Here is a 127,270-nt window from a genome sequence, read left to right as displayed (position 1 = left end):
TCCATCAAATCAGGACCAGGCAAGACTTCCTTTCTACCCTGAGGTTTTTCCACTTTCCCTTCTCCCAGGATCAGAGGCACTTTTGATGTTTTTCTTGATTGGAAGTTATTGCTTGCACCCTCCTTCTTTCCATTTTGCATTTTAATGATGGACGCTTCCTTAATGGGAAAAATAAGTGTCTGATGGAGGAATGCAAACAATTTTTTTTTCTGTGGGAGACTTGGTGGCAGGAGGACCCCAAGTATTCCCTGAGTCGGGTGGGAACCCGCATCTCACATGGAAGGAGCAGGCTCTGCAGATGGGGCTGCATTGAGGAAAGCGCAGAACAAATCACACCAAGCAGAACCAGAGAGCACCTCCTAATCATCCCAGCAGGTGGGAAAATGGAAAACCCCAGGGAAGGACCGGCGAGTGGAGAGCCCGTGTGTGTGTGCACGCACGTGTGGCAAACGTGTGACTGGGTGGGTGCACATGTGCATGTGTGTTTGTAGCATCTGACCCCCTCACAGGGGAGGGAAGTGCATGAAGTGGTCGCTCTCACTTCCTAAGATGTTGGTTGCAATGGACAGAAAGCTGCCTGCCCCAGGGGCAGGGGTAGAGGGGCTGCCGAGAAGGCTGTGACGCCCTTTCCTGGCCTCTTTCATCCCGTGTTTTCCCCAGTGAGGTTCATCCTGCTTTCCTGGCTGCGAAGGGACCCCATTTAAAAGCACACTCGGTCTCAAAAGTGCAAAGGACACGTTTTCTTGCATTTCTTCAGAATTTGCTGTCTCTCCTGAACTCAGATTTTTCAGCTTGAATTTCATTTCCTTGTTTTCAGAAGGATGTAAATTGCCCACTTCAAAGAGAGCGATTGCTGTTCAGTGGGGCCAACCTTCCAGCTCCGGGACTCCCCTTGAGTGTGGGCAGGACCCTCTGAGCTGCAGGAAAGCCCCCGGAAGGCTCAGACAGACCCCGCCCCCTCCTCTGCCCCACCAACCACCGTGATGTTCTCTTCTGCTTGAACTCACTTCTTGCTCTTGGGCAATTGCTAAAAGCCAGTTCTCTGAAGAGTCAATTTGCCAAATGACCAAATCCCTGAATTTATGGTGTCTTTGAACTATTCCGTTTTAGCTGAGCAGTTTTCAATTTGTGTTCATATCAGTATACTCAGACTGTTCTTCTATCTTTGTCTCAGTGCCCTGGGGATAGAAGGATGTAAGAAATGGAGGGCTTTGGAGGAGACCCTGGGGAGTGTTTATAGCCTGTGACCTTGACTAGGAAGAGTTATGATCAACCAGCTCTTTATTAACGTAACTGTCATAAAACAGTTTATACTGAAGGATACATTCAAGACTCTGTTCAGTGATGCATTTTTCATAAATACACTTTTTAAGATAGATTTATTCTTCCATTTTTTCAATCTGAAGGTATAAAAGAGGTTGCCAGCTGCCTGTCCTGTATCCATTCTCATTTTATTTCCTTCAGCAGAAGGTCTCATTTTGAGGGAGCACTCTTAGGCCAAGGAAACAACTCCATTTCCCTGCCTCCCTGATGGTGGGGAGTACTGGAAAAATCTAAGCAAATGTATTTTGGAGGAATCTCATAATGTAAAGTCCTGCAAAGAGACTCACCCAGGAGACATCCTCTTTGACCTTCAGCTCATTTTCTTTCTGCCTAGAATGTGGTCACAATGGGTGGATCTACTGTCTTCATATTGGGACCATGAGATGACCTTGATGATGAATACCGAGAGACTGAATATATAAATGGACAATGGCCAGATCGTATATAGAAAAGAACTCTGACCCATAAACTATAGGAACCAATCCTTTTATTTTACAGATCAGATCAGATCAGATCAGCCGCTCAGTCGTGTCCGACTCTTTGCGACCCCATGAATCGCAGCACGCCAGGCCTCCCTGTCCATCACCAACTCCCAGAGTTCACTGAGACTCATGTCCATCGAGTCAGTGATGCCATCCAGCCATCTCATCCTCTGTCGTCCCCTTCTCCTCTTGCCCCCAATCCCTCCCAGCATCAGAGTCTTTTCCAATGAGTCAACTCTTCACATGAGGTGGCCAAAGTACTGGAGTTTCAGCTTTAGCATCATTCCTTCCAAAGAAATCCCAGGGCTGATCTCCTTCAGAATGGACTGGGTGGATCTCCTTGCAGTCCAAGGGACTCTCAAGAGTCTTCTCCAACACCACTGTTCAAAAGCATCAATTCTTTGGCACTCAGCCTTCTTCACAGTCCAACTCTCACATCCATGCATGACCACAGGAAAAACCATAGCCTTGACTAGATGGACCTTTGTTGGCAAAGTAATGTCTCTGCTTTTGAATATGCTATCTAGGTTGGTCATAACTTTCCTTCCAAGGAGTAAGCGTCTTTTAATTTCATGGCTGCAGTCACCATCTGTAGTGATTTTGGAGCCCAGAAAAATAAAGTCTGACACTGTTTCCACTGTTTTCCCATCTATTTCCCAAACCAGCCTGCTATAAGTCAGACAGGTAGTAACTCAGACTGCTATCTCTAGTAACCCATTATAGTCATGTTTCTAGAATGAAGCTGCTCAGTTGCTTCTACCTTTGTGACTGGAGGTAAGATTTGTGATGTGGAGCTGGGTGCCAACTGAAGCTTGGGTGTCTCTCCTCCTAGGAAACTGTAAGATGGTGCATTATCCTCCTTGATGATGGCTGCATTTCAAAGAGACACCCTTGGGTCCTTGAGGAGTTGTGAGACTGGCAAGAGGCTTATTTCATGTTTGACCCACAACTGCCAATATCCAGACTTCTTCTTTTAAGAGATATGTTTGTATTTGCCTGGTCTTAGTTGCGGCATGCAAGATCTTCACTGAGGCATGTGGGGTCTTAGTTCCCTGATCAGGGATTGAACCTGGGTCCCCTGCATTGGAAGTATAGAGTCTTAGCCATTGGACCACCAGAGAAGTCCCCAGACTTCTTAACATGACAGAAAATAAGCCTCTATTACCTTTAAACCACTCCTATAACCAGTTTGGAATACCCAACAAAAGCACAGTTTTGTACATTTTTTCCAAGTCTAAAAAATTCTCTTATCTTTGAATATTGCCTCTTCCATACCCTCTTAGAAAATGTGTTAGAGCTTCTCATTGTATCTTCCTTGTCTAAAGTTTTCTTTAATAGTTTTCAATCGTTATCTGCCTGTGTTATAGATCTAGCCTCCAGTTCATTAATTCTCTCTTCAGCTGTGTCTGCTTTGTTGTATAATCATTGTGTTAATTTTTTATTTCAATGAATCATAACAAATAGATCTAAAATTTTTGTTAGCTTTTAAAAAATTCTGCTTCTTTAAAAAATATCCGGTTTCATGTGTTATGAGTGTTATTCTCTATACGCTATCTAGAAGAAGTCATTTTAAGTATAAAGACAGATTGAAAAAAGAAAGTGTTAGTCGCTCAGTTATGTCTGACTCTTTGCAACTCCATGGACTGTTACCCACCAGGCTCCTCTGTCCATGGGATTCTTCAGGCAGGAATACTGGAGTGGGTTGCCATTCCCTTCTCCAAGGGATCTTCCCAACCTAGGGTCTCCTGCATTGCAGGCAGATTTCACCATCTGAGCCACCAGGGGAGCCCTAAGGACAGAAAAAGATATACTGTGTAGATTAAAAAGAAAACAGCTGGAGTGTTTTTTGTTTGTTTGTTTTTTGACCCTGAGAAAGGTTTATTGCAGGACCAACCAAGGAGAACAGGTAGCTTGTGCTCAGGAAGCCCAGACTCCATGAAGTGTTTCAGGGAAGAGTTTTTATGAACAATTGGAGGAAGGGCGCAGTGTGTGTGACCTTTCTCTGCCTGGTTGGTGGGGAGGGAACAGGGTGGTGTTCCCTGCCTCTCAGACATCAGGCTTCTGGTTCCAACCAGTCTGGTGTCTACACACTTGTTTAGTCACTTGGTTGTTCCCAACTCTTTGTGACCCTATGGATTGCAGCATGCCAAGCTTCCCGTCCTTCACCATCTCCTGGAGTTTGCTCAGACCCATGTCCATTGAGTTGGTGATGCCATCCAACCATGCTATTCACATACTTGTGCTCAACCTGCAGTCACCATCCTCCACCTGGGTGGAGGCCTTAGTTCAGTTTTAGATGCTATCACTTCCAAGGTTGTCTCCCAACTAAGTGTTGCTGCTGCTGCTGCTGCTAAGTCACTTTACTCGTGTCCGACTCTGTGCGACCCCATAGATGGCAGCCCACCAGGCTCCCTCGTCCCTGGGATTCTCCAGGCAAGAACACTGGAGTGGGTTGCCATTTCCTTCTCCAGTGCATGAAAGTGAAAAGTGAAAGTGAAGTCGCTCAGTCGTGTCCGACTCTTCGCGACCCTGTGGACTGCAGCCTACCAGGCTCCTCCGTCCAGGGATTTTCCAGGCAAGAGTACTGGAGTGGGTGCCATTGCCTTCTCCTGTTAGTACCAAAAAAACTGTCACAAAGAAATGGCACAGAAGACGTTCCCAGTGGTGTTGATGATGAGCAGGAGTTAGCGTAGCTGATTTCAGGACCTAATGAAGCTCAGGTTCTTGACGTCTCATTGCAGAAAGAATTCAGAGACAAAGTGATAGGTAAGAAGTGGATTTATTTAGAGAGAAAAACACTCCACAGACAGAGTATGGACTGTTGCAGAGGTCAAGCGTGGCCTGGAGTGTTAATATCAGACAGTGTCGATTTCAGTGCCAAGACTATTACTAAAGACAAACATTACACAAATATGAAGGGGTCAAGCTGTCAAGAAGATACCACATTCCTAAATGTGTCAGTCCTAACACCAGAGCTTCAAAACACATGAAGAAAAGCCTAAAAGAACTGAACCTTGAAATAAACCACAATTACAGCTGGAGATTTCTGCGCCGCTTGCTGAGTAACCAATAGAATAAGTAGACAGAACTTCCTAGGCCTGGAAATTACGAGGCTCTGAGGTAACCATGGCAACAACACACCCCAACCAGCCAGGCTCCTGGCAGGATGGCTCATGCCCCACACCAAGGTCTGCAGGAGGTGGTACGGTAAGGATGTCAGTTTTCCCCAAGTTGAAGTATATGTTTAATGCAATTCTTATCAAAATACGGACAGTATTTTATAGATACAGAAAATATGATTCTAAAATTTATATAGAAAGGTAAAAAACTAGAAGAGCCAACTCACTGGAAAACACCCTGATGCTGGAAAAGATTGAGGGCAGGAGGAAAAGGGGGCAACAGAGGATGAGTTGGTTGGATGGCATCACCGACTCAAGGGACATGAGTTTGAGCAAACTCCAGGAGATCATGGAGGACAGAGGAGCCTGGCATGCTGCAGCACATGGGGTTGCAAAGAGTTGGCCATGACTTAGCCACTGAGCAACAGCAAAAAGACTAGAATATGTATGTGTGTGTGCTCAATCACTCAGTTGTGTCTGAGTGACCCTGTGGCCTGTAGCCCAGCAGGCTCCTCCGTCCTTGGAATTTCCCAGGCAAAAATACTGGAGTGGGTTGCCATTTACTCTTCCAGGGGATATTCCCAACCCAGGGACTGAACCTGTGTCTCTTGCATCTCCTGCATTGGCAGGCAGATTCTTTACCACTGCCCCATCTGGAAAGTACCTCAAAAAGCTAAATAGCTAAATATTTTTGAAAAAGAATGTAAGATGAGAGGAATCAGTCCATCTGATTTTAAGACTTATAGTTACAGTAATTGAGATTGTGATATTGGTGCAGGCATAGACGCAGAGATCGATGGAATGGAACAGAAAACCCAGAGATAGACCCACACGAATATGCCCAACTGACTTATGACAAAGATGTAAAAGCAATTCCTTGGAGGAACAATAACCTGGTCAACCATTGGTGCTAGAGCAATTGGACATCCGTGGGGGAGAGAAGCAAGCCTCAGACTAAGCCTCACACTTCATGGGAAGTTCAGTTCAGTTCAGTCGCTCAGTCGTATCCGACTCTTTGTGACCCCATGAATCGCAGCACGCCAGGCCTCCCTGTCCATCACCAGCTCCCGGAGTCCACCCAAACTCACGTCCATCGAGTCAGTAATGCCATCCAGCCATCTCATCCTCTGTCGTCCCCTTCTCCTCCTGCCCCCAATTCCTCCCAGCATCAGAAAGGAAACCCCAAATGGACTGGATTAAAATGTAAAACCATATGATTTTCAGGAAAAAAATTATAGAAGAAAACTTTCAGCATCTGGGGATAGGCAGAGAGTTCCTAGACCTTATGTCAAAATCAAGATTGGTGACAGGAAAAATGGATAATTTGGACTTAAAATTAGAAATATTTGGGGACTTCCCTGGTGGTCCAGTGGCTAAGACTACATTGCCGATGCAGGGTCCTGGGTTCAGTCACTGGCTGGGGAACTAGACCCCACATGCCGCAGCTAGGAGTCTGCATGCTGGAATGAGAGATCCTGCATGCTGCAACTAAGACCTGTACAGCCAAATAAATAAAAAAATATTAAAAAATTAAAAATATTTGCTCTGTGAAAGATGCTGTTAAGAGGATGAAAAGATTGGCTGCAGATGGGAGCGAATATTTGTAAACTGCATATCTGACAGAATCTAGAATATACAGAGAACTTCCAAAACTCAACAATAAAAACAGCAAAGCCACAACAATACCCAAACAGCTTTGAAAGCGAGCCATATCCATAACACACATTTTACTAATGAGCGTACACAGAGCACATCTTTTCAGATGTGCTTGGCCATCACGGGCGTGCAGACTAGAGCCACAGTGGCCTCTCACCAAAGCAAAATTAAACAGTGGCAACACCAGATACTAAAGAAAGTGTGGAGGAACTGGGCCACTTGGCCATTGCTGGTGGAAAGGTGTAGGTATAACCGTTCTGGAAAATGATTTGACCGCTTCTTATAAAAGCAAATATACACTCGGCACATGATCTAATAAATACACTCCTGGGCATTCATCCTAGAGAGACGAAATATCATATTCACATACAGCATGTTGGTGAATGTCTGAGGCAGCTTTATTCATAACAGCCAAAAACTGGAATCAGCCCAGATGCCCTTCAACAGGCGAATAGTTAAACTGTGATGTACTGTTTGTGGAGCACGACTTAGCCATACAAAGGAACAAATTCCTGGGCTTCCCCGGTGGCTCAGCGGTAAAGAATCTGCCTGCTAATGCAGGAGACATGGGTTTGATCCCTGGTCTAATGAGATCCCACATGCTGTGGAGCAACTAACCCCGGGCACCACAACTATTGAGCCGATGCTCTATAGCTCCGGAGCCACAGCTACTGAGGCCCGTGTGTCCTAGAGCCCGTCCTCCACAAGAGAAGCCACTGCAATGAGAAGCCCGCACACTGCAGCTAGAGAACAGCCCCTGCTCTCTGCAACTAGAGGAAGTCCACACGCAGCGATGAAGACCAGCACAGACAAAAGTAAATAAACAAAAGTCTCTTAAAAAGGAAGAAATTCCTGATGCACACAAGCACCTGGATTAACCTGCAGGGAATGATGCCAAGTTAACTAAGTCAACCCCCAAAGACCACATACTGTGTGACTTCACTTATAGAACACTCATGATGCAATTATAGAGATAGAGAACGGACTACGGGTTGTCAGGGGGTGAGGCGAGGTGGAAGGAAAGAGGGTGAGGCTACGAAAGGGCAGCAGAAGGCTTCTCATGGGGATGGAATGCTGCGTGTCTGGACTGTGCTGGTCAACATGTCGACAACTGGGTGGTGATTCGGTACAGATTTCTATAAGATGTTACCATCACGGGGATCTGGTAAAGGCTACATGGGAGCCCTCTGTGTTCTTTCCTACAGCTGCAGGGGAACTTACAATTGCCTCAAAATAAAAAGCTTCATTTAAAAATGATCATTTTTGGGGACATCCTTGGCGATCCAGTGGATGGGATTCTGCTCTCACTGCCGAGGGCACAGGTTCAATCCCTGGTCGGGGAACTTAGGTCCCACAAGCTGTGTGGTGTGGTAAAAAAAAAAAATAGTAATTTTTCTTGGCTGTCACATCAGAGAGAAGCTAATCTCATGGAGTCCACGTGGTTCCTGAGCATCCCAGAACTGGGAGAACTCTTGGCGAGGCAGACCAATTCTGCATCCCTTTGACCTTGCGGGGCACTGGCTGATCCAGTTGGGTCCTGCCTCTCTTGGCTGAACCCAGGGTAGACAAGGCACAGGTGGGGAAGCTGGAAGAAAACTCGAGGAAGCTCAGGAACTTGCAGACATGTTGATTCTCTCCTGGCTGGTGCAGCAGATGCAGCTGTAACTCGGACACACTTTACTCTCTAATGGCTAACACAGCACGAGACTCGTCTCTCCTACTAGAGCGTCTCAGATGGTGCTTATATGGGGCCACACCACCATGCACGTGCGTAGCGCTATAAATGATCTCAGCTGTTACATCACTATTTATAAAACGTGGGGCAAGAGAGCCTGACCGCTGCCATCTTGGCTAATTTGCTCTCTCCCTCTAGGCCCTCAGCAATTCAGGCTGGATCAGCCTGAGGCATGAACGTGTGAGCCCAGCAAGGCTCCCTGCAGAGAAAACCTTTCACCTGTTGGCTGTGAATGATGCTTCTTGAGATTTGGGCATGCTGTGGGCAGCCTGTGGGCTGGGAGGGTGTCTCAGGGTGAGGACAGGCTTCGAGCTGGAAAGCGTCTTGGGGACTTTGGACATAGCCTGTGTACTGATTGGTCACTGAACCCTCGGCCATGATGACAAGGGTCTCCTGCTCTGGTCAGCACTGACTACTGGTGTGGCATTCAAAGGAACCACAGGAGATCCTGGGCTTCCCAGGTGGCTCACTGGTAAAGAACCTGCCTGCCAATGCAGGAAACATAAGAGAGGCAGGTTTGATCCATGGGTGGGGAAGATCCCCTGGAAGAGGGCATAGCAACACACTCCAGTATTCTTGCCTGGAGAATCCCATGGACAGAGGAGCCTGGTGGGCTACAGTCCATGGGGTCGCAAAGAGTTGGACACGACTGAAGTGACTTAGCACACATACACAGGAGACTCTGCTGGAGGGGCTGGTGGGAGCCAGGCCCACCCCGTGGAGGCCCTAAGAGCTATGGTGCTGTGTCCATAGCCTTAACTGGACCCCAGAAAGACCAGACCCAGATGCCTCACCTTGAGTCGGGGGGCTCCCTCCAGGAAGTGGGGGGCTTCCTTCCCCAGGAAGCAGCACTCGGTGGAAGTGACCAACTGCACCGGCAGCAAGGGGTCTTCCCCCATCAGCCTGTGGACGCAGCCAGTGATGGATGATGACTCACAGGCCAGCTGCGGTCACCAAGGACGATACCCTGATAAAGACAGAAGCTCAGACCTCATGGGTTTACATCATCTTGCCCCTCTCCCTGGGGGCTGCTTGATTCTGTGGCAGCAGAGTTGTCCCCTCGGTTGTCAGCAGCCAGGTTTGGGATGCAGTGGCCTGAGCGGAGGCAGAGGAAGGTCCATTTCTGTTGCAACCACCTGCAGCGGCGAGAGCAGCTTTTGCCACTGAGAGAAACCTTTATGAACACTTTTTGGTCTTTCTGCAGTCATGTGTGCCTTCTTTACACGTCTTCATTTCTGAACAAAAGAAGACATGTTTTTCCTAAAGACAAACACGTGGAGAATCTGTTCAGCTGGAGCAGCAGATAAGCCCACCACAGCAGATCAAGAAAATGCCACGAGTTTTTTCCGGGGGTTTTTGTGAAGTCCTATCAGAAATGAGTATCTCATCTTCAGGGAGATCCATGCATCTCTATTCTCACTCGCGCTTCCAAGCTTTCTTTAAGCCAATTTTAATGCAGGGCTAGTAACACTTTCAGAGGAAAGCTTGACCAGTAGACCCGATGATTCCACTAGCTTATCTGCATTAACAACATTCCTAGACTGCCTCTCAACTGTTCATTATTCATTCCCTCACTCATGTCCATCAAGCATCCTGGCACATCTCACCTGCCCAGGCTGGGTACCATCAAGGAGCAGAGCATTTGCCTCCCTTGCATTTCCTGGTGCCGGTCCTCACCCCTCCCCCAGCACTCAGGTGTTTTCTTGAGATACCAGTGAGGACAGCTTACTTGTCAGAGATTAGCTTCGGAGAACGAGATTTCTAAAAAAGGTTCCTAATGCTTATTGGACTTTTTCTTGCAATTCTAACGAAAGGGCTGACCTGACCTGACCTAGAGGGTGCTGGTGGAATGAGGGGTCTGACCACCTACTTGTATCAGGCAGGTGCCACGTAGGCTCAGAAGGTCATGAGCAAGGTTAAACTTCTAATGTGCCCAAGAGAATGAAAATAAATACAAGGCAGTTATTTAAGAAGCAAACTCAACCCTCATGTTTATTTCCACAAACTCCACACTTACCTCACTCATTTCAAGTTTGCATGATTGATTCTGGACAGTTAAACATCTAACTATGCACCAGTGATTCTCAGTAGAATTAAGCCCTCAACACCCACTCCATAATTACACTCTCATTCAGGGAGTCCTGAGGGACACCCCTTATCTGCCGTCCCAGTGGGGAGTTCGGACTCCATGGCCTGCAGGGTCTCCAGAGTGGGGCTCCTGACCCAAGAGTGGGGCCGTTTTTACCTTTATGGGGCTGGGTTTCTCGGACAATAAAGATAGAGAAAACCATTACCACCTACTTAGAGGCTTAGAGATGCTCCTGCTGACAGCTCAGGCTCTGGGTTCCATGTACAGGGGCTGTGATCCAGTCTTGCCAGCTTCTTATCTACCATCTGCCCAGCCTGAGTCTTGGCCAAGTTACCCCATCAACATATAGTATTGTTCATGGCTATCTGCTGATGAAAAAGTGATACACTCTCACTGTAGAAAATGAGGAACGTGTGCTAGAAAAATACCGCTTGTCGTTTCACCCAGGAGTGTGAAATACCTTTTAACATTTTTCTTTAACAAAATAGGGATTGGAATGTACAAACCATTTGTATCTGCCTTACCCAATCTAACACTCTCTAATAAACACTTTCCAGTAAAACTAAATGCCCTGGAGACACAATTGTTCGGCTGCAGCATGTCAAAGCCTATAGATGTTTCCTGGTTTACTTGAAGTTTCTCCCTCTCTTAAGACGCTATTATCTGCTTGTCTTACGGCTGCCTGAAAACTCCACCTTGCCCTCCCACCATTTTAAAGGCCAAATATGGCACTTTTTGTGAGCCTTTAGGGGTTCAATATAAAATCTCACATTCATTTTTAAGAATCCCTTGATTACAGGCTTTTGTTGCAGGATAATGTCTTAAAATCCTCTACACTTCTATTAAGTACCCCTGGTGGCTCAGTGGAATAAACAAACACGTATAAATTCTGGTGAGATAAAATAGTACTAGGCTTCCCTGATGGCTCAGACAGTAAAGAATCAGCCTGCAATGCAGGAGACCTGTGTTCAATCCCTGGGTCAGGAAGATCTCCTGGAGGAGGAAATGGCAACCCACTCCAAGTACTCTTGCCTGGGAAATCCCATGGACAGAGAGGGGTCTGGCGGGCTAAGGTCTATGGGTCGCAAAGAATCGGACATGAATGAGCAACTAACACACACACAAAATGGTACCAGATGCAGTCTGCTCTCAGGCTTGGCCAGCGGGGTGTAAGGCTTACCTGATCCTCATAGTTGGGACAAACAGACCCATCATTACTGGGTGTGCACTGATAGCAGAGCCCACAGTGGGACGGGGCAGTCACTCCAAGGACCACAGGGAAGCTTTCAAGAGCTTTATTAGTTGAATCTCGTCAATGGGCATTCTAGAATCACAGCCCTGGGATGTGACAATAACTTAGCTGCTCTCCACAGGATTGACCCTGTGCCTTCACACCTGAAATCAAGTAACTTGTGGGAGGGTTAGTAAAACTGATGGGGTGGGGGGCTTGGTGGTCGAGGAGGAAACAGGTATCCAGAGGAGCCTGGAGAATAATGCCAGCTGTGTTCTACACCGCAGTCGTCCCCGCTCTGGTAGACGGCAAAAGGCCCTGTGTTCTTGGCAACTCTGTCATGAAGAAAAATCTAGTTTTCCACCCCTTAAATCCAGTCACAGCCAAGTGACTTGCTGTGGCCAAGGGGACAGGGTGACTGTGAGGCTTGATCAGACTTGGAAAGTACTTGGGTCCTGGGGTTCACGCTCTCTCACTGCCGGGACCACATTGCTGCCATATCAACAAACCACACTTTGCTAGCCTGCAGCACCGTGACAGACACGTGTGGCTGCCACTCCAGCTGATGCCAAGCACTGCCGGACGTGCGAGCAAGGCCATGTACACCAGCCGGCTCCAGCTGAGCTGGGACAGACCAGCCATCCTGTCTGGTCAGCCCACGAAGCCCTGAGGAATATTAATAATAAATGCTGTTGCTTCTCCTTTTCTCCTTATATGAACTATTTATTTATGTATTTGGCTGCGCCAGGAGCAGCGGGATCTTCCCTGCTGCATGTGAGACCTTAGTTCCCAGATCTGGCCCCCTCTGCATTGCGAGCGTGGAGTCTTAGCCACTGGACCACCAGGGGAGTCCAAATGTTGTTTCAAGTCGCTAAGTTTTAGGGCGTTTGTTACACAGCTAGATCTAACCGACACACTCCCCATTTGTACACAGACGGTTGAAGGTGACATTTCAGGTTTGAGTTTGATCTAGCAGAGGGTCATCATTTATTTTCCTGGATTTTTATGGTCCATCCATCCTTTTCATTCTGACCTGTTTCAACCAGTTCTCCTCTTTTTGAGTCACACTTTACTCAGTGCCCAGTCCTCTCAGAGAGACCCCACTGGCCCACCCCTGCCTCTGCCCTGGATCTGCCAGTCTCCTTTCCTTACAGGCACTTGCCTTCTGCCTTCTTTGGATCCCAGCTCTTTTGAGGGAGCCTGATCAAGAGAAGATTCCCCCGAGTAACAGAGCTACCCCCTGCCAGGGGATAAACATCACTGATGGCCTTCTGCAGTGATGCCTTAAGCCGTGAGACAGGCAGGGCAGGCAGCTCCTGAGGGTACCTGATGCTCAAGGAGAGCTGGGTACCAGAATGTGCAGAGCGCTTGGCACAGGCTGTTGAGTTAATTCTCACAACCAGCCAGAGAGGTAGAAATGGACAGATGGGAAAGCTCAGACTGTGAGGGCGTAGAGGGTGGAATTGTGTCTCCCCTCAAAGATCAAAACCGCTTGTTCCTGTGAGTGTGACCTGATTTGGAAATTTCCTCACAGATGCCATAAGGGAAGGTGAGGTCAGCCTGGTTGGGCTGGGCCCTCATCCAACGGCCGGTGTCCTCGGAAGGAGAAGGAAAGTTGGGCAAGGAGATCAGAGGAGAAGGCCATGTGACGGGGAGACACATATTGGGGTGTTTGTTGCCCCATGAGCCAGGGACTAGCGAGGATGGCTGGCAGCTGCCAGACCTGGGAAGAGCTGAGGGAGGGTTCTCCCCTAGAGTTTGCAGAGCGACTGACCACAGCTCAATTTTGGATTTATGGCTGCCTCAACTGCGAGAGAATCAATTCTTGTTTTTTTTTTTGGCAGTGCTAGGCGGCATGTTGAATCTTAGTTCTCCAACTAGGGATCAAACTTGCGCCCCCTGCATTTGAAGTGCGGGGTCCTAACCACTGGACCCCCAGAGGAGTCCTTCCTGTTGTTTTTAAGTCACTGAGCTTGGGGCACTTTGCCACAACAGCTCCAGGACACAAATACAGGAGGTGGGCTGTTAGGCTCCACACAATTAGTGAGAAGAGGAATCCAGAAGGATTGAAACCCAATCCTGCCAGGTTCTTTTCAGAAGCAGGTAGCCTCTGGACAGTGGTCCATCCTGATGGTGGAAGCTGGGCCAGTGCAGGAGGGAGGAGCAAGCTGGCTTGCAGGAGGCCGGCTGGGTTTCTGGAAGCCTCGCAGGGCTTCATTCAGGGCAGATGGGCTTGTTGGAGCAGAGCGGGCAATCTATAAACATTAACGTTTCTGTGCAGTTCCTTGTCCGGAGAAGGCAATGGCAACCCACTCCAGTGTTCTTGCCTGGAGAATCCCAGGGACAGGGGAGCCTGGTGGGCTGCTGTCTGTGGGGTCGCACAGAGTCGGATACGACTGAAGTGACTTAGCAGCAGCAGCAGCAGTTCCTTTTCAATTAGTAGACCGTGGTCTGCACAGTGCATACATCAGCCCAGCAGGCAGCCTTGGCCTATGCAACCGGCAGGCAGGCGTTTCCATGGAGGTGGGTGCTGTGAGCCACGCTGCCCACCACTCCCCAGGGTCCATTAGTATCTGTGGGACACACATCGGCTATTTAAGGGCAGGTGCCTCTGGGTGTCTCAGCAGCAGTGAGGCAGGCAGCGGGGTCAGCGGCCCCAGTTACCAAGCCTCTCCTCTGTTTCACTCTAATCAGCACGTCTAATGCATTTTGATTCAAGGAGATCCAATCAGTACATCCTAAAGGAGATCAGTCCTGGGTGTTTTTGGAAGGACTGATGTTGAAGCTGAAACTCCAGTCCTTTGGCCACCTGATGTGAAGAGCTGACTCATTTGAAAAGACCCTGATGCTGGGAAAGATTGAGGGCAGGAGGAGAAGGGGACGACAGAGGATGAGATGGTTGGATGGCGTCACCGACTTGATGGACATGGGTTTGGGTGGACTCCAGGAGTTGGTGATGGACAGGGAGGCCTGGTGTGCTGTGGTTCATGGGGTTGCAAAGAGTCGGACATGACTTAGCAACTGAACTGAACTGAACTGAGTGCATCTTGAAGCTTTTGTAGAATTATTAATACTGTTAAGGAAAACAGCAGAAATTAGTCAAGAGTTCTCATGACCATGAATTATCTCAGGACACTGCCTGGAAGGCATGTCCCCCTCCGCTGCCTCTCTTCACACCTGTCCCTTTGTTCCCAAATGAAGCCCAGATGTTCCTGTTTTTACCCCGTTCACTGCCAGGTCTGAAAACTGTGCCAAGAGTGGATGTGTGCCATCGTTTCATCTTTGGGGCATTGTTCCTCTCAGCTGGAAGTGGGTTCAACATATGCTCACAGATGTGTGTACACACACACATGCTAACACACACACTCTCACACACATGTGCCTGCAAGTGTACCCCACCCCCTCACGCTCACACACACGCACACACACACACAGTCACACCCATGCTTACACAAACACACATGCCTGCAGGGGTGCCCCGTCCCCCCACCACTCACACACACACACCGTGCAGCGGTTTCCTCTTAGTGATTGTCTAGGTTAATGACCACAAACTCAAAATTCACTCCTTCGATTGGTAATTGGTCACCAGAGTCTGTTAGTGGTCACCAGAGTCGCCCCAGAGTGTGTGGGGTCTTGGTAAACCATTTTAAAACAATGATTAAAAGTCATTGGAACCAACATGAGTCACCCCAAATCACTGGGGGCAGCAGGACCATGGGTTCCAGGCACCCTGTGTGCCACAAGCCGTGCACGGACCCCGGGGATGCTGGACGTGGCTCCTCTCTGGTTTCCCTGCTGGCCCGGAGTGCCGAGGGGGTAGACACCCAGGGGCCTCAGCACACATGGACGGGTTGGGGAGCGAGAGACAGGGCAGGTGGTGCCTGCAGTGGGGGCCAAGCCTGTCCTGCTGGTGCTGCCGTGAGGAGGTCCTGTTTTTTTCAAAAGGAAGAGCCAGAACGTAATCAGGGGAAGGAAGTTTTTCCTACTTGTGGATGTGAAGGTTTGGAAAATACAGTTTGGTCCCCAAACCCTGGGCACCTCTGTCACCGAGAACCCGGGGCCACTGCTTGGCTTTGGGGTCACTGAGAGTCCCGGGGTGTGAGGCAATGGGCATGTGTGCGGAGACTGAGATGGGAAAGTCCCTCTGCCCCTTATAGCTCCCTCCTTGGGCACCAAAATGTCCCCCATGGACAGTCTTGCGTTTTCCATGCCCCATTTAAAAAATAAAATTTATTTATTTATTCTATTTAGAATAGTAAAACCAGTCACTGTAGAAAATTTGGAAACTACAGGAAAAATAAGACGTCTACCCGTCTGCCCGTTTCAGCCAGAACCTAAATTGGCTTCTGCAGCAGAGGCTCTGAGGCAGGGATTCGGTTTGGGCTCCTTGGCTGAGGACGAGTCAGGGGCCCCTGAGCAAGGAGGCCCAGCCAGGTGGACATGGCCTTGACTCCTGGGCACCTCCAAAGGGCCTCCTCCATCTCAGCACATCCACTGTTGTCCTAATGCCCTCAGTCTTGTCTCCCAGCTCACAGGGCCCCTCGGGGCTGGGGAAGCCTGGCCAGGTGTCTCTAGGGGTGCAGCTGATGCCTCTGCCCAAGCGGACACCTCTGTGGAGGTCCCCGGTGCTGGACAGGCCTCTCCCTGGACAAGCAGTGTTCCGGAGAGAGGAGGGGCGGCTGCAGGGCTGCAGGACATTCAGGGGTCGCCCAGGGTCCCCGTTTCACTCTGTCTGGCTCTCCAGTGTGCTGGCCCCATGCTGGCCGCCTGGACACAGTGATGGGAACTGTGTGAGAAGTCCACAAGGTCAAGGCGTGGGCGGAGCTGATCCCCCACAAGGCCTCTCTCCTGGGCGTGTGGAGACCGTCTCCTCCTGCGTCCCCACGTGTCCGTCTGTCCATCTGTGTCCCTCTGCGCGCGTCTGTGTCCTCTTATACAGACACAGCCGTCGTGGATTAGGACACACGCCAACGACTGCATTTTAATGTAATTACCTCTTTATCGATCCTACCTCCAAATGCAGTCACTTTCTGAGGTGCCGGGGAGTGAGGGCTTCAGATGATAGATTTCATGGGACATAACTCAGCCTATGACAAGGGGACTCACCCCCCACCCACCACCAGAAGCTGTCTCCTACTGGAGGCACCCACCCCCGAGCTCCCGAGACTCTGTGGGACCCACTGGCCCTCTGTCTTCCCCGAGGTGGGTTGGAAACCCAGCCTGCCTCCGGGAAAACCTGCCTGAAGACACAGGGGACCCCGAATCCCTAGCACCCTTGCCAGCCCCTCCTCTCCTGGTGGAGAATGTCCCCTCAAAATCCAGAGTGACGGTTTCACCTGCCCTTTATTCAAATTACAGTTAAATTCTTTTGATTTGTGTTGTAAAAACTCCCCTCATGATAACAGTGGAGGGGCAATAAGAGTGGCGTGTCATGTCTGGGGCCCTCTCCTGAGTGCAGGTGGGGAACCGGTGCCCCTGCTGCTTTGGGGTGAGGATGGATGTGGCGACTCCCGCGGCCACTGACCCACCGGGCGGGGCGGCTCCGTGGTGCCTGGCCCCGCAGAGCAGCCGCTCTTCTCGCCAGAGGAAACCTGTGAGCCCACAGTTCCCACCGGTGGCTGTTTATCTTCCTCTAATGGCTGTTTATCCAGGATGAAGTACTGTGCGTGTTTAGTGTTCATTCAATCCTCATGCTGAATGGATGTTCCCAAGTGATTTAGTTAAAGATGTCATTCTGGCTTCAGATATCATGGGTGGAGGAGTGCATGGATGGATAAGCCCGTGCATAGAGGAGCCCACGGATGGAGGAGCCCATAAATGGAGGAGCCCACGGATGGAGGAGCCCATGGATGGAGGAGCCCACGGATGGAGGAGCCCATGGATGGAGGAGCCCATAGAGAGAGGAGCCCATGGATGGAGGAGCCCACAGGAGATGTCTGTGGTCTGAGAGATGGGGTGGGGGTGTTCAGCCACAGGGACACCATGCAGACAGACACCTCTCCTTTCTCCCTTCTTGGTGGCAAGGTCACAGCTGAACTCACAAGCAACTGCACGGCCTTTCTGACGGCATGAGCTTGGTTCCCCGGGCAGAGCACTCTCAGAACCAAGCCCCAGGATGGTGTTTTCCAGGAGGATTTGTTGGGGATTTATTGGATCCAGTGTCTGATCCATGCTCGGGGAAGTTCTTGGGGAGAGAAACCGTAGAAAATAGCGCTGTGTTGTCCGCTCGTATGAACACAGTGTGGTGGAGCTGTGACTGGGGAGCAGGACGGGGCAGTTGTCTCGCTGTAGCGTGCTGCGTGCAGGTCAGGACACTGCTGTGTCTCCGCCACCTGCTCCCTGTGAGGCTTGGCTTCATCCTTCACTGAGATCAGAGGGAGGCCACCTCCTCCTCTCAGCCTGCACTTGGTACGTGGTCTCTTGGCCAGCATGTGGGGTGTCCCCGGGCAGGAGGCCTTCTGGGTCCTGGTGTGCAGGCTGACCTGGGTGGACAGGGCTCATGGGCTCTGGGGCTGGTCTGTGCAGTGGGGGGCTGGCTGGCAGCTTCTCTGCAACTTAAAGGGAGGGGGACGTCTCCGTATAAGAGGAGACTCAGGAAGGGGCCTCAGCCATCCCATGGCTCAGCTCATGGGGTAGGATCTCCCTACAGTGTGGAAGCGCTTCTGAAGCAGAAGGCTGGGGACAGCATCCAGCGGGCCCCTGATTCTCTAAGGCAGTGGTCCCCAACCCTCTTGGCACCAGGATGGGTTTCATGAAAGATGATTTTTCCACGGACTGGGGAGGGCAAGGACGATGGTTCAGCATCACCCACCGCTCGCATTCTGCTGTGCGGCCTGGCCCCATGGTCTGGGGGTCGGGGCATGCATTAAGGCATCCCATTAAGGACGCCAGGCTGTTGACACAAACACCTGGGCTGTCACAGGCGCTGCCAGGACAGTCTCTCCTTTCTTGACTTCCCTGTTCCAGGACTTGGTGTAACCTACACCCAGTCAGGCAGAGGAGGTGTGTTAGAGTGTGTATACACACAAGTGTACATGTGATTGTATGTATATAAATGTATATGTGTGCATGTGTACACACACATGTACAGGTATGACCATATGTGTCTGTGGACATCTGTGATTATGTATATGCATGTGTGTGTGTGGACACATGCCTGAGTATGATCACATGTCCATGTCTGCATGTGTGATCATGTTTACAGTGCACACCTGAGCATTATGCGTGTGAGCACCTGTGCATATGTGTGATTGTACATGCATATGTTTATGTGTGTACGCATAGATCATACATGTGATTGGATGGATATGTAAGCATGTATGTGTGTGTTGTATATATGCTACACATATATGTAAGCACATGTATGAGGCCTCAGTGTATATGTAAGCATGCGTATGTTGCATGTATATGTAAGCATGTGTGTATGGGGCCTCCGTGCATATGTAAACATGTGTATGTATGTTGCACATATGCTACGTGTATATGTAAGCATATGTGTATGGGGCCTCAGTGCATATGTAAACATGTGTATGCATGTTGCACATATGCTACGTGTATATGCAAGCGTGTGTGTACAGGGCTCAGTGTATATGTAAGCATGTGTGTACAGGGCTCAGTGTATATGTAAGCATTGCATGTATGTCGCATGTATACGTAAACATGCACGGGGCCTCAGTGTCCATATGTGGACACGTGAATATATGTATGCAAGTATGTGTATGCTTATGCAGCCGTGTGTGTGGACCTATGTGTGACTGTGTGCATGTGTGCATGTGTGTGCACAGTGTTACCTTCAGTAATCACCGTGGGAAGCTTGACTGAGGCAGAGTTTGGTGAGGCAGGTATTCCACGTGCAGCAGACAGAGGCGCTGTTCAGAGCACGGCCTCACCGAAGGGGACAGCGGATGATAAAACGCCAGCACAGGAGGACACGCAGGCCGAAGGCATCTTATCTAAACGCCTGCTGAGTTTGGGTTGTAGTTTAACCTAAGCTGCGGTGTGCAGTGGCTTTAGCAACATGAAAATGATAAACAAAACTAAGAAGAGATGTGGAACCCAAGGTCCCTCTCTGGTACGGAACTGAACTCAAGAAGAGATGGAACATTTCACAGCCCCAAAATGAATTATTCAAAGAAGTAATATTCTGGAGTTCACCAGAGGGAACAGATGCTCCAAGGAAACTGAACCAACACACGAATGAAATGTCCCCAGAGCTCAGACTGTGCCGACGGCCCCTAAAGTCAGTTTTTAGAGCAGGTGTTACCAGGGGGACAGAGATGGAACCCACAGCTCTGGGGAGAACTGAGGGGTCTAAATGCACATGGGGAGGGGGTGTCTGGACTGTGAACTAGATGGGGCTGGGTTTCCCCTTGTGGGCGCCAGTCCACCCAGAACATCCTCAGTGCTTGTCCCCAAAACAGAAGCAGCAGCAGGAGGACCTGAGATGGGGCCCATCGTTCCCTGAGACAGGGATCTTGAAATGTGCTGAGTAAATAGGCTCCTTGTCCTATCTGCTCATTTTGATGTGGAATCCCCACCCCTGGAAACAGGCTCAAGCCTGTGGTTGTCTGTGTCCCACATGGATTTCTTGGCTCACACCACCTGCAGCCTGACCAAGCCACCTCCAGTCCCGCGTCCCCGAGCACAGCCACCAATATCCCCCTAGCAACTCACAAGGAGGACACGCATGTCCCCAGTGCTCTGGGCACTGAGCTGACATCTAATGCCGAATTACATGGAGGCACTCAGCAAGTCACTCAGGCCATCGTTCTAAGACACACGGGTGAGGAAGGCACAGTGTTCTTGTCTCAGGTGGGCACCGGGGAGATTCCTGAAGCAACCCAGGGTACCCAACTCCACCAAAAAAAAGCTCAGACCCATTTCTGTATAAGAATATATTATTTAAAAGACAGTTTAAAAATAAAAATTCTGTACAGCTTGTGAAGTCCTGTTTTTTTTTGTATCAGTGAACAAAATGGTTCTTAGAAAACGATCTCGTGGTGGCAGGCACTCAGGACCACTTTTTCCTGCATGGATGATCCTGCGAAGCTCGGCCGGCTGGGTCCAGAGGAGTAGTCTGCAGCTCTCTGCTTTCTTCAGGCACAGTCTGCTTGGAAAAGGGAAAAGATGCTGGTTTGTGTTGGTGGGATCAAAAATGCTCTGCCAACACCACAAATCTCATGGCATCACATATAGTGAGCGATTTTTCTGTATCAGAATTTTCTGCTTGTTGAACAGCTAAAACAAGAAGAATGGGATTATTACCTTTAGTTTAGAGATTGGGGCTCTGCGGCTCAGAGAGGTTGAGACACCTGTGGGTATCACTCAGCTTGTAATGAACAAAGCCTGGACTCATGTGGTGTGACCAGACCCCATGGAGACTGAATGAACTGGTTTGCCTTCTGCCTGGACTGAATGAATAGCCAGGATCCACAAGTGCAGAGGATGTGCTTGTAGTGACATAAGCAAAGACTATTTCTGAGAAGCTTTGAAAAATGTTTTCTCTTATAAGTGGTACCTATGCTAATCAGGATGAGATGGTTGGATGGCATCACCGACTTGATGGACATGAGTTTGAGCAAGCTCCAGGAGTTGGTGATGGACAGGGAAGCCTGGTGTGCTGCAGTCCACGGGGTTGCAAAGAGTCAGGCACAACTGAGCGACTGAACTGACTGATGCTAATCATTGATCTTTTTCTGTTAACTAAGGTATGACACCTTCTTTCAGAGCCTAATTGTAACAATTATATGCTAGGAAGAGACATTCCATTTAAAAACATTTGTGCATACAGATTTCTTCCCTTCCTTCCCTTCCTCCGTCCTTCCCAGTTTTTCACACTGTCCCCGTTTCAGTCTGAAAACTAGTCAATCCTAAAGGGAATCAAGCCTGAATATTCATGGGAAGGACTGATGCTGAAGCTGAAGCTCCAATCCTTTGGCCACCTGATGTGAAGAGCCAACTCACTGGAAAAGACTCTGATGCTGGGTAAGACTGAAGGCAGGAGGAGAAGGGGATGATAGAGGATGAGATGGTTGGATGGCATCAGCGACTCAATGGACATGAGTTTGAGCAAGCTTCGGGAGAGAGTAACGGACAGGGAAGCCAGGTCCGTTGCAGCCCATGAGGTCGCACAGACCTGGACACAACTGAGTGACTGAACAACAACCGAGACATCACTCAGAACAGCGTTACCTTCGCTCTGTCGCCCGAGGTCTCTGCTTTTCTCTCTTGACGTGGCGCTCCCAGACGTCAGGCTCTCAGCCTTCTGCTATGACCAGGACAGAGCACACAGGAGGTGACAGACAGTGAGTGAGCGACTGCCTTCTGCTCAAAAGCTTCCTGGGACAGGAGGTGCTAAGACATGTGAGGAGACGTGCCCCTGGGGGCACCTCCCAGAAACAGCTCTGCACGGTCTACCTTCCCGGCCGTTGGAACCTCACCACGTGGCCTCCATTTGGTCTTGGACAGTGAGCTCTTGCTGGCTGCAGGGGCAGCCCCAGAGAACTGGCCATGGTGGATGCTGAGTCCATGGCCCCATTACCTCTTTTGTGGGTCAGCTCTTTCTGGGGGCAGGAAGGGGCCGTGGAGGGTCCTACTGGCCGTCTGGGCAGCCGGCCTGGCCTGGAGACTGAGGCCTTTGCAGTGACGGCTCGAGGCTGGACCAGGGGGGCCAGGCCTGTAAGCCCTCCTGTCAGAGGGCGTGGCTGGGGGACGCCTCCTCTTACATCTGTTCTGTGCATCATGTACTCTTAGGCTTTTGGGGTTGTGTGACTTCCTGGGAGGAAAATCCGACTAGAGAAATCGGTTGCCGGCCGGGATTGCCTATCGACCCGAAAGCACCACGGTGCGTCTGGCATCGTACACAAAGGAGGTTGAGAGGAGAGCCACCGGAGGCTCAGCAAGGCACTGTGGGAGTTCCTGGCTGGAAGGCAGGGTTGAGGCCCTGCCTGCAGTGAGTATGAAGAACAAACGGCATGGGAGGGGACCCTGGGGTGTGGGCGGGGGAGTGCCAGGCAAAGCCCAGTGGGGACCAAGCCCGCAGCAGCAGGGGTGCACTGGGCACCCGAGAGAGACGGGGAGGGAGGGTGGATGGAGGGGAGGCCACACTTGAGTGACTGGACGTCACAGGGGCACATCCCAGGGGTCCCAAGTGGCAGGGGGCCCTGAAGCAGGTCTGCACCCTCTGGGGTCCTGCTGGGGCCAGACCAGCTCTTGTGGCTTCTCTGAAAGCCTCCACCCCAGCTCTGAGCCTCCCTGAAACACAGGACCAACCCCAATAGCCAACTAGAGCCGGATTGGGTCTTTCGATCCTCCTCAAGGTGCCAGCAGAGTCCCATGGCTGGGTGTGGTGGTGGCTTTTCCAGAGACAGGGAGTCTCTTCCATGGCCTTGCTTCTGAATAAAGTCGGCCCTGGGAGGAGGGGAGGGACCTGCACGGGGCCAGAAACCCGCTCTGAGGGGACGCAGGTGGCAGAGGCAGTGATGTCCTCGAACTCCATTGGATGACCACAACCTCAGGGCACAGACTCCCCGCAAGGCTCTGTGCCTCCCATGCTGTGAGCTCCCTGAGGATAGAACACCTCTGCATCAGGCCTGGGCTCTCTGTGGGACAGATGCGCTCGGTTGGAGGCCCCCTGGGTGGTGTGGCCGGGCGGGGTGGGGCCCGTGGATCCCAGGCCTTCACAGAGGCGACTCACCTCCCTAACGGCATCATCCATCTGCTTCAGCTCCTCGTAGCGATCTCGGGACTCCCACAATGGCTGCAGCATGAGCTCCTCAACCACGGGGAAGAGCTGTGAGAGAAAAGATGGCTGTCAACAGGCTGTCATCCTCGCGGGAAGCGCATCGTGGGAAACCAGCCGCCCTGGAGACATGCTTCTGTCCAGGGTCACGGCGGGGGCAGAATCCAAGGTGCTCCAGGCACGAGGCTGGCTGCTCAACGGCTCCTGGGAGCCTGCGGGGACAGAGCACCCACCTGCCTGTTCTGAGTCCCGCTGTTTCCAGCTCTCACACTTCCCACGAGGACTGGCAGAAGCCGCTCCCTCCTTCTGCCTCCCAGAACCCCAACATCCCTCCGCGGACTCTCTTTTCCCAAATGCCAACCTCGCCAACCTCACCCCCAAGACTCCGGGAAGCCACGGGTGGGGGGAGTGAAGGGACCCCGCATGTGGCCCGGGACCCCCTCTGCCTGCACCACACTGGGGCCTGGATCCCCCTGTGGCTCTGCCTCTCGCCTGCAGTGCCCACGGTCCCAGGTCCACCTGGTGAGCATACTTTGTCTTTGAGACTCAGCTCTGAGGGGGCTGCCTCTCCCTCTGAGGAGCCCCCTCCTCAGTCCCAGGAGGCACATCCCCTGCCTCCCTGCCCCCTGGGGCCCTGTGCACACAGCCCCGAGCCCCAGCCTGCTCCTGCAAGGGAGGAGGGCAGGCCCACCATCACCACTGCTGGCTGGCACCTGCCACCTGTGGGGTAAGAGTGCTGTGGGGCTTGAGGAAGGGTGCGCTGAGGTAGTTCTGGAAGGTTGCTGAGAACAGCAAGGGGGGCCCAGGCCAAGGCAGGCTGAGCTTAGAGCTGGAGACTTGAAGAAGGTGGGACCAGGAGCCAGGGGCCTCTCCGGTAAGGCAGAAGTGCCCAAGAGGATGGGCGACGGCCCAAAAAGGCGGGTGGTCTGCCCTGTGCTGGGGGCAGTGGGGAGCCATGGAGAGAGGCAGAGGCTGTCTCCTTCCTGAGGATTAATGTGGTGATCGCTGTGGGGGTGGGGGAGACAGGGGCGGGCAGGTCAGAAAGTTCTTCTGAAGGCAGAGATGAGAGGTGCTGACAAGGCCCTGCTGGTGCCCTGGGTCGGGGGGTTGGGGTGGCTCCAGAGACACGGTGCAGGAGGGCCGCCTGGCCCAGGAAGGGGCAGCGAGAGGCTCTGTGGTTCTGTGGCTGGGTCACTGCTTGGGCTGGGGGGTGGGCACGGAGGCCAGGAGGGGTGGGGGGCAGTCTGTTTGAACACGCGGGTGTTAGGTGTGGTGGGCTTCGGGTGAGTGTCAGGTAGGCGGCTACTGCACATGTGTGTATGTTTGAGTGTGTGTCCATGTGAGTATGTCCGTGTACCTGTGTGAGTGTGTGTCATGGGAGTGTGTGTCTCTGTGTGTGTCCATGTGCCTGTGTGAGTGTGTGTCTGTGGGAGTGTGTGTGTGTGTAATGTGAGTGTGTCCATGAGGCTGTGTGTGTGTGTCCGTGGGAGTGTGTGTCTGTGTGTGTCCATGTGCCTGTGGGAGTGTGTGTCTGTGGGAGTGTGTGTGTGTCATGGGAGTGTGAGTCTCTGTGTGTGTCCATGTGCCTGTGTGAGTGTGTGTCCGTGGGAGTGTGTGTGTGTGTGTGATGTGAATGTATGTCGTGTGTCTGTGTGTGTCCCTTTGTGTGTGTCCATGTGAGTGCATGTCTGTGAGTGTGTGTGTGTGTGTCCATGTGAATGCACACGTGTATTTCTCCCTGCTGGGTCACCAGCTTGCAGAGGTGGTCATTCACCTTGGTCACTGTCTCAAACATCGGGATCAGGACGAACTTGATGAAACCAATCTGGGCTGTGGCTTTGGTCACTTTGTCCCGGTCCATGAATGGGGCCACGGGGAGGCCCTCTGACTTCTCGCGGTCACTCTGCAGGGAAGGTACCGAACATGATGTTAAAGAAAGAAACACTCGTGGAATCTGGGAGCTTCAAGGATCACTGCTCTCAGAGGAAGAGAAAAACAGCCAACATGCTAGCAGAATCACCCGCATCACAGATGGTAGTGAGCGCGTGGGAGATGAGGGCGCTGTAAGTGCCAACCAGGGGCCTCCGAGCCTGCACGGTGTGTCCAGGGGCGGGGAGGACGGCTCCAGGCCCTGCTGGCTGCTCAGCAGCAGAGCAGCTTGTAGACCAGCACCCCCCACCCTGCGACCCCTCATCCTGGCCCCAGGCTCATCAAGCTGCTCTAGCGAGAGGCTTATTGTCCCTTCTGACATTTTCCGTCTTAGGCTGGCTTTGCTTCCTATCCCAGAGTGTCCCCAGCCATAACTGTTTGGTCTCATGCACCCAGGGGCCCCCATTGGGTGGGGGGAGTTAATCAGTAATAACAGGGGTGCTAACACGGTGACAATTTGACATCAGCTTTTCCTGCTCATCCCTGCCTTGTGTGTCTCAAATTACAACCCCACGCGTTTCTGGCGTGCCCCTGCTGTGAAGGCTTCTAGAAGCACTGACACTGGCCACCTTGGTGCCTCTGTCACATTTCAAACAGGAACCCAGTTAAGGGGCTAAAGAGCCCCAGGAGGCGTGGCCTGTGCGACGCTTACCTGCATGAAATATTCCTCCAACAAACAGTCCACCCACGGTTCTGCCACCTCCATGGGGCGGACCTCGTTAGAGATGTCACAGCATTTGATCAGTATCATCTTCAGCTGAAAGAAGAGATCTGGACTCAGCTGTGCAGCAAGGGACGCACCTTGCTGGGCTCTGGGTCTGGGCTTGCCATCACAGGCCAGCAGGGGGGAGGGTGGGCAGTGCGTGTGGAGAGGAACTGAACTTTGCTGTGACCCCTCCCCCAAAAAGGGCACACTTCCCACTGCAAGGGGAGGAGAACGGGGCATCACCACACTCTTTCCTGGAGGCGCTTGAGTAGCAGGAAAGCCCCTTGAACACATGGACATTTTGTCTTATGAACCACATACTGCAAAGCTCACAAGTATCTCTCTGATGTTGACGATACATAAAAAACATAGACAGACAGCGCTGTCAGGAGGCAGAGGTTTAAACGGTCATGAGAAGAAACCCTGTGGGCCTGCTGAGCACTGAAGAAGTGCGTTAGACACACAGGGCGAAGGCGACCCTCACAGAGCAGCAGGGAGCGTGCCCACCGGCCTCGGTGACAGGGACAGAGTAAAGGGAAAATGTGTAATTAAACAGTTAATTCCCAGGGGGCTCAAGTGCTAAAGAATCCATCTGCCAATGCAAGAGATGCAAGAAACATGGGTTTGAGTACTGGGTCGGGAAGATCCCCTGGAGAAGGAAATGACAACCCACTCCAGTATGCCTGGAGAATCCCATGGACAGAGGAGCCTGGCGGGCTACGGTCCAGGGGGTCGCAGGGTCAGGTATGACTGAACACGCGCATGTGCGTGCACACACACACACACACACACACACGCACACACACGCTCTAACGGATTATACACAGAGAAAAAAATACGCAAGACCCCTGTAAGTTAATGATCACGCAAGAAGTGAGTTTTCTTAACCATAAAACCAAGCAGGCTTGCTTAGCAAGAAAACCACGTGATAGAAGCATGGGGACATACCCTCAACCACAAACAACGGTGGCGAGCGACCCACTCCTGCCCAGTGAGCTCAGTGAGGTAATGCCTCCTAGGACATACTCTGCACATGCAAAAGACAATAATTCATGGAAAGGTGATGTCTTAGAGTGAAAGACCCTCGTTGTACTGTGACCTGAGATCATTCTTCCATGCTGCCATGACAGTCCCGGCTTAAGCACATAGGGACAAGAAAACTCCCCCCACCCCACCTGACATGGAGGAGGAGCTCATGACGGAAGCGCAATGTCTACTCAAGAACCAGGAAGAAGGTGGTCTTTTCTGCTCTCCCTACATTTCCTTTGACTATAGGACCGAGCCCACCAAGTTCTCAGGGTGTGGCATCCTCTCACCCACCCACTTGTAAGCCTCACACGCATCTTGTTCTAATCTCTTATCCATGCCTTTGCCTCTCATTGAATTCTTTCTATGCTGAGACATACAGGACCAAGGCTACTTGGAGCCCCTAGAAACACCACCTGGGGTTTCATCAGCACCCCATGGTCTGAACACCACAGGGGAGGCAGGGGTGGGAACCACAGCCCTGCCGGTTGACGGGGGTGTGGTGGGCCTGTGAGAGCACAGTCACACAAATGTCGGGGCAGCCCTGGATTCTGCCCTCTGTTCCCAAGCCTGGCATTCCCCTGCGTTGGCCGGGCCTCTGCATTTGGAACTGCCTTCGCCCACTTATCACATTCGAATCCAAAGGAGATGGAAGGATGGGAAAGGAATTCCTTTAACCAGGAGAAAGGGTCCTACTGGGGGTTGGGGGGCTTTCCCTGCTAAGCGCTGAGACTTTGCAAATTGGTGTTACTGATACCTCACTCCAGGTGAGGGTATGCATTTTCCTTTGGTTTCTTGGTTCCCAGTCTGAGCTGGGGGGTGGGGCTCACCCACCAGCCCCCCAGAGAAGGAAAAAAAGCCCACTCACAAGGGTCATGTGCTCCTTGTTGCTGTAGTCAAAATTCTCCATTTTTTCTTTGAAAGAGTCCATGATTTCCGCATGCCTTGCCATGTCAGTGGCCAAGATTAACGTGATCATTCCCTGAGAAGTGAAAGCCAAGAGTTAACACGGGGCATAATTCCAATAATTACTCAGTGAGCACCCACTGTATGCAGAGCCCTCTGCTCAAGTCACTTCATTCAGACCTCATGCCAATGCCAGGGGTGGGTACTGTCCTCGTTTTTATAAAGCAACTGAGACTTGGAGAGGCTAAGGAGCTTGCCCAGGTCACAGCTGGCGAGTGGAAGGCTGGGGATTGAGCCCAAGGATGCCTGATGCAGGCTGCGTCCCCAGAGAAGGCTCTGAGCCCAGGCCCACTACGAGCATTCAGCTGCAGAGAAGAGGCTCAGCGTGTCTCCTTGTGAAGTCCAGTCTCTTTTAGCCAAGGACAAACGTTTCCTGCCAGTTCACTAATCTAGATATACGGTTTGTTCTTCCTAGATCTTGTTGCTGGAGGTCAATGACCCATTTTCCAAGAGTATTTTTTCTTATTATCTAATCTGTATGTGACTGTATGTGCATATCTTGCTTGGGAACAAAATCTGATGATAAATAATAGCATTCTTCTATTAACAAATTTGTAAGCAAAACTGAAATGTTTTTAATACAAATATTTTATGATCTTGTTAACCAAATGTTGGTTTAGTAAACGTAATGTAATTTGAAACCATGGCCATCCATCAACCTACTCATCCACCCATTAATTTATCTGTCTACCCATCCATCCACTTGTTCTCTCATCCAGCCATCCATTCACTTATCTATCTATCCATCCCTCCATCCATCCAAGTGTCCATCCATCCATCCATCTCTCCATACATCCATCCACTTGTTCACTCATCCATCCATCCGTTCACTTATTCACTTAGCTATCCGTCCATCCATCCATTCACCCAACTTGTCCATCCATCCCACAAATATTTATAGGGAACACCTCTGTCCCGGGTATGATGTTCTACTTCTCTAAGAAAACACCACCAGAAACATCAAATACAGAACTCAAACCAGTCAGTACAGATAAAAAATGTACTTGGGGAGAGGGCATCACTGGCCTTCTGAATTGTGCAATTTCTCGGTAAGGATTTAATTATTAGTGAAGGATCTACTCTCATGATGAGTTATCTCTCAAGATATTCAAGAACAAAACATTATTGAAAACTGGGACAAAGGATTTTACCCCCCAGAAAGTGTTAAAGTCAGTTAGGTGTCCGGGGCAGAGGCAGCAGCGTGTCCCCGTGTGGGCAGCAGGAGGCAGGGCGCGTCCCCTCCTGCTCTGACTGCTCCTCACACGAGGGGAGGGGGCCAGCTGCCTGGATGCTCTGGGCTGAGTTCCTGGCGGGGCTCCTCACCTGGCAGTCATCAGGGGTGGCACACAGGAGGGCCCTTTCTTTAAGACTCGCCCCCTTACCTGCTCCACAGAAAGACTCTCTATAGCAAATAGAAAAACACAGAGCAGGTGCCTGCCATTTCTGTGGGTCCATACACGTGGAAGGGAGGCCAGAAAGCCTGGTGATAACTGCACCAGGAATCGGTGACTCAGCAAGGCCTGCCGTTAAGACCTGGCTGAGCGCTGATTTCCTGGAAGCGAAAGGATGGGAACAGGACTGCAGCCGTCTGCTAAGGCGAGGCTGTCGGTTCTCCAGGAGGAGGCATTCGTCCTGCCCTGGGATCTAGGGTGTCTTTATCAGGTGCCTCTGGAAGCCAGGCCACTGAGACACTGTGTGGACTCCCACATGGAGGACGCGGCTCCCACCTGTTCGAGTCCCTGGGCTGCCGTGCAAAGTGCCAGACGCGGGGGACAGAGCAGCAGGAAGGCATCTCTTCATGACTCTGGAGGCCACAAGTCTAGGAACCAAGGTGCCCCCTCTGGAGGCTCCGGGGACAGTCCACTCCCTGCCTCTGGCTTCTGGCAGCCCCTGGGCTCCGTGGTTTGTGTCCACACCACTCCCGTGTCCACCTCTGCTGTCACACGGCCTCTGTGTCTCTCCTCTGTGTGTCTCTTATACAGATACTTGTCACTGGACTTAGGGTCCCTGTGGATAATCTGAGCTAACCTCTAAAGATCCTAGTTTAATTACAGCTACAAAGATTTATTCTAAATAAGGTCACATTCGCAGCTCCTGGGGGTCAGGAGGTGGACGTGACTATTTTTTTAGCTGGAGGTGGCTATCATTCAACCCACCTCACCCCTCCGGGATTGCTCTGACATTGTCCCTCCTCTGAACATGCCAGAGGGTGGGGCACAGGGCTGTGCTCAGTGAGACCTGCTGTGTGTATGCAGGGGGTGTATGTGTGACTTTGGTGACTTGCAAGCCTCTGTCTCTGGACAGGTGGCCGCCCCCATCCCCCGCCCCATGTGCCCCCAGGAGCAGAAAGGTCTCTTCTCTGAAGTGGGATGTGAGGCTGGCTGGTCACGGGGCAGCAGGGGACAAGAGCAGGGCCTAGGGGCAGTGGTCGGGGTTCTGCCGGGCTGGATGTCCCAGATGTGTCCGTCCAGGACCTGCTTCCTTGGGTGAGTGACCTTGTCTGTGTCAGCCTCAGTTTCCTGGGCTGCGAGATGAGAAAGGACGTATCTCAAAGGGTTAAATTAAATGGTAGTCATGACCTGAAGGTCCATGGAACACTGCCCATGCAGGCCAAGCACACACCTCTTCCTGGGGCGTTGTCACCTGGCCTTGGAGAAGGCGTGGAAGGAGGGCCGGCCCCCCAGGATCCTTGTGGGAGACTGGGAGCTCCTGGGAGCCTCAGGCACAGGGAGAGAGGGCGTCTCCTCTCTGGTGGGGCTCACTGTCCCCCAGGGACCCCCACTCCCCAGTGGGGGCGGCATTGCCCCACACACCTGCCTGATTTGCTTGAAGCCCTCCGGCGACACGTTGGAGAAGATGTTGCACTCGGGCTGGTTGAGAATCTGGAAGGCCACGGCACAGTGGTGGTTCTCCAGGGGCGAGATGTCGTTGTAGCGGACGGCCAGCTCCGTGCGGGCGTTGATCTGGTACCTGGGGGTGGACAGCAAAGGGACCCTCGGGTGCCTGCACTCACATGCGAGCGGGCGCAGTGGTGCAGGGGTGCGCGTGCTGGTGTAGAGGTGGAGGCGATGGGGCTGCTGGAGGGGACCCACTCTGCTGCGCCAGGAACTTACTCCTCCCGGCTCTCCTGGGTCTCAGCTGCCCCTCTGACCAGATACTCCCAAGTCGTTACAGTCCTAACAGTGGACACCACCAATGAACCTCAGGGCCTCCCTGAGGAGGTGCCCTCAAGGTGGTCAGGCCTTTGCCAAGGCACCCTGCAGACACCGTAGGATGTGGGAGGAAGGCTAGATGTTGTGGGCACGGGCCCCTGGCTGTCATGTGCTCAGCGCAGCATCTGAGTGTGAACTGAGGGGGTGCACACCTCCTCCTCCGGGCACGGACGTCCACACCCTGGAATCCACTCTGGTCCTGAGTAGCAATAGCATGCTTCCCAGACAGGTTGGGCATCATCGCCCACATGGGAAAATTCGACACACAAATACACAAACTCCACAGAACAACCAAAGTATCACTATGAACACAAACCAGCAGCACTGGGCCTGGACTCTGGCAGGGACATGGGGTGGAACTCTGTCTTCACCCCGAGGCAGGAGTGGATCAATGTTCCAGCAGAGCCTGGCCCATCTTCCTGGCCCCACGGCCCGCCCTGGACCCTCCCTGCCTCCTCGTGTCCATACCCCTGTTCTTGCTGTCACTGCCCTTGTTCTGTCTCATTCCTGCTGGAAGCAGGCTGGTGAGGCTGCCCTTAGGGGAGTGAGATCCAGAGACTGGGTGGAGGTCCGCCCCTCCCGGTCATGGGTGTGTGAACGTCCTTCCCTGCTGCAGGGGGCGGGGAGCTCTGCTGCTGCCAGGCCCTGCCGTGTAGACGTGTAGACGCAGACCTGCAGCCAGGACCACAGAGGGCTGAGGCAGTCCCCTGGGGTCTGGGATCCTGCTGGGAAGGCCTGGCCCTGGACAAAGTCCTTGGTGGGAAGGCTGCGTCCTACAGAGGTGGGGTGGAGCTGGGGGCTCAGGAGTGCTTCGCTGACAGCTCCCGCTGGGAACTGGCAGGGGGTTGAGCTGAAAAGCTCAACTCTGACACCCAGAGTGCCCTTGATAAGAGAAAAGGACCATGTACATACGTGTTGTTGTAGCCTGGATGATCCAAGTCGTGGCAGATGGCCGCAGTCATCAGGACCAGGATGTCCATTTGCGAAAACTTCTCCTGGATCAGAGAGAGGATTTGGTGGGTGAGGAGGGGGCTGGCAGGGGGGTGGGGCAATGACACAGGGGGATGAAGCTCCCCCAGCTCTGGCCTGGTTGGGGAGGACGTGCCTCTCCCTGGGGTGGGGGGTGGGCACCCACTTGTTAATTGACAAACTGGAGGGGTGGTGTTTCCCCAGGTGGTGGAGGAGCTGCTGCCCCGAGCTCCCCTCCAAGTGGGATGTTCCCCAGACCTACCCTAAGCTCCCCACAGGTGGGATGCCCCCCAGACCCACCCTAAGCTCCCCTCCAGGTGGGAAGCCCCCAGACCCATCCTAAGCTCCCCTCCAGGTGGGATGCCCCCAGACCCATCCTAAGCTCCTCTCCAGGTGGGATGCCCTTAGACCCACCCTACGCTCCCTGCAGGCAGGATGACCCCAGACCCGCCCTAAGCTCCCCACCAGCAGGGATGCCCCCCAGACCCGCCCTAAACTCCCCCCCAGGAGGGATGCCCCCCAGATTCTCCCTAAACTCCCCACCAACAGGGATGCCCCCCAGACTCGCCCTAAGCTCCCCACAAGCAGGGATGCCCCCCAGACCCGCCCTAAGCTCCCCACCAGGAGGGACGCCCCCAGACCCACCTGCAGCCTGCAGCACCAGATCATGCTGTACATCATCTGGGCGACGCAGAAGCAGTGCCGGAAGTTGTGGAAGGGGTTGTTCCGGTAGTTGTCCTGCACGCACAGCTGCGGGACGAGACGGTCCGCCCTGTGCCCACCGCCCACCCTCCTCAAGCTCCCCGCACCTTCTTCCCGATGCCAGCTCTCGACTCCCACCCGGTCCTCATCCAACTGCATTCCTGCTTCCTGGGGTTGAGGATGAGGGAGGGGCCCAGGGGTGCCCAAGGGCCACATAGGGGAAGGTGTCCCCAGGGGACCCACAGTGGGGTGTGAAGCTGGGGGGAGGGCAAGGGGGCTGCGTGTGGGTGCCAGGTCCCCAGCCACCATCTAACCTTCCACAGGCTTTTAAAAAACCTATTTGTTTATTTGGCTGTGTCAGTAATTGTGGCATGCACGATCTAGTTCCCTGACCAGGAATGGAACCCGGATCTCCTGCACTGGGAGCAGAGTCATAGCCACTGGACCACCAGGGGAGTCCCTTTCCACAGCCTTCTAACATTTGGCTCTGAGCAGCATTTTATTAAAAAGAAAGATCGGCTGAAAAACATACACTCAGTCACACATGCACACCCCTCCCCCACATGCACACCTCACACACACACACACACACACTTACACATGGACACACACACAGCCCCTCCCCCGCATGATACAGGCACCAGCACTCACAAATGAACACACACACACGTACTCCACACACACTGGCACACACATGTATACACCTGCATAGCACCCCCTCCCTCCCCGCACACATGCTGCTTAGAACACACTCTTCACACGACTCTCCCTGGTTCCTACTATTTTCTCCTAAGACAGAAGCTTAGGAACAGAGAATGTCTGGTTGGGGATGGGTCCCCGCAGGATTCTCACAGGAGTGTGGCCTTTGTCTGCAGGAAGCCCAGGCCCAAAGGAAGGTACCCATGGTCCATTCCCAGGAAACCCGATGAAACTGTGCTCAGGGGCCGGCAGGGGCCCGACACTCACCAGCCACCTCTTGAGCGTGATGGGGTTGATGCTGAAGTCCCTGACCAGGCCCAGGTCATGGTACATGTGCTCCAGGCAGCTTAGCATCTGCAGGCGCAGGAGCAGAAGGACAGTCAGCAGCGTGGCGGGCTGGGCGCCAGGGGAGTCCTCCCCTCCCGGGGGGCCACAGGAGCAGAGGGATGGTCAGCAGCGTGGCGGGCTGGACCCCAGGGGAGTCCTCCCCTCCAGGGGGCCCCAGGACCCAAGCCTGCTGACTAGGGGGTTTCAGCACCCCCAGAAGGGGTGTGGGGGCTTTGAAAGAGCAGTCGGGGTTAGAAGCCAATGGCATTCTCTACAGGAGGGACAGTGACCAGATGACGTGACGCTATCCCCAAATGACCACACTGGAAGTGACTTGACTTATTTATACACACAAGCACCCATCTCGATGGGTCAGGATCCTGGCCTGAGGTTCTGAGAGACACCTCCAATTCCCGCAGACCCTGCAAGAGCCCGAGGCTGGGAGCTGAGGAGCCGAGGAGCGGCGTTGACAGATACTCATCCATCCCAAACCCGTCTCTTCGGGCCCCCAGGGGCCCTGCTGGGACGCACTTTCTTATGCATGAACCAAAGTGTCTGGAAGGCAAGCTTCCTTCTGGGGAGCACCGCCTCCCAAACCTCATTTCACTGAGCTGCCTTCTACAGAAATCCCCGTTCAACTTGATGTTGATTTTGCTTCCAGGCCCAGAGAGGATTTACTGTCACGGTTGCAATCTATTTAAATGCCACTCAGAACTTTGAAGCTTAATCAAGCCAAGAAGATTAAATGATCTTTAAAAAGTGAGAGCTTGACAAAGTGGGCTCTGCTTTCTGGGAGAAGAGCCCAGGGAGACGGGAGGTCTCGGAGTGGGGCTGACTTAGCATCACCTTAGCAGGACACCAGCCCCCGTGCCCCAGCTCCCCACCCTGGGACCCACACCTGTGCCCCTCAGCCCCAGTGCCGGCCCTGCCCTGGTGTCTGCACAGACTTCCCGTCTGCTCTGTTCACCAGGAAAACCTTCTCTTCCCAAAAAGGGTGTATTAAGGACTGAATCATGACCCTTCAATCAAGCTGTCGAGGCCCTGAGTTCCCCGTGACTGTGTTTGGAGAGAGGACCATTAGGGATATAATTGAGGTTATGCAAGGTCACTAGGGCAGGCGCTAATCTGCTAGGACAGGTGTCTTTATGAGAGGAGATCAGGACACAGACACGCACAGAGGGACGCCCGTATGAGGACACAGGAGGAGAAGGCTGTCGACACGCGGAGGAGAAAGGCCTCGGGAGGGACCAGCCCTGCCCACACCTGGATCTCGGAGGTCGAGCTTCCAGACCGTGAGAAAACAGGTTTCTATTTAACCCCCAAGTCTGCGGCATTTGCTATGGCAGCCCCAGCACACCTATTCAGGGAATACAGCTGAAAATCCACTTTTTCTTGTTACAAAATATATGAGAACTAGAAACACTGCAATTTAGAAGTTTTGCAAATCCAATCCTACAATGAAGGGTCAATGAGCTGGCCACGGAAGGAACACCTCTGGAAGCAAAGACTTGCGTGGCATCACAAAGAACCCACTTAGGAAACTGGAAAACGCCCCAGCCCTGCAGTGGGGGCCCGGGAGGATGTCCAGACGGAAAGTCCTTGAAGGGGCCACATGCTGGTCTTCCTTGAGGGGACAGCCCAGACACAGACTGGGTGCCAAGGTTTGGAAACCGGGGCTTTGAAGGAGCCCTTGACAGGACATGGGGAGTGCAGGGTCCTGGCGTGAGGGCAGGAGGGCTGGTGTCCAGGCTGGTGGCCGGGTCACCCCAGCTTGGCTGGCAGCATGAGCACCTAGTCAGGGTCTAGCCATCCAGAGCTGCTCATGCCCTCGCCGTCCTGGATCAGAGGGGCTGTAGCTCTGACACCCCTGCTCCCCGCCACACCGGCCCATTCGCGGCTGCAGGCAACCCCGCAGAGCTGAAATGTTTGCTGTGAAATCAGAGTCAAGAGGCGGAGGTGATCAGCAGATGAAACCATCTGGCACCACTTATGTGGTGGCTTCAGAGCAGGAGGGATGCGTCTGTACATCTGCTCCCATTACGGCAGCTGTGGACGCTGCAGCAGGTCCTGGGCTGGCAGCTGGGTGATGGTGAGCGTGGAGGACACATGAGATGACAGCGAGGTCCCGCAGCCTTCAAGGCAGGGCTGGGCAGGTGCAGAGCTGTGGGGGCGCTCAGAGGCTGGCCCTTGAGAGAGTGGAGCAGCGTGAGGTCATCTCCCCGTCTGGTCTGTGATCAGAGGACGCTGGGCTGGGCCCTGGGTGATGCAGGGCGCATCACCCCTGCGTGGAGGGGGGTCAGTGAACCACCACCACCCGGGAGCTCTGATTTCTCGGGGGGTGGCCAGATGCAGTGCTGGGGGCCACTCGGGCTGCTGAAGCTTTCAGATGTGTCCTTGTACCTGTTCATCTTTGCTGCTCATTCTCCAAAATTCACGGCACCCCCAGAGGCCAGGGCTGCTGTCTGTGAGCACTTCTGGTTTGCCACCTCGGGCAGGGAGACACTTTACAGAAGCAATGGAACCCTCCCCAGGCTCCCTGGGGGCGTGGAGGTGTGCTGGTGAAACCCTGGGGCTAGATGACGGCCACTCAGGCCAAGCACACCTGCAGGGGGTTGCCTCCCTCTCCTTAGCCCTGCCCTGCCAACACCTGCGCATACATCCCACAGGTGGAGTGACGAGGGCAGAGAGGCGGCCTCCCCCTGGTGGATGCGGGGATCCTTCCACCTCTGACATGAAGGTGGAGCATTCCCTCTCTGGCCACAAGCAGCCTGTGTTCTGTGGAGATAGGAATGGCAGGGTTCTGCCATCAGGGCCCCAGCTTTGCTCTTTCTCCCTGTGGGCGGAGGTCAAAATGACTATGGGGAGCGTGAGATGTGCTCAGAGCAGCACTTGCCCACCTGCTGGAAACAGGGGTGCGTGTTTTAAGTGCCCATGGGCCCACTTGCTCGTGGACAGGCCAACAGGGTCCCCTGTTCAGCGCGAGCTACTGGGACAAGAGGTCTTCACGCTTTTCCTGGAACACCTGACTCTTGTCCTCCTGCCCTGCTTCCCTCCACCACGTCTGTCTTCAATCAAGCACTGATCCGGCAGGTGACACTTACAATAGCCCCTCCTCCCTGAGCCCCCAGCTCCAGTCCTGCATGCTGGTTGGTTGGACATTTTGGAGCATCCGTGCCATCCAGCTGTTCTTCTCAGGGTGGACCGGGTTGGGTGGAGGCGAGATCTGTGCTTCCCCGCCCCTCTTGCTGGGGCTTTTCTTATCCCAGGAGACCACGCGAGTGACAGTGGTTCACGCAGGAGAGTTCAGGGTGCATGATCCATTTCCTGGACCTGCAGGGAAGTTGCTCTGCTGCCCTTGTCCAAGAGCGTGAGCCTTTCTGCGCTCCTGCATGACCGAAAAGCTGGCGAGAATCTGCTGCTTTCAGCGGCCTGAGGTCTATGTGGCTTTGTGATTTCTTGGGGTTCAGAGAGAGGAGGGTGTATCTGACATTATTAGGTAATAGACTAAACAAATGACAATCTCCATGCCTGTGTTTTCTCAGCAAAAGGGAAATTTAAAAGAACTGTCATGCTGTAAGAAGTTACTCTGAGTCCTTGAAGGCTTCCCTGGTGCCTCACGTGGTAAAGAATCCACCTGCCAATTCAGGAGACCCAGGTTCGATCCCTGGTTTGGGACAATACCCTGGACAGAGGAGCCTGGCAGGCTGCAGTCCATGGGGTCACAAGTCAGACACGACCGAGTGACAGATCATGGGTCCTCGAGTCCTCATGGCTCCCCAGGCTGACCACTCTCAGCAGGACCTCAAGTGGGAGCCCCCTCCTGAAATAAGCCCGAAGCCTGGAGGCTCACTCCCACGGGGGCTCGGCAGCTGCCCTGGGGGATCAGGATGCGGCCCGGTGGGGGGGGTGTGGGGGCGTTTCTGAGCAGCCAGATCCTGGTGTTAGGCACTGCTGCTCACATGCTCCTTGGTTCTGGCTCAGGGCCTTCCCGAGCCCAAGGGGCAGCCTGGCTGCAAAACTGGGGAAGCAAGCTAAAAGGAAGAGAAGAGAGAGGAGAAGAGGGATGGGGATGCCTCCCATCTGGTCCCTGAGGCTGGCGCCCATTCCGATGGCTCTCGCACTCACCTCATTGGGCTCCCAGAGCCAGACGTCGAAAGTGGGCTTCCGCAGGGCGTCTATGGTCTCAGGGGACAGCAGGTACTGGAGGGACAGGGAGCGGTGTGAGCTGGCTCTGGCCTCTGTGCTGGACAAAGGCCTGCCACGCCTTCTCCATGTCGTCCCAACCCGTCTCAGGACACCTGGGTCCATTCTCAAGGCCACACCCACGAGAGTTCTGGAGGGGACGACGCTACAGGGACGGACACCCCACCGGTGGGGGCTGGGGCTGGGGGAGTGCTTTAGGACTGACCGAGCAGGGGCCGAGGGGGCATCTGGGGGAGACACAGTGTTCACCCCTGATCGTGGTGGAGGGCATGTGACCATGTAAGCCCGTCACCCTTGACAGTGCTCCACACCTGCAGAGGGTGATTGTGACTGCGTGCTAGTGACATCCCTAGAAACCTGACTTTAAAAAATACAATAAAGTGAAATCGAGGGGGGAAAAATGGGCATACATTCACATACTGGCTAAGAAGCTATTCTGAGGTTTGTTTTTGGAACCTGTCACTAGTTCAGCCGTGGGCTGTAACAACACAGCTTGTGGGTTCTATGGAACACCAGAGTTTAGGTTACATCGTCAGAGGAAACAGCAGACCGTAGACACGGTGTTTGGGATTAAATCCAGTCATCGCCCAGGTCTTTCTCTTTGTGTTTTTAGAAGGAACTCCTGTGGAAGATGGGTGCCTTTTGTTCAGGACCCAGGCTGGGCCTTGTGACTCCCAGGGCAGGGTCCCAAGGCGTGGGTCATGTATTCCTATGGGAAAGGGCACTTGGGTCCACGTGATGACCTTGGACAACATTCAGTGTGTCTTTCATATCCAAGTCAGGGAGACCCCTGGCAGCTCTGGAAGGCTCTTTGCTGCTGTGGGAACAGTGGCGGGTTGGGGGTTTGGCCTTGTGCGTGGCCGGCAACCCCAGCCCCCTGCCCCCGTCTGGAGGATCTTGGTCTTGGCAAAGCCCAGATCTTAGTGGGCAAATATGTAAAACTCAGCTGGGCCAGGATCCCGCTCAGTCTCCAGCTGAAGGCATTGTGAGATGGAGGACCACCATCATGGGACCCGTCTTTCGTAGCTGTTTTGAAGGCCTTCCCAATTTCCAGGGCATTGCCTGCTCTAATAAGGGCCTCTCTCCTGTAACTGATACATCCTCTGTGACCCAAAAGCAAAACTTCTCATACTAACTACATATTGTTCAGGGACGGGAGATGCAATGAAGCAGATTATAAATAATTTAGTTAAAAATGAAAGTTCTTTCAAGTAACATTTGAGTGTCAGAGCCGTTTGTTCATCGAGTTGGCGATGGGGGTTGGGAGGAGCTATGATCTCCTGGCAGTAAGCTGTGGTCTGGGACCACTTCTGCTAAACAAATGTCAACGAGAAAATATATTCTGCCTAAGAATAATAGAAGTGTGCCATGGCCAGGGCCTTGGCGAGAGCTGGCTTTGCAAATGTGCAGACTGCAGTGGGGCTGGGAGGCCAGGGCGGCCCTGGGTGGGGCCAGAGGTGGTGGGGGGGTGTGCCCTGAGGCTGTGGACACAGACGGTGGTTTCTTCACAGGCAGGCTGTCATCTTACCTTGGGGTAAGAGGGGACATCGCGTCGAGGCGTCAACTTCTTGTTGTTATCCAAAAAACTGTACTTGCAGGGACAGCTGGTCCTGAAGAGAAAAGCAAAGATTACTTCTGGCACCACCACCTTGGCCTTGGTGTCGCCCGGGCAGCTAACTGTGGGGACCTCATTGGAGCCCAAACAACAAACCCCAGAGTTGATGGGCATGCACACACTGCTATATTTAAAATGAGTAACCAACATGGTCCTACGGTATAGCACAGGGGACTCTGCTCAATGTCACGTGGCAGCCTGGACGGGAGCGGGGTAGGATGGATATATATATGTGCGGCTGAGTCCATTCGCTGCTCACCTGAATCTATCACCACACTGTTAATTGGCTTTACCCCAACACAAAACAAAAAGTTTAAAATACATTAAAAAAGAGTTAGTACATGAAGAAAACCTAGCACAGTGACCCGCACATAGTAGATTGTAAATAATATAATTGCCACTGCTAAAAAACACCCCAAACTCAATCCAACCTGAACCCCACAAACGCCTTTCATCTTATTTGTTCCAGAAAAATAAGCCACAGAGCCAGAGATGTGTCACTGCTAAACCCCAAGGACCCCTGCTGGACCTCTTGAGATGATACTGAGCTCTCAGAAAACACGTCATCTTCACTTTAGAGAGGCTTCTAAAAATCTTTTTCTCATGATGTGGGTAAGACACGTTTACTCTAAAAAGTTAAAAAACCATAGAAGTAAAGTTAAAAAACTAGGAAGTCCCATTTTACCCACTTCTTTCCTCTAAATCTCACGCCTGGAAATGCCTTCTGTTAAGTTCAGGGCATCCTTCCAGAACCTTCCTCGGCATGGACACACACGGGCAGCCCCCGGTCCTTCTCAACAAGGGTGGAATTGTACTGAGCTCGCTCTCTGGCAGCTTGCCTTTTCCACTAACGTGTCACAGACGCACTGCTGATGTTTTAGAGAGCTCAACCTCATCCAAAAGCACATCCTCCTTGGGCGCCAGGGTGTGGTGGACCACAGGCCATCAACCCCTCCCATGAAGGACTCCGAGGATGCCCCGCCTTACACACACGCTGAACGTGCTGTCTGACTCCGTTTCATCATTTAACGTCGAGGCAACAAGAACGGAACAAATGGAGCCCGCTGGTTTTGGAGGGAAGCCCCCTTCTAACGTCAGGGCCGAGTGTGCTGGCCTGTGGGGACATATCTGGGGGCTGCTCCAGGAGACCTGGGCACCTTAACTCCTTTTGAAGGAACTCCCAGTCCCCCAAAAACAGGGAACCTGGGGGGTGTCTAAACTCTGCCCCTCTCATGCCTTGTGTGAGAGTCCCAGACAGGGGGTGGGGCCAACACAGAAGCCCGTGCAGCTCTATAGATAACGTTTCATCTCCTGGGAGAGCAATTCATATTGTATTGTAAAAGCCATAAAGAAACTCATATCCTTTAAGCCGCAAGCCTCCGCTGGGGAATTTACTTTAAGAAAAGAATTAGATGCAAGCAAAGGGCTCAAAGGTAGTCACCACAGCGTTATCTATTGCTGCAAAAACCAAAGTATAAGCTACCTGAATGTCCCCCACTGGGAAATAATTTAAATCATTACAGTACCTCGACAGGGAGGTCTGTTATGTCATCTCTAATTACAAGTATTATGTAAAGCCAGGGAATTTGGGGTGAAAAGGGAAAAAGAAACGTTGCCTACAGTATATCCTGAAAAGTAATAGAGAACAATTTACCAAGAAAAGAACCCATTCATTTGGTGAGTGAGAATGCGTGCTGGACCAAAGCCTTCAGAATGTCTGAGGCTGCATTTTGATCTATTGATTGTTTACAATTCTGTAAGTGTAAAAAAAATTACAACGCGGTATTTCATAGTTGTTTTTCAAAACTGGGTCTCTGTACACAGAAGAACATCTGGGAAGCTCTGGACTGGATTTCAGCTGGGAGCACTGTGGCTGCTGCAGTTATTACCGACTCTTCCCCACCACCAGTATCGTCTGCAGGTTTGACGAGGAGGCTACACCACGTGCAAACTCAGAATAACACGCCTGCTCCTTTTTGGAAAAAGAGGCTCACTGTGATCTTCTCAGTGTCCCACTGCTTCTTCCCTCCACCCGATGCCTGGGAGAATCATCCAAGGTGCTTAGGACAGCTTCGTGTGTGGAGGGAGATTTTAAGACAGCGTGAGCAAAAGAGCAACAGTGAACCAGGAAAACGCGCCCACCAGACGATGTCTGGGGTCGCCCTTGTACACAAGAACTTCCACTGACACACGTCTGAGCAGTGAGAGCTGGTCTACGCTCTGAAGACCACACGCAGCATTGTCATTATTCTTCTCGTGTTTTAACCTCTTCTGAACCAACATCTGCACGCGTGCTGGGCAGGCTGGTTGTGCACCTTTCCCAGGAGGGCTTTTGCCATCCAGGATGGTTTGACTGCTGGGATCTCTCTGCTTGCTCGAAAACCCCAGCATTGGGAGGTCCTGCCAGGGCCTGCCCACGTCAGCAAGGTGCCCCTGCCAGCTCCCTCTGTGCCCGTTGCCACGGGAACCAGCATCCTCCAGCTGACAGAGCCTCTGGCATGGTGTCTCTCCTTTTCTATTTGGGGCGGGTTTTTGCTTTTGTGTTCTGTGCTCCCAGCCCTCCCTCTCCTGGGGCTCAGCCCAGTGGTCAAGGCCATGTGTTTGGGACAGAAGCAGAGACCGTGGGCTCCAGGGCCCTTGGATGCTGCCCTGAGGGTTCCCGCAGAGCCCCGTTGGGATGAACCTTCCGCTCCACTCTGTGGACACGTGCTCAGCGAGGTCGGACCTTGCCCTACAGCTGGGCGGGCGATTCGCCTTCTTTCGTCTTGGGGAAAAGCCAAGAGAAACCCAAGGCCTGGGTCTCAGGGGACTCTTGCCCGCTCCGAAGGTGTCTGTGGGTCTGAGTCTGATCCAACCCAACCACTATCCTGTTATTCCCTGGGGAAAGATGGTTTTGGTCCATGCAGACCCCTGGCTCCAAGGCCACACTGTGGTGTGCTCATGGGTGGGTGAAGGTGGTCATCACTTCAGACTCACTGACCACCTGAGCGAGTACAGAGCTGGGCTCACCCAGACTGGGACCTTTGTTCCTCTCTCAGCCCTGCCATAGGCAGGACCACTGCCCAGCTGGGCTGACATCGTCAGAAAGAGCTGCTCAGCCATGTGATCCCAGGTAACAAAGCTGGTCCCAGGTAACAAGCCAGGTCCTGGGACACTGAATGGCCTGACCCTCTGTGTGATTAGTTAGGATGGAACCCTGCCATCAACAGAGACTGAGGAGGGCAATGCAAATGACTTACCCTCTGTCTGAGTCAATTTCTCCATATAGAAAAGGGCAGGGCTGTTTGTACAGGGCACAGGAGGCCGCTGGGCTCCTGGGCCAGGGTCCCAGGTGGGTGATGCTGCTGTGGATCAGACCTACGCCCAGGAGGCTAGATTTCCTTCTTCCGATTGTGTTGCAATGTTTGAGACTTTATGCTACTCTATTTTTGAATGAAGAGTTACAATTACTCGTCTCTCACCTACATGGCTGCTGTGAAAACCTCTGGCTGAGATGACATCGCTCTAGACTTGGTTATGACACAGGGAGGGCGCCTCTTCGGATTACCGCAGCACTGTGAGCTCCAAGAATGCACTTCTGGCAGGGGGCGGCATACGGAAGGGGCTTCAACACTTGGATGAGCCCAGCTCTCTCTGCCCCAGAGGGGCACCTGCAGGGGACATCTCATCTCCCCTGTGCTCAGAGATCAGGCGGGTCTTCTCCACGTGGTGTGTTTTCTCCCCTTTGTGTCCTCATACCCTGAGGTCCTAATAGCACCTGTGGCTGTGACCTCATTTGGAACAGGGCTGTCACAGATGTAATGAGTTCAGATCGGCCATGCTGGAGGAAGGTGACCCCTCACCCAGTATGACTACTGTCGTTCAGTCACCAAGTCATATCTGATTCTTTGCCCCCACCCTCAGCCCCAACCTCCCCATCGACTGAGGCAGGCCAGGGTTCCCTGTCCTTCACTATCTCCTTGAGTTTGCCCAAGTTCATGTCCACTGAATTGGTGATGCCATCCAACCAACTCATTCTCTGTCACCCCTTCTCCTCTTGCCCTCAATCTTTCCCAGCATCAGGGTCCTTTCCAATTAGTCAGTTCTTCGCATCAGGTGGCCAAAGTATTGAGCTTCAGCTTCAGCATCAGTCCTTCCAGTGAAAATTCAGGGTTGATTTCCTTTAGGATTTACTGGTTTGATCTCCTTGCTGTCCAAGGGATGCTCAAGAGTCTTCTCCAGCACCACAGCTCATAAGCATCCATTCTTCGGGACTCAGCCTTCTTTCCTGTCCAGCTCTCACATCTGTGTGAGTTGACGGGTGACAGGGGACACTTGGACAGAGATAGACACACACAGAGAAAGGCCATGTGGAGACAGAGGCAGACCCTGCAGTAATGCCCTGCAAGCCAAGGAGCCCCAAGAATCACCAACACCCCCAGAAGCTGGAAGAGAGGCCTGGAACAGGTCCCCCGAGAGCCTTCCTGGGGAGCCTGGCCTTCCTGACAGCTTTGGTTCAGATTTCTAATGCTCAGAACTGTGGGAAAAGAAACTACTGTTTTCAGCCCCCCGTTAGTGGTACTTTGTTACAGCAACCGCAGGAAACTAACACAACCCGGGTGAAATTCTGATTTTTCTCTTGCGATCCGAATGGCCAGTGCATGTCAGAGACCATACCGGAAGCACTGCCTGGCCCCTGCCCTCACTGGGCTCTGTACAGATGAGGGTGCCTGCAGCCTGGCGGGGGCTCATGACTTACCCCGGCTGTTCCAGGGAGGTGGCAGGAGTCAGTCATTTGAGAAGGGATGAGAGGCTGCATATAAAACCCCTTCCTACCATGTGCACCTTCAACTAACCTGTGTGCTCAGTTGCTACATCATGTCTGACTCTTTGCAACCTCATGGACTGCAGCCTACCAGGCTCCTTTGTCGATGGGATTTCCCAGGCAAGGATACTGGAGCCGGTTGTCATTTCCTTTTCCAGGGGATCTAGTTCGGATCTTCCCGACCCAGGGATCAAACTTGCATCTCCTGCGGTGCAGGACTCTTTACCGCCGCGCCACCTGGGAACCAACTATACCTCAAAAAAGCCGACCTGTCTCGCACAAGTGCTCTGTGGGCTCCATGGATGCAACATGTTTGTGGGTGAGGCGATTCCACAGAGGGAAGGTGGGGGACGGGGCCCAGAGCACACCCCTGCCCTCTCTCGCTGCAGCAGACATGGCACTGGGCCACAGGCAGCCGGTCCCAGGCTGGTCTCAGAGAATCCAAACTGATGACAAGTATGACAAGGACATGGCGTGGTCCTGGGAAGACGTGCCCCTGAGCCCACCCCGAGGCTGCCAGCCTCACCACTCTCTGGCGGGACCACCAGCTTCCCTGTCCCCTCCTGGCCCAAAGGCCCCGCACTCAGCCACCCTCCCCACTAAGCAGGTTGCCCTCAATTTTGAAAATTCCGACAATGACCTACAGGGTGTCAGGCGGCCTTGTAAGACGATCTGGTGTGTTTGCACAGGGCTGTGAGTGGGCCCAGGAGTCCTGCTAAGTCCCATTAGGCCCAGTGTAACCTCAGGCACCCTAGTGGCATAGTGTTCTGGGGGTGACAGGCCACATCGTCACCACGCGGGCTCTGGACAGGTGACCGTGGGCATGAAGCAACCCCAGAGGGCAGACAGGCAGAGCTGGTCGCATCAGAAAGCACCCAGCACAACCCTGCACACAGTCCACACTCCATGCGTGCACCACATCCTGCGTCATCTCGGCCAACGGGGCATCTCCACCCCCAACCTGAACCTCTGCTTTGACCCCAGTTTGGCCAGGGGTCCCGCTGCACCCAAAACCCCACTCTCCAAGAAGTGCTTGGGGATTTTTTTTCATGGATTTCGGCACCTTGGCTCCCCAGGGGCACGCATGGAGGGACACTCGTTCCGAGGGACAAGTGACTTCTGTGTCCAGACTGTGGTATTGCTCCCCCGACTGGCCACTCTGTGCTGTTGCTGCTAAGTCGCTTCAGTCATGTCCAACTCTGTGCGACCCCATAGACGGCAGCCCACCAGGCTCCCCCATCCCTGGGATTCTCCAGGCAAGAACACTGGAGCCGGTTGCCATTTCCTTCTCCAATGCATGAAAGTGAAAAGTGAAAGTGAAGTCGCTCAGTCGTGTCCGACTCTTAGCGACCCCATGGACTGCAGCCTACCAGGCTCCTCCGTCCATGGGATTTTCCAGGCAAGAGTACTGGAGTGGGGTGCCATCGCCTTCTCTGCGCTGTGGGGACGTCCATATGGAAGCGGGGCCTCTGAGGCCCCAGGACACGCGTCCTCTGGAAGCCAAAGACCCTTCTCCTTTAATTGGTCCCTTTTTCAAAATAATCGATGTCGACTTTGTTCAAGCTGAGAGTGTGAATCTTTACCATTTTCTGTAGGACGCTTCCTCTCTTCTTCTGTGACGTCATCCTCCCCGCCTCCCACGGCCATAAACTCTCTTTTATGAGAAGAAAGCTGTGTAACTGAAAAGCAGATCCCAGACGGTGCCCACTCAAGCCCAGCTGAACCAGATTCTTCAGCCTCGCTTCTGGGGAAAAAAAAGCCCAGGGCCCCCTCCACCCCATATGGCTACGCAGTGCTCTCCCCCAGCCGTCTGCCTGCGCCTCCCCCGGCGCAGACCTTACCTGTTGCTTCTGGCTGCCAGCTCCTCCCTCATCTTTTTAATGTCACTCTTGCATTTCTCAATCTCCACCACTTTTAGTCCTTCCACTGGGGGCCAAGAGAAACACGGGGTTACCATGGATACATGCGGAGGATGGGGAGGCTGGTAACTGGGGGTTCGCCCACGGCTCCCATGTCCCCTGCTGGGCGGGAAGGAGGGGAGGCTGGCTCAGACACTGGTTCCCACTCCCGCCCACCCTGCTGATTCTCTGGCCTCCCACTCACTCAGCTGAAACACAGCTGCCCCCAGACACACGCCTGTTCATCGCATTCAGGCCCATGGGCCCTCTAGGATGGAAGCCCCTCCCCCGCCCCTCTCCATGAATCTCCACTCTGCCCTCACCCACTTCTTGCTTTTTCTCCATATCCCTAAGCACCAGCTGAGGATCTGGGACAGAGCGTCTTTTATCCCCCAAAGAAAAAGGGGGTTATGTGTTCCCACGGTATTAAAATGCAATGGAAGGTTCAGGGGGCAAAATCACAGCTTCCCATCAAGAATGGAAATTTCATTAAGATAAGGAGCTTTGCACTTTAAGATCCTGTAGAGCAGTTAACCAGGAGAAGTCCACACCTGAAATGGTGAGAAACGAACAGGCCAGGAGGAGGACCCCAGGCTTGGTCATACTTCTGGGGTGCTGTGGCGAGGAGGGGTCCCTTAAGTCAGCACACTACTAATTTGTTTTTCATCAAAGGATGAACTGGCGCTTATACCCACAAGCGAGTATTCAACTTCAAGACATACACACTTGGCAGGTGCATATTTAGCCCAGAAATGCTGCCAGCTTTGGAAGGGCTTTCAGACTAGAGTCAGTTCATAAGAAATAAAAAAGATGAGCTTTGTTACTTTGTAATCACACCTCAATTTTTATGCAAAAAGATACTACCCACGATGCCACTCATCCCCCTTTTCATGGAGCGTGGCTCTGAATATGGCTAAAAATAAAATGCAGATGATTTCTAAAAGAAAAACAAAGCAGCTCGGTGACTTCCGCTGGTTTCCATTAATCCCCTCCCGCCGGGAGGAGCTGTCAGCAGCTCTGGAGCTCATGGGGGTGGAAATTTTCCCAGCACTGCCCTGGGCAGACAGGCAGGAACTAGAACCTCCCTGGGCAGGTTTTCTAAGCATTTCAGGGTCAGGGGCCAAGCGGGGGCCAGGCTTTGTGAAACCACGGCGTCCTTCCGTTTATGTGGCAGGAATCTGGAGGATCTGATCTGTGAATCAGGTCCTGGTGACCTGCTTCTCTGCCATGTGGGATGCCAAGGCAGAGGCTCAAAAACCACCTCCTCCCTTTTGTACCAGGACGCGGGGCAGTGAGGTGGAGGGGGTGGAGGAAACGACATCAGTACTCCGAGCTCCCTCTGGGACCCCGCATCCTCCTTTGGGGTAGGATGCTCTCAGTCGTTTCTTGCACCACGCTGTTAAGAGATGGACGGAGGCTTGGGTCCACTCCCAAGAAGTTAGCAGCACACGTCGTAAAGGTTTGCATTGGGACCAGGAGCATGCACCCGCCCAGGGCACTCCTCAGCCTCGGTCCCACTGCAAGACGCTCACCTCTCGGAGGAGGGGACCATGATGCAGCCGTGTCTGTCACTGGGACATACAGTGGAGTCAACAGCAGTGGCAGGAAGGGGCCCAGGAAAGGGTTGCTAACACGTGAAGGGCAGAAAATTTCAGAAAGGGGAATACAGCTGGAGAAGGGACCTGGCATGTGACACAGACTTGGATCCAAAAAGGGAATCCATGTGGGGAAGAGACAGACCATGCTGTATAGTCCAAACAGGGCATCGGTGCCCTGCCAGTCAGGGTCCATGGATACACTCGTTATGTTTCCAGCATCACTTTTCTGAATACAAAATAACCTATGACTACTACAGAAAATGGAGCAAATACAGGGCCTATCAAAGAAGAGTATTTAAAAATGTATCCATGAGCCCATTGGGCCAGAAGAGAATTCATTTACTATTATATGGTGTTGGAGAAGACTCCTGAGAGTTCCTTAGACTGCAAGGAGATCAAACCAGTCAATCTTAGGAAATTAATCCTGAATATTCATTGGTGGAGAAGGAAATGGCAACCCACTCCAGTATTCTTGCCTGGAGAATCCCATGGACAGAGAAGCCTGGTAGGCTACAGTTCATGGGGTCGCTAAGAGTCAGACACGACTGAGCGACTTCACTTTCACTTTTCACTTTCATGCACTGGAGAAGGAAATGGCAACCCACTCCAGTGTTCTTGCCTGGAGAATCCCAGGGACGGGGGAGCCTGTTGGGCTGCCGTCTATGGGGTCGCACAGAGTCGGACACGACTGAAGTGACTTAGCAGCAGCAGCAGCAGCAGCATTCATTGGAGGAACTGATGCTGAGGCTGAAGCTCCAATAGTTTGGCCACCTGATGCCAAGAGCCAACTCAGTGGAAAAGACCCTGATGCTGGGAAAGACTGAAGGCATGAGGAGAAGGGGATGACAGAGGATAAGATGGTTGGACGGTATCACCAACTCGATGGAGATGAGTTTGAGCAAGCTCCAGGAGATAATGAAGCACAGGGAAGCCTGACGTGCTGCAGTCCATGGGATCGCAAAGAGTCAGACACGACTGAGCGACTGAACAACAACAACAACAATATATTATATATATGTGTGTGTGTGAGTGTATCCTTCCAGGCATTTCTCTCCCATCCCCATGCATTCTTAATATCTATTTACTCTTATTTTTAAAAAGACAGGAGTTTTTCCTGTCAATCCAGTGATTAAGGCTTTGTCTTTCAATGCAAGGATCCCAATGCAATGCAAGGACCTGGTTGGGGAGCTAAGATCCAATATACCTTGAAGTCAAAAAACCAAAACATAAGATAGAAACAATACTGTAACAAATTAGATAAAGACTTTAAAAATGATCCACATCAAAAAAATTTCTTAAAAAAAAAAAAACAAATTTGGGGATCATGCCGCTCTATTTTCTCATTTGCTTTTTTCCATCATCAAGGTCAAGGATGCTCCTGTTAGCAGCTGCCCACTAGCTCATGGCTCTTGGTGGCTGCCTGATGTTTGATCGAATGGATATTGGAATTGATGTAGATCAGATTCCTTGGCCATTTATTGGGGGTGATGTTAAGATTCAGTCTTTTGGGCTACATGGTATGATATCACTTATCTGAATCTCAGAGATTCAGAATTTACGGCAAAGATGTTTATGAAATGAAGCCTGGTTGCCGAGGAAATTGACGGTGAGCAATGAGATGGCAAAAAGTGCATTCATCAATGGACGAGAAAACAACATGTCATGGGATTAAAGGGCCAGAGCACAGGGAGGAAGCCGGGAGGTAGCAAAGCTCCAGAGCACAGGGAGGAAGCTGGGAGGCGATGGGCGGATGCAGGCACGCATAGATCTGGGGCAGCCCCTCCCAGGCCTCGTTGGACACCAGGCTCCCTTTTGGAAGATCCTGGGGGAGCGAGAAGGCCAACTGTGCTGGGCCTCCCCCAGGTCCTGTGGCCACCCAGTGAGGCCCCATGGTGGGGATGGATGTCAGCTACCCACATCTCGGCCCACTCATCAGTCCCAAACCTTAAACACAGGTGGCACAGACCAGAGCCCCAGACTAGTGGCCTGAGCATCACATGGACTCTGCTGGCCTCTCTTGGACTTTAGAAGTGGCTCCATGGGCCTTGGCATGTCACAGCCACCCTGGAGGAGAATGTTCAGGAATGATTCGCTAAGAGGGATGCTGGCTTCAAGAATGGGGCCTCAGTGGGCAGGAGCAAGAGGGTGGTCACGGAGGCAGCTCTGTCCTGTTCTATCCTCCCTCCAGCCCCATCGGGCTCTCCTGAGAGGCTACTGTGGGCAGGCCAGGCCCTGGTGAGGCTGCAGAGCTTTGAAAATTGTTTACAGACACGTAGGAATAGAGCCGTGTTTCAGCATTTCTGCCAAGAACTCTGCTAAGGAATTTGCATAACGCACATTTCCTGAGTGACAAAAAGAAAAGCAAGGTTTGGTTTCAGTCTTCTGGGTTGTTTGCTTGACCTGGCTGTAAACTCAGGCCCCTGGGGCCAGCTCTCCAGTCTTTAGGTTTTGGGCCAGGCCTGGGCAAGGACTGGAGACCGCCAGGCTCCTCTGTCCATGGGGTTCTCTGGGCAAGAATGCTGGAGTGGGTTGCCATGCCTTTTTCCAGGGGATCTTCCTGATCCAGGGATGGAGCTCGGGTCCAGGTGGCGCTAGTGGTAAAGAATCCAGCTGCCGATGCAGGAGACATGAGACACAGGTTTGATCCCTGGGTCAGGAAGATCCCCTGGAGAAGGTAACTGTCACCCACGCCAGTATTCTTGCCTGGAGAATCCCACGGACAGAGAAGCCTGGTGGGCTACAGCCCATGAGGTCGCAAAGAGTCAGACATGACTGAGTGACTAAGCAGGTGGCACGCACAGGCAAGGATAAAGGCTGGATGGGAGCAGGGCTGCCCTGTGCCTGCAGGGTGCCTGGGCCTGTCCTGCAAATAAGAAGAAAGGGAGGGAGGGAGGGGGGTGCCCTGGACGGTTCACCTCCAGCCGGGAAGCAAGAGGAGGCCCTGGGTGTCCTGTGTTTACAACACCCTTCTACCTAAGCAAGACCCCAGCCTCCCAAAGAAGGAAAACATTCTGTAGAAAAGGAAGGAAAGCCTTGAAGGTGAATTAAGAGCTACAGAAAAGTTTATATTTGACTCCAAAAAATTAAACACTTGAGAAGGTTAAAAAAAAAAGCAGGAAATTCCATTCAAACACAAGTCAAACCAATGTAACGTGGTTTACAGATAGGCAGTTCTAGCTGGTCCCTCTCTGGACCTCAGAAGCAGAGAACAGTCAGCAGCAGCTCAGACACACCAGACACAGCGCGTATGCGTGTGAGCATGGCGCACATGTCTGTTCATATGTGTATGTATGTAAGGGTTTGTGTATTTTTGAGTATATGTGCCCCTGTTTCTGTGTGTGTCTACATGTATGGGTGTGTGTGTGCCTCTGTGTGTGTGTGTGTGTGTCCACGTCTGGCCGGGCCAATTGGAGCAGCCTGGCAGCCTTCACAGCTGGCTTGCTTCTGGCAGCAGTGCAGGGTCGGGACTGACCTTCTGAGAGGCTGGGGTGACCAGTTCCCCAAGTGACTGATGGCAGAGGTCTGACTGCCAACCGTCCAGAGGGCCTCCGCTGTCCACTTCCAGGGTCCCTGTGATGTCTTTGCGGGAGGCACAGATGCTACGTCTGGGCGGCTCTTTGGAACTCATACCCCCCTGCCCCCGGGGGCTCAGCTCAGGTGAGGCAACTGTGGTCATTTCCGTGTTAACGGTGGAGCCTGGCGAGCCTGGGAGCAGTCAGCCACAAGCACCAGGAGAGGCCGGGCCTAAAGCCAAGTGGAGTTCAAGCGGCACAAGAACCACCTCCTGCAGTGTGTGAACCCGCCACTCCTGTGCACGACGGGCAGCCAGGAGGAGGTGGGGTGCTGGGGGCTGACATGGGGAGAGGTACTAAAATGGGGCTGGGGTAACGCGCTGCCCAGAGTGCCCCCCACCCCAACGATCCAGCTGACCAAAGCGCCTAGAACCCTAACCCTGACCCTCTCTTCCCCCTGAGAAATGCAAGCCCCCTCCATCCCTCCCATGCAGGGCCCAGGCCTCCGGTGCTAGGATGAATACAACTAGTAAAAACACGAGTAACCGTGATGTCGTGGAGCTGGACCGTGTCTTCCAGGTCACCTGAGTGCATGTGTGTGACTTCCGTGATTCACACAAGAGCCCTAGGAGGAGATTCGAGCTAGTTCTGGAGGATTTGGGGCACGGACAGACCAGGGGAGACGGTTCCCAGGGCTCTGTCCTTTAACGGTTCTCAATCCACGAGCCACTTGAAGGCAAAATACAGACACTTCTCTGCCCGATTGCTGCTCTCACGGCCAGAGACCGGAAGCCCTCGGTCTCACAGCGCTCGGCAGGAGTTCTGAAAATTAATTAACGGCCTCTTTAACCCGCCAGTGTACAAAGAATGGAAGGCCTGGAGCTGGCTTCTGTGCAGGGAGGGGCCATTGGAGCTGGAAGAGAGGAGGATGAAGCAGGAGGCACCTGCTGCCCCCCTCCACCCGCCAGGCATCTGCTCTCCAGGTGGTGACTGGAAGACGGCTCTTCTCTGTAAGTGCAGGCAGTGACTCAGCAGTGAACGCTTTTTGTGATCTCTGGCTGAACCACTTCCCACATGTGGACAGTTCTACCCCATGGGGCTTGGTGGGAAGTGGGGCTTGCCTTCCACTGCAGAAGATGAAACAGCGAATGCTCACAGCAGTGGGTTGAATTGTGCCCCCGTAAGAGACAGGCAATGACATAAGCTATGACGAATCTAGAGAGCGTAATAAAGGTCTGTCAAGTCAAAGCTATGGTTTTTCCAATAGTCATGTACGGATGTGAGAGCTGGATCATAGAGAAGGCTGAGTGCTGAAGACCGATGCTTTTGAACTGTGGTGCTGGAGGAGACTCTTGAAGGTCCCTTGGAAACCAAGGGAGATCAAACCAGTCAATCTTAAAGGAAATCAACTCTGAATATTCATTGGAAAGACTGATGCTGAAGCTGAAGCTCCAATCCTTTGGCCACCTAATGTGAAGAGCCAACTCATTGGAAAAGATCCTGATTCTGGGTAAGATTGAAGGCAGGAGGAGAAGGGGATGACAGAGGATGAGAAGGTTGGATGGTATCAACGACTCAATGGACATGAGTTTGAACAAACTCCAGGAGATGGTGAAGGGCAGAGGAACCTGGCGTTTAGCAGTCTATGGGCTGCAAAGAGTCGGACGTGACTGAGCAACTGAACAGCAACAACAAAGGGAGAGGCTCACATCCTGATCCCCAGAATGCAAGTGTGACTCTGTTTAGGAAACGGATCCTGAGATCAGATCGTCCTGGGTGAGGGTGGGCTCAGAATCCACAGAGAGGTGCCTGATGCGGGAAGGTAGAGGGAGACCTGAACACAAAGGAGGGCAGGGGGAGGCTGAGTGCAGTGACGGCCACATGCCAAGCCCGCGGGCAGCCTGGGAGCCACAGCAGGCTCAGGACAGGGCCCCTCCGGGAAGAACTGGCCCCGCGGCACCGTGACCTCGGCATCTGGCCTCCAGACTTCGGGAGAATTCATTCCTGTTGTTCCAACCCCCTAGTTTGGGTGCGTTGACATGACAACCACGGGAAACAAACATACTCAGTTTCTCTGGCCTTCCCTGCAGTGGGCAGGGGTAGGGGGCGGGGTGTGTGTGTGTGTGTGTGGGTGTGTGTGTGTATGTGTGTGTGCATGGGGTCCACTCTGCCCAGACTCTGGATCTGCAGCTGGTGAACAGAGAAGAAGCCTGATGTTTGCAGCAGTGGCCATGAGCCGTGGGGGTCCCAGCACTGATCTTAGGGTGCGGGGGATACTGTATATCTGGGGCTCAGATCTGCCAGATTCGAGTCTTCACATCATCAGCTCTATGTGGCGTATGGGGCACTGCTCCTGATGAACAGCTACTGAGGAGCCTCGTCCTGACACTCTCAGTGCCCAGGGGACCCCCCCCCCCAAATCCCTAGGAGGCAAAACCTCTTTTCTGCTCGATGCAGCCACGACCAGTGTCCGTGGCAGTGGGTACAAGGCCAGCTGCCTCAGCAGCTTTCTAACCTGCTCTTCCTCAAGCCTCCCCTCAAATCCCCAGCTCCTCATGGTGAAAGGTGCTGATGAAAGCCCTAGGACCTCAGGGCTTGTTGTTCAGTCTCTAAATTTTGTTCAACTCTTTGCAACCCCATGGACTGCACAATGCCAGGCAACCCTGTCCTTCACTATCTCCCGGAGTTTGCTCAAACTCATGTCCATTGAATTGATGATACCATCCAGCCATCTCATCCTCTGTTGACTCCTTCCCCTCTTTCCCTCAATCTTTCCCAGCATCAGTCTTTTCCAGTGAGTCAGTTCTTCCTATCAGCTGGCCAAAGTGTTGGAGCTTCAGCTTGAGCATCAGTCCTTCCAATGAATATTCAGGACTGATCTCCTTTAGGATTGACTGGTTTGATCTCCTTGCAGTCCAAGGGACTCTCAAGTCTTCTCCAACACCACAGTTCAAAAGCATCAATTCTTCGCTGCTCAGCCTTCTTTATGGTATTTACTTTTCCAATTTGCTGAATGAACTCAAGCAGGTCACTTAATCTCTTTGGCTTCTTCACTGTCAGTGGGGAAAACAGAACTGTTTTGCAGCTCTAATGATCAAATGGATTTAAAAAATGCCACTGCACTTTGAAGAGGGTGACTGTAAATCACGATTCAAGTTCTTTAGGCGAACTGGTTTTGGACACAATCGTGATTTTTTTTTTTTCTTGGAAAAAACCAAGCAGTTCATACAAGGTATGAAAAGTGACCTTCAATGAGTTAGCCAGGTAGAGGCTGTGATGCCATCCCGATAGCCTCACGTCTGGAGTCTGTTTACTCACTCCGCAAGTCAGTAAATGCAGTGCCCAGGAGCCATTAACCTTGACACTAGCCTTGACACTGACAAAGAGCCATCTCTTTGGGCCCTGGGCGGGGAATTGTGGACCACAAGGAATTCAAGCACTGCCCCTTATTTTACGGATGGGACACAAAGGGTGACTGACTGGAAGCTGTTATCTTCTGGAGTTTTAGCTACTTGGTCACTGAGTCAGGACTTGGTGGTCATTAAGTAGACATCTTCCCCTAAAATTGTGAAACCAGAGAGTATGGGTTGGTGTGTTCTCATTTATGTAGAAAGGGACACACACAAGCTGTTCTGCAGAGGTTCCTCTCTGGCGGGGCCCGGTCTAGGAAGCCCCGTGGTCTCCTCTGTGTTCCTCTGTGCCACCATGACACATACCATGTGATGACATGCACCGGATTGCAAATTACTGTGTACTTCTAACACGTTGCGAGTTACTGGGTTACTTTTAAAACAGAATAAAACGCTTAAGATTTATCACTCTTCTAGCCTTCGTTAACTTCAAAGGTAAGTACTGAGTATTTCACAGAGACAAAACATTCGTTCTCAGCCTCACCTCCCCTGCCACCATCACGCACCACAGCTCAAGTGGCTTAATTTAAACTGAGGTTAAAAGACACATCAGCGAAAAGACATCAACATGCCACTCACATTCGACGCGTTTCTCTAGCACTGCCAAGTGATTTGCAAATTCAGCTTTCAGCTCATTGATTTTAAAAGCTCTGGGAAGGAAAAAAACAAAACAACATAACTCCTCAAATTCTCCAAGTTAAAGTTGGTTCAGTCAACATCTGCCGGCTCCTTGCCACGGTGAGGCCCACAGGTGGGCTGGTAAGGGATCCAAACAGAGGAGTTGCTTTTAAGGAACTGATGGGAGGCAGTGGGGAGGAGGAAAAGGATACACTCTGGAATTATCTCGAAGGTGTATTTTCCAAGACCAGAACACAGAGCGGGCATGATTACTCCCCATACCTGGCCAGTGAGCAGATACTCTCTGGGGAGGACCTGGGTTCTCTGCTCACCACTGGCATGGACCAGCACTCACCCCTCCACACACACACACCCTGTCCCGCTGGGCACAGACCACCTTAGGCAGCTGGTGTGCCCTTCTCTGGGATCCAACCCATTCAGTTCAACAACTCTTGGGCTTTAAGGAAATATGGCTTCTCCCCATTTCAGCTACCCGAGGGGCAGTAAGATGCCATGGAAGGTGACTGAGAAAATGCAAAGCATTGACTCCAGAACCGGCAGCATAACTCAGAATGAAGAGTGAGCCAGAGATCCACACAGAATCTCTATGCTGCCAATTCCCATAGGCTGAAGTCCTCGCCCCAGAAGAGCCCCTGAGGACATTCTCAGCAACACGGGTTCTTGTTCTGAAAGCACCAGCAGGCGAGCATTTCCTGGACCCCATGCATGCTGGCTTAGTTACAGAATTCCCCAAAGGACCCCACCGGGCAGGTAGCTTCTCTGGGGAAGTGATGGATGAGAGCCCACCGGCTGAGATAGCCTCACGGCAAGGGGCCCACCTGCCAAGAAGAGAAAGAGTACCCAGCCCCGGAAAGGATGCATCCAGAAGATTCTGTACCTTGAGAACTGCTCCGCCACCTGGGTCAGCACATTCTGGATCAGTTCTTCTTTCTCTGCAGATGAGAAAAGAAAGACTAATGGAAAAGGGTGCACTCTGTGGACCACGGGTTGAACCCCAACACCGTGCCCAGGAGCTGCCTGGGTACCTGGGGGAGGGGTGCTCGGGTCACTGGTCTGCAGCAGGGCCTTTCCAGGGCCTCGGGTTTCCCGTCCAGCTTCAGATGCCCTTTCCCCCTGGGACAGCTCTCAGTGGTGCCTCAGCAGAGTGGCCGGGGCTGTGATCTTCCTGCAGTCAGCACCAGCCATAAAAGCAGGCAGGACTGGTCTTTAAATACGGGACGCTTTCATGCAATGCCCCGGACCATTTTATGGGGGCAATTACTATGACAGAAAGTTCAAGGCATATTTTGAGTGCAACACACACTGTTCTCACGGTAGGTCCCAGAGAGAGGAAGCAGCTGGGGTGAGCGAGTTTGTCCCTCTGTTGCCTGGTACATAAAACTGGGCTGGGCGGCTGGGTTTACAAGGTCCAGACCCCAGGCTGTATGTAGCTGCCCATTTTCCGGTTTCCTGGCCGGGCCCAATGCGGGATGCCTCATAGAAAGGTGAGGAATGCACGGCACCGTTCCAGCCACTCTGTGCTCTTGGGAAGGGCGGGCTCTCCCCTTGGTTCCAGGTGGCAGTTTAGCTCACACCTTAAAACTCTGGGGACCTAAACAAGGCTTCCTCCTGAACTCGCGTAAGCTTCCATATAGACTCTAAACCCGACACAAATCAAAACTGAGCCAAGCCTGTCCAGACAAACAAAACCCCCGATAATCCAATTTGGCAACAGGGCTCCAAAGCTAAAAATGTTCACGTGCTCTGATTTACTGTTTCCAATTCTAGGAAAAACCATATATATGGACACAAAAGATGTTCATCATGACGTTATTTAACGCAGTGAAAACTGTGATGGACATCACTTATACCATTTAAATGTGGTATGGTGTATCCGTACTGTGGAAGCGTATTCTGCTACTAGGAATAATATCTTAGAAAAATGTTCATGCCTATTATAAAACTAAGAAAGTCATAATACAGTGTGATTCCATTTCTTAAAACTTGGGAGAGTATACTCCAAAATAATAATAGTAGTTACTTTTTGGTTGTAAGATTATTTTTGTTTCTCTATATCTAATATACTTCTATAATAACTTATGTTAATTTCACAGAAGTATTTTAAAAAATAATCTAAAATAACCTCTAGGACCTCATTCCTTCACCTGCCAAAGGAAAGAGTAGACCAGATGACCCAAGGTTTCCTCTGGCTTTAGCATCCTATGACTTGATGAGAAGAAGGAAAACAATGTCCCATCATATCTCTTGGAAATACAAGGGTAAATATGTCAGCCAGGAAACTTTCTTGAGCCACATGTTGAGCTGATCAAAGTTCTATCCTTCAGAGAGGACCAGACCCCTCAGGGGAGAAAAATGGTGGCTCCATTGACAAGACCCACCAGTGAGAAGGCTTCACAGGCTTCTTTGGTGAACTTAGCAGTATTTTAGATCACTTACTCTGAAATCTTGGGCAAAAGTGTATCATACAACCTTTAAGAGTTAGTGGCCTGTCTCAGTCTTGAGATATATTTAAAAGTCCATCAACAGTTGCAGAATGCACATTCTTTTCAGGTGCCTATGAAGTGAAGTGAGTGAAAGTCACTCGGGTGTGTCCGACTCTTTGCGACCCCATGGACTATACAGTCCATGAAATTCTCCAGGCCAGAATCCTGGAGTGGGTAGCCTTTCCCTTTTCCAGGGGATCTTCCTAACCCAGGGATCAAACCCAGGTCTCCTGCACTGTAGGCAGATTCTTTACCAGCTGAGCCACCAGGGAAGCCCTGTGCCCATGAAGCATATACCAAAGTAGACCATAGGTCGGTGCACACACACACAAAACCCACAACAAATCTGAAAGAACCACAACCAAATAGAGTATGGTTTATGACCTTTAAGAGAATCAAACTAGAAATCAGTAACAGAAAGATCTTCAAACACTTTGAAACTAAATGACACACTTCTAAGTAATACATGGGTCAAAGAGGAGGTCTTAGGGATATAAAGATAGACACTGAATGATAATTGCTTCACAGAATTTTGCTGTTTTCTGCCAAGTAGAATGAAAATGAAAATACAACGCATGAAAATTTAGCTGTGGGACACAGCTAAAGCAGTGCTGAGAGGAATATTTATAGCACTGTATGCTTGCATTTGCAGAGAGGAAAACTCTTAACTCCATAATCTAAGAACCTAGAAAAAGAAAAGCAAAAATAAACCCACAAGAACAGCAGAAGGAAGGATACAATAAAAAGCAGAAATCAATGAAATAAAAAACAGAAAAACAACCCAGGAAATCAATGAAACAAAGGACTGGTTATTTAAAGATATCAATAAATTGACAAATCTCTGGCAAGACTAAGAAACACAGAGAGAACACACAGATCACCAGTATCTAGAATGAAAGGGGAGACAGCATTACAGACCTCACAGACCTCAAAAGGGTAACAAGGAAACACTAAAAACAACTCGAAGCACATAATCTTGACACCCTAAATGAAAATGGACCAGATCCTAGAAAAGTATGAACTACCACACTCATCCAATATGAAGCACACAATTTGAAAAGTCTGCAACTATTAAGGAAATTGTGTTTATTAAAAAAAAAATCCCTCCAAAGAAATTTCCAGGTGCAAATGGTTTCACTGGAGAATTTGGCCAAACATTTAAAGAAGAATTAATCAGTCCTTCAAGAATTAAACAATTTTTTCTAGAAAATAGAAGGGTACACGTTTTGATTCACTTTATGAAGCTAGTATTGACCCAATACCAAATCTAACAAAGACAACAAAAAAGGAAAACTGCAAGTCAATATCTGCCATTAATATGAATGCAAAAATTCTTAACAAAATATTAGCAATTAGAATTCAGCAAAATATAAAAATAGAACTAACAAGTGAGTTCAACATGGTCATAGTATACAAGATAAATATACAAATTGACTGTATTTATATATACTAGCAATGACCATGTAGACACTAAAATTAAAATCACAGCACCATTTACATACACTTTAGTTCAGTTCAGTCGCTCAGTCGTGTCCGACTCTTTGCAACCCCATGAATCGCAGGATGCCAGGCCTCCCTGTCTATCACCAACTCCCAGAGTTCACCCAGACTCACGTCCATCGAGTCAGTGATGCCATCCAGCCATCTCATCCTCTGTCATCTCCTTCTCCTCCTGCCCCCAATCCCTCCCAGCATCAGAGTCTTTTCCAATGAGTCAACTTTCACATGAGGTGGCCAAAGTACTGGAGTTTCAGTTTTAGCATCATTCTTTCCAAAGAAATCCCAGGGCTGATCTCCTTCAGAATGGACTGTTTGGATCTCCTTGCAGTCCAAGGGACTCTCAAGAGTCTTCTCCAACACCACAGTTCAAAAGCATCAATTCTTCAGCACTCAGCCTTCTTCACAGTCTAACTCTCACATCCACACGTGACCACAGGAAAAACCATAGCCTTGACTAGATGGACCTTTGTTGGCAAAGTACTGTCTCTGCTTTTGAATATGCTATCTAGATTGGTCATAACTTTCCTTCCAAGGAGTAAGCGTCTTTTCATTTCATGGCTGCAGTCACCATCTGCAGTGATTCTGGAGCCCCCCAAAATAAAGTCTGACACTGTTTCCACTGTTTCCCTGTCTATTTCCCATGAAGTGATGGGACCAGATGCCATGATCTTTGTTTTCTGAATGTTGAGCTTTAAGCCAACTTTTTCACTCTCCACTTTCACTTTCATCAAGAGGCTTCTGAGTTCCTCTTCACTTTCTGCCATAAGGGTGGTGTCATCTGCATATCTGAGGTTATTGATATTTCTCCCAGCAATCTTGATTCCAGCTTGTGTTTTTTCCAGTCCAGCGTTTCTCATGATGTACTCTGCATAGAAGTTAAATAAGCAGGGTGACAATATACAGCCTTAATGTACTCCTTTTCCTATTTGGAACCAGTCTGTTGTTCCATGTCCAGTTCTAACTGTCGCTTCCTGACCTGCATACAGATTTCTCAAGAGGCAAGTCAGGTGGTCCGGTAATCCCATCTCTTTCAGAATTTTCCACTTTCTTGTGATCCACACAGTCAAAGGCTTTGGCATAGTCAATAAAGCAGAAATAGATGTTTTTCTGGAATTCTCTTGCTTTTTCCATGATCCAGTGGGTGTTGTTAATTTGACCTCTGGTTCCTCTGCCTTTTCTAAAACCAGCTTGAACATCAGGAACATACACTTAAAAAAACTCAAATAAATGTAAATAAAACATATGGAGAAGTTGTGTGTTGAAAACTACAAAACTCTGGTAAAAGAAAAATATAAATGGTGAGACCATTAAGAGTCTTGTGATGAGGGTGAAAGAGGAGAGTGAAAACGCTGGCTTAAAACTCAACATTCAGACTAAGATCATGGCATCCGGTCCCATCACTTCATGGCAAATAGATGGGGAAAAAGTGGAAGCAGTGAAAGATTTTATTTTCTTGGACCCCAAAATCACTGTGGACAGTGACTGCAGGCATCCATGGAGTTAAAAGACATTTGCTCCTTGGAAGGAAAGCTATGACAAACCTAGACAGCATATTAAAAAACAGAGATATCATTTTGCTGACAAAGGTCTGTAGAGTTAAAGTTATGGTTTGTCCAGTAATTATGTATGGATGTGAGAGTTGAACCATAAAGAACATGAGCACTGAAGAACAGATGCTTTTGAACTGTGGTCCTGGAGGAGACTCTTGAGAGTCCCTTGGACTGCAAGGAGATTAAACCAGTCAATCCTAAAGGAAATCAACCCTGACTATTCACTGGAAGGACTGATGCTGAAGCTGAAGTGTCAATACTTCGGCCACCTGATGCAAAGAGTCAACTCATTGGAAATGACCCTGATGGTGGGAAAGATTGAGGCCAGGAAGAGAAGGGGGTGACAGACAATGAGATGGTTGGATGGCATCACCGACTCAATGGACATGAGTTTGAGCAAACTCCGGGAAATACTGAAGGACAGGGAAGCCTGGTATGCTGCAGTCCATGGGGTCACAGAGTCCGACATGACTTAGTGACTGAATAACAGCAACAAATGCAAAGTGGACTCTGGATGTAAAATAAGAAACTATAAAATCTAGGAAAAAACAGAGGAAAATCTTCAGATTCTTGGGCTAGGCAGAGAGTTCTCAGACTTGACAACAAAAACAGTCCATAAAAGGGAAAATTGATAAACTGGACTTTATCAAAAGTAGAACTTTCCCTTTGGGAAAAATCCTGTTAAGAGATAAAAAGGTATATAGTCTGGGGGAAAAAATAATTTGCAAATCATGTATCTGACAAAGACTTGAAAATAGACAATGAAAAGAACAGTAAAAACTCAACAGTAAAAAAAACAGAACAATTCAATTTGAAAAGGGCAGGGCACAGACATTTACTCATCTGCTTGTTTTGGCTTGTGGGATCTTGGTTTCTGAACAGGGATTGAATGCCAGCCCCCACAGTGAAAGCCCTGAGTCCTAACCACTGGACCGCCAGGGACTGCCATGAGCAGACATTTTACTGAAGAGCATATACAGATGGATGACAGGCACATGAAAAAATGCTGAGCTACATGAGTCATTGGGAAACGCAAATGAAAGCACACTGAAATATCACTGCACACTTATCAAAAAAGCTAAAAAAAATTTTAAAAAGTGACAACCCCCAATGCTGGAAAAGATGTGGAGAAACTAGCTTACTCACACACTGCTGGTGGGAATGTAAAACAGAACAGCTATTCTGGAAAAGGGTTTGGCAGTTTCTTAACAAAACTAAACATACAATTACTGTATGACCTGCACTTGCCCTCTGGGACAGAGAAGTGACAGGTTATGTTTACACAGAAGTCGGTACACAATGTTCAGAACAGCTTTTATTTTTAATTGCCCTAAACCAGAAACAACCCAGATGCCCTTCAGCAGATGAATGAATAAACAGTGTCCCGGCCACACCATGAAATATTACTCAGTAATAAAAAGGACTGAACTTGTGATACACATAGTAGCCTGGATGCATTTCTAGAGAATTATGCTGGGTGAAAAAAGGTCAATCCCCAAACTCACTCATACATAGAACATTCTTGAAATGCAAAACTATAGAGATGGAGAACAGATTAGTAAGTGTCAAGGGTTAAGGGGCGGTGGATAAAGGGATCTGGATGATGCTATAGAAAAGACACTTGCTCCTTGGAAGGAAGGCTATGACCAACGTAGACAGCCTATTAAAAAGCAGAGACATCACTTTGCTGATAAAAGTCTGTACAGTCAAAGCTATGGTTTTTCCAGTAGTCACAAATGGCTGTGAGAGTTGGATCAAGAAGAAATTTGAGTGCCAAAGAATTGGTGTGTGGTGCTACAGAAGACTCTTGAGAATCCCTTGGACAGCAAGAAGATCAAATCAGTGAATCCTAAAGGAAATCAGTCCTGAATATTCACTGGAAGGACTGATGCTGAAGCTGAAGCTCCAATACTTTAGTCACCTGATGTAAAGAGCTGACTCCTTGGAAAAGACCCTGATGCTGGGAAAGACTGAAGGGAGGAAGAGAAGGGGGTGACAGAGGATGAGATGGTTGCATGGCATCACCGACTCAATGGACATGAATCTGAGCAAACTCCAGGAGATAGTCAAGGACAGCGAAGCCTGGCATGCTGCAGTCCGTGGGGTCACAGACAGTTGGAGACAACTTAGCCACTGAACGACATAGAAAGGCAGCACGAGGGCCCCTTGGGGGATGAGATGCTCTGTGCCTGACTGCAGCAGCGTCTGGGGTGAGCTCTTACTGCAGTCTGAAGGATGTTACCACACCAGCAAAAAGGGTAAAGGGTGCCTGGGTCTCTGCATTTTTTCTTACAACTGCATGTGATTGTTTAATGACTTAAAAAACGTTTAACAAAAAATTTAATAGACTGAATGGAAAGAAAAAGTTAAGGGGGAATTTTCCCTTGTTTTTTGAGGTGGGCTCCTTTGAGCATTACAGGATTTTTTTAAAAGATTTTTTATTTTGATGTGGACTATTTTTTAATTCTTTATTGAATTTGTTACAGTATTGCTTCTGTGTTACATTTTGATTCTTTGGCTGAGAGGTGTGTGGGATCTTAGCTCTCCGACCAGGGCTCTAACTGCACCTCCTGCATTGGAAGTCTTAACCACAGGATTTTGATGCTGAAATTTAATTTCTACCCCAAGCACTTCATCCTATACCTTCCTTTTCCTGGCTGAATTCGAGGCTCGGATATTCATATTCCGGTCCACGTAACAGCTACACCTCAGCCCATGTGCCACCCATGTCAAAAAATCTGATGTCTTCAGAAAGGGCACAGGCACAAAGGTAAGCTGGCAGGCAGAGAGCCCCAGGGCGCCGGTGCCCAGGTCATGGCGCTCATTCTGCTGCCATCTCTGTAATTTCGCCCTGAGCTGCTTCTTTAGATCCTGCACAATCTGCATTCTTGTGCAAGGGGAAAGGGCAAAAAAAATGCCTCTCTGCAAAAGGCCAACCACACCCACACATCCATAAACACAGCCTGTTCAGGAAGTGGGTGCCTCCCCCGCCCCAGCCCAGTACACTGGAATTCCTGCCTCGGGCCACTGCTTCCTCCCAGGGGAGTTCTGAACTTAAAACAAATTGTGTGTAGAATACGCTGGGCAGAGCCTGGCCGGTGTTGCACAGTCCTGCCTTAGCCATCACCACTGCTATTACATCACAGGTGTTACTATGTCACTAAGGGTTGCCAACAGCCACAGGTGCTGTCGTTCTGTCACTAAGGGTCCCTGACAGCCACAGGTGTTGTTATGTCACTAAGGGTCACCAACAGCCATTGTTGTTCAGCTGCGAAGTTGTGTCTGACTCTTTGCTACCCCATGGATAGCACGCCAGGCTCCTCTATCCTCCACTATCTCCCAGAGTTTGCTCAGATTCATGTCTATTAAGCCGATGATGCTATCTAACCATCTCATCCTCTGCTACCCCCTTCTCCTTTTGCCTTCAACCTTTCCCAGCATCACAGTCTTTCCAGTGAGTCAGCTCTGAATTAAGTGGCCAAAGTACTGGCGCTTCAGTTTTAGCCATTAGTCCTGCCAATGGATATTCAGGATTGATTTCCTTTAGGATTGACTGGTTTAATCTTGCAGTTCAAGGGACTCTCAAGAGTCTTCTCCAACACTACAGTTCAAAAGCATCAATTCTTCGGCGCTCAGCCTTCTTCACAGTCCAACTCTCACATCCATACATGACCACAGGAAAAACCATAGCCTTGACAAGACGAACCTTTGTTGGCAAAGTAATGACTCTGCTTTTGAATATGCTATCTAGGTTGGTCATAATTTTCCTTCCAAGGAGTAAGCGTCTTTTAATTTCATGCAACCTAAATGTCCATCGACAGAGGAATGGATAAAGATGCGGTGTGTGTGTGTGTGTGTGTGTGTGTGTATATATATACAGTGGAAGACTATTCAGTCATTAAAAAGAATGAAATAAGGCCATTTGCAGCAACGTGGATGGACCTAGAGAGACTCATACTGAGTGAAGTGAGCCAGACAGAGAAGGAGAAATATCACGTGGCATGCCGCATATGTGGAATCTAAAAAGAAATGATACAAATGAACTTAACTTACAAAGGAGAAAGAGACTTATGGACTTAGAAAATGAACTCATGGTTGCCGGGGTGGGGGTGGGGGGAAGGGATAGTTGAGGACTGTGGGAAGATCATGTACACACTGCTATATTTTAATGGATAACCAACAAGGACCGACTGTATAGCACATGGAACTCTGCTCAATGGCACATGCCAGCCTGGATGGGAGGTGGGGGAGAATGGAAACATGTATATGTATGGCGGATCCCTTCACTGTTTACAAGATTGTTAATTGGCTATACCTCACAAGAAGATTGTGGGGTATATCACAAGATTGTTAATTGGCTATACCCCAATACAAAATGTTTTTGTTGTCAAAATAATAATAATAAAAAAAGAATAACCAGCCACAGCCAGGGATGCTGGCAGTTCAAGACTGGACATGACTGGGGGGTCATGCTGGTGTCCGACTGGACTGTTGAAAAACCTTTGGAAGTTTTTGAGATAACTGAGAGAGGAAGTAAGACTGAGAACAGGAGTCAGCAGAATGCCTGCTGGTTCACAGAATGGAGGCTGCGGTGGAGGCGGCCCACGGCCACGGGTGACCCACGTGTACTTCAGGGAAAACTCTGCTCTGTGAGAACAGCTGACATATCATCAGAAGTGTCCCCAGGTCTAGGACATCGTACTGAACGTCAAGGATGCTGCTCCAAGCTCACCACGATTTAATGAGTGCCCACGGCTTTAACTAAGGCAAAGATTTAATGAAGGCCAAACAGTTAGCCGTCAGCACAGAGGTCTCGTCACCAGCCTCTGCAGGTCTAGGGTGCTCTCTCCCTGCTCACACCTGGGACAGGCCTGACTTAAATATGCTGGGGGCCTCGTCCGCTGACCTCTTGGGTAATGGGCCCTGCCAGGTAGATGCCGGGGCTGGCAGAGTCTCCCACCTATGAGGGAACACTTGCATTTAGTTCCAGGAACATCTTGCAGTCTGGCAGCATCTGAACTGGGTTTTCTGGATATTTCCAGACCGTGGCTCTCTACCAGGGTGGCCCTCAACCTGTCCTGGGCCAGAAATGAGGGGTCAGGAGCAGCCCACCCACTGGAGACGGGTGCAGAGTTGCCCAGTGGGGGTTGTGGGCAGGACTCTGCCTGTGGGCTGGCAGGATGGGCACCCTTCCCCATGCTGTTTCTTCAGCTGCCCCCACGAGTGGCCAGAACAGCATCCAAGCCTGCCTTACCCCGGTGCCAGAGGCTGTTGCCCGACTCTGCTGCTGTGCATGCTTCAAGGAACCCGCCTCCGCCTCTCCCAGCCCTTCCAGGAATTGTTTATTTGTTTCAGACAAATCCTGCGTCTCTGCAGCGCAGAGCGACATAAAAGTCAGGTTTAACTGATCGACAAGACAGCCCAACCCTCCAATTCCTACTCCAGAGGTCAGCTGAAGGCGATGCCGTGGCCAGCTAGGCCAGTCAGCGGACAGGTACTGCTCTTTTCATGCCGTGCTGGACAGCACAGAACAGTGGACGGAACGCTGGACTGTCCACGGCCATTCCTCCATCCTCCACACACCCAGGCTGGTTGGCACACGTACCATCCTCCCTGAGGGCAAATGGGAGACAACCACAGCCCTAGTAACACTCTGGCCCCACACCTGTGCCTGCAGGGAGGAGGCCTGGGGACATTGGCGGTTCTGGAACCTCAACCCCCAACAGTGTCATGAGTAACACCTGTGGGCATGTGTGTGCTGCCTGGAGTCCACCGTGAGTCCCAGTCTCTCCTGATACGTCTGTATAACTGTTGCACGATATTTTTACTGTGTCTCCATGCTGTCAGTATGATACACAAACTGTCTGACTTTATCCATCTCACCCAAAGCCCTGCTGCTGCTGCTGCTAAGTCACTTCAGTCGTGTCCGACTCTGTGTGATCCCATAGACGGCAGCCCACCAGGCTCCCTCGTCCCTGGGATTCTCCAGGCAAGAACACTGGAGTGGGTTACCATTTCCTTCTCCCGTGAGCATCCTTCAAAAAATATACTTAACTGACTCCCTCCCAAAGCTTTTTCTAAAAAAAACATGGATATTCCTTCAAAAGGGCATGTCTTGCTTTTGCATTAGAGAAAATCACCCCCATCTGAGACCCTGAATATTGGGGGTGCATTTATTTCCAGAGCTACATGTAGGTAGGGCCAGGAGGGGACTCCCTGTGTGTCCCCTCCCACCCCTCCTTCTAGGGGTGGCACTGCCCTTCTCCAGGGAAGAAGGGGGGACTCACCTCTGCTCCACTTTTGCTCTCCTGGCCCCTCCAGCCAGCGAGGCCATTCTAGCCCCAGGCACAGTCATGGCAATTCACTGTTTATGGAGGTCATAAAACAAAGAGCAGAAGGAGGGCGCTTCCTTTACAGCCCAGGAGCACAATAAAATGGGATGATGAACAGTGGCCTGGCCTCGCTCCTTAAAGGGACAAGCACCGTTTCCAGGGTCTGTCCTGCCAAGAAATCACCCTCGGCTATTGGCGGCCAAAGGGATGTTCCAGGTGATGCTCAGTGTGGCTTCAACTAGATGCTTTCACTTCCTGGTAGCCATTCTGATGAGACAAAGAAAGTGAAGGGGACCCTGGGGCCCTGGCGACCATATCTGATGTAGGGAGAGAGTGTCTCCTACATAGCTGTCTTGGCTGAGCCCTTGCAGGCTCGCTGCAGACCCGCCAGCCCTCGGGGGCAGGAACTGGACTGTGTCCCCTTCTGTTCTGGAGCTGGGATTTGAGGTCTGCATAGCTGAGTCTGACCTCAGATGTCTGGGCACAACTCCTCCCTCTGCCCTCCTCTCCCTTTAGGCTCAGTTTTTGAGAAAAATGTCTCAAAGGGAGTAGCTCCTGGGACAGACAGCAATGCAACTTTATAGTATCATGATTGCAACAACCACGGCAGTCTTTATGGAGCACTTCCTAGATTCCAGGCACTGTTCTGAATGGTTTGTACATGCTGATCATGTAAGGCTCCTAAGAGCCTGAAGCGGCTGCTGATGTAGCGAGAAAGCCTCGGTGGGACTTGGCCAGACCCCCCGGTGCACCCCAGACATGTTCCCACGTGGGCTGCAAAGACGGGCAGTGTCGCCTATGATTATATGTCTTTTTCTTTTCCCTTATATTTCTTCTGATTTTTGCTTTATGTATCTTTGTTTCTCTGTTGTTAGGTGTTTCATGGTTTATGATGTCTATCTTCTTTGTGAATTGTACCTTTTATCATTAAAAATGTTCATCTGTTTCATTTTAAAAAATTCAGAGAGAGAAAAACAAATATTGTCTATTAATGCATACGTGTGGAATCTATAAAAATAGATGAGCTTATTTGCGACGCAGCAAGGGGGGGAAGGTGGGGTGGGATGAAACGGGAGACTGAGATTGACACATATACACTGCTATGTAGAAAATAGGTAACTAATGAGAACCTACTGTACAGCACAGGGCACTTTATCAATGCTCTGCGGTGACCTAAATAGGAAGGAAATCCAAAAAAAGGGGATATATGTACACGTGCGACTGATTCACTTTGATATACAGCAAAAACTAACACAGCATTGTAAAGCAACTATACGCCAATAAAAAAATTAACAATAAAAATTAAAAGGCATCAACATAAAAAAAAAAAAAGATGGGCAGTGTCTCGCTGACCCATGAGGGCAAAGACATTCTGCATACTGGCCTCCTCTCTGAGAACAGACGCCCACCCTCCGCCGCCATGGCCTGATGAGGGGTTGGACTTTTGAGGGAGAAGGACACCCTCAGAGGAATCTGAAGCTGAGAACTGGCAGCTGATTGACGGTGCACGCTGGCGGGACTTTGTCCATTATGTGATAACCTCATATGTCTTGGTGATAGGACACTCTGTGGGAAAGTAGAATTACGGTGAAGCCAAAGGGAGTCCACCCTGGACCACTGTGTCTGGGCTTTGATGGTGTGCAAGATGACCCCAGAAGATGGGTGTCAGGAAGAAGTCTCTTAGGGTCAACTCTGATCGAAGAAGGTGATGGATGATGGAGGCCTCATTTGACAGGAGGACTCCTGCAAAACTCTATCAGAAACTGAGCAGAACCAAAGGTTCTCCTCCATCAGCTGCATAATCGTAGAGGCTGCACAAGATAAACTAAAAATAAAACCCCAGATGACACGGAGGTTGAAATGAGAATGTACTTACAATTGCCTTTCATGTGGCAATTATAAGTATTGGATTAGTCAGAAAGTTCATGGAAGTTTTTCCATAACATCTTACGGGAAAACCCAAAAGAACTTTTTGGCCAACTAGGTGCTGCTACTGCTAAGTCGCTTCAGTCGTGTCCGACTCTGTGCAACCCCACAGACGGCAGCCCACTAGGCTCCTCCGTCCCTGGGATTCTCCAGGCAAGAATACTGGAGTGGGCTGCCATTTCCTTCTCCAACTAGGTGGCTCAGCGGTAAAGAATTTGCCTGCCAACATGGGAGGCAGGGGTTTGATCCCTGGGTTGGGAAGATCCTCAGGAGGAGAAAATGGAAATCAGCTCCAATATTCTTGCCTGAAAAATGCCATGGACAGAGGACTCTGGTGGGCTATAGTCCATGGGGTCACAAAGAGTCAGACAGGACTGAGTGACTGAGCATGCAATACATCCAAAAACTAAAGAAAAAGATGCTAGTGAGTGGTAATCAGATAGGGGATCTTAAGAGGAAAATCTACAAATAAGAATATGACATTGTTGAATTTAAAAATATATCTGACATTAAAAAATCATGGATGGGCTTATAGCAATTTGAAGAATAGTCAGGGAAATTGAGGATCCATCATCATGAACTCTCCAATCTGAAGAGTGGAAAGAAAAGAACATTAAAAAAAAAATAACAGAGCCAGTCACTTGAGGGATAAGAACAAATGTTCTAACTACATGTAACTAGTCTCAGAAAGAAAGGGGAGAGAAAGGAGCATAAAATACACTTAATGAAGTAATTGTGACAATGTTGACAAATTTAATGAAAACAAATTTATACACCATGGAAGCTCAACAAAGAACACCATGGAGGATAAGCAAGAAGAAAATGAAGGCAAAGCAGGGTCAAAGTGCTGAAGCCCATGGATAAAGGAAAACACCTTCAAAGTGTCCAGAGAAACGGGACACCCGTGCAGGGCAACAATGACAGAAGATGAGATGGTTGGATGGCATCATTGATTCAATGGACGAGTCTGAGCAAACTCAGGGAGACGGTGAAGGACAGGGGAGCTGGCTGTCCTTCACCCCATGGAAGCATGCTGCAGTCCACGGGATCACAAAGAGTTGGACACAACTGAGCAACTGAACAACATCAAAATGCAACAATAAAAGCTGACTTCTCATCAGAAACAGTGGAAGCCAGAAAAAAAAAAAAATGGACATCTTTAGATTCCTTCTAAATACAAAAACAAAACCAAACCCTGAATGCAGCAACCTATACCCTGAAAAAGATTTCAAAATGAGGGCAAAACAGAGACAAATTCAGAGAGGCAAAAGCTGAGAGAATTAGTCACTAGCAGTTTGTACTTCAGGAAATGTTAAAAAAGAAAAATTTCAGGCTGAAGGGCTATAACACCACTCAGAAGTTGGAATCTACAGGAAAAAAAAAAAAAGCAGCAGAACTGGCAAAAAGTTATCTTTAAGTTTCTTTTAATCATTTCTTCAAAAGACAGCTGGCTGTTTACAGATCTTAATACTGTATTATGGAGTTTATAATGGATGTAAATTGTCTTAGTTGCTCCGTCTGCTGTAACAGACGACCAGAGACTCAGTGGGTTGTAAACAACAGACATTTGCTTCTCACAGTTTTGGGGCTGAAGTCCAAGATCACGGCACCAGCAGAGTCAGTGTCTGGGGAGGGCCCACTGCCAGGCACATGGATGGCCATTGTTCCACTGTCCTCACAGGGCAGAAGGGATGAGGAAGCTCTCTGAGGTCTCTTTCATTGTTTAGTCACTAAGTCATGTCTGACTTTTTGTGGCCCCATGGACTGCAGCCCACCAGGATCCTCTGTCCATTGGATTTCCCAGGCAAGAATACTGGGTCTCCTTTATAAGGGCACTAATCCTATTCATAAGGGCTCCACTCTCATGACCTACGCAGCATCCAAAGGCCCCACCTCCAAATGCTATCACACTGGTGGTTAGGATCTCAACATGTGAATTTTGAGGGGACACAAGCATTCAGTGTATAGCATAGGTCTAAAGTGAACTGTGGCAATAGCTCAAAGGTTGTGGGGAGGAATTCTACTATTGCAAAGTCCTTACTTTTTATGTGAAGTGGTACAACGTTAGTTTTAAATAGACTAAAAAGTTAAGGATGATTTAAAAAATGGGCAAAGATCTGAAAAGACAGTTCAAGAGAAAAAGATATCCATGTGGCAAGTAAACATATGAAAAGATGCTCAATATCATCAGGGAAGTGCAAATTAAAACCATAATGAGATACCACTCACACCTATTAGAATTGAAAAAATAGCAAAAAAAAAAAAAAAATCAAAAACACCAACACCACCAAATGCTAGTGAGGATGCGGGGCAACAGGAACTCTCATTCATGGCTGGTGGAAATGCAAAATAGTACAGTCACTTTCGGAGAAGGCAATGGCACCCCACTCCAGTACTCTTGCCTGGAAAATCCCATGGATGGAGGAGCCTGGTGGGCTGCAGTCCATGGGGTCTCGAAGAGTTGGACACGACTGAGCGACTTCACTTTCACTTTTCACTTTCATGCATTGGAGAAGGAAATGGCAACCCACTCCAGTGTTCTTGCCTGGAGAATCCCAGGGACGGGGGAGCCTGGTGGGCTGCCGTCTGTGGGGTCGCACAGAGTCAGACACGACTTAAGTGACTTAGCACAGTCACTTTGGAAGGTAGTTTGGTGGTTTCTTACAAAATTATATGCACGACTGAGCAACTGCACTCCTGGGTATTTACCCCAAACAGTTGAAACCCACGAGAAAGCAGAAGAAGAAGAATCCTGGATCCAAGATCCATAAAAGACAAATGACTGGGCTTCCCTGGTGGTCCAGTGATTAAGAATCCACCTGCCAATACAGGAAACACAGGTTCAATCCCTGGGATGATTCCACATGCCTTGATGCAACTAAGCCCACGCACCACAATTACTGAAGCCGGAGCACCCTAGAGCCTGTGGCTCTGCAAGAAGAGAAGTTGCCACAAGAAGAAGCCCACACACCACAGCTAGAGAGTAGCCCTCTCTCATTGCAAATAGAAAAAGCCTGCACGTAGCAATGAAGACCCAGTGCACCCAAGAAGGAAATAAGTACACGCAAAAACAAATGGCAACATTCACCCAAATGTTTACAGCAGCTCTGTTCACAGTTGCCAAAACTTTGACACACTCAAGACATCCTTCAATAGGTGGAGGAATAAACAAACTACAGTATATTCATGGAACATTAATCAACACAGAGAAGAAATGAGCTATGAAGCTATGACCAGGTAGAAAGGAAACTTCCTCAGTGAAGGAAATCAATCTGAAAAGGCTGCAGACTGTATGATACCAACTACAGATACTCTGGAAAAGGCACCACTATGAAGACATTAAAAAGATTCATAGTTGCCAGGGTTCCAGGGGAAAGGATAGACGAACAGGTGAAGCACAGAGAATTTTTAGGGCAGAGAAACGACTCTGTATGACCCTGTGGCGGTGGATGCAGGTCATTACGCATCTGAAACCCAGACTGTCTACCACAAAGATTGAACGCTGATATTAACCATGGACTTTGGTTGACAATGACGCGTCAGTGTTGCTCACTGATTACAATGAATGTAAAGCTCTAAGGCAGGATGTTGATGGTGGGGGAGGCTGTGTGAGTGTATCAGGAGGGAATATGGGGGAACTCTCCCTGCTTTTCACTTAACTTTGCTTTTTTATTGGATCTCCAAAAAAAGAAAGCTTGTAATTAAAAAAAAGAAAAGGTTAAGGATACATAGTGAAATATAGCAACCAACTAAAAGTTATGCTAAAAAGTAGAGGTAAAGAGTCAATAGAAGAAATAAAATAGAATACAAAATTAATCCAATGAATCTAAAAGAAGGAAGAAGAGAAGGAACAGGAAACCAAACTCAACATAAAAAAAAAAAGGTAACATGATAAACCTAACCTTGAGCGTATCAAGAAATACATTACACACAAATGAATATATGTATTCTTGCCTGGAGAATCCCAGGGACAGAGGAGCCTGGCGGGCTGCTATCTATGGGGTCACACAGGCTCGGACATGACTGAAGTGACTTAGCAGCAGGAGTAGCAATACCCAAATTACATCAAATCTTTTAGAAAATAGAGAAAAAAGCAAACCTCTCAATATATTTTATAAAAACTTGACAAAGACATCACAAGAAAAATGGCATAAGCCAGCATCCCATATAAGCATGGATACAAAACTCCTTAACATATTATTACAAATAAAATATAGCAATATATAAAAGGAGAATACATCTTATATCAGAGTAGACGGTCTGTATACCTTTTGTTAAATTTCTTCCCAAATATTTTCCTAAGAATACTTCCTGAGAATACAAGTGGAATTATCCCAGAAATGCAAAGCTGTTTTAGCATTCGAAAATGAGTCACTATAATTCACTATCTTAACAGAATAAAGGAGGAAAAAAACCATGTCATCTCAGTAGATGCAGAAAGAACACGTAACAAAATTTAACACCTGTTTATATTGAGAAAACAACCTTTAGAAAACTAAGAATAAAAAGAAACTTCCTTAACCCATCTCAGTAGGTACACAAAGAACATCTGGCAGAATTTAACAGAGAATTTTGTCAAAGACCATTTGACACAAAAACTCTTGGCAAACTAGAACAGGACATCCTCAATCTGATACAGGACATCTACAAAAGGTCTATATCTCATGTCACATCCAATGGTAAAAAAGTGGATGCATATTCCTTAAGGTTGGAATGAGGTAAGGATGTCTGCTCTCTTGTATTGCAGTTTCAACCAATGCAATAAGACAAGTAAAAGAAATAAAACCCCAAAAGACTGGAATGTAGGAAGTAACACTGTCTTTATTATTAGAAGATATGATTGTTTTTATGGAAAAATCCTAAGATTCTATAAAATAACTACCAGAAATAACACATGAACCAATGAGCAATGTCATAAGATCCTATGTCAGTACACAAATATCTACCAAGGAGGAAGGGGTGTGTGTGTGGGATGAACTGGGAGATTGGGATTGACACATACACAGTATTGATCATTGCTGTTCAGTCTGTAAATTGTGTCCGACTCTCTGCAACCCTACGAACTGCAGCACACCATGCTCCTTTGTCCTCCACTGTCTCCTGGAGTTTGTTCAAATTCATGTCCGTTGAGTTGATGATGGTATCTAATCATCTTATCCTCTGCTGACCCCTCTCCTTTGGCCTTCAATTTTTCCCAGCATCAGGGTCTTTTCCAATGAGTTGGCTCTTTGCATCAGGTGGCCAAATATTGGAGCCTCAGCATCAGTCCTTCCAATGAATATTCAAGGTTGATTTCCTTTAGGATTGACTGGCTTGATCTCCATGCAGTCCAAGGAACTCTCAAGAGTCTTCTCTAGCACCATAGTTCAAAAGCATCAATTCTTTGGCGCTCAGCCTTCTTTATGATCCAAATCTCACATCCATACATGACTACTGGAAAAACCATAGCTTTGACTAGATGGACCTTTGTTGGCAAAGTGATGTCTCTGCTTTTCAATATGCTGTCTAGGTTGGTCATAGCTTTCCTTCCAAGAAACAAGCATCTTTTAATTCCATGGCTGCAGTCACCGTCCACAGTGATTGCGGAGCCCAAGAAAATAAAGTCTGTCACTGTATCCATTTTTTCCCCATCTATTTGCCATGAAGTGATGGGACAGATGCCACGACCTTCGTTTCTTGAAAGCTGAGTTTAAAATCAGCCTTTCACTCTCCTCTTTCACCTTCACCAAGAGGGTCTTTAGTTCCTCTGTCTTTCTGCCATTAGAGTGGTATCATCTGCATATCTGAGGTTGTTGATACTTCTCTCAGCAACCTTGATTCCAGCTTGTGATTCATCCAGCTCAGCATTTCGCATGATGTACTCTGCATAGAAGTTAAATAAGCAGGGTGCCAATACATAGCTTTGTGTACTCCTTTCCCAATTGTGAACCAGTCAGTTGTTCCATGTCTGATTATAAGTGTTGCTCCTTGACCTGCATACAGGTTTCTCAGGAGACAGGTAAGGTGGTCTGGTATTACCATCTCTTTAAGGATTTTCTATAGTTTGTTGTGATCCACACAGTCAAAGACTTTAGTGTAGTCAATGAAGCAAAAGTAGATGTTTTTTGGAACTCCTTTGCTTTCTCCATGATCCAACAAATTTTGGCAACTTGATCTCTGGTTCCTCTGCCTTTTCTAAATCCAGCTTGTACATCTGGAAGTTCTAGGTTCACATACTGTTGAAGCCTAACTTGAAGGATTTAGAGCATTACCTTGCTAGAATGTGAAATGAGTGCAATTGTGCAGTAGCTTGAACATTCCTTGGCATTGCCCTTCTTTGGGGTCGGAAAGAAAACTGACCTTTTCCAGTTCAGTGGCCTCTGTTGAGTTTTCAAATTTCTTAGCATACTGAGAGTAGCACTTTAACAGCATCATGTTTTAAAACTTTAAATGGCTCAGCTGGAATTCCATCACCTCCACTAGCTTTGTTAGTAGTAATGTTTCCTAAGGCCACTTGACTTCACATTCCAGGATGTCCGGCTCTAGGTGAGTGACCGCATTATTGTGGTTATCCAGGTCAAAAGGTCACACCTTTTTCTGTATAGTTCTTCTGGGTATTCTTGCTACCTCTTCTCAATCTCTTCTGCTTCTGTTAGGTCCTTACCTGCTTCTGTTTCTGTCCTTTATTGTGCCCATCCTTGCATGAAATGTTCCTTTGACAGCTTCAATTTTCTTGAAGAGATCTCTAGTCTTTCCCATTCTATTGTTTACCTCTATGTCTTTGCACTGTTCATTTAAGGAGGCCTTCTTATCTTTCCTTGCTATCCTCTGGAACTTAGCATTCAGTTGGGTACATCTTTCCCCTTTTCCCTTTGATACTATATACAAAATAGATAACTAATGAGAACCTACTGTGTAGCTCAGGGAACTCTACTCAGTGCTCTGTGGTGACCTAAATGGGAAAGAATTCAAAAAAGAGGGGATATATATGTACACAGAGCTGATTCACTTTGCTGAATACTAGAAACTAACACACAAACACTGTAAAGCAAGTATACTCCAATAAACATTTTAAAAATACACAAATATCTCCTGTAGTTTTCATAAAAGAGGAGCAAACAAATGGGAAATTAAATAAGATCCCACTTACAATAATGCCAGAAAACAGAGAATGCTGAGAAACAGATTTAACAAGAAGTATGCAGGACCTTCATTCTGAAAGCTCTATGTCTGGCTGAGTGGAGGGATGTACCATGCTCATGGTTGCAAGACTTAATATTGCTTAGATGTTATTGTTCCCAAATTAATCTACATATTGAATGCAATCCAAGTATAAGTCAGAGAAGACTTTTTGAAAGAAACTGACAAGTTGATTCTTTATTCTAAAATTTGTAGGGAAAAGAAAATGACCCAGAGAACCAAAATAACCCCCAAAGAAGTACAGATGTGGAAGATTACTGGATTCCAAGCTCTAGCAATTGAAGCAGTGTGGTCTTGGTGTCAGGACAAACAGATGCATGAAACAGAACAGAGTCCAGAAAGGGACCCACACGTGAGTCGATTAATTTTCAACAAACACGCCAAAGTGGTTCAATGGAAAAGGAAAGTCTTTTTTAAACAGGGGTGCTATGATAACTGGATACATGTACGGAAAAAAAAATACTATCGACCCCTTACTTCAAACCATACACAAGATTAATTTTAAATGGGTCACAAATTAAAATATAATAACTATAACCCTAAATTTCCAGAAAATGTATCTTCATGACTTGGGGTAGAGAAAGGATTCTTAAAGAAGACACAGAAAGTATTATACATCAAGAAAACTTGTGCGACTGACTTCATCAACTTAGAAACTTCTGCTCATCAAATGACCTCTTCAAGAAAATGCAAAAGGTAAGTCACAAATTGGGAAAGATACTTGCTATATACGTCTCACAGATGAACTGCATCCAGAATATATGGTTTTCCATAAACCAGTGGTAAACACCGGGGCTTCCCAGGTGGCTCAGTGGCAAACAATGCCTGCGATGCAGGAGATTCAAGTTCCATCCCTGGGTTGGGAAAATCCCCTGGAGAAGGAAATGGCAACCCACTCCAGTATTCTTGCCTGGGAAATCGCATGGACAGAGGAGCCTGGTGGGTTACAGCCCACGGGGTCCCAAAAGAGTCAGACACGACTGTGCGATTAAACAAGTGATAAAAACGAATACAACAGTCTAAAAAATGCACAAAATGCTTGGAATAGACCTTCACAAAGTAAGATATTCAAGTACTCAACAAGCCCAGGAAAACATGCTCAGCAATTATTAAGTCATCTGAGAAATGTAAATTTAAACCATAAAGAAATAAGATTTTACGCCTACTTGAATGTCTAAAATTAAAAACACTCAGAATGCCTGGTGTTAGGTTGGATATGACAATCGGATCACTCATACACTTCTGGTGGGAACATGAAATAGTACTGCCACCTGGGAAAACAGTTGGCCATATGGACTAGCATCACTTCTAGGTATTACCCAAGGTAACTGATGAATGTGTGTATAATAAGACATTCAAATGCTCACTATAGCTAAACCCCAAACTGGAAATGTCCATCCACAGGAGAACTGCTGAGCAGCTATGGAGCGCTCATGAAATAGAATACTACTCAGCGATACAAGGAGATCAAACCAGTCAATCCTAAAGGAAATCGACCCTGAATATGCATTTAGAAGGACTGATGCTGAAGCTCCAATACTTTGGCCACCTGATTCGAAGAACTGACTCACTGGAAAAGACCCTGATGCTGGGAAAGATTGAGGGCAGGGGAAGAAGGTTGTGACAGAGGATGAGAGGCTTGGATATCATCAATGGACATGAGTTTGAGCCAACTCTGGGAGACAGTGAAGGACAGGGAAGCCTGGCATGCTGCAGTCCAGGAGGTTGCAAAGAGACGGACATTGACTTAGAGACTGAACAACAACAGAGATACAAAGTAAATAAATTACACGTGTGAATCTTAAAAACACGATCCTGAGCGAGAGAATGCAGGCACAAAAGAGCACACTCTGTGTGATTCCATGCTCGTGAAATTTAAGAACAGGAAAGAGCAATCTGCCTGTGGTGAAAGAAGTCACACAGAGGTTTCTCATGGTGTGTGGGAACTGACTTGAAAAGAAGCACAAAGGAATTTTTCTGGGGCGATGGAAACATTCTTCGTCTTGGCTGGGGTGGTGGCTATGCGCATGCGTACTTTCATCAAAGTTCATCACAGAGTACCCTTCACATGTGTGCACCTCAGCGCACAGGTAGGGAGACACGGATGTATGCGTGGGGTGTGTGGCTGTCACAGATGCCTGGAGGCAGAGAGAACGGTTTGCCTCCCGGAGGTACTACACAGTGGCTCCTCAGTATTTGCAGGGGATTGGTTCCAAGACCCTGCCCCACAAGGATACCAAAGTCTGCTGATGATTTTGGTATCCTGAGTCGGTCCTCAGCATCTGTGGATGTGGGACCCGTGGACACCACCTGCCAACTAGACCAGATTCTCTTGCCATCACGTGCAGATTCTGTGTTCAGTATCCCTGTTTGCTGCCACACCCCTGACAGTGATGTGCTCAGTGTTCCTGAAGCCGGCTTAGACCACCCCACAGATTGTGTGAACATGCAATTCCATAAAGCTACAGAAAACAGAAGTGGACTAAGCTCAGAAATCTCACAGGAGGGTGGTAGCATTTCATTTCATACGCTGAACCCTTTTTGTTTTCAAAAGAATGCAAGTAAAGATGACCATGAAATTGCACTAAAAATAGAAAATATTATTAAGAACCATTATTACTGCTTCTAAGCAACACGCTTGTGCTCAAATGTCAAGTGTTAACTTGACTGGCAAGGGAAAAGGGAGCCAGCCCTCCGTGCGTAGTTTCAGGCCTTAGGAAGCACTCCTGCTCTATTAAAATTCAACAATTCCAGAGAGATGCAGTCAGCCATGCAAACATGCCCTTTAGGGCATTTTAAATGATAGCACCATTTAGCGAGTGCTCCCCGAGTGGCAGGCACCGTGCTGAGCAGTTTGCGTGAATTACTTCATTTTTCCTCAGAAGAACTGTGCATCCTGACATCTGCTTTGCAGGGAAACGGCAGTGCAGTGTGGTTGGCTCGCTTTTCCTGAGGTCACTTCACCCAACTGACCACTGAACGAGGGCAGCTGGGCAGTCCTTGTTTCTTAGACTGGGATCCTCCAAAGCCGACCTGGAGACAAAGACTCGGGCGCCAGCAGGGCACTTGGAGGTGATCCCAGGAAAGCTGCGGGGGTGGGGTGCGAGGAGCAAAGGCAAAGCTGGGAAATGTGAGTGGAGGAGTAGGTACAGGAGAGCAGCTGAGCTCATCGCTTTGCATCCCTTTGGGCAACTGCGTATTTGGTGGGTATCTGTCCCCGAGAGGGGCGGTCCATCGCTTCCTCTCTGACCAGGAGGACCCTTCTTGGGGTGTCAGTCCTCAGAAATTATAGTCTTCCCCTTTGCAGAGAAAGTCTGCAGTTAGGGGGCTCAGCTCAGAGAAGGGAGTACTTAGTTCACACATGCTCTTATCTCAGACCCTTCCTCCAAGGTGGCTAGGCTCTTTTGCTTTTTTAATTGATATACTTTATCCAACACAACTTATCTCAAAAATACCTCATTTCAACATGTACCATTCCCTGGAAAATTTGCTCACAAATGTTCACAGTTGCATCATTCACAGTAGCCAAAAAGTGGAAGCATCCCAACATCCATGAGCTGGTGAGTAATAAATACCCTGTGGCTCTTCCACAAGACGGGATGAACGCTGACCTTCACTGCAACACAGAAAAACCCTGCCAACATCAGGCCAAGTGAAAGAAGGCAGGAGTAAAGGACCACATACTTCAAGATACGACACGTCCACAACAGGCCTATCCGTGGAGACGGCAGGCAGACGAGCGGTTGCCAGGGTGAGGGGACAGGAGGAGCTGCTGGAGGCTATGGGGCTTCTGCTGGGGGCGATGGAAACATTCTGGCATCAGTGGGCAGTGATGCTGGGACAAGAGTGAAAACGCTACAAACTACTGAATTTGTGCATTTGAAAATGGAGGATTTCATGCTATGTGAATTACATCTTGATAAGAAAACATGAAACATAAACATTATCCACGACACATCTTATATTCCTTTTCTCCATACTGGGCCTGCAAAATTCTGTGTGTAGTCTGCCTTTACAGCACATCCGCCTCTGGATGGTGGCTGGCTTTCTGATACGTGTGGTCCCCTCCCGGCGGCCCATGCATCCTGGGGGCACCACCGGGGCCCCTCCCTGAAACCCTTTCAGCTTCTTGTTTAGTCCTGACTTCGGTAAGGGGCTCCGGCAGCCTTCAGTCAACAAGGGAAAAGGTCCCTCCTCTCCAGGGACCCATCCTCCCCATGGGAGCTCTGATCACGGGGTTAAGAATGCAGCTGCCCTACTCCAATGGTTATCTGCCCTCTTCGCTCCCCACCGTTAGGTGGGGGTTCACAGTGGGTGCAGCGCATGGGTTGGAGGCTATAGTCATGTATTCCAGAATTAGGAAAAGCCCACTGTTTAATCTGCTCACATCATATAAAAATGACAAATAATCTGATGGTTTTCAAAACAAACAGTGCTGTCATCATAAAAAAAGATGCATGGAAGTTTTGTAGCTGCCGTTAACTTTTATTTTACTCATAAAAGGGAAAAACAGTCTCTCTGTGTGACTGTCTCCCAGGATGTGGCAAAGAGAACATTTTTCTGAAACAGAGTTTGGTAAACACAAACCTTCCCAGTGTACGGTGGTGGCAGGGGTGTGGGTCGTGTGGGTCCTCTGTTCTGGAGGACGCGGCTGTTCCACGGCCCTTCCTCGTGGGGCGGGGGCTGTTTCCTGCTCCTAAGACAGGCCCTGCAGCCCCTGTCTCTTTTATGAAAAGCCATGTTTTGCACAATACTCTTCTCTACACTGTTTCCTAATATCTAAATGGGCTTCCCTGGTGGCTCAGATGGTAAAGAATCTGCTTGCAGTGCAGGAGACCCGGGTTCAATCCCTGGGTCAGAAAGATCCCGTGGAGAAGAAAATGGCTGTGCACCCCAGGATTCTTGCCTGGAGAATTCCATGGATCGCAGGGCAGCAAGATTTGGGGGGCATTTCTGCACTGCCTGCCCCACCAGGATTGTCAGGAGCATTTACGGAAATGTGTGACTCAGCAAAGATGGCGGGGGTCTCTGGACAGGACAGGCCCGGAGGCCCGGTAGCTGCCCGTGAGTCTGGGCACAAGGCTCCCGCGTCCTCTCCCGGGGTTCTTTTTCCCGCCATTGTGTATGTGGGCTGATGACTAAAGGGCAAGTGGGGCTCCTGACAGGTCCTGACTCAGGGCTGTGTGGCCACGACCGGTCACCGAGCCAGGGTGAAGGCTGGAGGCCGTGGGCAGCCAGTTTGGGTGGTACTGGATGGGAGGTGGAGGCTGTTTGCACAAGAGAGCCAGAGTCAAAACTCCCACAAGCAGGCTCCAAAGGGCAGAGAGTCACACAGAAATCCTTCTGCCTTCTTCCCCTAGAGACAATCCTGCAAATACCTGACTACACTGGCAGGTCCCTGTCTTCCCTTCCTGAAGCTCATCCCTATCTCATCCACCTGCTCTTGTTTTTTTCCTCCTCTTTTTTCTTAAAAGGCCCCTCTTCTGATGGTGTCAAGTCGCGAGTATCCTTCCCAGGGAATCCAGTCCCCAGGGTGGGGCCTCAGGGCTCAGGGCTCAGTCCTTTCCTCCCGAGGGAGCTCATTAGGTCCCTGGCTGCAGAACACCACCCACGCTGAAGGTCCAGTGCATGTCATCACATCCAGCTCAGATGTGACAGCTCCCCTAGGCACGTCTACCAGGCACTGAGGTCCAAGAGGTTAAACCATGTTCCCCACCCAGACTGACCCTCAGCTCACGCTCTCACGGGGCTGCCGTTCCACCCTCTTCATGTTGTTGCCGTTCAGTTGCTAAGTCGTATCCAGTTCTCTGTGACCCCCATGGACTGCAACACGCCAGGCTTCCCTGTCCTTTACCAGCTCCTGGAGTTTGCGCAAACTCATGTTCATTGGGTCAGTGATGCTATCTAACCATCTCATCCTCTGCCACCCTCTTCTCCTCTTGCCCTCAATCTTTCCCAGCATCAGGGTCTTTTCCAATGAGTCGACTCTTCGCATTTGGTGGCCAGAGTAGTCGAGCTTCTGCTTCAGCATCAATCTTTCCAATGAATATTCAGGGTTGATTTCCTTTAGGATTTGCCAGTTTGATCTCCTTGCTGTCCAAGGGACTCTCAGGAGTCTTCTCCAGCACCACAGTGCCACCCTCCCTGTGGCTCAGGCCAGAACTCAAGGCTTCTCTGACAATTCGTTCTTTTACATCCCACTTCCACCCGGCCAGGAGATAAGCATGACTCTTTCCTCAGAACATGTCAGAGTCTGGTCACTCCTCACCTCCTCTGCTGCCCTCCCCACACAGGAATCAGGGCAGCAATTCCTCATGGGCCTCCAAGGCCCCCATGACCTTTATCCAGTGTCCCAACCTCATCTCCAAATATCTGAGCTCCAAGGAGCTGGAATGCAGAATGCGTGGTGGTCAGAGGAGATCCCATAGGGATGGCACCTCAGCCACCAGACGGAACTCTCTCTGGAGCAGGGGTTCTCCAGAACTGACCTAGCAAAGCTAAAAAACAAGTCTCAAAGGCATCAAACCCACTGGTAAGTAACTCAACTGTCTGCCATGACAAAGCCCATGCTCTCTAGTGGGAGAAAACAAAATCCAGATGACCCACAACAAAACAAAAAATGCAAACATGGATATACAAAGACATGAAAGAAAATATAATTGACTATTGAAAGCAAAAAATGATAACCATGTATTATGGGGTTTAGAACATGTGTAGGAGTAAAAAGTATGACATAAAGCACAAAGAATGAGGCAGGAGAAACGGAAGTTCACTGTTTTGAGAACCTTGTATTCTTGTGGAGTGGAGTAATATAATAAAGGCAGACTGTGATAAGCTGATGCTACATATTGAACACAAGAACAGCCACAAAGAGATAAAACAAAGAAGTACAGCTCATAAGTCAAGAGTGGAGGAAAAAAATGGAATTAAGAAATGTTCAGCATCAAAAAGTGTAGAAAGAGAGGAAAATATCAAAAAAGAAAAATGAGACCAATAGAAAATGAATAACAAGAAAGTAGATTTAAACCCAACTATATGGATAATTACATTTAATGTAATGTGATTACACAAATGTAATGTGTAATTACACAATTACACAAATGTAATGTGATGTAAATGTAAAGCTTAAAAACTTTCAGTAGATTTAAATCCAACTATATGGATAACTGGGCTTCCTGGGTAGCTCGATCGGTAAACAATCTGGCTGCAATGTGGGAGACCTGGGTTTGATCCCTGGAGGAGGGCATGTCAACCCACTCCTGTATTCTTGCTTGGAGAATTCCATGGACAGAGGAGCCTGGAGGGCTACAGTCCATGTGGTCACAAAGAGTTGGACATGACTAAGCCACTAACACACACACACACACACACACACACACACACACACGTATGGATAATTACATTTAATGTAAATGGCTCAAAAACTTAACCAAAAAGCTGAAATTGCCAGAACTAATAAGAAATCCACTTCAAACATAAACATGTTAAAAGTAAAAAAGAGGGAACGGGATATAACTAGGAGTATTGAGTACAGCAAAGCTAGGGTGGTGATAGTAACTTGAGGTAAAGAAGACGTCACCAAAAAGCACCAGAAATAAAGCACACATTTTTATAAGAATAAAGGGGTTGATTCATCAAGAAGACACAACAATCCCAAGGATGTACCCAATAACAGAAACAGGAAAAGCATGACGCAAAACCCAAGAGAACTAAGAAATGAAACCACATATCCACAATAGGGTTGGATATTGCAATTCTTATCCTTCAGTAATGGACCGGTCAAGTAGACAAAAAATAAGTAAAGATAGAGAAAATTTGAACTACACACTATCAACCAACTTGAACTAACTGACATTTATAGAATCTTTCACCCAGCAACAACAGTACACGTTGTTTTTTAAGTGCACGTGGAACAGTCACCAAGGTGGTGGTGTTAGTTGCTCAGTCGTGTCTGACTCTTGGTGACGCCATGGACTGTAGCCCATCAGGCTTCTCTGTCCTTGGGATTCTTCAGGCAAGAATACTGGAGTGGATTGCCATTCCCTTCTCCAGAAGATGTTCCCAACCCAGGGATCAAACCGAGGTCTCCTGCTCTGCAGGCAGATTCTTTACCATCTGAGCTACAGGGAAGTCCCAAGATACACCATGTATCTCAGTAAATCAAAAAAGACTGAAGTTATATGGTCACAAAGGATTGAAGAGAAATCAATACCAGGGACTTTCCTGGTGGTCCAGTGGTTAAGAATCTGTCTGCCAATGCAGGGGCAATGAGTTCCATCACTGGTCCAGGAGGATTCAACATGCCACAGGACAACTAAGTCTGCAAGCTGGAACTACTGAAGACCGCGCACCTGGAGCCTCTGCTCTGCAGCAAGAGACGCCACTGCAGTAAGTCCACGCTGCAACTAGAGAATAGCCCTCACACAGCAACGAAGACCCAGCACAGCCAAAGATAAATTAAAAAAAAAGATAGAAATCAGTACCAGAAAGATGACTGGAAAATACCCAACGATTTGAAAATTAAGTAATATACTTCTAAATAACAAATGGATCAGAAAAAGAACTACAAGGTAAATTAGAAAATATTTTAAGCTGAATAAAAATGAAAACGCAATACACCAAAATTTGTGAGATATAGCTAAAGTATGCTCTGAGGGAAATCTCTAGCTTTGTGTTATTATATAAAAAAAGAAAGATCTATATTAATGAGCCAAGCTTCCTCCTTCAGTAGCTAGAAGAAGGAGAGCCCATTAGATCTGGATCATTAGAAGGAAAGGAACTGCATGGAAGTATTTTTTTATAAAATGAAACGTGTACTAAACCACATGACCCAGCAATCCATTCAATCCCACTGACTCCAAGGGAAATAAAAATGTTGTGTCCCTGTAAATGCTTGTTCTTGGATACTCATAGTTGCCTTATTCATACCCCAGCTGTCCTTCAACAGGTGAATGGATAAACACTGCAGACCAGCCACACCTGGAATGGTACATGTCAATAAAAAGGAAAGAATGACATATACAACATGCGGACGAGGCTCAGAAACAACATTGGGTCAAAAAAGGGTACGTTTTATGTAATTTCTTCTCTGCGAAAGTCTCAAAAAGACACATCTAACCTGCGGTTTCAGAGAGAGGGTGTGGTTGACACAGACCTGTAACAGAGGGGCTGGGGTTAAGTGGGAAGAGGCACAGCACATTTTTAGGTGATGGAAACGTTCCAGGTCTTGGTTTTGGTGACAGTTGACAAGGATGAATAAAACTTTCAAAGCCTTATCAAAATACACACTTGAACAGGAGCATATTATTACACATGTCATACATAAATAGGAGTGATCCAAGATCCAGAAGGCAATGGGACTTTAACAACCAACACCACCGAGTCTATGAGGCATCCTGAGGGCTGGGCTTCTCGCGTTACAGTCTGAATGGACAGCACAAGTAGTGGCCCAGGGAGACAGGACTGGGGTGTCACCCAGCGTCTGCTAGGTTGTCAGGACAGGGCATTCTGGGGGGCTGGGCACTTGGGGGGTTGTGGAGGACACAGCATGGCTGCCTTAACAGCAGTATGTGACTTTACATTCTGTAACGGCACCGGGCTTCAATGCTTAACTCATACATATTCAATCCAGGGGCAGCCTACAGCTTCCTGTATTTTTTTAATTTAAAAAAACGATAGCAAGGCCTTACCAGAGAGTTGCTTGATGGCCACGGGTCTCACTTTGTAGGGAGTTCTGCAAGAGAGAAGGCAGTTCCACTGTAAGACGCCATCAAAGACGTCCACACACATCTGGCCCAAAAGATAAGCACTTGGGCTGAATTAGAATTTACCAGTGAATTAGGTCTTTTAAAAAAATGAGCTTCTTTGGTGGTTCTGAGCTTCTTCATTCAGAGAAATTCTCAACACTTTAAATATATTATTTAAATAATGGACCCCCTCTGCCATGTTCATATTTGGTTAATAAAACAAGCATGTTGAATGCAGCTTGGATGGCAGAGTTGCCTTGGTCTGCTTTGACACCTGGCTGATGCAGGAGGCTCTCCCACTTTGACTTGGTTTGAGCTCTTGCCGACGGCATCCCCCACGTACACAAGACAGGATGGTGTCAATAACTCAGGCGAAAATGCACTGGCACCTTGGTGATGTCATCACCTTGGTGATGCACCTTGATGATGTCATCACCAGTAATCAAGAGACCCACAGTGGTGGGGAGAGGATACTGGTGATGTCACCACAGATTGAAGGTCATGGTCCCTGACATACAAGGACCCCCAGCAAAGCTGGGGATGGGGGAGATGATTAAGTCAATGGGAAACAGGCAAAAAATAGGAACAGGAAATGGTTGACAACAGTTAACAAAAATAAAGAGAGGCACCCCAACAAAGAGGCTATTTTTTAACCCAACGGTTTAGCAAAATTCTAGAAGCAGATGACCAGAGTGCTACAGGGCACAGGGAATCAGACTCCGACAGGTACTGCTGGTGGGCGTATGGACTGCCAGCACCCTGGGGACAGCAACCACGGAGTCAAGTTTAAAATCCACGGTCTCATCAGGTGAACCTGGGAACGACAGCAGTAACGCCTTTGATTCTCTCTTACGGCAGCGACCCCCCCGCTTCTGGCCCCAGGGCCTGGTTTCACGGAAGACAGTTTTCCACGGACGGGGGAGGTGAGGGGGAGACTCTGGGATGATTCAACTGCGTTACATTTATCATGCACTTTACTTCTAGTATTATTACATCTGCTCCACCTCAGATCATCAGGTATTAGATCCTGGAGTTTGGGCACCCCTATCTCACCGGGGTATCTTCATATGCCACTTATTCATTCATTCAGCACATTTTTTCACTGAGTGCTCAGTGTGGTTGGGTTCTGGTGACATAACAGCGAGCCAGACAAAAAGGCTTTGCCCTCACGGACCCAACGTTCCACGGTCAAGTACACCTTGAAAGGACATGGCTGCTGCCTTTTGAATGGCTAAGAAATACTCAGGCCCCTCTCCACTGGGGGTGGATGATGCCTCAGCTGAACTGTGGAAGGTCAAGAGGTTGTTAAAAAGATGGAGACAGTGTCCAAGTACCGAGGTGGAGGGATGCCCACGACACTTCATTAGGAAGATGGAGCAAGAGACAGGGTCACAGCCAGTCAGCCAGCTAAGCCCTGGAGGAAGAAAGCGTAGGTGCTGGAAGGATGCACACCAAACACCGAGCCTGGGTGTGAGCTGAGCCACTTCAGGCACGTCTGACTCTGTGCGGCCCCACAGACCGAAGCCCACCAGGCTCCTCTGTCCGTGGGATTCTCCAGGCAGGAATTCTGAAGCGGGTTGCCGTGTCCTCCTCCAGGGGATCTTTCTGACCCAGGCGTCTCTGGGACGTCTAACTGCATTGGCAGGTGGGTCCTTTGCCTCCAGTGTTAACTGGGCTCATACCTGTGGTTTAATGGTTTCCAGGCCACAGAAAAAAATTGTCTGCAATGTAAAATGCCGATAAAGTATAAAAATAACAGCCGCGTGGCACTGTGGCTGGTGGACAGACAACTCCAGGAGCCTCTCAGACCTTGGCCTCCCACGAGGGTCCTCCTGGGAAAGAGTACGGACGGGCAAGGCCCCCAGACCTCCTCAGGGAAGCACCTTGCCTAGAGAAAGGGCCTCTTCCAAAGACCCCTGGAAGCTGGTTATTTGGGATGTGGGTACCTTCACTACAGAGGCTTCACAGTAATGGTATTCGGGTCCTGGCAGATCACAGAGCACCCTCCTCAGAACCCATGCAGCGTGAAGCGTGGTCCCACCTGCTGAGCCCGTGGCAGGGAGGGCTTGGCCAAGGTAGTACCAGTAGTCTTGGTCTTCACACTGACAAACTGAGCAGGGTGACTCCATCTTCCCTGGTTCCCCCCACCCTAGCAGGCGTCAGCCTCGTCAGCTTGCAGACTGTGGGAGGCAGAGCTCCGGGAGGGGGAGCTCACTGAAACCCCCCGAATGTGCGTGGAGCTGTGAACCAGCTGTGGCGTGCTCCGAGCCATGTGTTGGCCCCACCCAGGAGAGGAGTGAGGGGCTGGGGTCTGGGTAACCAAGTGAGAGGGTGGAGAGCCACGGCGAGGCGACCGTCACCACCCCCTCTCCTCCTCCCTCCGCACCCCTCCCCCACAAGCAGCACTGACACCGGGGCCGTGGGGAGAGAGGGAGCCTGGCGCTTTCTCTCCCTCCCCCTCATCCCTGTTTCTCTTTTCTCCCCCTCCTCTGCAGCCACAAGACTGTCTCTCCTCCCTTCCTCCCCACAGACCTGATGCAGGTGTGGGAGGTGGTAGTGAATCAGAGCAGGTGAGGGAGGTGGGTGGAGGGAGAGGCAGAGCTGTGCATCCCAGCACACTCAGACCACAGCTGGGCCCTGCAAAATGGCACTTGGCTCCTCCATCCTTAATCCTCTTGATTCTCAATGGCAGGAATGTTCTCAGAACCAGTCACAGCGTTTCCACGAATGAATAAACTCCTGCCTCAGCCCGAAAATGAGTTGCAGCTTCATTATTTCTTCCTCAACAACAGGACCAACATAAACCACTTTCCACTTGCCTTGAACTTGTATTTGTCTTTTTCTGAAATGTAACTATGTCTTTTCAAACATGTTTAGTGGGAGCCAGGATGGAATCCAGGAGGCATTTTCCCAGCTGGCGTACGTGGTCACATACACCACCCATGCAAGTGCTCAGCCATTTCATGCAGTGGGCACCTCACGTATCACAGCTTGGCTAAAACTGGAACTAAAGGAGTGATTATGTCACACGTGTGCTGTGCCCTCCTGGCTCTTCCCTCTCTCCACATGCTCTGCCCTGTGCCCCATCTTTCCCTGAACTATTTAAGCACCTGTTTCTCTCCTTTGATGAGGGTCTTGAAGCATTAGTGGCAGAAACAGAAGGTGTTCTCAGGAGGCAACATGCCTGTCAGTGGGACACCATGGGATCCAGAATGTCCCCAGTCCAGCAAGGACCAGATGCTTGGTCCCTCTAAGCAGGATCTGAGCAAAGTTGGGACGTGTCTACTTGCATTTGCTGGTTTTCAGGAATCGGGTGGTTAGCAATCAGCTTTCTTACCATTTCCAAAAGAAAGAGGAAGCCACTCAGCCCACTATTTGATAAGAGCCCCTCTGACTTAGGTGAATATATGTCAGGTTATTTAAACTGCTGGTCTGAAACATTCGCTGATTATTAAGACAAGAAGTATTTTGAAGACAGAGTCAGAAGGTCATGAAATTTGGCTTGAAACGACCTGAAAAGATTAATATAAGAGATGGGGCACCCTGATTTCTGATCGGTATCCAGCTGATCACCGTCAAGAGTCCTTGGAATTTGGAGAAAAGACTGTGAAAACGCCCCATGAGAACATGACCTGGGCAGAAGGCAGGTGAGGTGGACCATCTGATGCCCCCAGGGAGCCCCTCTTGCATGGTGGTTCCTGAGTCTGAGGCTGGCGGGGGTGGGGGTGGGGGGTGGACAGGCACTGACCAGGCTGGCAAGGCTGAGGGGCTGCAGGGTCTTCAGAGATGGAGGAAGCTGGAGGGACACAACCTGATGTGACTGTCTTCTGAGAAGAAGCAAAATTCATCCAGCACTTACCAAAAAGGGAAACCCTGTGTCTGGTGGGCATGACCTTCTGGTCACTGCTGGGGTCAAGGGCAGTTTCCTAGGTTTCCCACACTTTACATCTGTGATTCTGGTGTCACATGTTCAAATCACCTTTGTTGTGGTTAGCCCCTCAGTCGTCTGACTCTTTGCGACCCCATGGACTGTACCCCACCAGGCTCCTCTGTCCATGGGATTCTCCAAGCAAGAGTACTGGAGCGGGTTGCCATTTCCTTCTCCAGAAGGTCTTCCCGACCCAAGGATCGAACCTGGGCCTCCTGCACTGTAGGTGGATTCTTGACCACTGAGCCACTGGGGAAGCCCTGGAATCACCTGGTGAGCTTTAAAAATAAATCCCTCACAAATTTGAATTTACTAGGTCCTAGGGGGGGACTGGTCATCAGCACCTTTTTGAAGATCCCTGGTGGTTTAAACCTTTAGTCAGGGCTGACAGTCACTGTTCTGTTGGGCTAGATCACACTATGCATATATAAAGCGGGCAGGACAGCCCAGTGGCAGCTGGAACGGTGGTACTGGAGAGCAGGAGGCAAAGGAGCAGATGGGAGGCCTGGACGGGGGCTCGGGTGTGAAACCTCGGGAATACTGCCTCCTCAGGGCTGAGAGCAAGAAAACAAACACAGACGGGGAGAAGCTGGAGGCGGAAGCTCCAAAAATGGAAAAGGTCCACAACCCCAAATGCAGGGAGTGGGTGAAGGCAGCAGACGGAGATGCTCAGTGGTCAGAATGGTGATCAAGGGGGTCCCGGCCAACATCACCACCACCTGGGAACCTGCGGAAATGCCAGTTCTGGGAACCCACCCCGGACCTAGGGAACCAGATGGAGGGGTTGGAGAGCAGGAGGGAAGAGGCTCTGCTTCAACCAGCTCCTGGGGATGCACATGAGGCTGGTGGTCTGGGGGCAACGCGTAGGTCTGCAAAGAGAAAGTTGTGGGGACCACTAATACCAGTCCCCAGCCTCTGCGCCATTGACCTTCGGGCAGGTGAGTCTGGGGTGGGGGGTGGGGCTGGCCCTTGGCTTGGGGACATGGAGCAGCAGCCCTGGTCTCTGCCCTCTGGGTGCTAGACACCTGTCCCCGCTGTGGCAGCCAAAACATTAGACTTCCCCCAGCGTCTCCTGGGGAACGAAACTGCACGCCATTGACAAGGGCTGGCACAGAATAAAGTGCCAAACGAGATATGATGAAGTGACAAAACAGAATAGACAACCTACAAACTGCTTTAACTAATTCAGGAAACACGCAGCTTTGCTCCATCAGAGACCAGATCGTATGGACAGGACACTTCCCCTCTGATGACATCATTTTGTCTTGTGGACGTCAAGGGTGACAGGTCACCCGTGCCTTTTCTCATGAATACAGATCTGGGTCAGGCTGGAGCTGGTGCTGCAATTTACAACAATGTTCTTGGAGTCTTTGGGGATTCAATTAGCATTCTTCCTTCCGGGGAGCCCGGAGCCGATAAGCAGAGCGTAATCAGCGCCAGAGCACGTGGGAGCAGAAACTCCTGATGATGAAATTAAAAATTCAGGAGACTGATGGACACAAAAGGAGGGGGAGGGGAGGCCTGGCAGAAGCACCCAGTGCTCAGGGCAGGACAGTACTGGCCGCCCACCACTGAGCTCAAAGGACAGTGGAGGTTGTTCGAATGTTCCAGGACTTCGTACCTCCTGGGTACGGCTTTCTGCACCAAAGCCTGGCAGTTCTCACTGGCAGTCCTTGCTGGTGACTGGGGGCCCTGCACCAAGGTCCGAGTGATAACTGACGTTTGCTCAGCTCAGATCTGCACGCACCTTGGGTCGGGGGAAACTTTAAGGCACTTACATCGGAGGTCCCAGGGACCGCATCCCAGGAGCCTAAATATTTCCACACTGCCATCAGGCAGCCAGGGGCCCTCCGGTGGCTAGGACATGAGAGGGTCTGCCTGGACACGCCCCCTCCTGCAGGCTGGAGCAGCTGTATCAGTCCACTTGGATGGCTGGGTTGACCCGTGTTGCTCAGAGGGAGATGCAGTGAGCGGCAGGAGCAACAGGCAGGGGTCCCCAGGGTACCCCATGCCCAATCTCGCTCCCGCTCCCAGCCTCGCATGGAACACGGTTTGGATCCTGCCTGGCCCCACTGAAAATATAAAGTGGGGACCGCCAGGGACTCCGGCTGCTGGGCAGAGGGCTGGGCACGAGTGGGAGGCTCTGCTTAGTCCTCATCTTCCCTCTGGCCACAAGTGGTCAGGCTGTTCTACTGATATTCACAAATGTGTTTACTGCCCAAGCCTCTACCTCTCCGGCCTCTCCTGGTTCCGTTCCTCCAGCGCCCAGGCTTCCTCCCATCACTGGGCAGAGTAGCTGGTGGGCAGCACTTGCTCAAGGGGTCAATGCCCAGTGTCACCAGGTGCTCTGGTCAGGGAATCTCCTGCTCTGATGGACAGGGGCCAGCTCTGCTGCTGTCACTTAGTCCTCGGCTTCCCCAGCTGTAACTACCCCCTCAGAGGGCTCCTGTGGACCCTCGGCAAGGTCCCTGGCCACGCTTAGAGCTGCTGCTTTCCTGGAAAGTGACAAGTTCTGGACAGTAACCGGAAGCCTCCTACCCAGACTCTCCCATCTTTGGTTTAAACGCGGATTTCCCTGCATCTGCACATTAAGAAAACAACCCTGGAGACCCCGGCGTGCCTGCAGAGAGCAGTCAGACATGGCGAGAAAGAGCTGATGAAGCCTGCCAGCCACTTACCGTTCTGAATTGGCGGGCATGGTGGGGTCAATGGAGACCATGGCATCATCCGTGGTCAGGAGGGAGATGGTGGTGTTCCTGGAAGACAGGAGAAGCCGTTGTCTTCACCCTGATGTTGTCTCCTGGGTGCACACTTGAATCTGGGCCTCCCTTGAGGTAGGAACCTGAGCACCAGGCGGTCCTGCCCAAGGGGCTCTGAGTGGTCAGCCCCAAGACTCTGGCCCTCAGCTTGGTAACAGAATTAAGGGTTGCAGGTGCACTTTTAAGTGCTCAACAGATGTGTAAGTCATTTGAAATGGGAATTGGAGAGAGTCTAATTTGTTGAGTTGGGAGGCTCAATAAAACTGTGGTAAAGTAGAAATGAACATTTATATCAGCCGGTAATGAATTCAGGGTTTGCTTTTCCCTTTCATTTCCTGGGGGAGTCCATCTAAACAGGCAAAAAGCTCTCCTACTAAACAGTTTTAAGAGGATAAGTTGAATCTTCCTCTAACCTCCATCTCTGGGGGCCTCTCACCCAAGGTGTTGCATTAATCATACGACTTAACTCTGGTTTTCAGTTGTGTATTTTTAAAATCTGCGCCATGGCAGTGACACCTGAATCGCAGGGTTGTTCTAAAAAGGAATATATATTTATTTCTTAGCACACTGCTTATCAAAAGATGCCCCAAACTGTGGGCCATTTCTTGCTGCTCCAAGCTGCCATTTGCTGTAATTTCAGGCATGTAACCTATTGCCTGACTCTCCTTTTCTCACCTGACTCTGAAAGGTCCTGACTGTTCTTCCTTCTCACCCTCCTTGACCTAGGTCGTAACTTTAAAGTTAACTGCAGGTCAAAGTTATTCCTGATTACTCTCTATAGTCACGAAGTTAGGACAGAAAATTCACTTGCTAGAACAAACTGCTGACTGTGGTTCTCGAGGGTAGGTTTCTGGTCTTTTCAACTTATTTCTGATATCAGTTTTTTTCTTAAATGTTGATCTGGATCCCTGGGTCATCTGGGGCTGGGGGATCACAGCCTAAACATTACCACCCTTCTTTATCCTTTCTCCCAAAACAAAGGAATAAATGAAAGAAAGAAAAAAAAGAAACTTTTAAAACAGCAGTTTATGCCTAATCCTGCCCAACGGTTCACTCCACTAACACAGCTATGATTGTTGGTGGGCAGCCGGCAGCGGTGGCTGAAACCTCCAGGGACTCATCCATTGATTCGAAAGGTCCCATGTGCAAGGTGCAAGGTGAGTCCATCAACCCTTCCAGGCCTCCCATCCCCTACACTCAGCCACTCGGCCCCCCAGGTACCTGCCCCTCCGGGTGAATTTAAAGGCAACCCTCTGGTGGGGTGACTCTGAGTCACTCACCGAGGCAGGCCGGTAGCGATGCAGAACAGGTCCATAATATCACTGGAGTTGCAATACTTGCTAAAGACCACCTGCAAAAACAGAAGCACATGGCTGTGAGGGGCGGGCAGGAGTGGGGCAGCTGGTTTCCACGGTGATGTCAGATTCCAGGGGGTTCTCTCTGCTCCCGACCTGCAGGTTAATCTTACAAAGAAAAAACCAAAATCACTGTGAGCTCTGGAATGCTACATGCACATCTCATTGAATTGACTTATACAAGTTGAGGAAAACATGACTCTCTTGTTCGTTGAAGAGTTGTGAGAAACAATGCTGTCACCCAGGTAAACACACTGGCAGGTGACAGGCTGCCCTGTACCCCACTGGGGACGTTGATGTACCACCCACAACCTCGGCTTAATCATGCCCCATCTTGCGGGGCGGGTGCGGGAAGCTCAACGACCTCTGGGGCCATTATGTTAAAAAACAATTTCAAGGTCATCAGCTTAAAAATAAAAGATTGCCCTTTAGGATTTGGGGACTGGGGCTGCAGGACTAAATCAGACAGGGAATCACAATGAGAAAGGATGTGGTTGGAACCGTGGGTCCACACAGGGAACAAATTTCACGCAACGCAATTAATTCTGCACCCAGCCTGGGTGTCCAGTCCTGGCTGGACAGGAGAGAAACACGTTCACACCTGCACCTTTTGTCCGAGGGGTCTCGACTGTGAGTGTGGGCTCCAGAATCGCTCCCTGGGAGAGGGGGCTTCAAGTACAGCCTGCGGCTGTTCTCCAAGGCTGGACGGTGCATGGACAGTCCCCGCCAAGGCTCCTGTTTTCATCACAATAGCTGTTTTCCTTCAGTGTTCTCCCTGGAATGGCTGTAAGGCCCCTCTGCTCACCAGCAGGAGTGGGCAGAGCCTCTCCACTGAACATGGGCAGAGCCACATTGAACAGAGTGGGGATTTTTCAGTGCCCAGAGCACTGTTTTTTTTCAGCCAGATCAGACTGCATCTTTTTTAATTGGAAAGAGTGAAATAGAGCAAGCAGATATTTTCCCCACAAACGTGGCCGTTCCCTGACTACCACAGCTCCTGTGTGCCACTGGCCTGGCAACGCTGAGACAAAGCCAGCACCCCCGTCCAGGCTGCCCACTCCATCCCCCACCCCAGGCGGTGTCTGCACTCCCCAGTGACGGGGCCATTGATGGGCACTGTCCACCCGCGGCCACCATCCTGGCTCAATGCAGGTCCACCAGGACGCCTGCAGCACCCCCCGCATTGGCCCTGCAGGCTCCCGGCCCAGCACCCAGCCTCAGTTTCTAGAACTCAGGCCTGGTGGTGCTGCCTTTCTGTGCAGAAGCCTTTGCTGCCCTGTGCGTCCACGGTGGAAGGAAGGTCCACCTCCCCGCTGGGCTCCTGAGGTTCTGGAGTGTGTCCCTGGAGCCTGTGTCCTGGCCAAGCCCTCAGCCCGCCTTCACTCTAGTCCACGGGCACCCCTCCCTGCCCTCTTTGGTTCCGGGGCCCTGCTTCCCAGGGGCTCTCCTCCCCTCTCTTCCTCCCAGCCATTAGGACTTGGCGCAGCTCCTCCACAGGGCCTCCCAGCTCCACTGCCAGCAGGCTCTTGCTTTCATCCATCGTATTCTCAGGACAGCACACCTACAGGGCCCCCGGCACAGGCTTTCATTCTCACTTTGGCTTCTAGGGCTGCGCCTGTGTGGGGTGAGGTATGGAGTCTGGCCATCCCACCACTGACGAGGGGCCATTTCTGACTTTCCCGTTTGAACCTTTCTGAAGTTCATGTCCATTTGGTGCAGACTGACTTTGTGGGTTTTCTCCAGACCCCAGTAAAGGGCAGGGGTGGGTGGAGGCAGAGGGTAGGGCAGCTTTGTCTGTGAACATTCGATTTGCCCGAAGATTCCAGAAAGGGGTGAGGCGGCTTGCAGGTCATGACCAGATACTGGTCAGGAGTGGAGCATGGCTCCAGGAAGTCACGACTGAGCAGGCCCTCCCCAGGGAAGACAGACCCAGAGCCTGGAATATCCGGGGAACCTCGACAAGAAGTGAGTCTGCCCAACTTTATAAGCACCGCTGATGAAATCTAGAGGCGAGTCTTTTGTGATGGTTTCCTAGCCTCAGGATAGCGAATAATAGAAGCTGTAAAAAGTCCAATTATGAAGTCTTCCAGCAAAGCAAGTCCAGGAGCGCCCAAGGGGCTCACTGCCATTCTCGCTGCCCCTTGTGACTGATTCAGCTCAACCCAGGGAGGGAGGCCAGCCTTCTCCTGTGTCCAGAACAGGCTTAGAGATTATTTTTGACACCAGGCTGGAGGGTAGGGGGCTGGAAGGAAATCAGGAATAAGCAGAAAAGACTGCATTGGGTGTCTTCCATTGCAATGGAAAATCATGCTGTGTCCACCGGTAAATCCATTTCAGCAGGCCTCTACTGTACAGAAATGCCCGGTTCTTTGATTTCTCTTTTGAACCAGTTGTGACTTCTTACCAGTTTCCTTCTTCGGCTAAGACATTGTTAGGGTAAAATTCTTTGATGTGTGGCCACTTTACATGTGTGTTTGATCAGGCTTTCACCTTATTATTAATAGTTGAGAAGCCTTTAGTGGGGACAACACAGGTGAGAAGCTAGGGCTGGAACATCACATGAACCCTAACATCAGCAGCACGTGACTCTAACGTGGGACACGCCCAGACAGCCCAGCTCTTCGCCAGGTGCCAGAAGAAGCTTCCGGCCTAGAAGGATTATTCCTGGCGTGGGAAAGCAGCCCGTGCCCCACAAATGCGTGGTTGGCGTGGGAAGATCCCCCAGCAGCCTGGTCAGGGGGGCACAAGGCTCTCTGTTCCCACGCTGAATCATTCTGCAAATCCTTTATCCTCAATCCAGAAATAAACAGCAGTTAAAAAAAAAAAAGTGTTGGTGAAATGAAACTTATAAGTGAGATGTGGAGACAGCAAGATTAACAGAGGAATAAAGATTTTATATTGCCATCCGACTAGAGGCAGAACCGGCTGCCGTTCATCAGTAAGCACAACGGATCACCCCAACCCTTCCATGGGGTTTGACTGGCAGCTCTGCAATATGAACACAAGAGAAGAGAAACAAATGAGAACCCAGAGGCCTCTCGTCTGCAGAACGCTGATCGTTCCATGTATTCAGCCGGGACCTGTGAAGGTCACAGGGAACTCTGGTGCTGGAACCTACTGGTTGCCTGCAGAGTTGGACACTCAGGGAGCGCCAACCACCTGCCAAGCCCCGTTCCAAAGGGCCCCCAAGGGAAGCAGCACACAGAGGTGGACAAGGCTCCCTTGGGCCCAGCTGGCAAGTGGTCAGGGAGCCAGGACCACAGCCCAGGTCTCCCTCGTGACCCAAACACAGGCTCTTTGTGTGTGTGTGTGTGTGTGTGTGTGTTTAGTCGCTCAGTTATATCTGACTCTTTGCAACCCCATAGACTGTAGCCTGCCAGCCTCTTGCCATGGGATTCTCCAGGCAAGAATACTGGAGTGGGTTGCCATTGCTTCCTCCAGGGGATCTTTCTGACTTTACTAAGCAATTTGGAGCTGGTGGCAATTGGGGTGAGTCCCAGGGTCACGGGACCCAGGCCGACCACACCGGCCACCAGTGAGATCACTGCGGGAACGGCCCTGGAGAAGAGAGGGGAGGGAGGCCAGACCACAGGGGGCAGGGGGAGGGGCAGGAGAGCCCAGCATCTTGAGTTGGCACCAGCACGGTTCTGTTTCTTGGTACCGACAGCACATCCACCAACACACTTAGAAACCAGGGCTGGCGACTGTGTGACAGATGGTCAGAGCGCTGCCAACCAGCGTCCAGGTGGGCTCGGGGCTAAAGAGATGGGACTGCAGTTTCTAAAGGCTTGGGGGTGACTTCTTATTCATTCTGAGTCTGGAGGTCTCCTCCAGGGACGGGACCCTATTGCGTTTTCATCTCTCTCCCCTGGGAGACCCCCTTCAGAGGTTCATGGAGGGGAGGATGCACAAAGTGGCTCCCGAGTTCCCGTGTTCCAGCCACACACTGCTGTCCATGTGTCAAAAAGCAGGTGGACGGATGGTGTCCAAGCCCCCAGGCAGCTTAGATAATCAAGTTTCTGGTTTCGAGGTTAGGAGGATGGAGATTTGATCATTGCCCAGCGGGGCTCCTGGCGGGCACTCTGTGGTCTTCCTGCAAACAAGCCAGAAGGGAGGGGTTTCATGTTCCTCGGGAGAGGTTCCAACCAGGACTTCTTGCTGAGAGACATGGCTACGTGTTTCAGCACTGGGACACTGTACAGGAGAGGGGACCCGCGTGAATACAGAGTGGCTGAGCTGATCCAGAGTGGAAACCGATTATGATGGGGTGGGCGGGAACCAGGACACAGGTCACCCAGCAATGGGGAGGGGTGGGACTCTAGGCTTCAGAGGGAGCTGCACAGGCCCTGAGGTTCACCCACAGATGGGGGCAGCCCCACCCATGCGTGCTGGACCTGTTCCAACAGGGAGGATCTTTCACCTCCTGAGAGGGCCCTGCGTTCACCTCCCCAACTTGGCTCATGGACCCTTCCAGGGCTCCCCCGATTCTGCCTCTCCATTCAGGCTGTGATCTGGCTCACCTGCCGTGTTTGTGTGTGTGTGTGTGTGTGTGTGTGTGTGTTAATCTGGAGGGTGCAGAATTAAGCCCAAAGTGTACTATTTTTCGGGCTTCCCTGGTGGCTCGGTGGTAAAGGATCTGCCTGTCAATGCAGGAGACATAGGAGATGTGGGTTCGATCCCTGGATCAGGAAGATCTCCCAGAGAAGGGAATGGCAACCCACTCCAGTATTCTTGCCTGGGGAATCCCATGAACAGAAGAGCCTAGTGGGCTACAGTCCACGGGGTCACAAAGAGTCAGACGTGACTGAGCGACCAAACAGCAGCAGCAGCAGCAGTCTGGTTCCCAGTTTGGAGTGGCTGGTGCAGTGAGATATCTCTGGCAACCAGCCCATCCCTTCAGCAATGGACTCTGCTGTGGGGAAACCTCCTGTACTGTGACACACAGGGTTTTATGCAGCTCAGACTCTGTCCCCTGGGTCTCTGACTTCACTCCCTGCCCCTGTCTGTGCATCCGTGACCGTGGTACATGGCCGGCCAGCCCCATGACAGTCATGGCTGCTAAGAAAAGATGCTGTGTTCCATCTTCACCAGCGTCAGCTCTGATTTTTGCAGTACGCACTTGAGGGTTACGGCCCCGACACTCACAACTTGAAATTCACATGTAAAATTCACATAGGTGAACTTCTTAAACCAAAGTTTCCCAAAATGCTGGTATTAATGTCCATTACCTGCTCTCCTCTGTCTTTTTGCTTCCCCCTCTTTAAGGTGGCGGATGAAGGAGTCCAGGGTTGGCTCCCAGCAGTCCAGGCACAGAACGAGCCTGGAGGCCGTGGCTGGGGCATTCAAACACAAGAAAGATCGGGTGTAGCATCCTTCCATTTGGTCTCCACAGGTGAAAATGACTTGTCATGGTCCCTGCCCCATTTACTCTGGCCATTTCAGCATCTACTCAGCCCAAATGTGGCTGCCGAGTAAACTATTTCCCTTCTGAGTAACTGGGAGCCCACATGGGAGGGGCAGTGGTTAAGAGAGCAGAGCAACCTAGAAAGCTGAGAGACAACCAAGACAACCTTTGAGCACCCTCAGGGGCTGCGATGATTGCCCTTTCATATCTTGGTGCCCTGAGCTCTGTTTCCTAACTCTGTCTGAGGCACTTCCTTGCAGCTGCTGAGAACATTTCTTGCTGGGTTTGTCAAACTCTAGTTTGGGTTGGCTTAAAGTCAGTGACCACTGGAAGCTGTGGGTTTCTCACTCGACATTTGTGGCTCCACGCTGTGAAACACTCCCAGTCCTGGACAAATGAGATAACCAAGTGGCAATTTAGGTTTGGGCTGAGTTTTGCAGTCTGGGAAGCCAAAACCTACCACGATCACAAAAGAGGAGTTCAATGTGTGGATGCTGGGCAGGGACCAGGCACCAGGCGGGACGACGGCTGGTCGGAGACCTCCCGAGAGAGTAGTGCGTCCCTGGGAATTCTCTCTGGGAGGCCGGCTACAGTTTTTTTCTTGAGAGAGACATCTCACAGGGCTCATAAACCAGGATGGCATTACTTCCCTTTCAAAGTCATTAAACATTATCTGTGTCAGTTAAGTTGTGCTTTTGGGGTTGGTTGTAAAACATGCAATTACGTGCATTGTTTTGCTGTGATGCTCACACTGAATGTAAAATTTTTTATCAACTGCCTTAGCAACAAATTTCACAGAGCATCTTTGAACTTGGAGTAATGAATCTTGAGCAAAATCTTCTTAATTATAATTCTAGTGCAGTTTTTTTTTCCCCAAAGTGATTTTAAATGGCTACAGCTGAAGAAGAGAGTGATTGAGGTGGGGAGGTCTGCAGACACCAGGATGTGAGGTCCTGAAGGAGGGAGGGGAGAAAGGCAGGTTGTCCTTTTGGAGGGCACATGGCGAGCTCTGCTGCTCCAGGTGGTTCCCAAGCTCTGCTTCCTCCTCTGTTGATCAGACCTGGAGGCTCTGGTCCCCTCCTTGCTCCATCCACGTGGACTATGGATCTCAGCCCCCAGCATCTTAAATCTAACACTTCACCACAGCTGTATTTACTCTTGTATCTTGATGATGATGAATTATGCATATCCCACTGACATCAGAAATCTCCACCCAACCAAACGAGGGTACTGACTTCTAAAAATAGCCAAACTGGCCTCCAAGAAATGGAAGGAAAATCATCACACTGGCAGGAATGACAAAGGGACGGAGAGCCCAAATCTGGAAGCAACCCAGATGCCCTTCAACGGGTGAACGTTAAACAAACTCTGGTCCATCCGCACTGTGGATGAATTATTGATCTAGACAGCTGAGATGGATCCCAAGAGATGTACGCTATGTGAATAAAAGTTAACCCCCAAAGCTTACTACTGGATGGCTCCACTCATATGACATTTCTGCTATGACAAAGAGAGAGAGAACAGACAGCACTGGGGTGGGGTGGGGGTGGGGGTGGAGGAAGGAGGTGGGTGTGGTCATGAAAGGGCTGGACTGTCTTCTGCCGTGACTGTGGTGGAGGATACCAGACCCTACGCATGTGATTAAATTGTACAACTCCATATACGCCCTCAAATGAGCACAAGAAAATGAGGAAGTCTGAATAAGGCGGGGGACTGTCCCACTGTAATATCCTGGCCATGACCCCAGACTGTAACTTTGCAGGACGTCACACTGCGGGGAACAGGGTGAAGGGCACACAGGTCCTTCCGTGGTATCGCTTACAACTACATGCTAGTCTTCACGTTTCCCCAAGGGCTTATCTGAATAAACACACCAGCTCTGGCTGGGGGTGGAGAGAGGGACACCCTTTGAGGAACATGTACCCAGGTGGCCCTGCTGGGAAGAACTGCGGCCACATGTGTGCCCTCTGACCCAGTATCCTGTTTCCAGAAACAGATTTTAATCTAAATTTTAATTTTAATCTAAAACTAAAACAGCAAACTTTAATAATAATAAGAGCATTCATGGGGACATTCCTGGTGGTCTGGTAGTTAAGACTCCACACTTCCAATGCTGGGGCCGTGAGTTCGATCCCTGATCAGGGAACTAAGATCCCACATGCTATGCTGTGCGGCCAAAAAAATAAAAACTTTTATGAAGTGCTAGACTGTGTTCTGGTCACTTCCCAGGCTTGGGTCCAAACCACTGCCCTGCACGGGCCCTTTGCAAGCAAAGAGCTAGTGGAGGTGTTCCTCTTGTGTTCATTACTGCTGAGAAATGGAATTAAGCTAAACGTCTCAAAACAACAAAACGATTGCATCTTAAGTAAGTCTCCATGATGGAACATTATATAGGCACTAAAATCATGATTTTGAACACTGCTGCTTCTGTCATGCTGAGTGACAATGATCAAAAGAAAAAATTATGTTAAAAAAGATGATCCTGTCCCTCTCCATCTTGCTGACAACACCAGCGGGAGAGGTCCTGAAATGTTCGCAGCAGTTTCTCCTCTCTGGTGAGCTAACGGGTTCTTCTCTTTTCTTTTTTATACTGCTCTGTAGTTTTGAAATATTCTACAAAGAATACGTGGGGCTTTTGTAGCCAAAAGGGATCTAGATCTAGAAGCTGATGTTAATAATCGATAACAGAACTGGCTTATGAATATTCCCTCCTAACAGCAGGCTGCATTGCATTTACATAAGAATCTTGGGAGAGGGAAAAAAAGGTCTTTACCATTTTTATTTGGAAAGAATACTCTTTGGCTTTAAGCCAAGAGGATGAGAAAATTAAATGACAGTTAGCCAGAGGACAAAATTCAGAATTTAAATAGCATTTGGCCAGGAATGGGGGGAGCTGCTGTGTGAGTTGGAAGCACCGGAGAAAACCAGAATGGAGAGAGAGGCAGGGACCCTGTGGGTGGGGGGACAGGGTGGGGAGGATGAGGCCGGGCACCTCCCGGGATGGACAAGGAAGCAGGTCCCAGGGTTCTGTGCCAGCTGCAGGGACTCAGGCTGAGATGGGGCTGGAGGGACTGTCCATGGCCCCTGGGGGACCCGAGGCCATGCAGGCAGAAGGGGCTGCAGAGAAGGTGGTCTCCACCACCCCCACCACCACTGCCCACTGGTTCCAGTTAAGACTCGCCGCCCACACAGCGGGACTTCCTGGTGAAGAATTTCTACAGCGTCAGACCCTAACCTAATGCCCATCACACCCCTGCATCTTCCAGACCCCACCCAAGTGAGGTTTTCAGTGACCAGGACGGGTGTAGGTAGAGTCCTCCTAGGGGGCTGCAGGGAGCCTGGGCGGGTCTCCCAGGGGTTCAGACAGCAGGTGGGGCAAGACCATCTCCGGGGGAGCTATGCCCCGAATTTGGGAAGGGGGTCTGATTGAGCAGCACTGCTCTGGAGTGAGGGCAGGGGGCGTTGGACTGCCAGCGCTGCGACAGGTTTCCTTTCTTTAAGTAGGTCTCTGTAAACTCCTTTAGACACTAATTATAAAGCAACTGTGTGTGTGTGTGAACCGTGAACTTCCAGATTTCAGGCTGGATTTAGAAAAGGCAGAGGAACCGGAGATCAAATTACCAACATCCGCTGGATCATCGAAAAAGCAAGGGAGTTCCAGAAAAACATCTACTTTTGCTTTATTGACTATGCCAAAGCCTATGACTGTGTGGATCACAACAAACTGTGGAAAATTCTTCAAGAGATGGGATTACCAGACCACCTGACCTGTCTCCTGAGAAATCCGTAGGTAGGTCAAGAAGCAACAGTTAGAACTGGACATGGAACAACAGACACGTTCCAAATAGGGAAAGGAGTATGTCAAGGCTGCATAGTGTCACCCTGCTTATTTAACTTCTATGCAGAGTGAGCGAAAGTGAAAGTTGCACAGTTGTGTCTGACTCTTTGCGACCCCATGGACTGTATAGTTCACGAAATTCTCCAGGCCAGAATACTGGAGGGGGTAGCCTTTCCCTTCTCCAGGGAATCTTCCCAACCCAGGGATTGAACCCAGGTCTCCAGCATTGCAGGCAGATTCTTTACCAGCTGAGCCACAAGGGAAACCCTATATGCACAGTAGATCACTCAAAATGCCAGGCTGGATGAAGCACAAGCTGGAATCAAGATTGCCAGGAGAAATATCAATAACCTCAGATATGCGGATGACAGCACCCTGAAGACAGAAAGTGAAGAAGAACTAAAGAGCTTCTTGATGAAAGTGAAAGAGGAGAGTGAAAAAGTTGGCTTAAAACTCAACATTCAGAAAACTAAGATCATGGCATCTGGTCCCATCACTTCATGGCAAATAGATGGGGAAACAATGGAAAGAGTGACAGACTATTTTTGGGGGGCTCCAAAATCACTGCAGATGGTGACTGCAGCCAAGAAATTAAAAGACGCTTGCTCCTTGGAAGAAAAGCTATGACCAACCTAGATAGCATATTAAAAAGCAGAGATACTACTTTACCAACAAAGGCCTGTATAGTCAAAGCTATGGTTTTTCCAGTTGTCATATATGGATGTGAGAGTTGGACCATAAAGAAAGCTGAGCACTGAAGGATTGATGCTTTTGAACTGTGGTGTTGGAGAAGACTCTTGAGAGTCCCTTGAACTGCAAGGAGATCCAACCAGTCAATCTTAAAGGAAATCAGTCCTGAATACTCATTGGAAGGACTGATGCTGAAGCTGAAACTCCAATACTTTGGCCACCTGATGTGAAGAACCGACTCATTGGAAAAGACCCTGATGCTGGGATAGATTGAGGGCAGGAGGAGAAGAGGGTGACAGAGGATGAGATGGTTGGATGGCATCACTGACATGATGGACATGAGTTTGAGCAAGCTCCTGGAGTTGGGGATGGACAGGGAACCCTGGTGTGCTACAGTCCATGGGGTTGCAAAGAGTCAGACACAACTGAGCGACTGAACTGAATTGAACTGTGTGTGTGTGTGTGTGTGTGTGTGTATTAGTCACTCAGTCGTGTTCAGCTCTTCGCAATCCCATGGATGTAGCCCACATCCTCCTCTGTCCACGGGATTTTGCAGGCAAGAATACTGGAATGGGTTGCCATTTCCTTCTCCAGCAGATCTTCCTGCCCAGGGACTGAAATCTGGTCTCCTGCATTGTGATGGATTCTTCACCATTTGAGCCATTAAGGAAGCCCCTCTAAAGCAAGTTACTCAGCTGTAATAACTTAAATACCAACACATCTGGGGAGGGAGATGTCATCCTGGGTGTCAGGTCCACACAGTCAGCACCCATGAGCCTGCCCATGACTGCTGTCCTGAGACCCTAGTGGCTCGGATCTACACGCCTCCTGGCCAGAGAGTTGTAGGGCCGCCCTGCTGGGGTTTTCAGGCCTGTCCATGGCCGCAGGATGGTCAGGCCAGGGCCCTCCTCATGCAGCCTTCTGGGGGTCAGTGAAATGAGCTGAAGCTCACTGGTGCTGACGCCAATGTAAGCCTGCGGCTGCCAGCCTAAACCCCAATTCCAAACTCAGTGTTCACACATGAAACCTTTCTGTTCCCACTAATTCTCCAGTGGGGGCTGTACATTTGAATTTACAGAATAAATGAGTACTAATACAGTCAGTTAACTGTTTGTATAAGCTTTACATTATAGGACTATATGTAAAATTTTTGAGAGAAAAACAGTTCTGTTGCTAACGTTGTACAAATCACTGCACTGACTGTTGGCCCTCAGGGCAGAGGCGGCACCTGAGAGCAAGGACAGTCAGTGAGTAACTGCCCTTAGCTGGCTGCCTCTGATGGAGTGGGCCCTGGATTGGCTGCAGCCCTTGAGGTTCCCACAGTCTCACATCCCAGGATCGCCCTGAGCTGGTGCCAGGGTTGCGCACTGCTCCAGTCACATGCAGAGCAGAGGGGTGGATGGGGAGGAGTCAGAGAAGTGACTTCAGGCCCAGTTTCTCCTTTTCCAGCTTGACCCAGGGCAGGATGCTTAACCTTGAGGCTCTGACTCTTCCCCTGCAGAGTGAGCATTGTCATACCAGGGTGAAGGCTTCATCATGACATACAGAGAGCCCAGTACACAGTAAGTGCTCAGCTAAGTGGCAGCTGTGATTACAGGAGGGCCCCTTGAAATTCACAGATGTCTTCCCTGGAGATGGAGAGGCACCCCCTTGATGTACCAAGGCCACTTTCACAAGCAAGAGGCACCAAGGACACACAGCCTTGACATCAACATGTCAGCATCTCTGGGTGGTTTCACATGTTGGGATATCAGGGCCCAAGCATCCTTCTGCGTCAATAAGCTGAGGCCAAACTCTGCACCTGTGGTTATAGGTGAACAACCACCACTGCCATCACCTCCACCATCACCCCACCTCCAATGTCACCACCACCATCCCTTACTCCATCGTCATCACCACCACCATCTCCTCCTCTGCCTCCACCATCACCACCACCACCTCCACCGTGACTACCACCACCCCAAACTCCATCACCATCACCACCACCACCTCCTCCTCTGCCTCCACCGTCACCACCACTGTCCCCACCATGACTACCACCATCCCTTACTCCATCGTCATCATCACCATCCCCACTGTGACCACCACCATCCCTTACTCCATCACCATCACCACCACCACCTCCTCCTCCTCCTCTGCCTCCACCGTCACCACCACTGTCCCCACCGTGACCACCACCATCCCTTACACCATCGTCATCACCATCACCACCACCTCCTCCTCTGCCTCCACCATCATCACCACTGTCCCCACCGTGACTGCCACCATCCCTTACTCCATCGTCATCACCACCACCACCACCTCCTCCTCTGCCTCCACCGTCACCAACGCCATCCCCACCGTGACCACCACCATCCCTTACTCCATCACCATCACCACCACCACCTCCTCCTCCTCCTCTGCCTCTATCGTCACCACCACTGTCCCCACCGTGACTACCACCATCCCTTACTCCATCGTCATCACCACCACCACCTCCTCCTCTGCCTCCACCGTCACCAACGCCATCCCTACCGTGACCACCACCATCCCTTACTCCATCACCATCACCACCACCACCTCCTCCTCCTCCTCTGCCTCCACCGTCACCACCACTGTCCCCACCGTGACCACCACCATCCCTTACACCATCGTCATCACCATCACCACCACCTCCTCCTCTGCCTCCACCATCACCACCACTGTCCCCACCGTGACTGCCACCATCCCTTACTCCATCGTCATCACCATCACCACCACCACCACCTCCTCCTCTGCCTCCACCGTCACCACCACTGTCCCCACCGTGACTGCCACCATCCCTTACTCCATCGTCACCACCACCACCACCACCACCAACATCTAACACAGTTGAGTCCACGCTCTGGCCAAAACCTGAGCCAAGTATCTTTACACCCTGTGACCTTGGGTCCTTGGAGGGACCTCCTAAGCATGGAGTATCATCATCCCCTCAGCTCTCAGATGAGAGCTCTGACACAGAGAGAGAACCTGGCCTGGCTAGGTCTGTGTGGTCCTGGATATAAACCTGGCCCACCTGGCTCCAAGCCCAGAGATGTGCACAGTGCTGAAATCAGACTTTAACGGTGGTCCTAATGGGAAACAGAGGTGGTCACTTGGCCTCTTTTCTGCTGTCCCTCCCCCTTAGCGGTGTCTATATTCTGTCTGCCTTGTTCTTAAATTACTGATATTTCTGATCACCTACTTGGAGTGAATATTGATTTGGACCCCACGCTCAGAAGAAGACAAACCAATCCAAATTCCTTTCCTTTGTCTATCAGACCATGAGTCATTTTTATAGCTTTTATAAACTATTAAGCTTTTATAGGGCTGTGTCTTCCCTCAAAGTAAACCAGAGTATTTCAGTCTGGCCCCAGTGCCTATGCTCCAGCTCCACGAGTTAGAACTCACCAGGCCAGCTGTCAGGACAGCTGAACGCCAACTCAGTGGTGGTTTTGCTATCTTTGGGGGAATTAAAAGCTGAATTTCTATTGCTTTTTCAGCACCTGGGAATTATGAGTGTTTAATATATAAAACAAACAAGCTACAAAGAGACCAAGACCCAAATCCCATATTTAACTTTCTTTTTACTATCCCTCAAGAAATACACATTTTCACCAAAGGAAAGATTGTAGGCTATCTCCCCATCCACGCATGTATATCTGCAATTCCTCTGCAGTCTACCTCAAATTATAAATTACATACATAAAGGTGAATATAATGTTCATTTCATCCTGCCCCTTGTTTCTAGAACATGTTACAATAATGTCACATTCAGAATGGATCACTGCTAACCACCAGGCAGGCAATCACGGCTTCTTTGTCTAAGATAAAATCTGAATTAGGCTTCATTTCTCGCTCCAATTTAAGAGGTATTTTTCTGGCCCTGTCATTTGAAAACATATAAAATAAAAACAAAAACTACCATTTATTACTATGAACCGGGCACATTACGTACATTCCCTAAAAAGAAAAAAAAAGAGAGAACTTTTACACATAATGGAAATGCTCTGTTACTACAAAAGCCAAAGGTCTGGCATAACAGAACCTCAGTCCCCAGCTCCCAGCTTCCACAATTAGCAACACAAGGTCCATCCTGCCTTCTCTGTCTCCCAACTTCTCCCTCCATCAGGGTTATCTGAAAGCTCATTTTAGACATCATATTATTTCATGCTCGTATTTCAGCGTGGATCTCTAAAATCAAGGTCTCTTTCTTAGGGTTCAAGATAAGCCACAGTGCTACCGTCAGACGCAAAGAAAACTGACAACAATTTCCCTTATTATTTCTCAGATGTCAGAGATCTATCTCCAGGGCATGTTTTGAGGACCATAAGTAATATGTCTTCCTAGACAAACAAATGACAAGGAACGCAAAGGGGATGGAAAAAATGGATAGAAAGAGGCCAAGGGTGACAGCAAGTAAATGTACCCTGTGGATCCTGACTTGAAAACAAGTGTGTGTATATGTGTGTGTGTGTGTAAGAAAGAGAGAATGGTCCCCTTTTCTTGCCACTTATTTGTCTTCAATTCTTAAAGCAAGCTTTAATGGTGGGGACTATTATTCCTATCTTGCAGATACTAAGGTTCAGAGAGGGGAGAAACCCTTCTTCCGAGGTCACACAGCAAGTGAGCAGGATGAAAAGGAAGGGCGACTGCCAGTCCAGCGGCAGGTGATGGTCAGAGCGAGGGAGAGGGGTGGAGCTGGTGGCTCAGTGTGATAAACCATCTCAGCTGATGGAGACCAGGGCTGGGTGAAGCCAGGAATCATGGATGCGCTCGGGACGCAGCACACGCCATGCAAAGCCTCCTGGAGCTGTGACAGGGTGAGTGTGGGGTGAATGCAGAGAGAGGCCCCAAACCCCAACCTCGTTGCAGAGCCTGCAAGGCCGGGAGGAACCAGCCGAGGAAAAGCCTCCAGGCTGGGCATCAGGACCTGACTCTGTTCCTTCTCGAATAAACTGTGCACCGCAGGCAAGTCTCCCAACACCTCTAGTCTCCGACATCTCATCCTCAGAGTGGACAACACCAGCTCCACCCGCTTCATGGTGTTGGGGGGCTCCCTTGGGCAGCTTCTGCCCCAAGCCCCATACGCTGGGATGACCACCTCACCCCACGGGTGAGATTCCTTCTCCCCGAGAGGCACGGTCACCACACGGGCCTGAAGTCAGCCCTCCTGGTTTACCGGCTCTGCTTCTCATGGACTCTGGGATCATGGGCAAATGCCTTACCATCTTCAATGCATACCTTCCTCATCTGCTATGTAGGGAAGATACACAGCCTCTATAGAACACTTCCCAAGACTTCTAGGGTGTGTTAAGCATGATCCAAATGTGTGCCAGGCAGGTACCAGCCCCATTTACAGATGTGAAAACTAAGGCCCAAGATCATACAAGCAGCATGGGATACTGGTGGAGGCAAACCCCATTCTGCTGAAACCTGGGCCATGGGAAAAGCAACCCAGGGGGAAGGAGGGTGACTTGAGGCTGATGTTCTGAAGCACATCACCTCCCTAGCATCACCTTCTCTGGGGTCCAACACACAGGAGGCCTTCAATAAACGTCTGTTAGGCAAGAGCATCTGAGAAGCGCATTGGTCTCGCATGGCATGAGTTAATACAATCAAACGCAGAGCAAGATCTGCTGGGGGAGCAGCAGATCTTAGAGAGACATCTAAGCCCCTCCTGTCACCTGTGCCGATGGCAGGGGATGCGGGATGTTCACAATACACAGGAAACTAAAGGCAGAAGGGACATGTCTGTGAAAGAAGCTCGGCTGGGAGGGTCGGGTGGACCACAGGAGCAGAGGAACGGGCTGGGGCTGCAGGGAAGGTGCGACCCCCTTGCTCTGCCCCACGCATACTCCAGACCAGCGATCCCGTGGGGTTTAGGGCACAGCGACCACATGCAGAGAGCCTGCGGAGCCCAGGAAATGTGGGGCCATCTGGAGCTGGAATGTGTTTACAACCATGTAGCTGACATCCCTGCAGTCCCTGAATAATGGCCCCCTCCATCCAGTATTCCTGCCTGGAGAATCCCATGGACAGAGGAGTCCATAGGGCTAGAGGAGCCTGGAGGGCTACAGTCCATAGGGTCACAAAGAATTGGACACGACTGAGCAACTGAACACACCCCACAGATTGTTGTTGTTTAGTTGCTAAGTCGAGTCTTTATCATCCCATGGACTGTAGCCTGCCAGACTCCTCTGTCCATGGGATTCTTCAGGCAAGAACACTGGAGTGGGTAGCCATTTCCTTCTCCAGGAGATCTTCCTGACCCACGGATCAAAGCTGAATCTACGACATTGGCAGGCGGATTTATTGCTGAGCCGCCTGGGAAGCCCATGCCCCTGAGAGATACCCTCCCCCTAACCCCGGGAACCTGTAAATACTGCCCTATAGTCTCTGCAGTGTGTGCTTAGATCAAGGCTCCTGAGACGATCCTGGATGATGTAGGTGGGCCTAAATGAAATTATACAGTCACCAGGGAGACGGGGTGAGAGCTAACAACACACAGAGGAGAAAGTGATGTGAAGAGTGTGGGGCAGATACGACCTGGAGGATACTGGCCTTGAAGACTGGAGGGCTACGGCCATAAGCAGAGGTCCACCAGCAGCCCCAGATGTGGGAAGAGGCAAGGAGTGGATGCTCCCCCAGGGCCTCTGCCAACACCTTGACTCTGACCCCAGTGAAGCTCATTTAGGACTTTCAGCCTCCAGCACTGTGAAAGAATACATTTCTGTTCTTTTTTGTTATTCTGTTTGTGGCAATCTGCTACAGACGCCCCAGGGATCTGGCACACCTTGACCTTCATTCTGAGATGGCTGGAATCTCTTTTGCAGGTGATAGGAGTCCTTTAGACAGCTGGACCATAAAGAAGGCTGAGTGCCGAACTGATGCCTTGGAACTGTGGTGTTGGAGAAGACTCTTGAAGAGTCCCTTGGACTGCAAGGAGATCAAACCAGTCAATCCTAAAGGAAATCAACCCTGAATATTCATTGGAAGGACTGATGCTGAAGCTGAAGCTCCAATACTTTGGCCACCTGGTGCAAAGAGCTGACTCAATGGAAAAGATCCTGATGCTGGGAAAGACTGAGGGCAAGAGGAGATGGGGCCAACAGAGGATGAGGTGGTTGGATGGCATCATCGACTCAATGGATATAAGTCTGAGCAAACTCCAGGAGATGGTGAAGGACAGGGAACCTTGGTGTGCTATAGTCCATGGGGTTGCAAAGAGTGGGACACGACTGAGCGACTGAACAACAATGAGGAGTCCTTGACGCTATGTGAAGTGCGGAGTGCTTTACAGGCCTGGGATAAAGCTTTAGGACAGGACCAGGGAAGGACAGGTTGAAGACAGGAGACACTGATGGCTTGGAGGGTCAAAGGCTGCAATTCCCCCACCTCCCGTAAGAGCTGCTGTGGGTGTGGGGCAGGGAGGTGGAGAGGCTGGAGGGAACAGAGCCCAGTTGGAGGAATTCCGTCCTGGTTAGTGATGTTCACCAGCAGGACTCGGCCACCCAGTCGCTGTAAACCCCCGCCTCCTCAGGCTCAGTGGGATCTCAGGGCCCATTTCCCACCCAGTCAGCAGCCGCCTTCTCCCCATGAAACCCATTTGTCACGGCTGAGCCACTCAGCACCTTGTCATTTCTCTGGGTTACTCTGTTTTGTTTTTTTTTCACTTCTGGTGTCTTCCCTGTTATAAATAATGGATCACAGGCGACTGAAAATGCAGAAAGCGACGAACTAAGAGAATAAGAAATGTGCTGAGACGGGGCTGGAGGTGCGGACGTTTCCCAGGGTTTCGAACCTGCTCTCCTTCTCGAGCTCTAACCCCAGTGAGAGGCGGCTCGTGACCCAGAGCCCAGGGCTCTGCTGCATCAGAACTCTGAATGTGGTCCCGGGGATCCACTCCAGGATCAGGGCTCCTGGGTGTCCCAGGGCAGGGAAGGGTGCAAAAGGGAAGGTGCTGGGGAGGACCTGGGGCCCTGGGGACCATCCACGGGGAGGCTGGTCCCAGCACGCAGCCTCTCCCACCCTGTTTCAAAGCAGATGAAGAAGGTGGAGGTTGGGTGAGGGCAAAAGACAAGAAGAAACCACGTGAAAGTGAGACCTAGGACCAGAAGGCGGGAAGGACCCCTCCCTCCAGCTCAGGTCAGACCTCAGTAGACCTGGGAAGCAAGCATCCGGCTCCATCATCACTTCCTGGCAGGAATGAATAGGGGATCCAGGGATCTGGCGTGTCTAGGGAAGCTGTGCCTTTCAGCCTTTTCCAGAGAAGGGTCCAGGCTTTCCAGGCTGTATTTGGAGAAAGTCTTTAAGGAGGTAATTAAGTTAAAATGAGGCAACTGTATGAGTTTCCTGGGGCTATTGTATTAATTGGCCAAGAAGATCTTTTGGGTTTTTCTGTACAATGATGTGAAAAACCCAAAGGAAATTTTTAGTCAGCCCAATAACAAGATACCACAAAAGGGCAGCTTAAACCCACAGAAGTTCATCCTCAGCTCTGGAGGCTGAAGTCTGCAGTAGAGGTGGCGGTGGGTTTGGGTCCTTCTGAAAACTCTCAGGGAGGATCCATGCTGTCTCTCTGCAGTTTGGAGAGTGGCCAGCACCCCCGGGGCTCCTTGGCTTGTGTATGCATCAGCCCAGGCTTTGCCTCCACCATCTGTCCTCTGAACGGGCACACCTCCCTCTTCTTCAAGGACAGTCAAGTCCAGCCCCGTCTCATCTCATCTTGGTTACATCAGCAAAGAACCTATTTCCAAACAGCCCATTGACAGGTTGTTGGGCGGGGGCGGTCAGAACACCGGAATACCTTCTGGCGGGGGACACAATTCACCGAAAACAGTGGGAAGCCCCAGGAACAAGGCAAGATGAGGTCACAACGTGGGCAGACAGGAACCGGCCAGAGGAACCTGGGCCATCAGACACCCTGGTGAGCAACGGTGATCACATCGAGATGGGAGGCGGGGAAGGAAGGCTGCTGAACAGAGCTGGCCGTGGGGCACGGGGGAGCCGACGAGCTTCCACGTGCAGTGGAGAGAGGCCTTCCTTCTTCCCTCCCTGGCCCCCTGTGTTTCCTTTTCTTTTTATTGTTTGAAATTTCATTAGAAAAATTGAGCATACAACGTTATGTGCCGCCTGGATGGGAGGGGAGTGGGGAGGAGAATGGATACATGTACGTGTATGACTGAGTCACTTGGCTGCTCACCTGAAGCTATCACAACATTGTTAATCAGCCGGCCTCCAACACAAAATTAAAAGAAAAAGAAAAATAGTTTTCCTGCGAGAAAACAAATGTCTCTGGGCATGGGCAATGGTAGCCTCGGAGGGGTCCAACCCCACCGTCCAGCTTCTTATCCAGCCAGAGGCCAGTGTCCACCATCTGGAGAAAACCCCCAAGGGCCCCCCTACGGCTGCTCCAAGTGCCTCCAAAGATCGGGGTTTCTGCTCAGTGCTGCTGGACTTTCAGGGGTGCTTGTCCCTGAGGTAACATCGGCCGGGGGGTGTCTCCAGGCCACACTGAGACCTACATTGTCCCAGGTTGCACGGTACCCATGTCACCCAGCATGTGGAGGCCGTGTGACCCAAGCAGCCTCTGCACTGAACCAAACAATTCCTCTCGGGTACACTGCTCTTAAAGTCTGATGCCTGGGGCTCAGGGCACTTGGTTGAAAGCCTATACCCCCATGGCTCCTTCTTCCAGAAGCCAAGCCTGGTGTTTCAGAGCAGGGTGGGAGCTGGAGGGGTCACTGCAGGGCTGGAGACGGAGTCAGAGACCCCAGACCCAGAGAGGGCCCCGGCTACAGCACCAACATGAGAGACCCAGGGTCCTCTATCCCGAGAGAGGCCCTGGGCTTCGGGGAAGGGACTGGAAGGAGAGCGACTGTGCATAAAATAAGATGAGTCGGGAAAACCAGGGTGTGGGGCTCCGCACTCCATCATGTTCTGGGGGGAAATGTGGGGGTGCAGGGAGCAATGGTCAGGTGGAAAGAGGTCTCAACATGTCTGTAGTTCAAAACATCAGCTGCGTCTGGCAGTGCATGAAGCCCACACCCTCCAGGCTTGTTTACCGAAGCCCACAGAGTCGGACCCCGATGATCAGAGCTTAACACCCTAGGCGCCTGGATAGGTACCAGAGTCTCGCGCTGAGAAGGGCCTCCCTCGGCCTCCGCCCACCCACAGGGCTGCTGCTCCTCCGCCACCCAGGCGTCACCTGCACAGGTGTGTGCTCTCCACTCCCCGAGGCTGTGACCCATCTCATCCACCTTTTCTGTCAGTGCCACCCAGCTCTGCTTCAAGAAACATTCCTGGAGGAAATTCACTGCTTCTACACGTTTCCCCATTATAACTTGGCCACCAGAAGTGCCCTCCACACCCTCATTCCTTGGAACATTCTGTGTGTCTCTGCCCAGAGGGCATAGATGCCATCTCTCATCTCTGCTCTTTGTGGCTCAGCCTTCAAAACACCTCATGCAGAATCGGTCTCCCATGCATGCTGGGCCACGGCTGCACATCCTGGCAGCTCCAGGGGGCGTCCTGGGCCATCCCTGGAGTCATGAGTTTCAGTGCTCCTTGTATTTGTTCCCAGCTTTGGATTTTTCTGTTATTAACAGTGATGGTAAGACATTTGAGGCTTACATAAGAAGCTTCATTGAGAGATTTTTTTTAGAGTATGTATGACCATTAATTTTGAGTCTTTAAGCACTGCCCATATCTCAACTTTTCTCCATGTGAAGCTTACATAACACAACTCTGAGCGAAAACATCTTGGGGGCTGCTCCCCAAAGCACCCTGGAACTGGGGCGTGCAGCAGACAGGCTCCAGACAAGCCACCAGCCACACCCAGCTGCTGCGGCTGACAGTCAGCCTTTACGTAACCAGGAACGACACTCTGCGTGAGCTGCTTTTGCAAATGTAAACTGCAGGTGGAGAGATTCCTGAAGATCTCTAGATGATCATGTCAAATGCACGGCCTCTTTTTCTGTGATTTGTAACACTATGAAAGCAAAAACAACAATAACAAATCCCCAAGGCAGAAGCTGTGAGGATAAAGGCAGCCTGAGCCGCTGGGTTCCGCTAATTGTTCTGCTTACAGGATGAATCAATATGACGTGCAGCCGGCCTTGGGGATGCCTGAGTCCCCTGGATAGCACCCGGGTACCTGGAGCCTGCGGGGCTGGGCGTGGTTGATGGGAGGGCGGTGGCCGCTTTGCCTTGTGGCTGTGTTCTATCTGGGCTAAACCGAGGAGGATCTGCCTGTGACAAACAGTCCTGACTCCCAGCATCCACGGGCGGGCTCTGACTTTGTCTCCCTGAAGCTCCCCTGTCCAAACCCCCCACAGGACCAGGTAGCTCTCCCAGGCTGCACATGAGGTGCGGAGGGCCTGGGTTGGGGGGGTATAGCCAGTGGACAAGGGACAGACAGCGAGTCCCTCCAGGCTACAGAGGCCAGTGACTGGCCAAGCATGCTCCACACACGGCTCGCTTCCACAGGAAGGCTTCCTCCGCCTATAAAATTACTGTTAAGTGTTTGTGAGTATCTCTACAACTCCTTCCAACAGAATAAATGAACCAGAGGCCTAGAAACCCTAATGCAGCTGGAGCGTGTACAGACACGCAGGCTGCCCCATGTCACTATCCGGGCTGGTGGTCCCGGTGCATCCAAGCTGAGAGCCTGCACTGGGGGGTCACGTCCCATCTTCCCACCCGCCCTCCTCACTGCAGTCCCCACAGAGCGCCGCCTCAGAAACAGTCAGAGGAGAAATAAAAGGCATTCCCGGTCTTGCGTTTCCTGGAAAAAATGGGGGAAGGAGTGTGGACTGGGGACCAATCTGGGGAACACAGTCAGCAGTGTCATTGAGCGGGACGCACCCGTGGGGCTGGCCTGGCCTTCGTTCCACAGAGCATGCCTGGACACGGCCCTGGGCCTGGAACGATGGGGAGATGCACAAGGCCAGGGGCCTCGGGAAGGCTCCCCCAACAAGACACAGAGATCTGGCAACTCAAATCCGTGACACAGATAAAGAAAAACAACATGACCTTACAGAGCACACACCATGCACCACCCCATTTCAGCACCAGACATACACACTTGAAATTCATCACAGCCACCCTGTGAGGTGGGCGCTGGCTTCCCGCCAGCACACAGATGAAGACACTGAGGCACGTAACCTGCCTGCACACTCACGGGTACAAACGCACACAAACCGCACCCCTCCCTGAATTGATGCTCTTGACGCTGATGTCACGCTGCCGGTAAACGGACTGAGGGAAATTGCATCGGAAAAGCATCTGTCTTCCCTGAACAGTCTACTTTCATCCCCGCCTGCAACACATCACACTTCAGGGCCCCCACTGCAAACACCCACCCGAGGATGAACATAACCAGGTCTGGAAAACGGGAGGACTACGGGAACACAACGTTTTCCAGAAGACACAATAACGCAACACTGCAACAGACCTACTCTTTGCAAACTGAGGGGAAAAGAGTGGAAATGATTCAGGTTTACAAGATAGCAGACAGATTCATTGATGAATAAACGGGTCAGCAAGGTGTGGTCCATCCACACAGGGCAATCTGACTCAGCCTTAAAGAGGAAGGGCACCTGACCTTAAAGAGGAAGGGCACCTCTGACGCCTGCCACAACTTGGATTGGCCTCAAGGACGTGATGTCAGGGAAGGAAGCCAGCCATGAAAGGACAAATACTGTATGACACTCCCCCTCTGGAGGAGGTCCCCAGAGAAGTCAGATTCACAGAGACAGAAGACAGTCATTGGTGCCAGGGTCTGTGCAAGGGGACAGAAAAGCAGTGTTTAGTGGGGACAGAGTTTCATTTGGGGAAATGAGAAAGTTCTGGAGATGGATGGTGGGGATGGTTGCACAACAGTGTGAATGAATTAATGCCTCTGAACCGTACACGTAAAATGGTGAAGACGGTAACATTGTATGTTATGTGTATTTTACTACAATTTTTAAAAATAAAAAAAATATATTAGGCAGGGAATCTGAACCCAAAGGAACAGAACATTCAGGGTTTTCTTTAATCGTGTCTAGACTGAGTTAAAAAGCAGAGACATTACTCTTCCGACAAAGGTCTATACAGTCAAAGCTATGGTTTTTCCAGTAGTCATATATGGATGTGAGAGTTGGACCATAAAGAAGGCTGAGCGCTGAAGAATTGATGCTTTCAAACTCTGGTGCTGGAGAAGACTCTTGAGAGTCCCTTGGACTGCAAGGAGATCAAATCAGTCAATCCTAAAGGAAATCAACTGTGAACATTCATTGGAAGGTCGGATGCTGAAGGTAAAGCTCCAATACTTTGGCCAGCTGATGCTAAGAGCTGACTCACTAGAAAAGACCCTGATGCTGGGAAAGATTGAGGGCAGGAGGAGAAGAGGGTGACAGAGGATGACATGGTTGGATGGGATCACCAACTCAATGGACATGAGTTTGAGCAAGCTCTGGGAGTTGTTGATGCACAGGGAAGCCTGGCGTGCTGCAGTCCATGAGATCACAAAGAGTCAGGCAGGACTTGGCAACTGAGCAACAACAGACAGAGTCAAGCTGCTGAAAGTTTCTGTTTAGGCAAAAGTTCCCACTGGGTGAACAGCTCTGGGAATCGAGAAGGAGATGTGGTACCTGGTGGAGGTGATGGAGCCGGTGCAGGGGACAAGCAGGCAGGAGTAGGGTCAAGGCACGTAACCACACCATCGACTGCAGATATTACTTTTTTGAGATTGAAAATGCTTGGTGCCATCTCCAAGGCAGCTGAATGCACTGTGCAGTGACCCACAGCACAGCTGTAAACTGGTGCCCAGGGAGACATGCGTGCACATTTTAGACTCCTGCAGCTGTATCTTCAGGTGTGCATGGTCTTAGAATACACTGTTCTCAGAAAGATTCACAACCTTGGAAATGCAAATAGCCACAAAGCATGAGGAAACAGCCCGGCGAGCCAAGCAAGAGGCTCCATGTCAACGCCTTTCGAGCTGGGCCACTGATGTGTCCCTTCAATTGGCTGTGAGCCATCCCCGCTTTTCCCCTACCCAGGCAAGGGCTGTGGGGGCCCTCTTCCATCTCATGGCCTGTCTGTTCCGAGTGGGGAGGGGTGGAGATGGAGCATGGAGAAATCCTTCAGTGGGGTAGGACTGGGCTACTTGTCACAAGGACAGCTGAGGTCCCTCTGAGTCCTCTGGGGACCCACTTAGACCTTCTTGCCAAAGTCTGCCCCCCTCCAGGCCCCAGGAGTGCAGCCTGCCAATCGCAGACAGTAAACCCAGGACAGGGGTGCAGGGTCCCAGCCTGTAGTGACTCTAGGCTACCTGTCCACCCAGCTCCTGCTGCCCACAGCCGGGCTGGTGTCTGGGCCCCCATGGCTGGCACAGGGCTCAGCATCCTGGAGGCATCCCTTTCATCTCTCATCTGCACGTCGGTTCTGATGGGGCGCTCTGCCCGTGCTCTTCTTCCCTGATCCCCAGGGCTGCATTCGGCATGTTTCTGAGGCCAAGCAGCCCCTCAGCCCACAAGGGCTCTGGTGAGACCACTGGTGCCCTAGGTCAGGGCATGAGGTAGACCTGCTGCCAATAGGCATCGCCTCTGCCAGGCTGGAGAAGGAGTTGCCTGGGCAGTGGGCCCCGGGGTCTCAGGGCCTTGGCACTGCCCCCTCTTTGTGATTATTTGTCGTAGTGGGCTCACAGATACAGAACTGAGGACACCGAGGCACTGCCAGGCTCCTTCCAGAGTCTCCGAGGGGATAGGTCTTGGGCACAGGGAGTGGGGCCAGGGGACAAGATGCACTCACTGAGCCTCTGCAGGGGGCCAGTTCTGCCCTGGGCTCCATATGGGTGGTGTTCAGAGCCATATGCATCACCCCAGGTGGGGGACGCCAGCATTGCACCCACCTCATCAAGGAGAAGGTGACCTCCTTGCGGGCTTCCCCTGGCAGAGCCAGGCACTGAGATGCTGTGTCCAGCACCATGGCCTCAGCCCACCACATAGGTGACTGTGGAGAGCAGCCCTGCTCCCTGCACTCGGCCTACAAGGTCTCCACATCATTATCCGTCAACCCCAATGGCATTAGTGGGGTTCGGGTCCCCAGCCAACCCCCTCCCAGGGCCTCCGGGTGTCAGGAAGTGTCTGGCTTAAGAGGCCTCCGACCATAGCCCGTGGGAAGGAGGAGAGAGATCTGCAGCCTCCTGGGTCCCCTGTAGCCTCAGGCTGGAATGCGTGAGACCCTGCACCCAAGAGGCCGTGTTGGGGAGCACCCGGTGCGTTCCCTCCGGAGTCAGGCGGCTGCACTCCAATGGCTGATCTACGTGGTGAAGAGAGACTGAAAATGGAGACGCGCCAATGTTCACAGCCCAGCTGCAGACACAGGGTCATCACGGGCGAGGGGCAGGGTCTCTGCCCCATGATGACGGGGGCCGCCTCCATTTACACTGAAACCCCGAGAGGGTGTGGAATGACCCCGTTTCTCCAGCTTCCTTGGCTGCAACTAGCTTATGTTACCATTTCAAAATATCCTTTTAAAGCTCTTACATTATGAACATTTAAAGGAAGATAAATGACTACTCTGGGACTTGGGAGGGCAACCAAGGGGAGCCGCCGTCCACCTGGTGGTGATGTGAGGAGCCAGACAACAGCAAAGCCCAGAGAACTGTGGAGGGTCTTTCAGACGTTCCCTGCACAGATGAGCTGAGACCCTGCCAATAGGCAGGGAAAGGAGGCTCTGAGTGAGGGGCGAGCCAAGTACATGTCTGAGGGTGAAAGGGACTCTCCACTGGGCTTGGCCAGGTGGCCGGACAGACATCCCAGGAGGGGAGACATTTCATGAGCCAGGGAAGGGCTCCAGGCCTTGCCACACTGACCACAGTGGACAAGTCTGTGGCAGGGGCACCCTTCAACAAACAGAGGACAGGACCGCCCTGAAGATGAGCAGCCAGCCTGAAAGGCCAAAGCCTGTGTCTGTGCCAAAGGCAGGGGAGGCTGACGTCCTTGGAGGGAGCAGGGCTGGAGAAGGGCAGGGGGACACGGGGAGCCTGTGGCAGGCCGAGCCAGGGCCCCCAGAGCAGGGAGGAGGGCCTGAGCCCCAGGGAAGCACTGGGAAGGGGATGGTGGGCCTGGCCCTGAAGGTCCACGGGGGCTAACTGCTGGCTCCCGAGGAATCCATGGCAGGGCCCGGGGCCCCAAGTGGCAACATAGCCAGGTTGAGAGGAAGGCAGCACATGGAGAGGAGCCTCAGCAGAGGAGGGCTTAGCTCCAGCGGGGAAAGAGGGGAGGGGGAGCAGTCCCAGCGGGGGGTGGGGGACCCAACCACAACCAGCCGGGAACTGGGAACAGCCTTCTGCTAACATTTCAACGACTTCCCAGGGCGCTCTCTGCTCTTCCTTCCAGGTTTTTCTCATTTGTTCCATTGTTTCAGGGCAGAAACAGGCAAGCACAACTCAAGCGGCCGATACCCATTGAGACCTGGACTCCAGCTACAGAGCGAGGCGGGACGCAGCTCAGAGTGGCCAAGAGCGCCTGGTGAGGGGCTCTCCCGCAGCGGAGGTCGGGGGAGGGGGGCGTCGCTAGACAGGCAGTGCACCAACAGGTCCCTTTCAGCGCCACTCACGATGGTCCCCAGAGTGACTGCTCTTGCCCAGGCAAGGCTTTTCACTAAGCCCAAGTCCAGGGCCAGGAAGCCCACAAAGGCCTCTCTGCCTCCTTCAGAAGGTGGGCAAACCCACACCCAGACGTGCCACCAGGCAGGAGTCCCTCAAGCTCCCTGATGCCAGTGGCATCATCTGTCTTGCCCCAGGAAACCCAGCCAAGCCCAACCCTCCTCCGGAGGCGGGTGGGAGAAAGGAGTGGGTTCTGGGGTGGGGGAAACCTCGGAGGGAAACAGCAAGCCCTCTGGGTGGGGGTAAGGTGCATCAGCTCCAGAGGGGAGTCCTGACAGGAGGGTTCCCGGCTCCCACTCCCTCCTCCTTCACCTGGTGTCAAGCGGTGCCAGGTCCCACCTGTGCCCCCGACAAGTGGCGGAGCAGGAGATGTGGACAGGTGTGTGGAGATGCAGCTGGCTGCGCGAGGTTGCCGCCCTGGCCTTTCGGCAGTCGCAGGCTGGGTCCTCCTGAAGCTGCGTGGCCTGGGAAAAGGGCCCCTTCCCCGCCAGGCTGGTCTTCCCTAAGGAAGGAAGCCTCTTCATGGAAACCCACACGTAGCCGGCATCAGCCCTGTCCACCAGCCAGGTCCTGCTGTGTCCTGTCCCTCACTGGGTGCCCTGCAACAGCAGCAGTTCAGTCCATCCTTCCTGGGGGAAGCAGGGTCGGGGAGGGTATGCAAAGGGGCCATGGCTTGGTGGGTCTCACCGAGCACCGTGAATGCCCCATTCACCCTGGACCCCAGCCCTCAGCATGGAGCAGCTGCTCAGTGAACACTTGGGATAATTAAGTGATTTGCCCTGTCCACTCTGATTCCTGCAACAAGCAGGACGACGAGCACCCCACGCGGCAGTGGAGAAATCGTGACTGAGGGAGGTTAGGGAACTAATACGGATCTGAGGGGCTGGAAGTGGAGGCCCCGAAGAGGGACTGGCTCCCTGCACGCCTCTCCATCCCCTTGGAGGCTGCTTCCGGGTATACCCAGGAAGGACCCAGACCCGGGAAGATTAGCCCCATCTGCCCCCACCGACCTCCAAGCCACCTATGCACAACCTCTGCAGGAAAAGCCCGCAGATGGAACATGGATCCTTCAAGGGAACCCCAGACTCCTGTGGCGGCCCCGCACTGGGTATCTGGGTGGGTGATGCGAGGTGTGTGCTCGAGTCTCCTTCATACTGAGGAAGCAGGAAGCCAGTCACTGGGGTGCCACCGGTTTCTCTAAGAACCTGGAACACCTACAGCATTATCCCTACGGTACATCCTCAGAGGGGACGCTGGCCGGCCATCCCTTCGGACAACTTTAGATCTACCCCCCAGGCCGTGCTGGAGCAGATACTGTCCGAGAAGCCACTGCTCTGAATGTTACCTTCTTCCTCCCCTTTGGGGCTCTCTCTGGGGGGAACGGGAAGGACCAGGAGCCAGAGAACTTGAGGGACAGAGTGCAGAAACAACGTGGGAGCCGCCTAGGGCCAACGGGGTGGACAGAACAACACAAGCACCAGAAGCAGCTCCTGCCTCCCCCCTGCCTCCCCAGGCTCTCCCTTCAAGAGTGACTTCCCCAGAAAGGAGAAGGGATGGATAAGACAGAACACAACGGCATGCCGGGAACTTTCGGAATTAATCCAGCGCCTGGGACTTTAAGAAACCGCGGCCACTGAAAACATTTCTGTAGGAACTCTCAGCCCAGGATTTAAAGTCCCAACTAAGCTGCTGGGTGTCAGTGTGAGGTAGGCTGGGGGTTAGGACTTCTAGCACACGCTCGGAACCCCAGATGATCCAGCTCTCCCCAGGGCTAAAGGTGCAGCCAGGAGCCCTCCCCACCAGCCCCACAGCACCAGCAGCAAAGGCAGAGGACACAGAGCAAGGTCAAGAAGCAGTGACTGAGGTCTGAGGTCTGAGGACCACGGTCTGCCTCCTCTCGTTTGTATCAAAGGGCATGGACCAACCACAGAGAGCATCACACCTGCTGTGTTCCAGAGGGTTCCAGGCACTCAGTCTACATGGCCTCCTTCACTGTTCACAACAGTCTACAAAGACGATGCTCTTGTCCCACCTTACTGGCCTGGAGGCCAGCTCAGAAGAGCTCAGGGTTAGTTGTCCAGGATGACAGAAAGTGGTGGAGCTGGCACTCCACATCAGATCTGGCAGCTCCGGAACACAGGTGCTCACTGTCTCCCAGGACTGCCTGTCCGGCTGCTTTTGTAGAGATCACCAGAACCTCGAGTATCTCAGCAGCAAAATGTCCCCAAGGACAGCCGAGTCAAGCCCCCCACTCAGCGCTCCCCCCCTCAGGAGCCTGTCTTCCACTTGGCACCCACATTCATTGGATTTCTCCAGGAAACCTTCAGGACATTCTTGGGAGGGAACTGTCACTTCTGATGCTGACAGCATCTCATCTCACCTCTTTCAAAAGGTAAAAGGGGTTGAGCTTTGATAATTCTCCTCTGTTGGGATAGAAAAAGTGTGTGTGCTTGTGTATGTGTGTGTCTTTGCCTGTGTGTGTACATGAGTGTGTTTGTGTGTATGTGTGCATCTTTGCCTGTGTGTGTGCGTGTGTGTGTGCTTGTGTGTGTGCTTGTGTGTATGTCTGCCTCTGTGTATATGTATGTGTGTCTATATGTGGTGCCTGCATGTGTGCACGTGTGTGTATGTGTGCATCTTTGCCTGTGTGTTTGCACTTGTGTGTCTGTATGTGGTGTGTGTACGTGTGTGCGCTTGTGTGTATGTGTGTGCACACATTTTATGTGCACACTGTGTGTGGATGCATGTGCACATGTGTGTGTCCGTGTGTGCATGTCTGTGCACACGTGCCCATGCTGGAGCATGGGAGTACTCAGCAGAGGGCCCTTTCTCCCTCTGGGGAGGCTGTTAAATTCCTGTGCAGTCACAGATGCCCAGTTCTGGAAGCCAGGGGATCTGGGGGAGTCCTGCGCCTAGTGACCACTTGCCCTCGCTTCAGAGCCCCTGCTCCCCATTATCTGGTTCCAATGAAGTGGGCTACAGGGGAGGAAGGGAAGCCCACACTTCTCCTTTCCTGGGATCAAGCAGGGGATGGGGCGAGAGTGAGGCTGCTGGCAGAGGGTGTCTGAGAACCCCAGACACCCAAGCCCTGGCGCCTGCTCTGTGCCCGGCTGGGGCATCTCTGCCTGTTTCCCCGCTCTGGATGAGCCTTGGGAAGAGCGAAGTGAGCCGCGGCGGATGCACGGCTTCCCTGAAGTGTCCAGCTGGAGCATTTCCCTCACTGTGGCCTTCCTCTCCCCAACCCCCAGGACCTCAGAGGGAGCTTAGAGAAGCGTCCTCCAAGCCAGCTCTCTTTTTGTCCCTCTCTGCCAATCAGAAGCAGGAGATGCTCTGAATGCAGAGCTCGTCCGGAGGGTCATAGGGTCTCTCCGCAGTCCCCAGGAGGTGAAGCAGCCCCGGGTCACCCCCTCCAGGCTCAGGGCTGCCCACCTGCTGGGATGAGGAACCGAAGGGGTGGGGGACGACAGCTCCTGCCGTGCCAGCCTCCACCGACACCCGCCCCAACCTGCTCCCCGCTAGGCAGGAAGTGGTGCCCGGCCCCCGCAGGGGCTTCGAGCTCCAGGCACCACCCGCACCCCTTGTCCGGGGGGTCCGTCCCGCGGGTCTGCCCACCGGCTCCTGGGGCGACTGTTCCAGGGTCCTTCCACCGGAAATTAAAGGTTTAATGGACCAGCCTCGGAACGTCGGAACTCAGCCTAATCATATTTGTTACAAAGAAAGCTCTGCCCAAGGAAAGGAAAAAATACTCCCCTTGCGGTCGCCCCTTTCCACCGGGCCGCGCGTGGGGACACCTGCCCCGCGGAGCCCCACCGCCCCCGGCCCAAGTTGTCGGAGGCCGCAGCCGCCTCCGCGGATGCGCGGGCGCTGGACCGCGGACCCCTCCCCCGCCGGCGCCCCCCTGGCCGGCCCCCACCCGCCTCCGCGACCCCGCGCGGTCACCGGGGAGGAGCTGCCGGCAGGCGGGCACGGCGAGGGGCGCGCGGGGAGGGCGCTCGCAGCCCGGCGGGGGAGGCTGGGGAAGGGGCTACCTTCTGAATGCGTCCATCGATGTCCAAGTAGATGGCCTTGGGCCGGTAGCTGGAGGAGCCGGTTCCCATCTTGCCGAGCGCTGCACTTGGACTTTTTACTGTACTTTCTCGACGCCAGCCGCCGCGGGGAGGGCGGGGCGTGGGAGGAGGGGGCGGGCGGCGGGCGGACGCGGGGGCCAGCCAACCAGAGCGCCGCCGGGCGGGGCCGCGGGCTCGGCTCCTCCTCCTCCACCTCCCCTCCTTTTCCTTCCCGCCCCCTCTCGCCTCCCTCCCGGGTTTACACTCCGTTCTCCTCCCCTCCCACTTTAAGGCACGCCCCCTCATCGTCCCTTTGACTCCAGCCGCCTTGGTAATCTGGGCCAAGTGGGTAGCCGGTCTCCGACTGCCCTCTGGACAGGTGCTCATAGTGAGTGACTCCCTCTGACTGCAAAGCTAGTCGCTTGCCCACGTGACCAGATTCCCATAGCGACCCCCTCTGGCTGCAGGGCTGGTCACCTCTCAGGTGACTAGATTCCCATAGCGACCCCCTCTGGCTGCAGGGCTGGTCACCTCCCGACAAAGACAGTGCTCCATTAGGACTCTTGCTGAAGGTGGATGCTCCATCATCCATCAGCAGGTACCTGGCTGGCATGGGCCCCTAAGCTATTTGTGACCCAAGCACCACTTAAGCCTGGGGGGAATCCCCTGGGTCCATCTCTCCCTGCTGTGAGAGCCATCCTTATTTAATTTCAGTAGGAGATGGGAAAAGTTCCTTCTCCTTCAGGTACCTCCTTCCCCTAAGTTTGTGTACACCCTCGAGAGTGATCGCCTTTTCCAGCTGCACCCAGAGCTGAAATGGCAATTTTATTTCTGTCCTCGTGTAGCCACCCGCTATTTGCTGGCTTCAGCACTGTTCTGGTCGCCACCCCCCTTGTTAATTGCTACAGGGAGTGTGGGGAGGGGAAAGGGAGGGATAACAGGCAGCTCTTGACCTGCTGATCCCAGTGGGGACTGCCTCTGCGGCTCCCCAGTTCTCTTGGGGGTGGGAACAAGTTTGGGGGAGGGTGGTGATGCTGAAGGGCTTTCAGTGCCTGTTGCTTTTGGAAGCCAGTGTAAAAACCAGACAGAGAATGCAATTATTGTTTCATTTTAAGAGAATTCCAAGCCACTGCTTTCCATCTGTTGAATGTCTGGGGTTTGCTTACTGAGAGAGTGTCTGGGGCACATGGTCTCCCTCCTCCCTGCCTGTCTGCCTGGGCTAGGCTGACCATGGCCACAATCAGCGGTCTTTGCTTTTCCTTTCCTGGCCATTTGGCCTTCACCTAGTGGATGGTCACTGGCTTTCCAGACTCCTCCTGGCGGTCTGGGGAGTTGGCCAGGCTGGAGCCCTGTGCAGCATGGGGTCATCATTTTCAGATCTGGATGGTCCAGCATATGTCACTTCATGTCCCCTGCCTGCTCTGGGGTGAGGTGGGAGGGCCGACTGGCTCTCAAGGAATGATGATGGTTTTGCTCTTGTCTTCAGTGCAGTGGCGGGACCATGTCAGAGCCTGGGCACCACATGGTTTGCTTTGGACGTGGCTGAGGACGAGAGGAGGAACTAGGAGGACTTTGGGTTGGAGGATCAACCCCGCTGGGTGGTCACAGCTGGCCACCTGACTCACAATTGTGAAATGTATCAGATCCCCTGGAGGAGGGTACAGTAACCCTCTCCAGTACTCTTGCCTGGAGAACCCCATGGACAGAGGAGCCTGGTGGGCTACAGTCCATGGAGTCGCACAGAGTCAGACACGACTGAGTGACTTAGCATGCACGCATGCATCCCCAAAGATTGGAGCGAGTGCTGTTATTACAGCTCAGTTTTGTTGTTAAACGTTCTGATGTTCTCTGGGTTTATCTGGAGACTGATCTGCAGAGCTATTGTGCTGCCTGGCATGGAAACCTCACTGCCCGGCAGATGGCTCATTAGTCCGGTACTTATCTATCCTCCATGTCTTACTGTCATCTGACCTTGCTCACCCAGACCATATTCTTCTAGTGCCCAAAGGCCGGATGCAGCTCTGCAGGGTTATAAGCAGTGTTCAGAGGTTGAGGTCATGTGACACCACTGGTGGTGGGGGGGTCCTTATACTGCCTGGCTGATACTATATTCAGAATAGCAACTGCCCCATAAGTATCTGACTGACTAGGCTGCTGTCCAGTTAATCCATCCCTGAGCCAGCAGACCCTGCCTTCCCTCTGTCCCCCTGGGAGCCAAGGTTCCTTCATCTATCAGTGCTGCCCTTGCTGTGTGTGGGCGCTGATTGAGGCCCTGGGCATTCAG

The 127,270-nt window shown here is 51.0% G+C and overlaps 1 protein-coding gene across 3 annotated transcripts; it reads right to left on the bottom strand.

The window, feature by feature from the left end:
- Nucleotides 1–20,517: 20,517 nt before the first annotated feature.
- Nucleotides 20,518–125,106, bottom strand: PDE9A (phosphodiesterase 9A). Of its 3 annotated transcripts, none has more exons than XM_027546933.1 (19): nt 124,969–125,106; nt 94,277–94,347; nt 92,916–92,993; nt 86,253–86,296; nt 56,471–56,525; nt 55,534–55,604; nt 46,378–46,462; nt 39,646–39,727; nt 38,040–38,114; nt 33,855–33,941; nt 32,832–32,936; nt 32,130–32,212; nt 30,819–30,975; nt 27,908–28,021; nt 25,960–26,064; nt 25,153–25,281; nt 23,334–23,429; nt 21,830–21,905; nt 20,518–20,744 (listed from the first exon to the last, which is right to left on the bottom strand). In XM_027546933.1, the coding sequence occupies exons 1-19, from the start codon at nt 125,035–125,037 to the stop codon at nt 20,734–20,736; spliced, it is 1,593 nt and encodes a 530-aa protein (XP_027402734.1). In that variant the 5' UTR covers nt 125,038–125,106; the 3' UTR covers nt 20,518–20,733. The 3 variants fall into 3 exon arrangements, with proteins under 3 accessions (XP_027402734.1, XP_027402744.1, XP_027402754.1); XM_027546943.1 differs by having other exon boundaries at nt 21,830–21,902; nt 124,969–125,105; XM_027546953.1 differs by lacking the exons at nt 55,534–55,604; nt 86,253–86,296; nt 92,916–92,993; nt 94,277–94,347; nt 124,969–125,106 and adding an exon at nt 67,414–67,431.
- Between the last annotated feature and the right edge of the window lie 2,164 nt (nt 125,107–127,270).

The sequence above is a fragment of the Bos indicus x Bos taurus genome, chromosome 1 (genome assembly GCF_003369695.1).
Source record: "Bos indicus x Bos taurus breed Angus x Brahman F1 hybrid chromosome 1, Bos_hybrid_MaternalHap_v2.0, whole genome shotgun sequence".
Classification (NCBI taxonomy): Eukaryota; Metazoa; Chordata; class Mammalia; order Artiodactyla; family Bovidae; genus Bos; species Bos indicus x Bos taurus.
The sequence above is the reverse complement of the archived record's forward strand: the minus strand, read 5'-3'. Positions and strand labels throughout refer to the sequence as shown.

Bases quoted from the DNA above. Each gene is read 5' to 3' on its own strand.
- PDE9A (XM_027546933.1), bottom strand. From the start codon at position 125,037: ATGGGAACCGGCTCCTCCAGCTACCGGCCCAAGGCCATCTACTTGGAC. The intron at 55,605-56,470 runs GTACAGAATCTT...TTTCCTTCCCAG, and splicing joins GTGGCGGAGCAGTTCTCAAG to AGCTTTTAAAATCAATGAGC. The intron at 28,022-30,818 runs GTGTGTGGGGCA...TTCACTTCTCAG, and splicing joins GCTTCAAGCAAATCAGGCAG to GGAATGATCACGTTAATCTT.